Here is a 144,179-nt window from a genome sequence, read left to right on the forward strand (position 1 = left end):
ATCTATCCATAATTGATTATTTGTTTTTTTGCCGAAGTGAGAAAAGAGTCAAGTGAACAGACAATGGCAAAATTTGAAGGTTTGTATCGTAAGCTAACTTCAAGACAAACCATACTTATGTTAAGATCGCTTTTATACACTGCACATATAGCGGTTTTCAAAGCTAAACCAAGTTTTCTTATCAGCAGTAAAAGTGTCATATCGTTGTTAGCAGTCACGTGCGGTTTGTCAACCAGTTGTGTGTTGTCGGTATTACAAAAGCTTATCCGTTCTCCCTGTCGCCAGGGTAAACAATGAAGTCTCGAACTATTCTTTCTGAGTGTTGCAAACCAATAAGCAAATACATATCCATCGATTTATCCAAAGCTTTTGATACAATTGATCATGCTATTCTTTTAAGCAAGTTGTATGCTTATGGTATTAGAGGAGTAGCTCACAACTGGTTTCTCTCTTATTTATCCAGTAGGCAACAAGCGGTACAAATATCAAAATTAGCTGCAGATGGGTTTCAAACAACTTGTTCATCTTTATCAGCTGTAATTAGAGGTGTTCCTCAAGGTTCCATTTTGGGTCCTATTCTCTTCCTGATATATATAAATGACTTATTAGAATTTATGCATCCAGCAAAATGTATTCTATATGCTGATGACATCAGTATGATAATATCAGGAAAATCAATAGAAGAAGTTGAGAGGAAATCTGACATTTTTACGGACAAATTAGTAAAATGGTTAACAGCGAATAGGTTAATTATAAATCATGATAAGTCGATTCTCTTACATTTTCATTTTCCAGGAAAACCGCGTATATCACCTAGAATAAAAATATCTTCTAACTTACTCCAATATTCTTGCATAACAAAGCTTTTAGGTGTAATCATAAGTGATGATCTTTCATGGTCTGCTCATATCTCCACTTTAAACAAGAAACTAAGTAGCGTGTGTTTTGCCTTATACAAACTTCAAGGTACTGTATCGAGAGAAGCACTTCTTAGCTTTTACTACGCCAAGTTTAATTCATTAATTAACTTCGGCATAATACACTGGGGATCTGCTGAAAATAGTTTAAGCACTTTTCGATTGCAAAAGAAAGCGATTAGAATAATTTTTGGGTTACCCACAAAATCGACATGTAAAAAGGTTTTCAGAGAAGCAAAAATTTTAACACTCCCCAGCTTATGCATCTATAAATCTATTCTTTTTACTGTGAAAAACAAGCATCTTTTTATCTTTAACAAAAACGTTCATAGCCATAATACAAGACAAGGTAGTGACATATTTGTGATGCATCAAAAATATGCTAATATAAGCAAAACCGTGTACATGAATTGTGTCAGATTGTATAATAAACTTCCTCTGTACTTGAAAAATATGACCAATGTTTCCATTCTTGGTAAGACTTTATATAATCTACTCACTGAAAAGTGCTATTATACAATTAAAGAATATTTAAATGACTCATTAACTGAAGAGTTGGTAACAGATACTTACCCGTGAGTACATGCCTGGCGTGGTACAAACAGTTACCTAATTAGATGTAAATTGTCATGTTTTTATACTTAGTGTATCCTATTTATGTGGTTTTATATTTTAGAAAGATGCATGATGTATACCTCTGGTACTTGACAATATTGTATGTTTTTTTTTTCTTTCTGACAACTGTAATGCTTACATGAGAATTTCTCATGCTTTGTAAGCTAATGAAACAGGCAAATAAATGAATGAATGAATGAATACATAAAACCAGAATAACCATTTAAAATAGGGATAAAATATGTACAGGTCATTCAACAAGTAATTTTCTCTCCTATTAATATATAATAATAATAATAATAATAATAATAATAATAATAATAATAATAATAATAATAATAATAATAATAATAATAATAATAATAATAATAATATGATAGTTTTTACGTCCGAGCCGTTTCGGGTTACTGTGCATTTTCGGTAATGATCGGAAAATAGAATATGATTGAGAGCTTTATACAGTTCTACCTGAGTTGGAGCGGCAACGCCGGAATCTAGTTACAATGAAAGATTTATGGTAGGGACAAGTAAACCCTTAGATCTTGACCTTCGAGGAAAAAATTGGTTATGTTTTGTCGCGTACTATATATTTACTACCGTCAGTACAACAATGCAAAAAATCTGTATTATATCGAGAAATAGAAACTCAGCTGCATAGTGCGTGCACAACTCTTACTGAAACGAAAGAAAATGATGACGTTTATCTCACGAATTGCAAAGAGTAGTATCTGGGTTATTGTGTTGACAGTGACTCGACATCATTTCAATTCGAGCGAGTAAGATGTCAAATCTTACAAGAGATTTTAGATGAACTACGAAGATTTTCGAACTGAAAGAAGATTTCCTGCTTCAAAGTATTTGATGAAATTTTTAAGTTAAAAAAAAGTAGTCCATTGTACGGCAATTCTGATGTCTATAAGGCTGCTAAATTATTGAGTATAAATCCATCTATAGCTGTAATGGAATGGAGACATTTGAAATCTGGTCTCAAATCTATTGCTGATCTTCCCGTATTTAAACTGGTGTTACGGATAATAAAATCAGTTGTACTGTCGACTGCAGAGTGTGAGCGTGGTTTCAGCGTTGCACATGACTTGAAAAGCTATGAAAGAAATCGATTAACAATAGATACATTAGAAGCCTTAATGACAGTTAAATTTTGTGGACCACCCTTGAATTTGTAGAATGCATTAAGTGTGGTACAGTCTTGAGTTAAGAAGTTGAACCATATGGCGGACAGTAAATATACCACTATACGGAACAGTGAAGATGAGTATGAACATAATTTGTTTCTATAAGGAGTACTAGCAGGTTATCGATAGTCTCGTGTTTGTCAGATTTAACGGATGGCTGTAATTCTTATTTTTTAAAATATAGTTTCTCATTTCGGTATTGTTCTAATTGGTAACCTATCGAGCTCTAACCTAACCAGTATTCTTTTAACTTGTGGTTATATTAATAAAGGACATGAACCAATAGACACGGATTTATATTTGATCAAAAATAAAATTACTTAAATAGCCGATCATTTTTAGGTGTAACACTAGATAATAATCTAGCCTGGTAGGTCACCAGTTAGAACAATACCCTTATTTCTATTTTTGATGGCTTATAAATGCAAGCTTGTAGAACACACTGCAAGTCAATAAAATAAAGCACAAAGTTTGAGTTCAGAGTACACTTTCCTTGCATTGTTCAGGTTTTATTCAATACGGAATAGCATAATTGGAAATGAGTGTGCTTTGCGACAAACTGGTAAGCTTAGGTTAGCTTCTTTCCTTTCTGATAGGTTATGATTTTGTGTACAAGTATTATGCTTAAAAGTACTTCCCCCTCACTTTGAATGAGATGATTTCGCACCCTGGGAAGAACTTAAGAGAAGGTAAACCCACGAGCAGCCTCTTCGTTCACGTGACGTCACCTTCGACACCAAATCACTGACCCTTCGAACAAGATACTATTCTTGCGCCCTCTCGGTTGACAAGTTGCTAGTTGTATTTTTGTTGACTCTACATTTTCTTCGTTTTTAATGACATTTTCTATGTGTAAATATTATTGTATATTTTGTACTGTACATATTGTATAAATAGAACTAATCTGTATTTCTTACATTGACTTTGAAAGCTTTAACAATGCCCTCACGCGTTGTGTAGGGCTGTAAAATGAACACATGAAATAGAAAAGTTAGTGAAGAGAATGTCAAGTTCCATTCATTTCCAAAGCAGGAGAATTGTAGAATTGTAAATAGCAATTGTAAAAGCAATTGTAATAGAAATTGTAAAAGAATAAGGGCGTAATTTTGTCATCTGCGGTTGGGCCCAAGAAGTTCCTAGGTCCATACCTTGCTTATGCCATCCATAGTTTTATGAATTTTACCAAATGAATGAATATACTGTATACAGTAACACAACGTGTTCTTTGCTAATACCACTTTAAATACTGCTTTTGTAATAATATTTTTTGGCATTAATTTCCTTATTGTGCATCGCCCTATATAAAAGAACAAGTCCTGACTGACTGATTGATCAACGGTCATACCGCTTAAGTTCGAAACTTGAAATTTAGACAGGGCATAGGTCAAACAAAAAAATCCAAAAGGGAGAGGGAGAAAGAGGAGTGGAAATTATTATTTTTAAATCTCCATATCCTGGAATCTTTAAAGACATGAAGTTTGGTATATGAACTTCTCATTTAAAATAATACACATCTTTTAGTGTTTTGTGATATTTGGCCCAGGTTAGAAGAAAAAGAAATGGACATGAGAAAGGGGTGGGAATTAGAATTATTATAAAAAGCTATCCATATCTCGGAATATCTTAAGCTTAGAGACATGAAATTCAGTATTTGGACTTCTCATTTAAAATAATTAGATATATATGTAAGCGTTTTTTGATATTTGCCCTAGAAGGGAACAAACCAGGGTAAAGTTACAATTGTTATAATCGGAAAGCCATATCTCGAAATCCCTTAAAGTTATTGGCGTGAAAATTTATGTTTATGTTTTTAATTTAAAATAATTAAATTTAAAACAATTAAAGATATGTTTCTGTGTTTTTTTAATGTTTCCTTAGAAAAAAGAAAAAAAGGGGTTGGAGTTGTAATTGGTAAAATAAAATGCCCATACCCCGAAATCCCTTAAGAGTAGAAATATCTTATTTAATTATATATTTCAGCGTTTTTTTTTAAATATTACCGTTAAAAGGGAAAAGAGAGGGGAAGAAAAGTTACTGGTTGCAATTGTTATAATAAGATAGCTATATCTCAAAATCCCTTAAGATTAGAGAACTTAGGGATATAAGAAGTGCAAGACCGTGGGAAAAGCAAATGCAGGGGTATAGAGGCGAAGATCCCGGTTAACCAAAGGCTAGTTATTCAATAAATAATCTGCATGACCTAGACTTTACATACCGATTTCTGGGTATTGGTTTTTGAAGCCCTAAGTTAATCATGTAACTTTAATTCATATGTGTTTATTTTCTAATATTCAGTAGTGATTTATAAGAGAGTATTTTGGAATGAAAATTTATATTTAGATTCATATGATTTTTCATCATTTATGTCAACTTCAATGTGCATGACTGTAAAAAATGAAGTTGGTTACTTTTATTTTTGGGACGAACCTACAGCAGAGCGAGGAGCGGATGAAGTTATAGGCTGCCTAAGAAGAAAATTGAAATTAACAACATAAGGGAAAATAAAACTAGTTGTGGTAAGTGATAATTGTGGAGGCCAAAACAAGAACTGGAAAATGGTTGCTTTTTGGAGTTATCTGGTCGATAGTGGAAGATTTAAAATCGTTGTTCATTTCTTTACTATTCCAGGACAAACTATGCTACCCTCAGACCAAGACTTTGGACACGTCGAAGATTATATGCACAAACACGTGCAGTTCTTATATACACCAGAAGAGTGGGTTAAGATTATCCGTAATCGCGAAAACCTTTCAAAGTTTACCGCATGTCTCAGACAGATTTTGTGTTCTTTAACCCTCAACTGGTGTAGTGAATTTTTATGTCATAGTAAGTGACGTGAGGTCCCTGAAACCCCTTACTAATTATTAAATATAAAAAGGAGTACAATTACTTTTGAAAGACAAACTTGTTTTAATTATACATTGTAGCTATAGGACATAACATATCATAGATATAATAAAGAAATATAGCAATATGCATGGATATAATATGCTCAAAAGAGTCTGGTATAAGTTTTCTAATGTAAATAAAGATAGCTTTATATGCGGCTACACTGATATGCAAATTATAATAAACGAACTCCTCAAAATTATTGTCAATGGAAGGCAAGATATTTACAAATTTGTGAAATTTTTGAAGTACCGTATATGTTAGTTTCGCCAATTTTGCAAAGGTCTGTTCTGCTTTATTTCTCACTCCATCACTCATTTTCTGACATGAAACGTGTAACATATAAGTAACTTCTTTTCTGTAAATTCAGAATCATACACATTCATACTAGATGGGCCAGGTTTGTCAACCATATTGTACGAGAAAAAGTTAATAAGAAATTTTCAAAATGTATAAAATATGAACATTGCCGAGCTCCTTCTTGGCTAAGTGGTTAGCGTACGCGCCTTTGCCGTGGGAGGCCCGGATTCGATTCCCAGCGGGAACTCATATGGTTTGGATTCCATGTTGATCACTAGGTCCCGTCTCATATAGCCTCGCCGCTGAAAGGGACGTTAAAACAAAATCAACTCAACTCATGAACATTACCCTCAAACAATATAGTAAGACAATTAGTGAAGTGTGGTCCCTGGGACTCCACTAACTGCAGAGAAATGTAACAATGACGCTTAGACATCCGAACTCTATAGCTACTTGTAGCCAATTGCGAGCGACGCTACAGAGCGTCTCACCCTTAGATTGCAGTACAGGAGTAAATGGCAATGCTTTTCCTTATGCCCATGCTATTCACACTTAATGCTATACGAGAACGAAACTACTGCTTAACGGAAACATGATCGCAAAATCGAATCCTGGACCACACATAGGAGAAACATTGCGTCAACTCCATTCAATCTTACATTCCACTTACTTCGCTCATTTTTCTTGAGTTACACCCCCCCCCACACACACACACACATGTGCGTAAAAGAAAAAAAACTACATTCCAAATCATCCGTCTTGGTTGTTACGCAATGCACGATGAACACAATATACTTCCACATGAGGCGAAACAATGTTTATAAATGTCATACGTTCTGGAAAGCAACCTTGAAACCGCCAGATATAGGAACAACATGTTAGCTGGGAGGGGTCCAAAGTATTTGAGAAAGGTCCAATACGTCTACGCAATAACGAACCTGTCTTATACTGTACCCAAAAAGATAAGTAATTCTTAATTACTGTCACCTATGTTTTTAGAAAAAATGATAGAACGATTATTTCTATAAGAAAAGAAAGAGTACATGATGAGTTGTAAAATAAAATATTTAGCGTACATCAATCATTTCTCTGTTAAACAAGTATAGTTCGTTAGGAAAGTCTATAAATGTTAGTCAAGTTTCGAAATTTTTGGGAGATCCGGACCCTGTGGACCCCCTCGTGGCTACGCCTCTGAGCATTGCTAACTAGTCCCAAATTCAATGTGGCGTTCCCCACCATACAGTTTTACCAAGAGTGTAAAATATACTTATTTTATAAAAGAAATATGTGTATACTAAAATACTATCCACAGAGGTGGGGGGGGGGGAGATTCTGCATATTGACTTATTAATATTTGGTTCACAAATGACTGTAGAAGAAACCTTCATTATCTATATAAGCTAAGAATTAACTTACAAATGCGGATCTACTTCCATTTAATTTCTACCCTACTACATATTTTCTTTCTTATTTTGTAATTCTGCTATCACTTTTTTTTTTTAATTGTCATTATATTGATTTGCTTCAGTATAAGTACCGTAATTTAAAAATATGAATGCATAAAAACAAATTCCATTTGTTAATTGCTAGTGAAATAAAATTCAGAAAGCTTATTTAGTGCGAAAAACCTTCTCATTCAATGGAAACCGTGCTGTGTTGCAGAAGCACTGCAACGACCAGATCCTTTAACTTCTGAGATAGGGGAAAGGAGACTTAACATTCGCTCCAATTCCCGCGCTGAAGGAATCTGGTCGTTGTATGCTCGCTGCAACACAATTAAAAATAGAGACTCTGTAACGGATTATTTTTCACGGATTAACGAAACGGACAGTTACAGAAGGAAAAAAATATGTTATTTAAAGTATATATGGGAGTATTAGAAAGTATTTTTTTTGTTCTTTACTACTATTGCTAATAATATTTTTTTCTTGAAATACTTTGGTCGTTGCGCAACGCTGCAACACTAACATTAGCCGCCACTGATTTAGACTCGATTTCTTTAATTAATAAAGTTTTTCACAAAGTTTGTAATATAAAGGTAACAAAGAAACTTCTGTCGCTTTTGTGGTGGTCTGTGTTCAATTCGCCCTCACACCGTGAGTTGAATGCGAATGGAGATAAGGCGAAGGTCAGTTGTTGGTGAGGGTATATCTAACATACTACCTGGTTGTGGCAGTTCAGTTACAATGTAAACTTGCGTAAGGACAGAGTGAACATGGGACCTCCACAGAGCGTCATAAGAACGTGTATGCTGTACGAGTTAAAAATGGCCCAAACGCCGCTGCAGCGAGGCGGAAGATACTCCAGGCCTTTGGTGAGAGTGTCATCCTACGCGGGCAGTGCAGCGGTGGTTTCAGGAAACACTTGAAGACGCACCACGTACCGGAAGACCAACACATGTACAAAATGAAATCTTCAGGCAGCAATTGAGGCGGGCAGTGACTAGACATGTGAGGGACTGGGACTACAATTCAGTGTGAGTAGAGAAACCATTCGGCAGCACCTCCATTAACTTGGGAAGCACTACATCTTGGGTCGATGGATCCTACATGATATGACTCCGGGCCAGAACGCAACGTGAGGAGACATCTGTATTTTTTGCTGTCTCGCCTGAGGAAAGAGCCGTTTCTGGACAAGGTGTTGACATGTGATAAGAATTGGGTCTTGTACGAGGCTCCACAGCCAAAACCAGTATTGCACCAGGAAAGGTCCTCCTGTATGTTTGGTGGACTGCTCGCGGCATCGTGCATCAGGAACTGCTACCAGCTGGTCAGAGTATCAATGCAACTGTGTACCGTCACCAGTTGAGCCGTGTTGAAGAAAACTCAAAACTCTGGAGCCAGCACTTCTGAATTGCAAAGGGATCCTCCTGTTACAGGACAACGCTAAGCCCATGTGGCTAGGAGGACCGGGGACACCATTCTACCAGTGGCGAAGTGTACTATGAGGCTCTGAGGTCGTACCTACCCTGTTTCTACCGTATACACTTTCTTTGCCTTTGGTTTCTTATAAAATAAGGTCAATACTTGTCCATTTCTGTTTTTTCGGTAACAAAATAGTAGGTTCGAAACACTTAAGGAGATCCTTCCGTCTAAGCCTCACCAGCTCGCTAGACAGGCTTACGGGCTATGCTGCTGAGAGAGCGAAGCTATTACCGCTGGGGATTCCACGCATTCTGGGGAAGGTGCGAAGGCTCGCCTCTGGGAGTTCAGTTTTAGCGTTGAAGGCATCTTTCAATGCTAATATGTTATAAAATTATTTCCTTAACACAGAGTAAGAAGTTTATGTGTAGAATTATCACAGAACAGTACAGAATAACAGCACAGAATATATCTATCAGTGATAATTTGTTTAATTTAGGTATATACTCTCAGAAGTTATTCAGAGTAGCTTTTTTTTCTTTTTTTTATATGTGGCCTGACCCATAATAGCTTGTAGAATATAAGTGACAACACAACATTGCTGCACGTCTTGCAAATAAGAACAGAAATAAAACACTGAACTGCTGAACAAGGCTGATACAAGAATATAAGTCTGAGTCTGACACATTAAACATACAGTATGTTTAAATTTATCAAACGCTACCGTACAGGCTAAAATAATAACATTTGTGTGTTATTTTAGTTGAATTTTCCACTTCATAGAATCAGTTGTATATTTACGATTTTGTTTCGGGAGGGGTTTTGCTAACTTTATTCCTGGAAATGTGAAAATTCTTCAATCTATCTATCTATCTATCTATCTATCTATCTATATATCTATATATATATATATATATATATGAAACAATAAAAAGTTGCGATAAAATTTCGGTGAGTGCTTAAGCCCAAAAGCCACTCCCTTAAATATCCCACTGCATAGAATACAATAGGGTTTATGAAATATCTTGCGTTGATTCAAATGAAGTTCCTTCTGAGCATTAACATTTCTAGTGAAGGCATTATCACGTGATGCAGTATAATTTTAAACATTTTATGATATATTAAACGTTATTTGTCGTTTGTGGGTTATCGGACCTACCCTACTTGTGGGATTACACTTTGCCACTGCATTCTATACCTTGGATGGAAAACTATTGCCTCCGCCATACTCCCTGGACATTGCCCCGTCCGATTATAACATGTTCCATTCCTTGGACAATCACCTTAGAGAAAGCCAGTTCAAATCCCTAGTAGAGGTGCAAAATGCACTTAATACCTTCTTCGTTTCACGGCCCCCCAAATTCTACCGCGATGGAATCCTTGGCCTTCCAGGCAAAATGTCGTCGATGCTGATGGGGACTATTTTTGATCTTCCAGGTATGTCTTAGGTGACATATCGGTGTTCGAGGGTTGTGGGTGAAAAAGCAACAGAACTTTCTTCTTTTTTTTTTTTACCTTTATATTTGCATTAGTTAAATTAAAACTCCACTCGTTCGAGTTTTCTTTATATCGTTAGGTACATTTCTCTAATACTCATGTTTTGTATTAATGATTCAACAAATATTTTTTTCCTGATATAAAAAAACTAATAAAAAATGTAACCATAGTAAATATATACATGCTTCAGAAAATAATGTTTGTGTCAATTATGGCTTAAATATTTATATATGGTAACCCACACAGCATACAAAATTAGAAATTCGCTACTTTGATTTGGTACAATTATTTTAATCCTTCATGTATAGTCTTATGTGAAAAATCATCTTTCATACTTTGAAAATGAATTGTGCATCAGAACACCTCTAGTTTCTTAAAATAATAACATTGTGGGTTACCATGTTCTTGCCTGACACCCTTCAAATCATCGGTACACAAAACTATATTTTCTTCTCATATAGCTTCACTGCTGAACGGGATGCTAACCTTAAAAATCACATCAAATCAACAAACTTTATTTCTATGCCTATAAATCAAGGTAACTATTAATATGCAGAAGTAGCATTGGTCCTAGAATTGAATCTTGGGGCATACTTTTAATATCTTCAGCCATTAAAGACGTCATACCGGTATATCTTTCATTTGAAGCCCTGTAGACTTATTGAAAGTAATGTTGAGACGAAGAGGTTTTTTTATATATATATATATATATATGTAAACGGTTATTTATTCAACATTACACAGTCAAGCATTCAAAAACCTGGTAAGATAGAGATGAAATGATAATTTTATGAAACTAAAATACTTTTAATAGCTTTTAACGCGGAATAATGTTTTTTGACTCGAAAGAATTACTTACGTAGAAAATGACTCAGCTGTTCTACAAAATGAACTATTTCTTTTAATAGTAGATAGAAGTTTACATCAATCTACTGAATCTGAGCTTGAGAGCTTTTGAGTACAGCTCTTCTATAATTACACTCAAGAACAAATTTTGCTCTGGTAAAGTCAGATATTTTTAGAAGTTATTTTGCGACTGAAATACATGAAAGCTCTACACCTCCGTTTAAATACCCTGAGCTTTCGTATAGAGTTTGTAATGTAAATAGACGTTCGAAACAGCAAAGAGCTGTACAGAGTGGCGTACATAGCATTTTCCCTAGGGAGGCAGAAGTAGCTCAAGGTCTCATGTTTATATCGTTTCAGGATTTTTGTACACATACGTATCTTATAGACAAATATTTCTTTCTTCATATCATTTTGTTCAAGGGAAGTCAAAATCCAGAAAATCCCCTTTGTGTACTCCACTAGCTGTGAAAAATAATTTTTTACAGAAGACAGAAGAAAGCGTCTAGATCAGCGTTTCCCAACCTTTTTCAACTTGCGGCACACTACGGGTGTAACTTCAATTATCACGGCACATTCAGAGATAATATTATTATTATTATTTGCATATATAAAATACCATGGTATTTTTTTCTGTGATTACTGATCTCCTCACAGAGATGAAAGCTCGATCACTTGTTTCCCCCTATGTTAATTCATTATGCTTATTTATTATTCTAATTTTAAAATAGAAAACAATTGCAATGAAATAGAGGACTCATTTTAAAAAATACGCTTTCTTTTTCAAAAACTGTATCCAACCTTTCAATAAGAACGAAGATCACTAAATGACGAACAAACAAACAAATGTCTTGTACTTTTAACTTTGCTGTTTTAATCAAAACCGGTGCATATTATTGCAATCACACAGCTTGCGATGCATCGAAGTCAAAACACAGCTGTTGAACAAAGTGTTGTTCTGTCATTCACGTGCGAATGAGTGTTTTACGAACGTTCACTTGACGCGTACTGTACAAGTGCTTCCATTTCTCGATGTTAGTATGACTCTCAATTGAAGCCTAACATAGCAGCTAACCGTGGAAATGTGTACGAGCCGAAATACTATCTGCTACACAGTAATAGATGTAGAATAATATATTACAATTACAGTATTTTTTTCCATGGTAGAAATTCATAGCAATGTGAAATACAAACTATACATTTTTCCCTATGTCTTGCAATTTGGTTGCTATAGAATTAATAATTTTGTTTCGATTTCCTCGCGGCACACCAGCGGTCCATTCGCGGTACACCGGTTGGGAAACGCTATAGAGCTATAGAGCTTTCATACAAGCAATAGAGCCAGTAGATAGTACCTACATTAGGCTATTTTTCGATATAGTTTCCAAATCAATTGAGGCACTTATCGTATCGTGGAATGAGTTTGAAGATTCACAATCTAGATTCTGTTATAAATCCAGTTCTTGTGTGTTCAGCCACGTTGTCACGAAATGTTTCATCTCCTCGTTTGAAGAGAATCACGTTACGACCTTCCCAATTCTGCCATCAGATGCCGTAACGTAATCCTCCTGTTGTCCTGAATCAGCTCCTCCACACGAACTGTGTTCAAACCTGCTGGGTCGGCCATTGCACTCCTCGTTGGTGAAGTTTTTTCTACTAGCCGCCAACTTTCGATACCATTCTGCGACATGCTGACAAAACATTGCAGTCTCTCCGTAAATCTCTGCGGAGCTGCCGGTGAATTTCAGCCACGGTTACATGTTTCGCCCACAAAAATCGAATAACTGAGCGGACTTCTTCGCGAGACACGTTTTCCAAACAAGTTACGATTTGTGTTTACATACAACTAGCGCTGTAGGTGGCGGGTGGCTGAAATTCTGTGCAGTTGCGAACTTCATGTATTAAAATTACCGCACACTCCTCATTCCTCTCTAAAGACGGAACTCCAGAAATATCGGCCTTGTAACCTGTTTCTGATCCTTTCTCGTATATCTTCCTCTTCCAGTTACTGAAAGGTATGAAAGAGTAAACTAGTATGCAGATTACCAAGTGTTCCTCCTGTATTACACAGTATAATTTTTATTATTTTTATGCTTTGGTGTATTACTAGCAGTTGCCCAAACAGTAATGTGAGTCACTGTATGTTTTCAAAGGAAAATACAAAGGTTGTATAAAATAAAACGAGCAACAACATGAAATGAAGATTTATTTCTGAAATTCACCTTACATTTGCACTTTATTACGTGACAAAAATATTTAACTCAGATTTCAAACTGTTGGAAGGATTCTCGATTTACCTTTTATACAAATTAAAAATATTTAATTCAAATTTCAACTTGGAAGCTTCTCGATTTATCTTTTATATGCGTTAAAAATATTAAATTCAGATTTCAAACTGCTTGGAAGTTTCTCGATTTATATACATTAAGGCTGACCAGTAGGATAGATTATAACATCATGAACCTGAAAAAGGATAAAACAGATGACTTCAATATTTCAAATTCAGTTTTTAGCTGTAGATTTGCGATTTCCCCAGAAACGTAATAAAATATAAATATATAACAGAATAATATTGCCAATACCTCATATTATATCCTTGAAATGGTACTAATATAATTGTTACGATCAGTGCATAATGTTTTATGAGAAATATTTTTCGCTTCGATTATCTTCAATGGCTGCTTTGATGTCTGCTGAGAAACTCACGCTAGTAACAAAAAGCAGGGAAGAAATAAGGTCACGCGTCTAATGTCTAACGGTATGCGTCCAGCAAATAGGATGAGGTTAATAGACAGTCAGAAAATTCCGCCTTGTTGAACAGGGTCTTATAGAAAGTCCAAGAACACACAATTATGAGTGACTTTTACAAATTCAAACAAACACTCTGCAGGCACAGCAAGACGCAAAAAACATCAACAGTGCATTTACGCCAGAAGTGGAAAATGAATGCACAATTTTCCGTTAGTTTGTCAAATTTAGTATCGGTGACATAGCATTGCAAAATGAGCCCTCTGGGCACCGACCAACTTATTCGGATGAGGTCATTAGGAACACAGTGGAAGCGCACTCTCGAAAATTTATTCGTGCTAAGAAGAATCACCAACTGAATATGTGTGTCAGCAGTAGTTGTGGGAATTTCTACGATCAGATTGTCATGTTGATCTGCTATAACAATCGTAAACTGTCAGGACAGGGGCTGGATCTGGATCAATGTCCAGGACAATCTCCAAAATCCATGGAGGATGTAGGTGATCTATGTTGAGACTGATCCATCATGTCTTTCTCCGTTGAGGCGAAACCGTCACTGCGAATTATTACAGCGCTGAACTCGATGAAATGCCCACAAACACCCAGGAATGTTAAAAAGAAAAAAAAAATCCTCATATTACAGGACAATACTCGTGTAAATGTTGAAAGAACGTTGCTGACTCTCCATGAATTACACTATGAACCCCTTCTTAATCAACCGTATTCTTCTGATGTCTCTCCCACCGATTACCATTACTTCCCACATCTTTATCACTTCTTGGGAGTGAAGACGTCCCTGATTATAGAGCGGTGCAAAGTGTAGTTGACTTTCGAATCGCAGACTTCAATCAGTGGAGAAAGTGTGTGGTTGTAGGTAGCGACTACTTTGATTAATCAGCTAGTGTTTTCCACTCCAAATGCGAGCACTGAAATTTACAAAATTTCAATTTTTGCTCTTCAAAAAGAGTTGCGTTATCTCAATGAGATTAGATGTCTGAATATTTTTGTATCACTATATTAGACCAATAATCTGCTTCAGTTTATTGTTAGTACAAGCTTGCTAGTATAGTATCCCCAAGTGCTATAGCGAGTGATATTTTGCGCCCCTCTGAACCATCCATCTTTTTGGGCATAAATGAAGAGATACGAATGGCGGATCTAGAAATGGGCGCCCACGCTCTCAAGAAAAAAAAAAATTGTTTTACTTCCACAAACGGCAAAAGTATTTTTTAAATCAATATTAGACCAATAGTCTGCTCTCAATCTATTGTTAGTACAAATTAGCTAATATTCCCAATTATTAAGCGGATAATACTGTTCCCCTTCTCTTTCGAACCTCCATGCTTCTGCGTAAGAATGAAAAAATATAAAGCTTCCGTGATCCAGTGGCGGATCTAGAAGGGGTCGCGCGCGCCTTATTAAGGGAAAATATAACTTTTGTGTTATGTTAACAACATACAACTAATGTACTTTTGTGTCAATATATTACACCAATAATCCGATCTTAGTAGATTGCTAGAACAAACTATGTAATTCTAATACTGCAAATTACAGATACGTTAAAATATCAAAAAATACTTTTGTCAAAGGAGATACTTTCAGGTATCTAGGATTAATATTAACAGACCAAAACTATGTTCACGGGGGCAGCGGTGGCTCAGTGGTAGAGCGTTCACCTCTGGTGCTTGGGGTCCCGGGTTCGATCCCAGCCCCCACCAAGTGAACTTTGTGGTGGACAAACACCGTGTGCGTGGGTTTTCTCGGGGTTCTCCCGTTTCCTCCCACTTTCTTCATTCCACCATTTCATTCATTACTCATCATCACCGTCTCCTTTAGCCTAATCGGCATAACCATGGGACGTAAAACTTAAAGATTTCATTTCATTTCAAAATTATGTTCACGAAGAAATTACATATCTACTCAAAGAACGGTATAATTATTCAGTACAAACTCTTTTGTCTTCGCTAACTCTCTCGAAGAATTTAAAGCTTAAAATATATAAAACTATAATTATGCATGTTATATTGTATGGTTGCGAAACATGGTCGCTTACTTTGAGAGAATGTAGACTGACAATATTTGGAAGTAAAATCCTAAGGCGAATATTCGAACCCAAAAGAAACTGGAATGAAGGGAATTTCATAAATCATACCATTTACTGAACATTTGTTAGGGTCATTAATCTAGGAATGTTAGATGGGCAGGTCACGCAGTCAGAATAGAAGAAAGTAGCTTTTGTTTTCTCGTTTCTTGCGGTCGTTTGTGTTGGATATGAGAGCGAGAATTGTTCAAACAAGCCCCTAGTCTTATCCAGATATCTAGTTTTTGATGTGTTATGTCTGTATACTATAAAGCCACGCGCATTATGCAAGAAAACGCGAACATGTGTCTTCGAGTCTAAACAGGTGGTTGTATTCGAAGTTAAGATGTAAGTGACAAGAAATGGATCAACAGTAGTCATGATTAGGGCCATATTGAACATTTGTGCCATCCCCTCAACATTATAAATAACGGTGTAAAAAATTTGACAGTGGAGTGAAGAACCAAAGTTTAAATTGAAGTAGATAAATAAAATATACATATAATAATTAAAATAATATACAATTTTCAGTTTCAGTTAATAATATTATGGTTAATTACTTCAGTGAAAGAACTTCAAGATAGGTGCACCAAATCCTGACAGTATCGCGGAAGTTGAACAGGCTTAAAAGGGTAATGCCACTTTTGGCTCATTAATTACTCACCAATGAGGTTGCTTCAGAGGATTAGCAACAAAATTTACCGCCCTTCACCATAAATACGGCCCTGATCATGAGCCTTAAGAAACTAACGAAGATATAATTCGTAATACACTTCGCAATGATTTCCCTGTCTATTTAATAGGAAAGCAGTGGGCTGTGCAATTCAAGGGAGTAAGAATAGTGAAAATGACCTAGGTCGGACCATCCTAGCCAATGTTCGAAGTGGAAAAGAAGCAGAAGCGGTATGTTTTATTACGATTTTGACTCGACATACCGCTGTATAAATATTTAAATACACAGAGAGTATGTTGCCTAAAAGATTGCATTTCTATTTACATAATGACTCAAAACCATGGGAGAGCTTCTCTGTAGTTATGGAGAAGGGACATGGACAGACTGATCCCCGCCAACAACTTTCTGAAAAAAAAAAATTAAAAATATCCCCTTATGTTGTATTATAAAGAATTATACACGAAAATCCTCAAAAACCTGTTTCTATATTAACGATTTCCTGCGGGAAAACTTCCGGAATCCCCACTCGACTGAGGAATATTCCAAACCCCCGGAAGATCCGCTCCTACAGCAGACAACCCCTAAATCTGCTAATGCTTAAAACACGACATTTATATGCATTAAAGCAAGAAGACCTACACATACATAAGAAAGAAACAATTCAATATGGCATATCAAAATATAAACTAGATGAACTTCTTTGAAGAAATCTCATTTTAAAAACAAAACGTAGGAAAAAGATAACAAAAATGTCGGTGTTGTCAACTTAGAAATAATTTCTACATAAGAAATTAAATCCTTTTACGTGCAAAGCTATTCGTCTATTACTGTGTATAAAACTGGATTTATTAATGGTTATTTAGCATCTACTCTCCAGTGACGGTATGTCTTGATTACTGGAAAATCAGAGGCGGCATACCACCGCATACTGTCTCACTACGACCACTGATCCTAACTCAACCGCTACGCCACATAAAGTGAAGGCCTCTTACCGCATGGTTCCAGAATATAGATGCGAGACTGTAACACATTATAGAAACAATGCAAATCAGCAGAACGGTACACACAGGGGTGAGTCATGAAGATCCGGACCTTCTCCTCCCCGAAATCCTGACTCTTCTGTTAATTTAGTCTAATTTTACGGGTGATTTTACAAATCTTACAAAGTAATCCTCATATTGAATTTGGACCCCACCCAAAGCTTTGAATATGTTTCGGAATAAATTGCGTGCATGTCTGCATAATAGTATTAGCTCCGTTCACTGTTTTCACTGACTTCCTAAAAATGAAAGAACTTCAAGATAGGTGCACCAAATCCTGACAGTATCGCAGATGATGAACAGGCTTAAAAGGGTAATGCCACTTTTGGCTCATTCTGTGACTGATCTAATGAAATAAATAGGGAGATTAGTTCAGGATCAAACCTGAACTCACCAATTCGATTGTTTATAAACAATATAAACATACTGGTTTTCTGCTTTAAAGAAATAAAAAAACGGATGTTTTCTTTTATTGCGCTATAGTAACATATATTCACTTCTTATTTTTGAGATTATCTTTAGAGAGCATCACATTTTGCCTTATCTACCTTTCGCATGCATAAAAAAGCCATACAAATCATTCTTAACTTGAAACTGAGATAATCTTGTAGAGTTATTTGAATTACATAAAATACTAACGCTTCCATCCACGTATACATATACAAATGTTATCTTCACTAAGACTAGTTGTCATTCTTTTACTGTTACATCTGATATACATTCACATGACACAAAGCAAGCTATGGATGTATTTCACAACAAAGCTATACCTTTAAAAGGAAGTGTATATTTCATGTGTACACGATTGTACAACCACTTGCCAGCATCCAAAGAATATCAAGAAGTTGAATGCGACACTGACATTTTTTGTTGATAAAACTTGTTATATACAAAGTACGACATAAGCGATGTACACCTTGTCTCAAAAAGGTTGAGCGCATTCTTTATTGGTGTTTTGAGGCAAAAATTTTCTAAGTCCAGCTTCGGGTATCTTCGGGAAAAAGTAAGCCAGGTTCGAACCTCCAAGCCAGCCTTTGCAATCGGGAAAAAGTTTGCAGATGTGTTTTTCTTCTTTTAAATATAATAAGACTTGTTACCAAGTGTTTAAGAAAGCAACATTGATTGAAATACTTAATGATACAATATTTCGAAACCTTTTTTTTTAAATGCCAGCACATGCTTGTTTGTCATTTAGCTCTCCATACGTAATGGAACATTTAAATACGTTAAAGAATCTTTCCATATGTAAAAGAATGCTCAAAGTTAAGAAATAGAATATAATTATCGCCTGAGTACTAAAATAAAAGTCAAAGTAGAACAGAAACAGCGTTTGTAATGGATATGAATGTCATAATTATCTTGAGATCCGTTATACATCGCTAGAAGCATAGTTCTAGAAGTCCTTGTGCTAGCACATTGGTAAGCTGTCGGATTTCAAATCATAAGGTTGTGAGTTCGAATCCCGTCTAGGTTAATCCTTTTTTTTAAATTATATTTTCCGCAATGCATGAAAAATTATATAAAATAATTACATTAGAATACATAAGTTGTGTATATATAACATAATCATTGCAGAACATAGTAATTATTAGGTTTAAAATATAACATCTGAGATAATTTTCACAGTAGGTCTGTATTATATATGAGGATGTAAATACAAGTTAGGAAAATCATTTAATAGCAATAAATAAGTTATGTAGTGTATTTATTTGCATCTATTTGTCATACAGATGTAACTTCTCAATATTCTCATTACAGCATGTCATTTACATTCGTGAAATGCAATATATTCCTACGGATATAGAAAGTGTATGAACAGAGTATCCAAAGTCGTATCCTGCTTCAAGACACATAACTTTTCCCGATCCCCTTAACGTCACGGGAAGAAACACAAATTCTCTTTAGAACGGAATGTCGTTACTTAGAGTCTCATTCGAATACGTTGAATATGCTTTTGTATATTCATCTCTCTCTCTCTCTCTTTCGCTTTGTTTATGTGTGTGTGTTGCGGAATATCCCAAGTTGAATACAACATTTGCCAAGTATATGAGCATCATTGTCATCGAATACCAGAAATTGAAAGTCGTGTTTCTTCAGGTTGGGTTTGCGTGTTCATGTTAGCTCACTGGTAGAGTACGGACTTGCCAATAAAGAGGTCTTGAGTTCAAAGCCTACAGCTAATTATCATTCTTTTGTTAGTAGGATTGCACAGAAATCGGATACAAGGAGTGGTTTACTTCTAGAAATATTTTCAGAAGCGTTTAGGTAGCCCTGAAAAGGGCTGTTTTCGGGAGTTAAGGCGGGGACATTAATATTGTGTCCAAGACCCTTCTGAATTTATTACACGCTCCATTCTTCTGGGCATGGAATCTATTACATGGGTGACAAATCTATCTCCTTCCCCTACCTCCAGCCATGCTTCGGAAACAAGATGCCACAGGTCATCCTGAGTTCGTGGTGGATTTGCCTCAGGCCAACTTTCCCTTAGAGTACGCTTCACTTCTGCCCACATATTTTCCATGAGATTGAGGTCTGCTCCACGAGCGGCCAGTCGATTAAATCAATCTCAGGGTGCCCTGCGAACCATTCCTGAATCACACGGGAAGTATGTATTGGCGACTGGTATTGCTGGAACTGAATTACACCATCAGGCTGAAATACTCGTACAGATAGCACCATGATATTACTGATAATGTCTAAGTACTGAGCATTGTCCAGATGTCCTTCAATTCTATGAAGCTCTCCTGCACCGCGACTGGAAATCTAACCCCAACATAAAATAGATACATGGCCACTGCGATTGCAAGCAGCCACATATCCATGGTCATATCGGGTGCCTCTCGGACGATACACAAAACGGCGTCCCTCCTTTGATGTTGTGAATATGGATTCATCTGAGAAAACTACGTTTTCCCAATTGAGACCCACATTCGCCTGTGCAAACGCGAGACGGTAAATTTTGTGGTCGTCTGAGAGTTTTTCCTTCACGGCAGCAACACGGCCACGTAACCCAGCATGACGAAGCCTTCGCAGAGCTGTATGCTTACTACCAGGAAAGAGAGAAACTTCCCTTAGCTGTCTAGACGTCCTTAGTGGGTCTAACCGGGCTTCGTTTACTAATCTCGCATCTTGGGCTTCGGTTGACACATGCGGACGACCAGGAGATCGTAAATTATCAGTCTGACCTGTAGGACCATATTTCCGAATCCATCGCCTTCCTGTAGAGGCCGGGACACCTACTCGCCTGCTAGGTGCAGTTGCAGAATAACCTTCCAACTCCCATAAAGTAATTACTGCTGTACGTCTATCCAAGTTACCAATGTTCTGAGCTGTGAGAAGGAAGCAATAGGTAAAAGCTAGTACCTGACTTGTGATTGGTTACTTGCACGACACGCCTATTGTGGGGAACAGCGTTGCCAGATCTAGCATAATGATGCTAGATCTAGCATAATTTGCATGTCTCTAGCATCTAGCATCTTGCTTTTAGCATCCTGCCCAAATCTAGCACAATTTCAGCAAGTTTATCAAAAAGCCGTAAAACCTGGAGATGAGAAAGAAGTTGGTCGTGGGAAGAAAAAGAACGGCAGAAATATATCCTCTTCCATTGATTCATACAGTCGGTAAACCATACAGGCAGTCTTATTTTCCGAAGTAAGTTCGAAACGTATTTGGGCTTTTTTGTGGCTCCACCCAGGGTTTTCTAATCCTTTAACTCCGAGGCATGGGCGGAGCTATGGGGGCCATTCTCCCCCCAACTTTTTGACAACTTCACCATCTTTATTTCTGACTTCATGATCATATTTATTCCTGAAATGACAGCTCCGAGACCGACCAAAAATCTGCTCCCCCCCCCCCCCCAGCAGACGATTCCCAACTCCGCTTATGCTGCGAAGTAATTTTCTTTCAAAATATGTAAACAAAAACTTTGCATTCATTTATACGATATATACGCCATTGAATCTGGGAACGACTGCATTAATTTAGTTGAGTTAAAATTTTGGTACGTGAAGTATTGAGTTCTATCCATGCATTCTTGCTCTCTGTGTATTTTAAGTTACGTTATCATATCTCAACTTCGTTTTTTTAAACTCCTGAATTAGTAATTATGAGGATCTAGCATAATTTGACCGAATCTAGCATAAGTTCGATCAGGTTTTGGAATAATTCCGAGCTGTGAGTCTGGCAACGCTGGTGGGGAACGACTTGGTCAACGACTCGCGAAAGAAATCTGAAAATGGTGCGCCGTAATAATAATATCAAAAACAGTTTTTATAAAGGAATATTAATACATACGAAAAGCTGTTTAAAGAATGAATTGTTATACTGACTTTACACGTATAAAAACATATACCATATACCAAACAGATTGAGCGATATGATGATAGCTGTTTTGAGACAAACTCTTTCGAAGTCCAACTTCGGGTATCTTCGGAAAACAGTAAACTAAAGCTGCTGGTTCGAACCTCCAAAGCCAACCTTAGTAATCGGGAAACGATGTACAGATATGTTTTTCCTTCTGTTAAATATAATAAGACATGTTGAAATGGTATTAAGTGTAGAAAAAAGTAACTTTGAAATACTTAATGATACAATATTTCGAGACTATGAATTCACACTCTCGTTTCGTCATTGTGATTTTCATACGGAAAAGAGCATTTACGTATGAGCTCAGTTATATTTCAGAAGCAGCTTCTGAAAAGCGGTCATGTTAGCTCAGTGGTACACCACCGAGCGTTTAAATCGTGAGTTCGATACCCGTTCAGGTGAAATTCTTTTATGATATTCTACTTTCCTCAATGCATGAAAATTATGTAAAATAGTTACATTACAATTCATCAGTTGTATATATCAGTTGAATATATATATTCATATCATCAGTTGTATATATCAGTTGAATATATATATGTTCATATCATTTCACGACATAAGTAATTCTTATCTTTAAAATATAACATCTGAGGTATTGACAGAACGTCGGTGTGTTATGTGTGAATATTGAATACAAATTTAAAAAATCGTGTAATAGCAATAAATAAGTTATGTAATGTATTTATTTGCAGCTACTTTCATCGCAGATAACTTCTCAATATTCGCATTACAGCATTTAGGTAGAGCATATCGAAAATCGGATCGTGGTCCAAGACAAAAAACTAGCTAGCCTCAAACTGTCACGTAAGAAATTTGCGAATCGCAAAAGTGAAGTGAAGAGATTGAGAGCGGTAATTCCTTAATCGCTCTCTCTCAACTCTCTCTTATCTGCATTTATACACATAAAAGTGTATGTATGTATGTTCCAACATAACTCATGTATGCCTAGAGCAGGGTTTCTCAACCTGGAAGTCGCGGCCCCTAGGGGATCGCGAAGATAGGCGGAAGAGATAAATATAGTTAGAATCTAATACCAGAAATTATTTTTAAATATTATTTTTAATTTTGTTCTGATAGGCATACTTTTATTTTTTATACACACTGTAAAGAACAATAAAAAATAAGTCTACTGAACATTTTTAAAGGGTGTAGAATGCGTGTTACTATTCGGTTCAAAGTCTCTTGTCGTCGCGAATTCTGTCGAGAAATTTGAAGCTTAAAATATACAAAACGATAATCATGCCTGTTGTTCTGTATGGTTGCGAAACATGGTCGCTTACTCTAAGGGAAGAACATAGACTGAAAGTATTTGAGAACAAGATCCTTAGACGAATATTCGGACCCAAGAGGAACGGGAATGGGGAATGGCGGAAACTTCATAACGAGGAACTACATAATTTATACGGTTTACCCAACATTGTTAGGGTCGTCAAGTCTAGAAGGCTTAGGTGGGCAGGTCATGTAGCTAGAATGGAAGAAAGTAGAAATGCTTTCAAAATCTTGACTGGAAGACCAACCGGAAAACGACCATTAGGAAGACCTAGGCGCAGATGGGAGGACAATATTAAGATGGATCTCGCTGAGATAAGAATACAAAGTAGAAACTGGATCCAATTGGCTAAGGATAGAAGTCAGTGTAGAGCTTTTGTGAACGCGGTATTGAACCTCCGGGTTCCATAGGCCATAGAGTTAGTTAGTTAGTAGAGTTGTTTAAAAATGAATTTAAATCAAAGAGGTATGATATAAAACTAATAAGAACTGTATATAGAAATACGAGAAAAATACACATGCAACAAAACCTGCACATTGAAATACAATTAAAATTAAAACCTAATGAGACACCTAAGCATGGTGTAATTTCACTAGTGCAGCAATGTCCGGTTCAATCTTCATGACGAACATTATCAAGCCATTTTCAACTGATAAGCGATTTCTTATCTTTGTTTTAATGTTTACCATTAAAAAAAAAAAACACTTTCGCACAAGTACGATATAGCAAATGGAATTATTACTTTTAAAGCAGCAATCCCCAGACCAGGATATTCTTCTCTCCTCATCAGGCAGACCTTGTCCAAGTCTTCGTTACAAAAAACCAGTTGCAAAGACTTGTCGCATGATCATTCTATTATTTGGTCAAGAAATTGTGGGCTTAGATCGGATACGTTAATGGCCTCTTCAATGAAGGAGTTTAACATCCATCTTGAACCAACACCTTCGTCGTTGGGAATATAGATATTACAGTTACTGTATCCACTGTCAGTGCCGGGCGCCGAAAAAAGGGGTCACACATTTCGGAGGAAGTGTGTTACTCATGTTAGGAAAGTGCATGTGCACATGTGTAAAATAGAAGGAAAAACGTAATAAAATGTGCTCAAAATTAAGGAAAGGTAGGGTTTATTTGGAAAATGTTATTGAGTTTCGTGCCAACCATGGTGGCGCTTCGTAGCTAGTCTGTCGACGTCACTCATATATACGGTGACATCGTACTATACTCTCGCCCCGGGCGCTGATTTTCCATGGCACTGTTCACTATGAACAAAAAAATGGATTCTACTATTATAGAAATAGGTATGTTAAAAATCCCACACAAGCTTATTATAAAACAAATTATAAAAGGCTCGCTGGCAAGAGCGTGTGATAAAAGGGGATCGTGATAGGAATTAGATTGAGAACCACTGGCCTAGAGTAATTTTAACCACATTTCTTATAGTTTCATAAAGAGTGCTGTCGGGTTACCTATGGTGAATGGGAGGGGGATACATATAAAAGATTGCTAGAAAATGATCGATATTAGATTCATAGTTTTCGGGGTCGCTTAGATAAATAGTGAGACTTCAATTTCGCTTAACTCCGATTAAGTTCTCATTAGTAGGGATGGGCACGAACGACTTTTCTTTGAAACTCGACTCGACTCGAAACAGACATCTTTGAGGTCTACTCTTGGACTCGGCGCGAAAAATATCTTCCAACTCGACTCGGATTAGTCAAGTCGAACCAAAACGAGCCAAATCCTGTGTGTAGTCCTACCTAGACAATACATAGACAATAATTATTCTATCATCAATTATACTACTATTACTACAAATAATAATAATAATAATAATAATAATAATAATAATAATAATAATAATAATAATAATTATTATTATTATTATTATTATTATTATTATTATTATTATTATTATTATTATTATTATTATTATTATTATTATTATTATTATTATTATTATTATGACAACACCGTGTACAAACATGAACAATAGATGGTTAGTAAAGGAATACTAAAAGCTAGTTGACTGCCGACGTCGGTAGTCATGAACTCTACAAGGCAAAGACATCGTTCATTACTCTAAGCTCTTAGCGTCGGTGGACTACAGATGGTCAACTATTGACCTCTCGCCAGAAATTGGTGGCCCCGCAGCAACGATCCGTGGTGGCCCAAGTTCCATTTTGAAAACTTTACTACCAGCAGCAGAGACGCGATGAAACGCCAACGAACCACAAAATTACTCTCCCAAAATATGTCAAAATGTCTATATGTGTGATTTGTTTATATTTAGGTGAATCAAAAAAACACAAAACAAATACCCGGGGTGGACGCAAACTATCAATATTACGATTACTAGGCACGTGTTCTTCTGACTTCCCCACGGAAACGATCATAAAAAGCTTGGTTGTTGAAGGATAAATCATTGACGTCTTAATTTAGCCAATCAGACAAACCCCTACATCTCGAGTTCTAGGTGATACCGTGAACCATTTCAGATTTATTACTTCCTGGTGGAGTACTATCCATGAGCAAAATTTGAGCATAATAGCCGACATGCATCTTCGGTGCCTCTTATCTTTAGTACAATTTTAACCAGAGATGGTGTGGGTCAATGAAAATTTGATCCATGACCCACTATCACCCACCACCCAAATGCCCCATTGTCCCACTCTGACCCATCAACCATCGTGATCCACTCTCACCCACCACCAACTATGAACCACTCTGAACCATTGTGACCAACTCCGACCCACCAAAACCCATCGACATCAACTCTGACCGATGGTCCACGTCCTCCTCTCCATTGACTAAAGAGGTTACACTTGTAATAAAACAAGACTGTGAAATTATCATTTATCGGAGTTTGAATTTCTACCGTTAATGGCCCAAGCACCTCTCTGTTACAATACTGGTGGGTCTGACCTTTACGATATATAATGGCAAAGTGTTTCTCATCTTCCAAATTAAAATGAATTTAAATTTATCATATATAATTATTTCTTTGTTGCCTTACAGACACATTTCAGTAGAAAATAGGGTGAAATTTGAAAGTTTCAAATCAAGGAAAAGTAGACCAACGTAAAAAAAAAAAAAAAAAAAAAAGAGAGAGAGAGAGAGAGAGAGAGAGAGAAACTAATTTTCTATATAATTAAGCATGCCGTACTAATTGAAAATGCCCATGTAATTAAGTTTAGACCACAAATTTTATGGCCATTTTTCTCTAACTTTATGGCTTGATTGCCTTATGCTCGGAACGCTCCATATATTAAACACCAGCTTCAACAATTATAAATAGAAAGCAGTGGGTATAAAATTCAAAAAGAACTTTAGTTTGCATTACTCAATTTGTTTCTCAACTAATATCAATCGTTTTCGATTATTTTTACAAATCAACCCACTACCAATTTCCAATATATAGAAAATGCACCCCCGTCCCCCCGCTCATAAAAGATAATTTTAAAAAATGCCAGGACATATTCTCTTTATTTTTAATAAAGAGTTATATGCTGAATTTCAGCTCTCAGTTGAACGGCTTGTGAGATACTAAATTTTTCGCAATTCGGACTTCTACTCCCCCTAAGGATATGTATTATAATGAAAGTGACACGCGTATGATAACTTCCCAGTTGGGATTGGAGCCTGATTATATACCAAACGTCAATTCATTTGACTTTGCAATTTGACCGTGATGATTACGCAGACATAGTTACTTTCAATTTTTTATGATACATATCCTTATTTCATATGTTACAGATGATTCAAAAATATTTTTTCAAGCAGTTAGCTCCTCTAGAATCTCACAGGCTGCATCCCAAAATCCAACTCCTACTATCCTATGACAATCCAAAAGTGACTGAACTTTTTTTATTAGGAACAAATGACAAAAGAAAAAGGGAGATCTTGAAAGTAAAATGTTGAAAAGCTCGGTGCCCCCAATAACTACATATTTCTCCGCCCCTTCATCCCGAACTTAAAAATAAAACTTAATTCGAATATGGTTAATTAGTGAATTTATTACAGTTAAATTCCACTCACTACATGCTACAGCTACAACTATGTAACAAAAAATAACAACTGTGAAACATGTTCTGAATTACTATTAGATTTCTTACGCTATTATTAAACATATTAGAATAGTAAAAGAGGATTGTTCGTGGAATAGTATATTTGCTCTTGATTTATGACTTTTTCATACGGAAAAAATTAAAATATTATTCAAGTTTTAAACTTTGCTCTCTGCAAATATGTTGCCCTCTAGGCAATGGGACCAATGTGAAATGTGGACTAATGTGGACTAATGGGAAATGCTGCACTGTTAGCGGCGCTGAAAACTTACGATTCGATTCTAATATCGAATGATTTCGATATCTTTATGTCGCTACGTAACCACCCTGGGTACTAATGGGAGCTTAATTGGACTTGAATTGAAAGTAGAACTATTCACCTAAGCGACCACGAAACTATGGATTCGATACTAATATCGACCCGTTTCTAGCATTTTTGATATGTATCCCGACAATACTCTTTTTCCAGACTGTAAGAAATATAGTTAAAATTGCTCTAGATATATCAGAATTATGTTGAAATACACACATAAATCCACTTTTATATTCTGTATAAATAGAGAGTGAGCGAGCGAGAGAGGGCGACTCAAGGCATCACCATTTCCACATTGCAAAAGCATATATCAGGAATTGAATTGAAAATCTATGTAAAGACTTTCTGCTGTGGCATGCTTCATAAGGACAATTCCAGTCTGCTCACGTGACCTTTGGGGTTCATGAATTTTTTTTTGCGAGCGTTCCGACTTTGGATTCTCAGTTTATACCTTCTGTTTATGCATCGAATACCTTTTCAAGAACATAAATGACATTCTGTATTATGAATGTTGAGAATTACCCTCTATATGACAAATAGCTGCAAATAAACACACTACATGATTTATTTATTGCTATTGAACGAGTTTCTTAACTTGTATTTACATCCTCATATATAATACCGACCTACTGTGAAAATTATCTCAGATGTTATATTTTAAACATAATAATTACTATGTTCTGCAATGATTATGTTTTATATACACAACTTATGTATTCTAATGTAATTATTTTATATAATTTTTCATGCATTGCGGAAAATATAATTTTAAATAAAGGATTAACCTAGACGGGATTCGAACTCACAACCTTATGATTTGAAATCCGACGGCTTACCAATGAGCTAGCACAAGGACTTCTAGAACTATGCTTCTAGCGATGTATAACGGATCTCAAGATAATTATGACATTCATATCCATTACAAACGCTGTTTCTGTTCTACTTTGACTTTTATTTTAGTACTCAGGCGATAATTATATTCTATTTCTTAACTTTGAGCATTCTTTTACATATGGAAAGATTCTTTAACGTATTTAAATGTTCCATTACGTATGGAGAGCTAAATGACAAACAAGCATGTGCTGGCATTAAAAAAAAAAGGTTTTGAAATATTGTATCATTAAGTATTTCAATCAATGTTGCTATTTTAAACATTTGGTAACAAGTCTTATTATATTTAAAAGAAGAAAAACACATCTGCAAACTTTTTCCCGATTGCAAAGGCTGGCTTGGAGGTTCGAACCTGGCTTACTTTTTCCCGAAGATACCCGAAGCTGGACTTAGAAAATTATTGCCTCAAAACACCAGTAAAGAATGCGCTCAACCTTTTTGAGACAAGGTGTACATAATTTTGGTTCTGTACGTGCTGCTATACGTATTTTATTTATGTTTTGAAGTTTCCTATGTAATTGGTCACCTTAACTATGTAAAAATAAAATAATAAACTACACTAAATTAGACATCAGTCTACATGCTAATTGCTTCGGTATTCTAAAACAGTGAAGGAGTCCTCACATCACTGACTTCTTCGAAAAGCGTCAAATTATTAAGAAATAGTACCTATAACAACTGAAACAACTAAAAGCTTAAATTAAGAAAGAAAAAAAAGCATAGAGATTTTTTGCTGCTTGAAGATAACGCACCAGTCTAATTAGTAACATTTGGAGGAGTCAAATTCAGTTTTGTACTGTTACTTTCTACTCTTATTCGCCTAACTTTGCACTACTGAATATTTATCGGTTTCCAAAACTGAAATCATGTCAACATAGTTGAGATATTCATAGCGATGATGTCACTGATGGTACTCAGGAGTATCTAAAGAGTCATTTTTAGATATATTTTTCTTCAAAGGGATAGCCAAGCTTCAACATTATGGAAGTGTAGAAGATTATCTGGAGAAACAATTTCTTCCCCCTGAAGTTCTTTACGTAAAGTAAAGAACTTTAAAACTACCATCAGTGACAGCTCTTGTGGAAAGTCAGATAGCTAAAATTAACAATTTTATTGCTACAAGCTAAAGGAAGAAAACTTACTTAGTTGTAAGTCTTGTATACAAGAATTAGGATATTAGGTAATTTTCTTTCTTCAGTTTGTAGCAATAAAATTGTAAATTTTAGCTATCTGACTTTCCACAACAGTTGCCACACCATCATATATTCAAAGTATAATTTTCCTTTTTACCACCGATATTATGTATAGTATATTAGCTGCAATTATTTATTGAGTAATTCCTGTCCAGGTTGTTTTCATTTTCCAATATTATTGCGATTTCATAGTTATAATAAAGATCTTGATCCTCGAGAAATTTAAAGTGTTACCCGTACTGCATGCTCGTATTTCAGCTGCTTGCTTACGCCTACTAGTGTATTCAGACATAACCATCTCTACATTTGATGCTGATAATGTGTGCTGCATAGTTCCGGGTGTTGCTCTGCAAAATTTGCATCTGCCGTTCTTTAATATGCATTGTTGCGTTACACAAAGAATACATTCTTCGTTGCTGTTACCTGGTCCTGTATTGCAATGAAGACGTGTGCAAACCTTACCTAAAGAGCCAGGAAAAATGCAGTCTGTTTATAATAACCTACGTACCTCTACCATCTTTAATCTACACTTATAAACATATGAAGTGTAATCAACGCAAGAAAATTCCCTGATGAGAAATAATAACGAAAAGTAATTAAATAAATAAGACTTTTGATATTCCACCTGTGTTTTACTTCATTAGAACTAACGTGTCAAAGGCAGCCGACTGTCTCTATCATCAGAGTTGTACCAACTTTAAGAACATTTTCTAATACTTTCAATTATAATTTTATCAAATATTCTTAAAACTTTCATTATAATTTTTAAAATTTATCATTTTCACAGTTTATGATTATCATCATCGTTATTTATTTTCCTTCACTCTACTACTACTATTATTATAATTATTATAATTATAATAATAATAATTACTATTATTGTAATAAAATGTTCCAAATTTCATTTTAAACCTTCTTCTCTATTTATGATGTTTCTTTTAGTTTTACTTCCATTACTTCTCTTAACATTCTTAATTAAGACCAGATGTATGGAACATAACAGACATATACGGTTATATCAATATGTTTTTAAAAATCAGCGTTAACCACACATATACTAGAAGAAAATCAAAATATTGCTTGAAAATACGTCAGCCATTACCAAAACCACGGATTAATATAAAGTTTGTTAAGAAACATTTTATAATAATAATAATAATAATAATAATAATAATAATAATAATAATAATAATAATAATAATAATAATAATAATAATAATAATAATAATAATAATAATAATACAGGGGTAAGTCATAGGTCTTGCAATATTCTGGTATACAACTGCAACCAAATTTTTTACCAGTTAATAGATTAAACATTGACACCACATCTTGTCCTTAAAGGCAAATAAGTCAGTCATTGCGTTTTCACCTTTTATTGATTTGTTGGGTTGATTTTAAGTTTAGCGTCCCTTTCAGCAGCGAGGTTATGAGACGGTACCTATTGAACCACATGAGCGCGTACGCTAACCGCTTAGCTAGGAAGGATTTCTTCTACTGGTTGGTGAAGCATCGTTATTACAGGAAGTGCGGCGTGGATCGAAACACGTAGTAATCCAAGGGCAATAATAGGACTATTCACCGTTTGTGGTATCAGTTCGATGTTATTAAGTTATTGCATTTTTCTTGCGTTTTTCAAACCGTGTGTGGGTTGCATTAACCTGTTACAGCAGGGCATACTTTCGGTCTACCAATGCAAGATATTTTTGGCACAATGCAGCATACATCCGCTCCAACTGTCAGGAAATTTACATCATACGGATTTTGCAGTAGTTGTCGGCACATATCTATTCTCCTTTGGGCATAAGTTGGAGTGGCACAATACGGCAGCTCCTGATGGTTTTTCCGACTTCCTGAAGATTACGCACTACAGTGGACTGGGACACCAAGTAGCTTTGACAATCGCCATGTACTGCTGGATAGATTTTCTTCAATGGTGTGTCGTACACTGAGACAGCCTGACACCTGGGCTGATCTTCGTCATTTGTACAATCTACACGAAATTTCTGGAAACAAGTTATTGTACTGTAGTTCAATCCATATTCCTTTTTGGATGAAAAATGTTTTGGGTTGCTGCCGCAGAGTTATGCCTGAGTTCGAACTTATACAGCAACCGCTCTGGTGTCAGACGTTGTTGTGCACTCATCGTCACTCCACTCAAGACTGACTGAAGATAATGACGGAGTGACGGCTTCAGTGTTAAGTACTCCGCTTGCCACATACCTCTTGTGAAAGTTGGTCTTGTACTTACGGTCGAATCACGGCCTATATCTGAGCCTATTCTATTGGTTATGGAAATAATGCAAGACTATGGTTCGTAGTAATAGTAGTAGTAGAAGAAGAACGTTAATAATAATAATAATAATAATAATAATAATAATAATAATAATAATAATAATAATAATAATAATAATAATAATAATAATGTGATGAAAATTATAAGTTTAAAATTGTAAAATTAAACTGAAAGTTTTAACAATACTTGATTATTGTACATTCAAAACTAAAATTATAACAAACTTATTATACAAATGTTCTCTAAATTAGTACAACTCTGACGATAAAAGCAGTTACATGTTTGAAACGTCAGTTCTAACAAAATAAAACTGGCGGAATATGAACTGTTATTTATTGAATTATCAACATCTCCATGAAAATTATGTGAAATATATAATGACAAAAAAATGTTTGTTGTGTAAAGGAATCAAAATGTCCTAATTTTCTGTATTTTATTTTCCAAATTTTAATATTGTTGGCGAGAAATAATTAGGTCCCAGATAACTCGAAACAAGTTTGAAGAACGCGTTACAGCAGTTCTCCCTCTTGTAACACCCAACATTTTAAAAGGTAGGTCGATTAAATTACACAATCGCTTCTAAGATTTTTAGTATCAAGATTATTGCACATAAAGCGTAATTTTGGAGGAATTTGGCACAGTGCAGTAATTTCAAAAGTGTTTTACATTGTTACTTTCCGTGTGAATATTGTAATACGCACAGTTTATTAGCACCAGTTTTCATCAGTAATACTTTTCACTGCCTATTTTGTTACTGTTGTTACACTAACATTCAAGAAGCTAAGGAGTTTTATACATAATACAAACATTAGTGGTCGTAACAAAACATTAGCACACCATTAGATATGGAACATAATAAATTACTTCATTCACTGCTACTATTACTCTAATTATACTAATTAGCGGTAATAGTGGTAACAGTTTCATTTTAATTTGGGACTGCGAAAATATTTTACAAAGAAAGGAAACAATATTACTTAGAATGTCAAATACAGAACATTTACTGAAAATGCATTAGGCCTAAAAACAGTTTAAATCTAAATACAAAGGTTAATTTATTTGTATTAGGTAGCATAAATTGGAATTAACAAATTTGTCATTTTTCATAAGATTATTATAATGAATACAATAAAAAAATGACGTGGGCCGACTAAAAAAAAAATCTCCTAAACTCTTTGTTTAAACATCGTGCCTCTTTTACCAGGATGTTATTCTGTGATGAAGTAAAATAATAAATCTTCAGGAATTATTAAACCTCATCTGGAAATAAACATTATGAAGGAAAAAAAAAAGGAACATACGAAGCTGATAGTACAAATTTCTCGTTATTTCTTATATTTTATACAAATGATTATATGGTTACAAAGATCGAACTTACGAAGTCATTACGAAGCAAAGCGAAGAACACTGGGTGTATTCTACGTTCTGAGATAACACTGTAGCATCAAACTTGAGGCACACTTTCTTAAGAAGTGAAGAGGAATCCAATTGAAGAAGTTACTGTTTCAATGTGGATCCGAGGAGAATGTTCTGGATTTTCTATAGATTGCTAGTTACTATAATCTAACTATACAGCATTGCAGCTATGAAGAAAGAGTTTTGAGGCTAACTAATTCCCCTTCACCATATTTTCCATTATTAGAGAGAAAAGAGTGATCTTCCATAACCAGTAGGTGTCTATAGTAAATTGCTAACAACTGTCTTTGCACGAAATACAGAGGATCAATAAAATATAAGGGAACAACTTTAATGATCAACATATTGCCTACTAGACAAATTATATTTCTCCAACTGAAAAAAGATCAAATATATTATTATCCTTCCATTTACCATTCTTGTATATTATCAGCCAACAAAAAAGTTTGTACTTACTCGGTACTTTTCTTTACTTTTTGAAGGGGAAGGGGGGATAATAAGATTGAAATTAAAATTCAAGAGAGGAGACCAACGATCTGATCTACTTATAGGTGATTTCTTAGAAGTAAATTCCTTTGGAGATTTCGTCTTTACATTCCTCTAAACTAGTGATAACTTTCGGGAATATAAAGGTGAAGTTCATATACACTTAAATCTTTTTGCAATAATTCCATTTAAAACGAAACGAAGAACGCTCGTGTAGGTTCAGAAAAGTTACTGTTGATTGTTAATATACAAAATATGGTAAATGCACGGAAAAGAATACATTTAATTATGGAACATTACTCATACGTAATATAATAACGAAGATAGAGGTCTGAAACGTTGTTTTTAAAAAAAGAAAATAAAAATGAGAAAATAAAGGTCACAGTAAAATATAGTGAGAATTTGATACAAGTTATCGATGCATGGATAAAGAGAAAAGGGCTGCAAGTAAATTAACCATTAAAAAGAACTCTCCTGAATAACACGAAAAAGAATTTTTAAAACAAATTAAAGACAAAATGATATTATATATATATATATATATATATATATATATATATATATATATATATATATATATATATATATATATATATATATATATATATATTTAAAGAATACTACGTTAAATTTATTGATTAAAGTTACTAGTTTTTGAAATTATATATTTCAGTTGTTTTACGTCTATTGTTGATAGGTTAAAACTTTTTCTATAAGCTTTTAGAAAACGTTAGTAACTTTCTCCAAGATTTCTTCTTAAATAGTAGAATATGCACCACGACAATACGAGGCGGAATCAATTAAATGGTATCCGAACCACTACTAGGATTTGTATCTGAAGTAAGTATCCCCCTAACAGAATCCAACTCGGGATCAGGTGCGTAAGATGTTAATATACAATTGTAGAAGCATGTAAGAGAGATAAGAAACTTGTATCTAAAAGAAGAAAAGAAAGGATTCCAACTAAAACCAATGCTTTAAAAGGATAAACTTAATCTGATCGACAAAGGAAAAAAATATATATTAAATAGATGAATGACATTTTAAATAACTGAATAACGATGAAGAAACTGATATGAAAAAGAGAAAGATGATGAACAGGAGGAATAGTAAGAAAAGATTAAGTTAACTAAGCAATAGCTATCTAGAAAACAATCCACTATAGTAATTATTTGAATCGAGAGGTTAAAGAATTAGAAGAATAAATCATGATGAATGCGAACAAGAGGTCAAAGAATTGATAATTAGTACTATATCCTTTTTGCATAAGAAAAATGGTAAATTGGAGTGTAAAATTACAGGAGCTGATGTTTGATATATTATATATATTATTGAAAATCATTATTGAATTAAATATTACGAACAATTAAATAAAATCTTTGAGATTGGCTCTTTTCTTTTCATATTTTGAAAAGAGGCTAATTGTTCTTTCCACTTCTCCAGATATTCCATAACTTCCCTCCCTTTACATTTTTCGTATCTTTAGTCATAACGGAATTTGCCTATTGGAAAGAACAAAGTACACTAACACAAGACTACACCAAATATTTGAAATTCAAACAGAAATGACAGAAATCAACAACTTTTGGATTCAAAGAAGAAACCGAAGAACTCTCAACTATACGAAATGTAAACGAATATGTTAAATTCATTTCAACATCTTTCGTCTCCATAATGACTGAATAGCAGAATCTGTCTATTGGTATGAGAGATGAAGGATGTCCAATGAGCAATCTATTTATCATCACTAGTGGAGTACATCATTATTATTTTAGACTCCAAAGATAAACTGCTGACCAAATATTTACAGTACAACAGACATTAGAAAAATGCTACGAATATGGTGCATCGATATACGTGAATTATATATTGACTTGAAAAAAGTATACTGAAAACAAGATAGCACAAAAATTAATAGAACCAGCCAAAACGATCCTCCACGAAACAATGAAGAATTAAAACATATTAAAGGTTATTTTTCTTTAAAATTACTACAGAACAAAAACAAGGAGATGCATTATTGATAACTTCTTAACTTAATTTTTAGGTTACAAGGTCAGGAAAAGGAAAAATAATGTGCAATGTATTAGTGCAGTGACTAGGGTAAGCGGGTAACAATGGAATTATGGTACGAAGAAAGAAAGACCTATCGAAGAGTTATAAAATTTTACAGAAATATGCAACACAATAGGGTTAGAATGGTAAATAAGAAGAAAACTACATATATGACATAAACAACGAAAACTAAGAAGGATAGAAGAGTAGTTAAAAATAAATGATACAAGCTTCGAGTGAGTTCAATTTTTTAAAAGTGTATTTTAAAGTGTAGCAACTGAAAAACTATTAAAAAATCGAATCTAGAATAGCAACTGTGATCACAGATTTAAGACTTAAATACTTCAGAAGGAATATGAACCCAAGCATTTTCAAGCAAAGAGATAGAAAGAAATAAGACTTATTAGAAAGATTAATGATTATTAGTAGAAAAGTATGAGCAATATTGTTAGTGTCGGAATTTCAGGCAAACACAGAAGCTTAAACAATATTAAGAACGGTAAAAGCCATGCAAAGCAATCAAATTTCAGTGGAACACTTTGTGATTTGTAAGGCTTATACTTCAAAGTTACGGGTATCTCAGTTACATCTCTCCAGTAGGGTACATAAGAAGATCATGAACCTGGAATAAAATTAACAACACATAACTACTCTAAGCTCAAACATTTATTCATGCCGTTTAAAACAATAATAATTAGGTTATTGAAACAAGCTTCAAATAAAGAACATGCATGAGTTACTTCACAAACGACAAACATGTAACAAGCAAACAAATCTGTAAACTCATTTCTAACGAACACAGTCCTATATATATATATAATGTTTGACACATCATGCAGATCCAGTAGGGAAGATAAGAATATCATGTACCTGGAAGTAAAATTAAACAAGCTTGAATTTTTTTTTTTATGGTTTCTAAATAACTGATTTCATTAGTGCGATTACAGACAATGGTTATGTCACAGTTAAAACAGGGCGAAAATATACATCACATAGTGAAAAAAATAGGTAAAAATATATATCGCACGGTAAAATTTCTTTAAGATATTACCAATAATTTTTACACAGCATTCAGAATTAATAACTTTAAATCTTCACTTAAATGTTCATCAATATTGTAAAATAATTGCTCATTACATTTTTAATACTGGTTTAGTAGTTGTCCAGTTTGAGAATTTCAAATACAATTTTATAAGTTGTTCCATTTAATAAAAACAAGGTTATTAAGGGTTTTGTAATTTTGCAGGAAAACAAAAATTAAGATATCACAGCCTCTAATTTAATAATTCTTTATGAAATATTCATCGATCGATTTTATTGATTAGGCTTTAACAAGGCTACATGAGACGGGACCATACTATTTGGATCTGTAGTATTTCCGAGCTCAGTATCCTCTTCGGGAATTGAACTTGAGACCATATACAGATAGTACCTGCGTTGAACATTTAGCCAGAAAGGGGCACAATATAAGAGTAATAGCGCTAATTCTGATTAGTATTATTATTTGGGTTGTGCAGGTTTGCATTCACGCATGAGCCCGGACGGTACTAAAAATCGAAGCAAGGTATGTGGAAAAAAGAAGCTATCCATGGGGGAGAAAACACAAGGGAGATCTGCACTAGAAATTAATTGGTACTACAGTGCGGCCGAGTTTTCTCGTTACAACACTACTAAGTGCTGAGGCTATTGCTTATTGGTTGCCGGCGTAATTCGTGTTTAGTTCTATAATTGCGTAATTCGTGTTGGCCCACTGTTGACTCAATGTAAGCGCACGTGGCAGTATTGTTTAGGTCTATACTGAATACGAATAAATAAAGAGAAAGGGCTGCAAAATTTTCTTGGGCCCAATGGAATAAAATACCTAAATACGAGTTTCGAATTATGTGATATGAAATTCAGAATTCAACCTTAATGCATAACATTTTCAAATAGAACAGAAGCACGTTCAAGCACAAAAGCTAGCAAACTGATAATTTTACAGAACTACGCAATAAAAGAACACTTACTATTTTAGCGAAATACAGAAAAAAATTACCTGCACACGAGGAGGAGCTGACAGCACATAGTTTACTGCCTGAGCCAAATCTTCAGGTTCCATATAAGGTATTTTCTTGAAAAGTTCACCGTCTTTGTAAACCTCATCCAGAATTTCAGTCTTTACAAGGCCTGGGCTCACACTCTAGAAACAGCCAAAATAATATGTAGGCTATCACTACCAGCATCTACCAGTGTTATGATATATAATTAAAAATGTACAATAACGTACTTCAAAATATTAGAACTATATCGCTTCCAAAATACTAAAACAAATTAAATAACTATCAATTCGAATACTAAAATAGTACTGAAAATTTATTAAATTTATTTTATGTTATATTGATATTGCATTTCTTTATACTTAAAGACTTCTCTGAACAATTTTGCAAGCAATCAAATTGATCATCTTGATACTTTACGAAATAAATTTTGACACACTAATATTTAGCAATGACGTATCCCTAAATATCTCTCAATTTGAAAATACCTAGCGGTATAGACAAAGTTAAAAGCAAGTTTGCAGTAGCAACTTCCAACCAGTTGAAGACGACAAGAGGACTTGTCGAAACAGGCTGACAATTTACAATTGAGACGCACTTGGAGGTAATTCATTGCTAAGTATCAATTTGAACATGTTTTGGTTGATAATTAATGCAGAATAATAATATCATAGACGTAAATATATACAGTTTGCAATTAGCGTAATAGTCTTGTAAAAGCGTAGTCAAAAGCATGTGAAAACAGAAAGGAACTTAGACACCACGGATATTTATATAAATAAATAAATAAATAAATAAATAAATAAATAAATAAATAAATAAAAGGAAGAAAAAATAATGCTGGGAGACTAGCGAGTCTTAACCAAATTATCAGTTAAGGTTCATAATAGTTATTACACAATATGGTATCTGAACTTGAAACAAATAAATTAAATTTTATAAAGCGTGTGAAGAATATGTCCTTGGCATTCTGAAGACAAGCTAAAGGAAGAGAACTTACTTCAAAATGATCCTCACTTTAAAATTAACTTAAAAAATTTATAGATTACAATTCAAACAACAGACGGCAATTTATAGTATTATGTAATGAAAACTATCTTGAGTTGTGAAAGTTTCCGAAAAATTTAACGGATAAAATTAAGGGCATGGTAAAATTAATGGAAATGAAATGAAATCTGTAAGTCTTACGTCCCACAGTTATGCCGGCTAGGCTAAAGGAGACGGTGATTATGAGAAATTAATGAAATGGAGAAAGTAGGAGGAAACGGGAGTACCACGATGAAACCCAAGCACACGGTGTTTGTCCACCAAAAGGTTCATTTGGGGGGGGGGAGGAGCTGAGATCGAACCTGAGACCCCACGCACCAGAGGTGAACGCTCTACTACTGAGCCACCGCGGCCCCCGGTAAAATTAACGGGTTATTATGGAAAGTTACTATTTTCGAACAAAACTGATAACTAATGAAGTTATAAAATTGAGAAAAATAATAAAATTATGATTTAATTTTTTTTGTATGTCTTAATTCTACGAGAAACACAAGTTTATATATATATATATATATATATATATATATATATATATATATATGGGGGGGGGGGGTAAAATGTAGTAATAATGCTAAGTATGTATCATGTTCCCGTCATACTAAATACCAGACACACACAGTAGTGTGTGACTTCTCGTTACACGACTTAGGAGTTCATGACTCAAACTTCGAAGCAAGTTGAGGCTATTATGGGAAAAAGAACTTACATTCCTACCCCCCTCCCTCACACCAACACCAATACACATAAAAAGAAAGTTCTTGCAGAATATCCATTTCGCAGTTTGAGAAAAAATATGATTTTTTTTTTAATCGCTAAGAGTTGTTAAAGGCCCATCAATTAAGAATTAACACTTCTAACTTTTTTTTGACGAATTACAAATCTGACAAATGATTATCTATTTCGCAAGTTAGTGCATATTCTACGGATATTTGTATATTTCTGCATATATTTGAAGTTTCGAATCTTTTAAATGTTCTTAACGGCCTGAATCAGTAGTTTCACGTGTATTAGACATCCCTTTCTTCACCTTCTAAATAAATAGGACGACTCATTTCTAGCATACCTTCCACGCAAAAGAATCTTCTTCACAGTCTATTTTTAGACAGTTGTTAAAACCAATGGAAACTCAAGGAGCATATCCCTCTACGAGTCTTTCGAACTTGAGAAATATAGAAAACTGTCGTCATTAAGTTCTACCTCGGACAAAACTAGAAACAGGTTTTAAAAAGCTGGATAAGATGATTAGCTCAATCTCATGATTAAAAATCAAATCAATCAACCAGTAAAGGTGTGGAATCAGGAAATCTTTGCCAGATGAGCGTTTCGATCTTTCTGTGCTATTGTATAAATAGTCCAATCACACCAGTTATTGAAAAGTCATTCTCAAGTCTATAAATGTATTTTAATAGACAATATACAAAGTTTGACAGTACAACACCTTGGACATCTAGTAGAGCACTGAAAATTCATTCTACACGCAGCAAAAATTAAATGCAAGTGAATATGAAACGAATAAAATGTTTCTTAAGTGCACATTTTCTGACTTTTAAGTGCATATTTTCAAGTTATTTTAGGGCATATAAATCCAAGCCCTAATGATCACATTGGAACTACTGAGCACGAGAAGATTATCGGGTCACTGTCAATCTTTAGACAATTTCCAAAATATGAATCCAAAGATTTTATTCAGATTTTAAACAAAAAGTATTTGACTGGCTTGAGTCATTTCTCCAAGAAAGAAAGAAAGAAAGAAAGAAAAAAAAAATAGATATGTTAATTTATTGTTCGAGGTGATTTTTTTTTCGTTTTCTGTTTTCTGATTACTACTGATTTCTGATGCTATTGTATATTTCACACACAAATATTTACTAAAAATCTTATATAACATAGTGTAACCCATTTTATAAAAGCATTTCAAGAGGATTTCAAAAAGGATTGTTTTCTAGAGGGAGGGAGTTTCGTTCGGATGAATTTATCAAAAATCGCAACAGTGATTTCATTCATGTTTTGTTGGCAATAAAACAAAATCAAAGTTGATTTTTTAAAAATCTTTTAATGAGCTTTTGGAAAATTGTTATATCCCGTTATTTCATAAACATTTATTTCACTGACAATATAGTACTAGGTACAACCTACTTTTCAAAAGAAAAATTCAGAAGAAGTAGTTTAGTGGTAGGACTACGAGTTTAGTCGAAGTTTTTGAAGAAAGTATACAACTTGGTTCATATTTCATAAATAAATTAAATAAATAAATAAATAAAAATCCTAATCCAGGGTGTCTACTACAATTCCAAAATGAAATTTCGTGACTTTTTCGTGACCTTCTCTTTCCCAAACCACAAAATTTAGTAACATTCTCAAGAGTGATCTGGGTACGAATTGGGCCAAATTTTCATGCATGCGATAGATTCGTGCTTTGCTTGTGATTTAGTAGCGTCTAAAGCAGACCATAAACATTTTTGGTGGTAAATTTCGACTTACATTTGACAGAAAAAAAAAAATCGTTTCCCAAAAGCTACATTTCATGACTTTTGTGACTTTCGTGACCGATAGACACCCTGTAATTCTACAATATGACGTAACATTGCTTTCAAAAGAAAAAATGATAGTGTACTGATGGTTTTCTGATTTTTTTTAAAAAAAAAAATCTGTTCGTACTTCATTAATAAATATTTAGATATAACTATAGTATTACATGATTTATACTCAAATAAAAAGAAAAAAAACTGAGTGAGAAAGTTCAGTCAGGTGGTCTGTACTTTTACCAATTTTACCAATTCTGTAAAATCAAGAGTATTAATGCATACTTAACAAATTAAGACAATACTAGGAGATATTTACCGTCACCCGAATGTTAGACTTCATTTCAACTAATTCCTGCCTCAGTCCTTCTGTAAGAGCAGTGACGGCGTGCTTCGTAGCTGTGTAGAAATGGAAAAGTGGATATGGACCAACGCGGTGACCGGCAATACTGTTTGAAGAAAGAAAACACGAATTAGATTCTCCATGCAATAAATAGATTTATTAAAATGCATATATTACACCGACCGGTTAATGAATTAACCACTCCTCCAGTCTTGTTGCTAATACATAAGTATTCATTCAGTAGTAAATTTTGCTCGTAATGAGCAATAAACACCGTCATTTATCAGTGCTTGAGAAAAGTCAGATCGTGGGGTTCCGATTGCCTGCTGCCTGAATCGCACTAACGGCTGTATTTGTGGTATGTTCAGAAGTAGCTGTCAGCAGTGGGAAGTGGCAAACTTTCGCAAATTTCAAATAATGACGCAGGGTTCATTATCAGAGTGAGCATGGTACTCAGCGACTGGCACGGACTATCAGGCACAGCACGGTCAAACACCTAACTACCCAATACAACCGTATGCAACTCGAAAACATCCTCAATGACCATGTATCATACACCCACACGTATGGAAATGAAATGAATTTTTTGAGTTTTATGTCCCACGGTTATGCCAGCTAGGTCAAAAGAGACGGTGATGATAAATGAATGAAATGGTGGAACGAAGAAAGTGGGAGGAAACGGGAGAGCCCTGAGGAAACTCACGCACACGATGTTTGTCCACCACAAAGTTTACTTGGCGGGAGCAGGGACTCGCACGTATGGGTTGTTCAAGTAAATGCCTCCCGCGTTACCAGAGTTCAGTAATGATAACGATTCACTTGATGCAACGAACATAAGACATGAATTATAAAATACTGAAAGGTCTGCTGAGATGATAAGTCAGATTAAACACTGTTAATGTTTGTATGTATATTTGGCGGAAAGACCACGAGATGCTAAAGAACTCATGAATATTAACAGTACAGGGAAGATGAATGGTGTATTGAATGTTTACATTTCAAGAATTAGGTACCCTGATGGTAATACTTAAACGAATGAGTGGAGTCTCATATGATCTACAGGCAAACTGAGTACATCTACCATGTAGTACTATTATCTTCCAAGATGACAAGACGCATGTTCTGTTCCAGGAACGCCCCGAAGCTTCGGGAATCTAAATTCGATCGAACACATGTAATACCATCCAGTCTCTTTGAGACACTACCACTTGTTCCTCAACATTGAAGGCAGTTACACATAGCTTGGTTAGCCATAACAGCTTACGACTACTGATATCTCATATCCCTTCCACATCGGGTCGCTACTATTTGGAAAGCAAAAGGAAAGCATATAAGCTATTAGTTAGGTGGCCAAATTATCTGATCGGTCGGTGAATGTTACTGTAACAAATACTATACTATACTAGAAATACTACTAGTATACCACTTAACATATTACTTAGTATGAGATATCTGGAAACAACCAAAACTTAAACAACTGTAAATTGGTTAAAGTAATTTGACATCTTATTTGTGTTTTACTTACGAAATTCGGTAACACTTTATATGTTTGTTTACGAAATTTGGCAATTACAGGAAGTCAATAAAACTGTATTGAGTGTATTACAATGCAAAGCGATGCAGATACTATTCATCATATTTCTACATCGTTCCCAAGCCTCTGTAAACAGCGATTTGAACATTCCGTCAACCGTTTAATTCCCATTCCACTGAAACGCACTCATTGACCAAGAAGCCACGGCGAACAGCCATTTGAACTTGTTCATCATTGGCAAATCATTGTTGGCCCCGGTATTTAACTTTACAGAAAACATGAAAATTAAGTAGTACCAAACCTGGATTGTAGGACGGATTCTATCATATCTATGCAAACCGTCTTGCTTGTGAGTACGATGTGCAGGATTGTGTAGTTATGAAGGAGAACGATGTCTATGCTCAACTTGCTTCCCCTCTTGTTCTTGATGGCAGTGCCTAAGATCCCAACGTTTGACAGTATGAGTTAGCATTAATGGCTTACCATCATTTGCTTAACTTTGTGTAAACCACCTTTTGACAATCCAACAAAACAGTGACTTTCCTGATGACGGCACGTCTCTGTATTTCTTCTGCAGAGGCAAGATGTCTCCATTGCAAAGCGAACATCCTTGCTTCCGGTGCATAAGAATTAGAAATGTAAAAAAAGCTGACATTTTTTTGATAGAGGTTTTTAATAAAAAGCCGGCCTTTGAAGGGAAAAACAAATTTTCGCTTCTTTGATTTTTTATGACTTTCTTGCTCAAGTACCACTTTTGATTTCCTGTACCGGCAGCGGACTTTACAATTAAGAAAATGCATTTACAATATCCAGTACTTGCGAATCCAATGTTCAGTCCGGGGCTGGCTATTTTGAATAGTTTTAAAACTGGCATTGTAGTTATTGCCAGCAAATGTAAGTTATGCAACCCACATCTCAAAATGCCGTTTCATTTGCCTAACCATCTTATCAAATACCTGGAAGTTACGATATGTGTTTTAGTGGTTACTTAAATTCAACCTAGCAGGCAAAATAAAAGTATCAGAAACCAAGAAATAGAAACAGAATCATTTTTGTTTTGGTATAAAATCTTGTTTTCCGTTCAGGTAACATTTTATCTTGAGCTTTAGACAGTTCAGTTTACAAAATTAAAGCCATGAACGGCTATTTTGGGTATGATGTTAGTTTAACATCATTATTTAATGAATTTCTTCTTTACTGTTATCAAAACTTTAAGAAAAAAAATAGAAACTGGTAGATAGCGTTTTAAACATTCTAGCATTTTAACGGCTTCAATAAGTGTTACATATAGTTATAATGAAGTCTTATTTTATTCATGAATTTTAAATGATAATTTCTTCTACGAAATCTACTACATTTTCAGAACAGTTATTGCTAGCACTATTAAATTTTTTACTAAACATTTTTGTCGTTGAATGTTAATCTAGTAGCTTTGTAAACAATTCGTCGGAACTAGAAAACTTACTCTGTCTACCGATTTGCACTTTTTCTATCCTATCGAATAGCCAATTTTTCTTTAATTCTTGATTTTTTGAGGATTTTCCTTCAGAATGTAGTAATTAACTTTTGTGTGTGTGTTATAATAAAAGAGAAGTTGAATGTACTGTTCTCTCTCCATTAAAATTAAAATATTTTTAAAAACTCAAAATTTCCCAGGAAGAGAAGCCGAGCCATGATTTATACCATCAATATATTAAAATAATCATTAACACTTGCTACTTAAGTTTAAGAATTAATTTTTTACAAGTAAGACAATTTACAATTACTAGTATAATACGATCTTATTTTCAGTACACCAATCTTTTGTGGAACACTTTTCCTGCTTTGTAACGTATTTTAAGAGGGACATTTTTGTAATTTTACTCATCATAAGTTCGAAGTGTGAAACTTGCCCAGGATTTCCTTTTAACAGATCTCATCACAGTTACAGGATTTCTTGAGATCCAAAAGTTCCACTATGTTACACATTTAGCAGTGCTTCTGACAAAATCCTGACAAAGAAGAGGAGAGCGAAACTTTGAAACAGCATTGTTATAATTTATTTTAAGGATTAAAATAAGGTACTTTTATTATTTCATATTACTTGAATCTGCAGCTTTTATACTTTGTCGTTCTCTATCTTTTCCTCCACTTTTTCTGTTTCCTGAATTCTCAGACATAATCCATTCCAAGAGTAGGAATCATTTTCACATCTCTGAGTGCTTCTTCCTATATTCGATGGACACACATGTAGTTTATCACTGATTTCATCCTTCTACCCCAGCTATATCTTGTTCTTATGAGATTTCTCTTAAACCATTCCGTTTCTGATCCTTAATCCATTTCTTTCCAAAAAATCTACACATATCCCATTCTTTTAAGATCTGCAGACTGAAGTGGCCAACACTTCAAGAAATAAATTCAACAAGGCATGGCATCAAGTGACATTGTTTTTCACAAAAGAACAAGATGTGAATATATAAAAAATTAGGATTTGAAACCCTTATTTTGATATATACGTAGTACAGAGTTGTCTTTAGAACAATTATTAAATAATAATAGGACACCAATAATCCCATGACAAAATTATATCACATGAATTCTTTACAAAGCTTATATCAACATTGTGTTGTACAGATAATGTCTAGCACATATGCGTTACAGGAAAAACTCGCTAACCTCTTTATGCGCAACAGACGTATGAACAAGTTTGTGAGTTATTTTAACAATATTAAGGATCTGTTATTTTAACAATATTAAGATAAGGAAAATGGTCTCTTTACTTACCTGTTGATATGTATGATGTGACCATCATTCACGTTGCGTTCTTTCATTGAGTTCAGAGCTTCTCTGGTACAGATGGAAAGAGCCAATACGTTCAGGTTCAGCATCTGGCGAAAGTTTTCGCTGGGACTTTCTGAAAGAAATACATAATTTCTATTTTAGGTTAGGTAGTTTCATCGTATTTCCACTTTACACGATCAGACAGAAACCTAGCACTAATTTATTTGACAATTCGATTTAAAACCAATAAATTATCATGGTCACCACTGAGCTTTCCATTATTAGTACCATAGTGGCCTTTATAATTATTTTTAGCATAAGTATTCCATTATATTATTATTATTACTTAGTTCTATCCAATACCCGAATATAACTCTTTTTTTTCGTCATTTAACTGAAATGTGCTCTTGCGGAACAATAGCAAAACACAATGAAAGTATTAAGCTATGTCAGTCAAATCAAGCATATCAAACAACAGGAAATTAAATGACATAATTTGGAATGTGTATTGATACCTTGGATTTTACCGGAAAAACAAAACGCATTGAAGCATATGTTAGATGTAACTTATTTGCAGTTAAATAGACAACTAACATACTTCATATGTAACTGAAAATTTTAGCTTGACTGATTTTAAAATTAACGGATGTTAAAGATTCAAAGACTACAATTAAAATAAAATCGTGAAGGAAGCTTTCGCATTTATGCGGAATGGGGATTTGAAAACATACTCGGAGAAACATTAAACCAATTATCAGGTTATTGAATATTATAGTTTGCACTGAATTTGTTTAGCTTTTATCATAAAATGTTCGCAAATTATACAATAAAAGAATATTTGCTCAACTTATTACTGGATAATATTTTACTTTTTTTCTAGATGATATTTTAGTTGTTTAGGCTATCCTCTGGTCAGTTTTACCAAATCTAAAACTAAACAGTAAACTGTCACGTACTTTGTATGTCATTCATAAAATGTTTATTTGCCTGATCACAGCTTACAGTATGAGGTTGTACCCCAATTATTTCTATGTTATCAGTAAAAACTTTCGATATGACTTTTCTGATAATAACTGTAGCAGATCATTTTAAATACCCCTATATCATGAATATTCTTGTACATTGCCAGTTATTTGTTATACAATTTATATATACAGTTCTATTAAATTTGCATAATTCTAATGAATGACATACATATTGCCGTGTTATTGAGTTTTATATGAATGAACTATATTTATTAAATAATTGCTTATGTTCAACTACACATATTATACGATATATATGTATAAACTAGGTGATGTTAACAGTTTACATTTTTTAAACATACTTTTACATGAAGATCGTTTAGCCATTTCAAACATCATTCTAATTTTTTTCTGTGTTAGGAACGTACGTATATTATTCACTTATGTGTTACCTCAGAATATAATTCCACAATTAAGTATCGAGAGAAGTTTGCTATAATATAATGACATTACAACTATCTTATATAAGCTATTTATACAGGGTTAGCCTAAAAGAAATGGACAAGTTGTACTATGTATAAAATGTTATGTATTTTTTGAGTAAAAAGTTTTAACCTGTGGTACATGCGTACATACTTCAAGTTTTGCGGCGGACAGTTTTTCTTTTGTTTCAGTGACGGGTGTGTGACGTAAGCGACCTTGCTCTCGAACTTGACCTTGACGTGGCTTGGAGAAATATGGCGAGTCAAGTTGAGAAGGCGTTCTGTGTTCTGGAATATGCCAAGACAAATTCAGTTACTGTAGTGCAACGTCATTTTAGGACAAAGTATGAAAAAAAAAAAAAAAAAAAAAAAAACACCCACACAGCAGTCCATTTATGACTGGGTGCATAAATTTGAAGAAACAGGTTGTCTGTGTAAGAAGAAATCCACGGGAAGTCTTCCAATGTTAAATGAAACAGCTGAGCGCGTTCGTGCGAGCTACGCTCGCAGCACGAGGAAATCAACGACACATGCAGGAAAGGAACTTGAATCTCTCAAAAGACTGTGTGGAACATTCTACGCAAACTTCTCAAGTTTTATCCTTATCGATTGCAATTGCTGCAAAGTCTCAGTGAAAGTAACAGACAGAAACGTTTAGAGTTTTGTGCGTTCATACAAAATCTTTGTGAAGAAAAAGATGACTTCCTTCAGCTGCTTACATTTGGGGATGAATCAATCTTTCACATTAGTGGTGTCGTAAACAAACATAACGTGTGTATGTGAGGAAGTGAAAACCCTCACGAGATTGTGGAGCAGATTATGGACTCTCCAAAGGTTAACGTGTTTTGTGCTGTATCGCCCAAAAAGGTGTATGGACCGTTCTTTTTCCAAGAAGAAACCGTTACTGGAAGAACGTACCTGGACGTGTTGCAACTTTGGTTGATGCCACAACTCTAAGAAGATAGTGACGATTTTATATTTGTGCAGGATGGAGCCCCAGCATACTGGCATTCCGATGTAAGGGGTTACCTTGACGAAGCTCTTCCTAGGCGGTGGATTGGCCGTTCAACTGATGAGAACATGGCTATGACTCAATGGTCACCACGAAGTCCAGACCTCACACCGTGTGATTACTTTCTATGGGGTTTCATAAAAGATAAAGTGTATGTCCCCCCCCTCCCTCAGAGTCTGACGAAACTGAAAGAACGAATCAGAGATGCTGTTGCATTAGTGGACAGTCAGACTTTGATGCGTGTTTAGAAGAATTGGACTACAGACTAGATGTTTCTCGTGTAACCAAAGGATCACACATAGAACATCTGTAGTTTTACCACAAAAACTTCCAGACGTACCCTACAACTCACGTAAGTTATGTCACCATGTCATTAAAACTCTTCATTTGGGGGACCACTAAAGTTGTCTATTTCTTTTAGGCTAACCCTGTATAATTATACAATTATAGTTATTAATTTAAGATAGTTTATGTAAGATAACTTCCTTACATAAGCTACCTTAAAGCCCACGAAATACAAAGCACAATGAATTGAGTTTTTATGAATGTTCTTAATATGAGTATTCCACGTTAAATCTTTATTAACGTGTACTCTTAAAAAAAATATCGAGTCTGATTGGTTTACTACAATAGAATTTATAGTTTCTGGTACCAAGTCACTTGTTTGTCCCGGGAATCAGAATTTTATGATTCTGTTTTTTTCCTATATTCATAGTTAATTTGTATTTAACCAGCTAATAAGTTGTGTTGTTGTATCTACAGTGAGCTGTCCCACTTTATCTACTGAGTCTTTACTAATAAGGATATCTACATCAGCATATAATGCTGATTAAATATGGCCCAAATTTTTAACCAAGTCAGTCCAACCAAATAAAAGGGGTCCTAACATGGATCCTTGTGGTACTCCTTTCGAGACTTCGACACTCAATGTAGATGATGGGTATATTTACTTTCTACCATTAACCTTTTTACAGTAGTACAATATTTCCCAAAACATCCTTAAATTATAAAATGAAAGCGTAAGGTAAAGATATGGACATAAAAATATGAAAACTATTATACAATAGTAGAATTCAGTCCCTTCATGTGAGCTAGTGCTCATTAGAGTAACCTAATTATTATTCTAACCTTTCAAATCTTCCAATTCCTGTCAATATTACATATGGAAACTTCAGATTAAATAATTTACTGTGATAAAACAAAGAAATATACAGTGTGGGAAATGTGGATACTACCAATTTCTCTATATAGTGTAGGAAATTTGGATTATCTTTTTTATTATTATTATTATTTATTTATTTGTAACTTGCATATTGTTTTGAATTTATATTAACAGCATACCTGGATTGCCACCGAATAAATATACGCTCAATTTTATACAACTGGATGTTCAGTGTACTAATATAGCTCATTGTATTTTCCTTTTTTAAAATAATCTTATTCTTAAAGAAAACAAAAATACACATAAAACAGTTTAAATCATTTAATTATATAAAAGATATTGAATGAGAAGTATGAACTCGCTGTAAATATCACCAACTAGTCCTGCCATCTTAGTTAACGTAATATGAAGTTGAGCAAATGGTCTTATTTTAGCTCATTTATTCCCACGTTTATTGTTCTCTGAATGCCAACTGAAATACTTAAAGAATTTTCTTGTCTTGAATATTTAAGCTACTAACCAGTAAGTAGTCCATGCTTGACGATGCCAGCATTGTTTACAAGGACATCAACTCCTCCGAGATTTTTCTTGATCCAATCGAACATTGAGAGGATCTCATCTTCTTTCATTAAATCGCATTTTATAGCATGAAGTTTTCCTTTCTCCCCCTTCAGCTTTTCGCTCTCCTCCTGTAATAATCACATATTAAAGCACTTATTATAATATATCATAATAAAACTGATCAGGGTATATATATATACTAATCTACCTTTCACATTAGCTATGCGTATTGGGTACAAATTAAAGTTTTCGTTCGCATGTAAAGATGAACAATTTTATTAGAATAATGCATTAATGATCTTAACATGATAATGGAAGTAAGATAGTCCATACTGCATATAATTTAATACAATCTTGCTGCTGATATGAAAAGCTGCATTTCCGTTTCAGGAGTTTGTCATTTGTAGCAGGCCGAACTAAGAGGGTTAAAGCCGGAACTGCCCCGGCAAACCGAGACAGTTTATTATCCTTACACCTACAGAACATAAAATGTATTTACAAGCAACATATAATTTGAGATTGTTTTCTGCATATCAGTAGATTACAGAATTCTAATGAATATGTTTAAGGCGTTTAATGTGTAATTTCACGCTTTTATGAGTTTGCTGTTGAATTAAATGATTAGAAAAGAAGTTCTTAAGTGTTATTCTCATAGTTACCAACTCACTATTTACAACAACACTAAACAGTAAGTTGTACAAACTACTTAGATCATATATTCTATGAGCCCAAGGCACGGTGATATTTATCAATGAACTACGATTTATTGATGAAAATAAAATAAAGGGATATGGAAATATCTCGAGAGAACTTGTTCTCACTGCCCATTATAAAGTTCACACGGCATTTAAGGTTCGAAATATTTTTAAATCTATTATATATACACGCATATATTATTTATCAAAATCGTTAAACCTCTAAATAAATTTTATCCAAGCCATTGTAGATGAGTTTCGAATAGGCCTATATTACATTAAAGTTTCTATCCGTAGATTTACTTGTTTCATGAAAATAGCACCTGTATTTTGCTTATTAGTACATTCACTAATAAGCTTAATAGATACATTGTGCAATAAATGAGAAACTGAAATTGGCATTGGTCATTTCACTGTATTTAACAATTACTGCCACTTCTTTAAAATTATCGAAACTGAAGAAAAGTACGGTACAATGGCGTATTTACAATTTTGTTTTGGGGGGGAGGGTTGCTAACTTTAATCCTGGAAATGTGAACATTCTGCAAGATATTTCATTTACTTTAATATAGTAAATAAAATTTCGGGGGACTTAAGCCCGGAAGCTATCCCTCTTAAATACGCCACCGGTACGTTATATTAATCCTTACGTGACAATTTTTGATTTGAAAAATGACATTTATTCTTTACAACTATAGGAGATTGCATTAAACTATAGGAAATTGCATTAAAATGTCCTTTTTCACTTTCAATAAATGTATACAATTCCTTACAAGTAAATTTCAAATTTTCCTTGATACAGCCCCTGTCATCTCTTTAAAATTATCTAAAACGATGAACAAAATATATTAATCGTTGACAGATGGTGAAACGTGACAGTTTTGCATTTACAGAATGAACGTTACTTTTTAAATCTATACTTCGACCTAATGAAATTGCTTCGATCTCGATACAAATTTGAAAGAAACCGGTCATAAAGGGGCTGGTAAGAAGTTCGTACCGGTCACCGGCTCTAATCAAAATAACAGCAATATTTCCGGCCAGGCCGGTGAAAAACCGGCCAGTTGGCAACCCTAGCTTACACTGTTACACACAACATTGTTCTACAAGCCTGTACAAACAAACTTGTCATTTTTATGTGGAGGAAGATATGGCATTTACAGGGCGCAATGCAAGTCAGACGCACTCGCCAATCCAAAAATGATGGTCGCCATACAGATTATGAGAGGTCTCCCTCTTCCCTCCCGGCCTTTGGTTTGACAGAAGAAGAGATTACATCAGGGCATAAAATTTCAAAACCAGACAGATTCAGGATAATCAATTTCAATTAGACAATTCATATCACTAACAATTATTTTCTCACTCAATCACAATTATTTTCATGTGAAACAAACTGCGCAGTCCTGTGCGTTTACGCAGAAACTATTTTTACTGGCCGCCAGCTCTAAATTTCTAGTCGCAAATGGCGAACTGGAGACAGGAAATTTTGCGCCCTGCATTTCCTAATGCACCGTGTGTAGGTTAGTAAAATCTAATGAAAATCGTGCATGATTGACAACACTCCTTTCCATTTGAATCCCACGAGTTGCGTATATTATCACAGAGCAAATGTCAGTAAATTCACTTAAAAAAAAAAAAAAAAAAAAAAGCACAATACTAAATCTTGTGTGAAATATACGTGACTGGAAATAGTGTCAATAGCAGGTTGCAACATTGCAGAAACAAGTTAAGGGCCTGTATTTTAGTTAGGACTGTTATTCTGTGCTAATGTAGAACTGATGCTCTGCAAGGAATATGTCTGTTGGGTCATTTAGCAGGGAAAAAGTGACGAAAGTAGACTATGTAAAGAGAAAAGAAAATTGTGCATAAACAAAATGAGAACAGTTTTACGACTGTGCGCAATTTTGCTGGACCACTGAAAGAATATCTAGGACCCCACGAGATGTCACAGTTGCAAACCACCCGAGACAAAAATATTTTATTGCAGCATTATGCGCCTTTAATATACAGCATATACTTTTCATACAAATTCAAGATGGCCGACGGGCACTCTGTATTACTTGAAATGAAGTGGGCCGTTGAGAGAAAATCGATGATAAGGTTGTTGGTCATAGTTCAGCTAAGCGCAAGGAGGATCAACTACATACTGCTTTAATAATTTTTTGACAAATTTGTTTGCAGTTCAATGTTACCTAGATAGAACATTCAGTGCATTCTTGTAAATAATTCCAACCTTTTTCAACGAAGCTATCACCGACATCAGGGCTGCATCCACACAGGGGATGAACCGGGTCTACCCCCCCCCCCCCCACTAAACGTCGTAACTCGAAAACCAATTGTACACTTTCTTAATAAAATATATTTGTTTAGCAGAAAAATAGTTGATGTAGACTAAAACCTTGACCATACTAATCTGTTTTTCTGACAAAAACAACAAAGTTTCATTATTTTTCAAGAGAATGAAGGCGACAGTACCTAAAAACTAATTATTTTTTTTCGACCTTCGACACTACATAAACTTAGTGTCTTGTATTATTGGACATTCCCGCAAACTTTGGACTCCTCCCAACAAAAATCCCTGGGTGAGCATCTAACCGACACAAAACATATTCTGTTCCTACTCTTTCTAAAATCAGACAATACTACCCGGCGCCAGCTTCTTGCAAACAGATGTCCTTTCCTTCAACAAATATGTTCCTAATAACACGTCTAGTTTTAACCAAAAATCTACAGATGGTGATCAGAAAAATGGAAACACCTGAACGAAATTGCAACCTACCAGATTAATAAGGTGTCGGGCCACCTTTCGCCTTCAGAACAGCCTTGATGCGACGTGGGATGGAGGCATAGGGGTTGTGAATAGTAGCAAGTGGAATTTTACACCATTCCTCGTGCAGGGCATCGGCCAGTTCTGTGAGAGAGGATGGAGGTGGAAATCGTCGCCGGAGTCGTGTTTCCAAGACGGACCACAGATGTTCAATTATGTTGAGATCTGAGGATTGGGCGGGCCAGGGGAGGTGTTGAACTTCATCCCGATGTTCCTCAAACCACGCTGCAACAACGCCAGCTGTGTGAATGGGTGCGTTATCTTCCTGGAAGATGGCGTCATTGTCCGGGAACAACATCCGGACCATAGGATGCAAGTGGCCTCCTAAAATTGCGACATAATCGTTGGCAGTGATTCGTTCGCTAAGTGTGACCACAGGTCCCAATGAAAACCATGATATGGCGGCCCACAGCATCACCGAGCCGCCGCCATGTTTCACAGTTGGGCGGAGACACTGCAGATCATAAGCTTCTTTGGGCGTTCTCCACACACAAACACGGCCCGTGGTTGAGAATAGGGTGAAGGATGACTCATCCGACCATATCACACGTTTCCAGTCCTCAACGGTCCAAGTTGCATGGTCGCGGCACCATTTGCGGCTTGCGAAAGAATTATGGTCCCTGATGAGCGGTTTGGCCCGTGCATCACGACCCCGTAAGTTCATGTCATGTAATTCGCGGCGGAATGTGCTTGTCGGAACAGGGTGGGAAAGGTGCTGATTGAGTTCCTCCATCACTTGTTCCGCAGTGGCACGACGGTTCAGAGTGACAATGCGCTTTAATACCCGGCGTGACCTGTCACTCATAATTTTCTTCCGCCCACTGTTCCGCTTCCCCGATGTGGTTTTCCCGTGTGTTGTGTAGGCCGTCATCACCTTTGACACTGTCCCACGCAACACACCTAACACAGTAGCCACTGCCGTCACACTCACTCCACATAACCGCGCACCAACAATTTGCCCTCTTTGAAAATCTGAGAGGTCTCCCATTTTACCCTACCTCCGTCTGCTGCAGCCACTGGACACTGCTGTTCCACTGCGCCTGACGTAGTATGGAGACCGACCTAACACACCACCACCAGCGGTCCGGCGCTGCGGGCGCCACGACACAGCTGCCAACCCATACATCTGACGTGTTGCCAACTACAGGTGTTTCCATTTTTCTGATCACCATTTGTAGAATGTTCTACTTAATTGTTATAGCGAATTTTGCCATAATTATCAGAAGTACCTTTCTTAAGATCATTATTCATTACAGAGTTGAACAGAGTGCTATAAAGGTAATCAAGAAAGTTATGTTGCTTTTTCACCCGCCACATTCGAAAATCGATATGTCACCTACCAGGAAGATAAAAAATATTCCCCATCAGCATCGATGACCTGCCAACGTTTCTGGAACGCCATGGATTCTATCGCGGTAGAACTTGGTGAGCCGTGAAGCGAAGAAGGTATCAAGTGGATTTTGCACCTCCACTAGAGATTTGAACTGGAAGCCTTTAACGTGATTGACCAAGGAATGGAACAGGTGATAATCGAACGGAGCAATGCCCGGGGAGTATGGCGGATGCAATAGTTTCCCATCCAAGGCGTAGAATGGTGCCCCGGGTCATTCTAGCCACGTGGAGCTTAGCATTGTCCTGTAATAGGACTCCTTTGCGATTCGGAAGTCTTGGCTCCAGAGTTTTGAGTTTTTCTTAAACACGGCTAAACTGCTGACAGTACATACTTGCATTGATGTTCTGACCAGCTAGTAGCAGTTCCTGATGCGCGATGCCACGAGCAATCCACCAAACACACAGGAAGATCTTGTTCTGGTGCAGTGCTGGTTTCGGTTGTTTTGGAAACGGTTCATGGGATGCTAACCAATGATGACGGCGCCGTGGAGCTTCATACAGTAGCAACTCATGTCAACACCCTGTTCAGAAATGGCTCCTTCTTCAGACGAGATAGCAAAGATACACAAGTGTCTACTCGCGTTGCCTTCTGGCCCGGAGTCAAATTATATCAGACCCATCGACCCAACTTGTAGTGCTTTCCAAGTTGATAGAGGTGCTACCGAATGGTTTCTCCACTCACACTGAATTGTAATCTCTTTCCTCACATGTCTGGCCACTGTTTGCCTCAATTGCTGCCTGAAGATCATTTTGTACACGTGATGGTCTTCGAGTGTTTCGTCACCGTCCTTAAACTTATTAAACCACCGTTGCACTATCTGTGTAGTCACGACACCCTCACCAAAGGCCTGGCATATCTTCCGCCACGCTGCAGCGGCGTTTGACTCCAGTTTGAACTTGTACAGCATACACGCCCTTGTGACGCTTTGTGGATGTCCCGTGTTCACTCTGTCCTTACGCACGTTCAAGGTATAACTAAACTGCCGCAAGCAGGTAGTATGTTGGATGTACCCACATCAACAATTGATCGTCGCCTTATCTCCATTCGCATTCAACTCACGGTATGAGGGCCAATGGAACTCACAACATGGTCAATAGAAAGGGTGTTGTATATCACGTTAACAACGGCACACCGGGCACATTTTTTAATGACCCATAAGAAAAAGAATGAATTCGGGTGGGAGGTTTTCAGCATCCGCTGTATAGCCCGGACCTATTATCTTGAGGCTATCATTGTTTCGGTCTCTGCTGAACTTCCTGAATTGTATTAAGTTAGTTTCAAAAGCGGACTGTGAAAACTTCATGTCACTTTTTTTTTTTTTTTTTTTTTTTTTTTTTTTTTACCAGAAGCTACAGGAGTTCTATAGCGACGGGATTATGATGTTACCATGTTTTGACTTCATTTGATTTTCAGTTTAGCGTCCCTTTTAGCAGCGACACTATATGAGACATGGATGTACACTTTAAGGTGGAATCCAAACTACATGCGCTCCCACCGGGAATCGAGCACGGATCTTCCCCGCCAGGGGCGCGTACGCTAACCGCTTACCGACTGATGGTTGCCGGAACTGAGACAGAAGGTCATCGAAAAAATAGCGTATATGTGGTTTCATAATGTTATTTCCAAATCAGAATTTAATGTGTTTTCAATTTTGATCTCCAAAGGCTCAATGCTTTTTAGACAACCTGATATAAATAAAGTAAAAGTATACAAAAATAAACATTTTTTTCTTTCATGCTGAGAGTTTTATTTGATTTCGATAATTACAATTTTATTTCACGGTTTATTATTGTTTTGATTTTGAACTGCATATATATGGGGGCACTAAAGGGCCTCTGAGAGTCTTAATCTAGCAGTTTTTGCACCTTTGAATCTGTATATCAGTTGAAATGAAATGGTGAGAACTGATAACTCCGCTCAATACACGTGATAAATATGTTTACTTCTTTTCCCTCGTTATCTAATCTTTCCTGTCATTCCCTCTTTGTGCTCTTCCAAGCAAACCATTGGAATTAGCATATCTGGTTTTCCTCCCTAAGATTGTGCATTTGCACGGGGCTGCAAGTTTCGAGGGGCGCCAAAATGTGTCATAACTATATTATTTAAAATAAATATGACACAGATTTCATGATGATGGTAGTTAAATTTACTCAGCTGACCTTTTATATTTGAATACTACATTCATAAATCATATTTAGGTCGCATTAGTTTAGGGTCACATGGACAATGCTAAAGCAAATGGTCAAACAAATCCCAGCATGCTTGATTGTTGTTAAATACAAGAACTCAATTCTCGAATAGTAGCGAACAGCTGTTCCATTTAGTTAGTTATTGCAGTTTTGATATGAAAACTAGTCCTGTCTTTGTTAAACAAGCTCATTATTGAAGGTGGAAACAATTTTTTCTTAATTTTTTAAGAGATGTAGAAAGAAAATCAAGAAATAAAGAAATGAAAAATGAAATCTTTGAGCTTTAAGTCTCACAATTGTTTCGGCTAGGTTGATGATGAGATATGAATGAAATAGTGGAATGAAGAAAGGTGGGAGGAAATGGGAGAACCCCGAGAAACCCACGCACACCACAAGGTTCACTAGGCGCGAGCTGGGATCGAACAGGAACCTCATGCACTAGAGGTGAACGCTCTACCAATAAGCCACTACGGCCCGTGTATAAAGATAAAAGAGCTAGTTGCACTGGAATTGCACACTGATATATTGAAATTGAAGCTCGATGTTGAATTCCATAGAAAGGATTACCATCTTTCCTCTGCTGGTGTGTTTGCTTTATATTTCAATAACATAACATTATTATTATTTAAAGAAAGAAAAAAAAAACAGACACAACGAGATTGAATTTGTAGTGTTTAGGCTTGTCTGAGTGCGAATGCTTTTTCCCCCCTCCCTCTGTTGTTCATGGGGTAGCATACTTAAAATCGAGGCCTTCAAGATTTGTTTTTTCTGAATAAAGGAAGAGGCGGAAAATCGCATAGGGCCTGCCCTGGATAGTGTGTTATTTATATTGAACGTCTACGTTAGAAACAATGGAATCAATTTTATAACGTGTATCCATAAAAAGCTTAGTTAACTCATTGTTTGGGTTTGAAATTTTGAACTCCCACTACTTCCCTTACTTCGCATCTTAATGAAAGGGAATGATGATTAAAATAACTCAGTTCGATTTAGGTATTAACTGTTTAAAATTTTGTGTCAATCGTTTGAGTCATTCGGTCATGATGTGATCACAAACAAGATTACATTCATTTTCAAAAATGAAATGAGATTTTAAGTTTTACGTCCCACGATTATACCTGTTAGACTAAAGGAGACGGTGATGATGAGAAATGAATAAAATTGGAATGAGGTGAGATGAAACGGGAGAACACCGAGAAACCCATGCACACGGTGTTTGTCCACCACAATGCTCTAATAGCAAGAAAGCTTTCGGTCAGCTGGCGCGTGCTTGGATTTTGGCTTTCTACGCTTGCACTTGAAACGCATGCTTTCACACAATCTGCTTTTTCTTGCAAGCCATGCTTTAGACCCTTTGCAGAACATCACTGGCCGTTCATTGGCTGTTGACTTGTAAAACGCTTGCGTCAAGCTTGAATGGAATACCGAATGCAATATTGTCTCCATGTAACTTGGTTACTGGAATCCAGCTTGCGGCATGCTTGCAGGTTTTCCAATCAAGCTGGATGCAAGCTTGGTCGACTTGCAATTCAAGCTTACAGCAAGCGGTTTTCAAGTTGTCTTTGCTACCAGGGTCACTTAGCGCGAGCTGGGATCGAACCAAAGACCCCATGCACCAGAGGTGAACGCTCTACCACTGAGCCACCGCGGTCCCCTTATTTTCAATCATTAGATTTAGCAGGTTACAATATATGTGTTGGTTTACTTCGCAGTTCCTCCCACTTTATCATTCAATAATTAATTAGTCATATATTTATTTGATTTTTAACATTTCTTTCGGCCTGCTACGATTGCTTAGTGGAATTATTAAAACAGGTTTCATTTGCGGAAAGTCTCTCCCATTATTTCCAAGTAAGGTGTTGTTCTTGTAAAATTAATACAAGATAATTTACAAGATTCAGCATTTTTACTCAAATATTCGCACATAATCTTTGTAATAGTGATAATATACATGACCTTGAGGAAATAAGTATATCATAAACCACATACACTTGAAAACTTCCCTGACACATATTTTTTTAATGACACTTAAAAGGCATATTTTCAGATTCGTTGTTAATTTATTATCATCATTTTACATCCGACATAATAAAAAAAGCAATATAAACTTATATCAGCACAAACGTAATTAAAACTATTGTACACTATAAATTGATAAGAAAATATGTCAGGAAATTGTTGAAGGATTTCTAGTTAATTACTTTAAAATTCAGGCAATTTTACTGCTTTATTATGCAAAATTCCATCCAGAAAATAGTTTTACTATTCTCAGAAAAAATTGGTCTAAGCAAGAGCTCTTCTCACTTTCTGAAGAAAAAAAGAAAAAAGCATTCATTCACAGAGCTTCTCAATTATGGCTTTCAGTGTATTTCTCTACAATCAACTTTACATTATCTGTAATAATAAATGTTTAAAGTAGATCTATTTTTATTGCCATAAATTTATGTAAAGACATTTAGTATAGATAAATATAATTTAAATTACGAGCTCCTCGTTTTTCATATAGAGCTAAACTTCAGGACATTTGTTAAGCAAAAGAAAAAAAAAATGAAATTTGCATGCATCCTAATTTATGTTACCTCCAAAGCGAATTTTTGCAAAATGTTCCTCAAAGTTGATTTAAATTCCTAATACCCTGTATGTTTCATTTATATCCAAGCTTATCTGATTATAAATTTAAAACGCAAATCGTACATTTCCTTCAAACCTCTTCCAGACCCCCTCCCGAAATGATAAATTTCGTATGCTAGTGCGGAAACGATTTAATCACGTACGATTTTCAAAAGCACCAAAGAACACAAATTGCAATCTGATGTTAAGGGGGGATGTCTGTGTTTTGGCGACTTACGAGAAATATGCCAACGCACGGTTTGCTATTGCTTCCAAAAGTTTAATTTTTAGTCGGTAGATGCGTATAGAAGTTCAGCATCTCTGTGTTAATTTTTTTCCCTCTATCTTGCCTTTCACGCAAATGACATGGTCTTAAACTTTTAGCACAGCTCTAAAAGTGTTTGTACCTTTTTGTTGGAAAGTACTGACGGGACTCGTTTAATTTTTATACCGCGTACCCTACATTAGCTGGTAATGTTACCGAACTAGGATTATTTTTCTAGGTCACATACAAAACCAATAATTATTTTTTAAAAACATTCGAAGAATTTTAATAATGTCATTTTTTATATTCACCAAAGAAATGAAATGAAATCTATAAGTTTTACGTCCCACGGTTATGCCGGTTAGGCTAAAGGAGACGACGATGAGAAATGAATGAAATGGTGGAATGAAGAAAGTGGGAGAACTACTCCGAGAAAACCCACGCACACGGTGTTAGTCCATCACAAAGTTCCCGTGGTGGAAGCAGGGTTTGAACCCTGGACCCCAAGCACCAAAGGTGAACGCTCTACCACTGAGCCACTGCGGCCCCACCAAAGAAATGAAATCTTTGAGTTTTACATCCCATGGTTGTGCCGGTTAGGCTAAAGGAGACGGTGATTATGAGAAATGAATAAAATGGTGGAATGATGAAAGTGGGAGGAAACGGGAGAACCCCGAGAAAACCGACGAGCACGGTGTTTGTCCACCACAAAGTCCACACGGCGCGGATCGAACCAGGGACCCCAAGCACCGGAGGTGAACGCTCTACCACTGAACCACCGCGCTCCCCAAATATATTCACCAAAGAGTAATTGAGAGAAATAAAGAAATTATGTTATAGCCTAATTCTAGTTCAGTAAATAGAGGTGCATATATGTAAGATTTGTGCGAAATTTGGCTACTTTGGCACTAATAGTTTGTGAGAAAATGGTACATGTATATCCAAAAATGCAATTTTGAGAATTCCGTGCGCGCTAATTTTACCAACGCAGACTAGTACAGAAAACAAAGAACTGTGAACGCAGAACAGTAAAGCAAAAATATATCTACTACATTATTACAGAAGAGTGAGATAATCAAAAACAACCTGGAATGAACATCACATGAATAAATAGATGTTTAAACCTGAAAATACAATGGAAGTATACAATAATTTGCATTTCTCGAAGGGAACCTGATGTCGTACAAACATGAAACTTTCCAGCTATGAAACTTCAAAGACCTTAGATTCTGAAAATGATACTTTTCAAAAATCGAAAACTTTGACTCCAAACACGGACATCCCCTCTTAAAGAAAAGCGAACGAAAGAAGGTAATGTTTCACACGAAACATGTGAAAAACAAAGATCTTCTCCTATCGTTATGCTCCGAAAAAGTTAATGACTGAAAGGCGTGATAGATATATTGCATTTCTGATAAAATACACAAAATTCGACTATGGAAACAGTTATTTATAAATTATATCAGAGATATGGAAGATAAAGAAACGTGAGTAACATGTCACAGTATTTTATAATTTTTTGTAATTTGTATAACACAGGAAATTCAAAAGCAAAAAGAGAAGTTTTAACTTGCGAGAAAGGACTTTATAATATTTCAGGTTGGCATTACTGATCTGCATTCATTGATGCTTTTGTGCACGTGTAAGTATTTATTGACATCGTACTGTAAATTATCCTTGTATTAATGACTTGATAACAGAACGCCCAGCGGCAGAATGCAGCCCCTAACTAGCCTTAACAGTTTGGAAGAAGCATAAACACGTTTGGGTGGCGCAAGTCATTAAAAGTTTTAAATAGCTCCACATCAATTACTGAGATTTTGTACGAATAGTAAAGTAATTTTATTTATATACTTCACTCAAGCTAGCTACTATAATAATAATAATGATTATTTCGAAAAACGTTTATAAACCCGTACAAAAACTAACACTCATGTTACGCATTGATTCCTGAGAAACTTCCTATAATGAAATTCTATTTATTGAAGTAACTTAAATAATTCAGGATTTTAGTAGCGTTAATGGAACTATTAATTTTTTTTAACCAACGTTTTAGGTTTTTTTTATTATTATTATTATTTTCGCCACAATTTCTTTCGCTCCAAATATCAAACTGTATTATTCTTAACCTGGAAAGATAAATGTGGGGGGCTCTTAATACTACCTTACTAACTTAGTAACTTAAGATAGAGATAAGTTAGATCAGACTAGATTAAGTAAGTATAATAGTCTTTACTATTGATAACTAGGCCTATTTAATTAATGATATCAACAAAATCTATTTAAAACATATTTAAAGGGAAATGAAATAAAAGATACGGACAATCGCACTAAAAACTTTCTCTTTTCCATTTAATAAATTAAATCAAGTTATGTTGTAATTCCTACTAAAACGTTTACGATATATTAACAAAATATTATAAAGGGCGTTTTCAGAAAACTTGAAACAAAACTTACCCCAAGGTTAAACTATTCCCTGCTGGTTTCTCACTGGAAATGACTTGTGCCATACTGTTTTTTTTTTTTAATTGACTGAAAAATTCATCAAAAATAAACTACCCTTGTGGATATCTTCAGAAGAAACTACTCACACCACACTACATGGTTGTTTATGAGATTATAAACAAAATCGGCTCACGAGATTTTGAGGAAACCATCTAAAAACAAGATTTAGATTTCTGAATCCCTTTCAGCAGCGAGGTTATATGAGACGTGGGCACACAGCTTAACGTGAGATCGGAATTAAAATAACTCCTGCCGGGTCTCCCACGCCTAAGTAGACCCAGATGCCTTTGGTGTGGGAGACACGGGTTCGATTCCTGGCGGAAGCTCATGTGCCAAAAGTTACCCCAATAACAAATTATACATTGTGGAGATCTTCAAAAGAAACTACTTACCCCACATTATAGTTTTTTCTTAGTGAAATATTTGTTTACGATATTTGAACAAAATGGCTTGAATAGTTTTTGATAAAACCGTCTAAAAAAAAAGTCATCCGATGAGTACACAAACCCTTGTCTTTTCATAAGTAGCTTCAGGAAATATAAAGTTGTTAATCTTTGTTTCTCAAACAGGAAAACTTTTTTTTTTTTTTTTTTTGAAAAAAATCACGAATAAAATCAACCACAAGACTAAAGTATAAAATTTACCACAAGAATATAATATGAAAAAACTGCAAACATTTATAAACAACGAACAGGTGCAAATACAAAGGGAAAACATACAAATAGCTGTAGCTCATTTGGTCGAGCTTTGGTGCATAATAAGGAAGATCGGAAGAATTTTCCTGAGTCCCGTCAGCGAAATGAAAGCGTGGTACCTATACTACAATGGCCCTTACTGATCCATTTTGACATTTTCCAGGACATAGGCAATCCCTAGTAGCACATGTACTACCTCGATCGATATGGGACAAGTATCTTTCAATATCGTTTGACATTTCGTTATTTTTGCCCGACGTCGGCCGACAGGACAGAGGTCAGTTTGCCTTAATGCCCATAACGGAAACATATACACAGTATGTGTATATTTCACTAGCAAAGGATCGTTTTCATTGAAAGTATGATGATTACACCGACGTTTCATTGGTACTTTTACACTCCTTTGGCGACTGTGATGTATGCATGTTTCAAGTAAAGGGTACAACAATTCTGGCGAACACTGATCTGAGACTATCAGGGCATTCGTCTGTGAAAAAGAACTGGAAAACGTCAGTCATAGGTTTGCAAAAGAGATTGAATCCACCTGTCTTCACAGTGCAAACTTAGTGTGACTGCACTCCAGACAGTAGAGAGCCACGGCAACTATGATATTAACAACAATTAACATTTATATATTCTTGCACAGATTTGCAACTTTCAAGTAAGCTCGCCACTAAAAGGGATGACGTACGTACCTAAGTGATAACACAACCTGGGGAGAGTAGCGGCCAACAACACTTAAGCACAGGTAACATCCCGATATTCACCTTGTGGAACAAAGGAAAACCTCAGTCAGGATATCCGACACGGGCTGAATCTGCAGAATCCAAATAAATGCTCTTCAACTATTCTACAGTTGCTCGGTAGCCACAACAGTATTTTCAGGATCACAGGACCTACAATTTATCACAGTTTTATTCATTTTCACCGAAATTCAGAATATCGCTATACTCGGCTGTTTTCAATAAAATATGCCGAATGGTCCGTAATTGGTGGTTGCGTCCATTGAGACTTTTTCTCAGGACCACAATATCTACTACAACACATCACGATTTTAAGCAATTCCACCGAAATCAAGAACATCGTTATCTTCGGTTGTTTTCTAAAAAATGACCTCGTAGTGGCCAAGCGGTCAGTGACTGGTGGTTGTGCCCATTGAGACTTTTTCTGAATCATAATAGGCCATGTATCACAGTTTCAAGCACTTCCAACCGAAACTCAGTTTCCACAGAGATTGTGCGGAGTCTCTTGTATTGTTTTTTTCTCAGTTGGCAACACTCAAACATTAAAGCAGATCATTTACGATCCAACAGCTTGCGCTTCTAGAGCGGAAAGTGATATATATATAAAAAGAATATATCATTATAGGCATTAAAGCATGAAATTGAATCTTACATTGAATACATTTATGAGTAAAATGTCCGAAATATAGTTTTAAAGCCCTCTTGTCAAATACAAATGAAGGGTAAGGGAAAAAAAGAAGAAATGTCACAAAACTGCATTTTCGAGAAAACAGCGTTTTAATATTGAAAACTGCGTATAAAATGAATAGGGTTAGTCAAATCTTTTGCCCTTTTTCTTGGACATTTCTACATCTACGGATGCATGGTATATACAGTCAAATAGTACCAAGAGACACCAACAGATAGGACAAAGAACCTCATAAAGCACACACATGGACATTCCTTGTTTTTTCCCCTTACCCTTCAAATATTCCTTTAACTGTCATCGTATTACCAATCTTTTTTATTCTTTTTTCTTTTTGTATATATTCCCTTTATTTTTCTCACTTGGTTAAATTTGAAAAACTGTGACATAACTACTAGACCTATTATTAGAAAGGGTAGAACGCCGTCTGAAGATGAGTGTTTTTTTTTTTTTTTTTTTTTGGAGGAAGACGAATCTCAGGATAAAACAGGGGGTGAGACAGAAGATATGAAGAGATATTTATATGATTAGAAATACACAACCAGTGTTTATAGTGAATGGAACATTTTATAACTCCGTTTTGGTACTGAAACAAGTTCCTGCTGTGCCATTATGCTCTAATGATGTTAGGAAATTAATTACATTAGCTGTGTCATTAATAATACTAACATCAAACAGCAAACGATACGCTAAACCTAGACACTTATGCTGATAGATGTCGCTACTTGCTCTTTTATTTGGCTGCTTGAAGCTAATAGATGTCTCCACTTACGCTACTGCATGCCTGGATAACTATGCCCTGAATGGTGTTGGAAATATCCTCATTTGGAAGTTGGAGTTGGAATAATATTCAAAGTGAATAAGAAAAACACGCTTAGTCCGTAAATGGTAAATCTTATCCACGCAGATTCCTTAAATGCAATAAAAATGATAGTCGTTAAAATAATGACTGACGGACTGACGTTCTCTCACATACCGATTTATTTATATTACAATCCCAGTTTCAATTACCCGCTTCGCAGAGTTAAAGTAAGAAAAATTAGTAATATGTTCCGTTAGTCAGCCACTTTTTACTATTACTGAATCGCTCCCTGATATCGGTCATTTCGATCATTTTTATATACCTCCCCCTCCCTCAACCCTATGTTGCGGGGATAAATTTGCATTTAAACGGCATCGTCAATGCTTATCTCAGTGACTCCAAAAACTATGGATTCGACACTAATACCGGCCATTTTCCGATTTTTAAATATCTCCCCCTCCTCTAAGCTGCACCATCAAAGTGAAATGATAAAAATGATCCGAGGCCCGAACCTCATCTGTGTTCAAAATTTGATTGAGATCGGTCGGGTGGCTAAAGAGTTATTAAGTCACAAACATAGCCACTTTCATTTTTATTTATTTATATAGATAGAGAGATTATTTTCATTTATATATAAATTATTACCAAGAATTCAATGTTTACAGTTCGTTAAATAATCTGCTATCCCTGTGCTCAGAATTGACCTGCAACATTATTGAAACGAATGAAATCAAATATGTGGTTTTACACCACACGGTTCTACCCTGTAGGCTAAAGGAGAGGGTTTATCAGTAGCGTCATTTCAGACTTGGCTTTGGGGGGCAAGATCCCTTGATATAAGTAAAATTTCGCGTTTTTCACTGATTTACTACTATTCTATTGATTAAATTATATAAATCTCAAACTTAGGGGGGCCAATGCCCCTCCCTGCCCTCTCTAAATGACGCCCCTGGGGTTGATTCATCAAAATGAACGATATTATAAAACAGTTTATTGAATGAGCATGTGGAAGGAAATGGAAGAATTCCAAGAAAGCCCACGAACCAATGTTATCCACCACAGACTCACATAGCCTGGATCGGATCAGGGATCTCTTTCACCAGAGATGAGCGCTTTACTTCTGAGTCACTATGTCCCCTTTACATACTTACAGAGGTTGATTCATTTATATTGAGCTGAATTTGAATGTGCCACTTATTTAGGAAATGCCTTGTTTCCACCATCAATTGTGTTGGACCTGCAGGCCACCTCCACTGACCATTGCCGGACATCGGAATTTCCATTGCAGGAAACTGCGTTGCAGCTGGACCATGGATATTGCATTCCACTCCTCTTTATAGGTTCTCCATAGGCCGGAGATGGTGGGGACTTGACGCTGGGACAGGTGCCCCATAAGGAGTCCGAAAAGCACAATAGTCTATTGGGACTCTTGACACGGATGTCAGACAAGGGAACTACCGAAATTTCAGTTTGCCGCCCCGTACGGCGATACGCTAGACCAGCAATGTTTTCGCTGTGGCTGGATGCCTTGCCTTGGCGCAGTTCAACCTGGTTCACGCCCTGTCTATATACTGCTGGGATTTCATGCTTGTGCATTTCAGTCAGAACATGAGTCTAGTAGTACGCAGCGTAATTTTAACGCTTTAATCCACCTTCCGGAGACGCACTTTGCACCCTGTGCGAGAAATTGGCCACAATCACGAATCCTTTTGGGAAACTAGGCGCACTAGTCGATGAACGTACTTCGGTCCTTGGCGTCAACATTCTATATGTAATGGCACGAACGTCGCTACACTCTGTGAGCTAAATTCATGTTTCATCAGGGTAACGACAAACTCCCATCGATCACCCGCAAGATTACGTTCATACAGCCTTCTGCAGTTCCTTTTTCGCTCAGCCACATGACACGGTTTCAGGGAGTGCACGCTGCTCTTGTGAACGACCGTGAGGCGTAAATCCCTGTGGATGGTGCGGTTGATTGTCGCCTGATGTGCGACATTATTAGCCATGGCATACTGTTTGTAGGAATTTTCAGAATTCACCATACCCAGAAGTACACACACACAATAGCAGCGAGATGCTCTTCACGGGCGGCCGGTTTCTAGGCGGCGGCGGGCTGCTGATATGCCCAGGACTCTATGCCACACATTTCTATATAATACGATTCACAGTTGGCACGATCAACACGAAAATTACGCACTTGACACATTTCTGCGATCCACGTTGCAGTGAACTTAGCATCGGAGAGAGCCACAATGAACTTATCCCAGAATCTGCTCAGTTTCGGTGGTATCAGACTACGGTTGACCACAGTGCTCTGCTATGTGACTAAAAAAATAGTGTTGATTCGTGGCAATCTCATTGCGTTGGGTTGCATATGCGTGGTACAGTTGCACGCTCAATATAAATGAAGTTACCTCTATATGTAACGTTATAACTACGGTATTCGTAGCAGAGTGGGAAAAGCGCGTGCTTTCTGCAGGGTTTCCCAGTAGAGGCACTCGTCTCATGTAGCCTCGGTGTAAAAAGGAATCTTAAAATTAATCAATTAACTGCAGTATTAGCACTACGTGGTACAGTCATTATAATTTACTAGATTACTACAGCCCTGTAATCGTATCATTCCAATGAAGCACTGAACTCGCAATTCGAAAGCAATAAAAAACAAAGATATTTACGGCATTCTTAAGCCTTTATTCATTTTCTTGTTAACTTAAATATGCTTCCCAACTGATTCACGATACTATGTAAACACAATAGCAGTACTGCAAACTGACAAACTCTGAATAATTAATCAGTCCTCTACTTTTCCTACTATGAGACAGCATGTAAAACAGGTATTTACAAGAAGAGGCGGGAGTGTACTCTTGTAACTACTAGTGCTGTTGAATTTTTGTGACATTTGCGGTTTTCGGTTTTTGAGAAAACCGGTTTTCTGAAAACCGAAAACCGCAGATGCGGTTTTCAAAACCGAAACCGCAAAAGCGGTTTTCAAAACCGAAACCGCAAAAGCGGTTTTCAAAACCGAAACCAATGTTTTTAATTACACCTTTTAACAATTGTGAAAGCATCTATCGATCGAGGCAATTGTATTGATTTATGTCTGTGTTTCAACTTTTTTTTATTTGTTCCCGTCTCCTCCCACTTTCTTACGGTTTAGAACTCCGTAAGTACTGATGTGAACTTGTGTGTTACAAATACTGACCTGGGATCATTTGCACTTTTTTTTAGTTACTTCTTTGATGACACTTCCAAGGTACTTTTCGATTGCAGGGAAGCAAACTGGACCCCACCTGATTTTTATATATTTTGTAAAGTAGAGCACGAGGAACACCAATCTTAAGGAATTTTGACATTCCGACTTCCCGAACTCGAGATACTAAAACTTATACAGTAGTTTTACATAGTATGTATAAAATTAACGAAGAAAGTTCTGTTGCTTTTTGACCTATCACCTTAGAACATCGATATGTCACCTAAGACCAGGGGTGTAGCCAGCAGGTTTCTGTAGGAGGGGCCCGTCGTTTTTGAAGGGGGCAGCTACAATCTTAAAAAAATGTGTTACAGCTAGTGTTTTTGAAGCCTGAAAAAAACTGGAAAATTTTGGTTTCCTTCCGGAAAACTAAAAACACTGTTTTAGCTTATTATTATTATTATTATTATTATTATTATTATTATTATTATTATTATTATTATTATTATTATTATTAATAATAATAATAATAATAATAGTAATTTCATAAATTATATTACAGATAGCTTGTATTATGTTTAACCAAGAACTACTGCCCCCGACCAAACATTATACCTTTGTGCATAACTATTTCAATACACAGAACCGATCTATATAGGTAAACAAGAAAGTTCTATCGCTTTCTCACTCACCACCTCCGGACATTCATATGTCACCTAACACGTATCTGGAAGATCAAGAATAGATCGACAACCTTCTGCAAACGTTCTGGAAGGCCATTTATTCCATCGCGGTAGAGGTTGGTGTTCCGTGAAGTGAAGAAGTTATCAAGTGCATTTTGCACCTCTACTTGGGATTTGAGCTGGCATCCTTTTAAAGTGATTGTCCAAGGAAGGGAACAGATGATAATCGGACGGTGCAATGTCCAGGGAGTATGGCGGATGCAATAGTGTTTCCTATCCAAGGCGTAAAATGGCGTCCCGGGTCATCCTAGCCACGAGGGGCTTAGCGTTGTCCTGTAACATAAGGACCCCTTTGGGAGTTTTGAGTTTCTCTTGAACACGGCTCAACTGCTGACAGTACACAGTTGGATTGATGCGATGACCAGCTGGTAGCAGTTCCCGATGCACGATGCCACGAGCAGTTCATCAACACACAGGAAGACTTTCTTCTGGTGTAGTACTGGTTTCGGCTGTCTTGGAACCGTTCATGGGATGCTAACCAATTATGACGGCGCCGTGGAACTTCGTACAGGACCCATTTCTCATCACATGACAACACCTTGTCCAGAAATGGCTCCTTCCTCAGACGAGACAGCAAAGAAACACAGGTGTCTGCTTGCGTTGGCTTTTGACCCGGAATCAAGTTATGTGGGACCCATCGACCCAACTTCTAGTGTTTCCTCAGTTGAAGGTGCTGCTGAATGGTTTCGCCACTCACACTGAATTGTCCCCATGCCGTAAGCGTCGGTGGACCACAAATGGGCAATTAGCGACATCACGCCAAACATTGGCGGCGCCGCAGCGACGATCCCCGGTGGCCCCTCTACCGTTTTGAAAATTATGCCACCAGCGGCAGAGATGCGACAAAACGCCAATGAACCACAAAATTACTTCCCCAAAATGTTAAATCGGCTATATGTGTGATTTAGTTACATTAAGGTGAGTCTAAAAAACACTTTTAAAAAGTACCAAAAAATTACCCCGAAGGGGACTCAAACCACCAACCTTATGATTACTAGGCAAGTGTTCTTCCTACTTCGCTACGATGGCGATGAAGGAAACGTTGCTTGTAAAGGGATAAATCGTTAAGATCTTTTTAATTTGGTCAATCACAGTGCTCCTTTAACCGTGTATATTCGACGGTAACTGTTTGGAATTAGATAAAATGTGTTCGCCATGTAATTTTGTAACAAAATGACGCGTGTCTATTTACTTTATTTCATAGTTCTCGCATACTCACTTTCTAATGATCGACGACAGTTGTCATCTAAATTCATACAATTATCGCACTTATCTCAAGATTTTTCACGTCATGATGTTGAGGCAGAGGTTATTCTTGACCCTCGGAGCTCACTTTAGGAACAATTCGTCAGCAAAAAATAATATATAATAATAACCGCATGCACATGACTGGCGACAGTTCGTGTTGGTCCCTTCACGATTCTCCGCGAAGAATCTGAGAAGTGCGGACCAAGACGAAGTTCTCGCTGGTCGCTGCTACGCGGTGGTACTTCAACACCCCGACGCGAGATATATGTTTCGACTCGACGAAACCCGGCCGCCAGTTAGGGCCAACTATCGCAGACCTACGCAAAAAGCGACAGAACTTTCTTGGTTACTTTTATACATAAGACTGATTTTCTTTGAAATTGCACTTAATTTATTTTAAGATTTTCTGAAAAAATGTTTATTTATTATTCGTGACTAAAAAGACATAATTATTTTATTAACAGCTATATCTCACTTCCTGTTTTACACGAAATAGCATTTTAAAAAGCGAATGAAATCCAAACTGAAAAACTGAATAAAAACGTTGCTTTTCACCAAATTTTCCATCTGATAAAAAGTTTTCTTGAAACACTAATTACAGCATATAAATAATACAATGTACTTACGATTTAGTATAGTACCATTGTTTTATGATAGAATTTATAGTGGGGGGCGCGGTGGCTCAGTGGTAGAGCGTTCACCTCCGGTGCTTGGGGTCCCTGGTTCGATCCCAGCTCGCGCCGTGTGGACTTTGTGGTGGACAAACAACCGTGCTCATGGGTTTTCTCGGGGTTCCGTTTCCTCCCACTTTCTTCATTCCACCATTTCATTCATTTCTCATAATCACCGTCTCCTTTGGCCTAACCGGCATAGGCGTGGGACGTTAAACTCAAAGTTTTCATTTCATTTCATAGAATTTATAGTACCTTGTCAAAACGTTTGTCTTCAAACTGTCAAATACAAATCGCCATAAATTGTGTAATCTACTGTCACAAAAAGTATACCATACTATTTTCGGATCGCTATAAGGAAGAAATACCATACTATTTTGTGATCGGTATGGTAAAATACTATTTTTCCATACTATTTTACCGTAAATTATTAATTATATGTAAACATTGTTATTTTTAAATGACTGAAGCGAAGTAATCTCACGATGATGTTTTAACATCTGGTCATTAGGGGGGCCAGAAAATCATTTGGGGGGCCTGGCCCCGTGGCTACACCCCTGCCTAAGACGTACCTGGAAGATCAAAAATAGTACCCATCAGTATCAACGGAGCTTCTGAAAACGTTCGGGATGGGCATGGATTCCTTCGCGGTAGAACTTGGTTTGCCGTGAAGGAAAGAAGGTATCAAGTGCATTTTGCACCTTTACTACGGAGTTGGACTTTAGTTCTCTAATGTGAGTGTCCAAGAAATGATTCAGGGATAATTGGACGGTGCATTGTCCAGGGAGTATGGCGGTTGCAATAGTGTTTCCCATTTAAGGCGTAGGATGGTGTCCCGGGTCACTCTAATCATGTGGGGCTTAGCGTTGTCCCGTAACGGTAGAGCCCCTTAGCGATTGAGAAGTGCTGGCTCCAGGGTTTTGAGTTTTTCTTGAACACGGCTCAACTGCTGACAGTAGACAGTTGCATTAATGTTCTGCTCTGACCAGCCGGTAGCAGTTCCCGATTTTTCTCCAATCCCAAAAAGCGGGTGGTTTTTCGTGATTAAGATAGCGAGGGACGAATATAGAACCTGACAATCGGGTGGTACCTGCAAAAATCGGATAATATGACAACACTAAGCTAAATAGAAAATAAGGTATATCCCTATTTAAGATCACTACACCTGCAACCCATGAAATCCAATTTGAAATCTCATCCACTTAGACTGAGATCTTTTATATTATCATTACTCTTTCACTTTGTTTCTAAATAGTACTACCACTCTTTCTTTTGTTAGCAAAAAAACACCACCTCCCTTTCTTAAAAAAAAGAAAAGAATAAAAATTAGATCGCAATACACAATTTTATTGTTGATTTGTTGCCACTCCGATAAATGTGAATGTTGTGGTTTTGCATGTGTTGACTGGTTTCTTATCGCAAGTCCCAGACACCTGCAATAGTTCATACGTGAAGGGAACACCGATCATATTTTATTCTATATCTTTTTACTTCCCAATAACGATAGCCGTGCCTCTTTGTGAGAAACTGCAACTTATTTTTTTTTATTCTGCCAATTGTAAAAGAATACTAAACAAGAATTTCCCTACACGTTAAGACATTTTAAGAAAAATATCTTCTTTCACCTCTGCAAATTTTGAGCATTTTTTCCCTACGTCGGGGGAAATTTCCCTCCATCTGGCAACTGTGAGCCGAAGATGGGAAAGATTCTTTGCTGTTTCCTCGTCGTTACTTGATAATAGTGCTCTCGAATTTTTGTGACTTCTGCAGTTTTCGGTTTTTGAGAAAATCGGTTTTCAAAACCGAAACCGCAGATGCGGTTTTCAAAACCGAAACCGCAGATGCGGTTTTCAAAACCGAAACCGCAAATGCGGTTTTCAAAACCGAAACTGCAAATGCGGTTTTCAAAACCGAAACCGCAAATGCGGTTTTCAAAACCGACATTTCGGTTTTATGAAATTTCACTTTTTTCAAAAACCGGTTTTCGGTTTTTTCAAAAACCGATTTCGACAGCACTAGTAACTACGCTCTCTTCAGAGTGAGATAGTGTGGTGTGGGAAGGCCAATACTATAAGGATTGATCTTGCAAGCTTTGTGTATCAGGGGCGTCATTTAGGGGGGCAGGAGGGGGCAATTGGCCCCCCTCCAAGTTTGAGGAATACATATACTTTTAATAGATTGTCTACAAATATACTAGTACAAAACGTGGAAGTCTTATGTCCGTAGCGCCCTTGCCCCCCTCAAGCAAAGTCTAAAATGACGCCCCTGTTGTGTATCCGCCAACTGCACTGGATATGGTCGTGATTCAAGCGTTAACAGTTGGTCCCGTCCTTCGAACCTCAGTGTTGAAGGACGCAGAACACAAAAGTCACATATAAATAGGAAAACTGATCCAATGAATGCTCTTATATCCCAAAATCTGCAAAATGTTTATACTAAATATGAAACTAACATCGCTTATGTTAGATCTTAATGTTGGTTATGTAGCCTATTTTGCCTAGTAAATTTCTTTCAATTTCCTTCCATGTTTAAATGGTAAGCGCCGCTGCCTTCGAGAGGTGCGGGTTTGATTGTCAGTAAGAATTTAAGTATGTAGTTCAAATTACACGTCTCAACATAATTTTCAGGAAGTGGGATGTTAAAAAAAAATACAAAACTAACAGAAAGTACCTTATACCTATGCCTCAGAAAACAATAATCAGCAACATTATTGATAAGTGGTCGTACATTCATTCCGGCTATAGCAGTTGCTTCATGGTTTGTCCGCATTAGGAATGGAACTTCCGGAACCACGCTTTCAAGACACACGCGTAAACTAGTAGTGCTCAATATTTATTACTATTACTATTATGATACAGTGAAACCTCTCTAAAGCGGACACCCGTGGGGAATCAAAAACTGTCCGCTATAAAGAGGTGTCCGTCTTAGAGAGGTTTCAATACTTTCTCACCTAAATTAATAAACAAGGTAATATGCAATTAAAAATATATACATATTTTTTTGCATGAATCATATATTCACGAATATTGCAAAAATATTAGTACCTGCACTATCCATCCGGCATTCGATGCACAACATGGAAATAAGATTTATAAATTTTTGCACTTTTCACTTAGACTATCACTATTTACTACATTTTCAGTATGTCGGTGTAATTTGTGGATTAATTGCAGTCCAGTAGTGTATTTTTTGAGACAATATGCGTACCCGCGGGCAAAAAATGCCGACCTTGTCTTCTGTTTGGTTAGAGATTCCAGCGGGGCAGTAGAATAACGTGTCATCCCAAACGGTGGGAAACTGTCAATCACTTTTATGTCTAAGTCCCTATTCATATTTATCCACTGCAGTGGCGCAACTCGGTGGAGCAACTGCTTGTGAAGCATTGCTTTAAATTGCTGCCTTCGTTTGCTTCCACTGCAGTTGCTTCCACTAAAACGGTTGCCGCCACCGACCGCCCTCGCGCAACTGTCTCGAGCAACTCTCAGTGTCTTCCACTCGAGGAAAAGCATTGCTTTAAATTGTAGCCTTCGTACGGGGACACTGAAGTGGCGGTCACCGCACAAGGTTGCCAGTGTATCTCGATGCCAATGTATATATATGTTGTTTAAAAAAAAAAAAAAGGAAGAAAGAAAAGAAGAAAAGGTGCTGATCAGACGAAACATGCACACTTGATCTTTCCGTGCCTGCCCCAGTCGCGGGTTTACTACCCCTCCCCGATGGGGGAAATTTTTAACACAATAGAAAATAATAATGAAAAACTTATTTTATGCATACCTTTATTTCGTTTTAGTAGAAATTTTAATGAATTTTCATTTTACATATGTTGTGAAGAAAGACTTTAATTACTATAAATTCACGATCTTTTCTTGTTGTTTGAAATAGTTACAGAGAATGATGAGTTTTACGATATGCGTTGGCGCAATAATGAAATAAATTCCTTTTGAATTTTCGCCCGTAATAATTTGAATATTCCAACACTAACAAGCAAGGGGCGCGATATCGAGACTCGAATTGCGCAATAAGAGTTACATATACTGAAAGAGCATCAGGTAGTTAGTAAGTTACCAAATTATTAGCTGCAGTCCGCCAGTAGGGAAAAAGTTATGGGACTGTAAAGTTCAGAGCCTCTCGTACAAAAACCACACAAAACTTATTGTTAGCATTTGGCTTGTTCCTCTTTGTATTGACAAGAAATAATGAACTCTAACGTATTCCCAACACAGAACATGATGTTTGACATAAGAAAATCTGTATGAGAAGAATTTTCAGTGTTGCCATCCATAGAAATTACAGTGTTGCCAGAATAAGAATACCTCGAAAAGCTTGCAAGCAAATAGTACGTGATCGGGACTTGCGTTGCACAATACGGGTTATATATTCTGAAAGAGCATCAATCATGAAATGACCACGTTGTTAGCTGCAGTCCGTCAGTAGGGCAAAATTATGGGGCTGCAAAGTCAACATGAGGGACTATGGCAAACAGAAGGAATAACCTGTTTATGTGTGCAATAGCAAATGGTATTTGTTTGGAAAGGGGAGATAGCTATGTAAATGACAGTGTTAAGCCACACAATTGATAGGAAGAGCAGAAAGTATCGAGTGATCCAAACAAAACCAGTTAGTACAATATGCACATCGGACGATAGCCAGCGACGCGCAGTGATAACACATTTCTGTGGTAAGGGAATCAAAACAGCGCTCCGGGAGATTTGCCATTGGTGTCATCTATAGACCTTACAGTGTTGCTAGAATAGCCTACATTCTTTGTTAAGGCACGGACTACAAGAATGAATTCAACGGCGTTGGATGATATATCACTGACAACACGAACCGAGAATTACGATTCGCGATGCTCGGCATTTGTGTTATCTGTCTGTCGGTTTGCCTCACGATAAATGTCCAACGAACAAACCGATTCGAACCCAAATGACATTTTCACAGGCTTATCGTGAGGTCTACTTTGCGAAGCACCTTCATACTAGTGTTCTCTTGGTAGCTTTTGCACTTCTGTTCAAATAACATTCTGTAATGTTAATACAAGTATATTATAACTACTTTGATTCTTACAAACTAAGTAACGTATTATGTAAAACGTAGTTCCATGCTAACTACGAAAACATGATGTAACAGAACACTGTTGTGTTCACTCTTTCATTCGCTCCAAACCAAGCTTTTCGTGGTATTCTTATTCGGGCAACACTGCAATTTCTATGGATGGCAACACTGACAATTCTTCTCATACAGATTTTCTTATGTCAAACATCATGTTCTGTGATGGGAATACGTTAGAGTTCATTATCTCTTGCCATTACAAAGAGGAACAAGCCAAATGCTAAGTTTTGTGTGATTTTCGCACGCCTGACTCTGAACTTTACAGTCCCATAACTTTTTCCCTACTGGCGGACTGCAGCTAATAATTTGGTAACTTACTAACTACCTGATGCTCTTTCAGTATATGTAACTCTTATTGCGCAATTCGAGTCTCGATATCGCGCCCCTTGCTTGTAAGAATTTCATTAAAGGAAATAAAATAATCGGATTGCAAGGGCGCCCATCAGGAGGGGCAAGGTGGGGCGATCGCCCCCCCCCCCTAGAGGAAATTGTACTCCAGAATATCGAAAATCCAATAGAATTTTTACATTAGTTACAGCAAAATTTGAAACTATTTTTGAAACGTCGCTTATACTGCCCCCCTTGTAAACCACAACATGGGTGCCCTTGTCGGATTGTTGAACGTTATCTAGATTTATATTGTGACAAGGTGTTGAGGAGCTCATGCACAGAGGGTTGCGAGGGAAGTGCAGTACACCATAATTACCCACCTCTTCGCTACTGTCTACTGCAAGTAGAATGTTAAAATTCTATTTAGCTTCAACGACCAATGATTAACGCCAATAGACTTCCTAAATCAATTATTATTTGGAAACTGTTTGACTTCTATTATTATTATTATTATTATTATTATTATTATTATTATTATTATATTTTTGCACTTTTCTTCGTCTTGCTAATTAAATTTTTATTCAAAGTGCTCCCCTCAAAACGTTGCGTCCCGGGCCTAGTAGTAAATCCAACTCTGCCTAGTCGTTTATTATGTTTTGTTCTTTGGGTATTAGTCATTCATCACCAGATTAGCAGCCACCCCTTATGCCAAATGAATCATTTCCGGATACGTTTATAACTATTATTATTATCACGTAACGGGACTTATAATATTGTATTCTTAGTCCGTCCGTCCGTTACTCCTACGATAACTCTTGGACAAATGCCAAATTGTTATATTCTGTTTTTGCAATAGATATGTGGAGCGATTATGGTATCTCGTCCGAGTTCGTTAATGGAGACGATTAATCAACCGGACGTGGTAAAAATCAACCATTTCCGGTTTTAACGTTGCCATTATAGAGCGAAAGCCATAATAGATAGCGAAAAGGGGTTTTTCTCAAATCGATTAAGTGTTCCAAGAATATCTTCCATGTCCATCCTTCATACTGTATTAAAACCGGAAGTGGTAGAAATCCAGTACGACTTCCGGTTTCAATATTAATCTATATAAAGAAAACCGATAAGAGAACAAGTTCGATTTCCTTGGAATCGACTTAGCGTTCTAAGAATAGTTCGCATTTTCTCTTTTAACACTTTATTCATATCGGTAGTGGCAGAAATCAACCATTTCCGCTTTCAGTGTTGATCGCCATAGAATAAAAACGATAATAGATAGCGAAAAGTGCTTTTGTAATCAATTTAGCATTTCAAAAGTACTATCTCCCCTCTTAGCCCTCTATTTAAACCAGAAATGGCATAAATCAACTACTTCCGGTTTAAACGTTGATTACTATAAGGTAAAAACAGTAATAGGTAGGGAGAAGCGGTTTTCTGTAATCAATTGTGTCCCAAGAATAATAATCCATCTCGACTCTAATCTGTTTACTAAAACCAAACCTGGTACACATGTACCATTTTTGGTTTCCAGACTAATTTGAAAAAAATATTGGCATACTCCACTTTATTGTCTTTACAGAATTATGTATTATTATTATTATTATTATTATTAATATTAATATTATTATTATTAAATCATTAAGGAAAGAAGTAAAGCACGGAAATATGTTGTTGACAAAACCAAATATATATTTATGGGATTCTTTGTGGCTAAATGCTTAGAACTTGCACCCTTGCAGGAGTCGGGTTCGATTTCCGGTGGCAGGTACTGTGGTTTGTAGATCTACGTCCCATGTAGCCTAGTAGTGTACGTGTTGAAATGAAGTTGAACTCTAAGTAATAAAAATGAAAAATGAAATGAAATTTTTAAGTTTTACGTCCCACGGATATGCCGGTTAGGCTGAAGGAGACGGTGATGATGAGAAATGAATGAAATGATGGAATGAAGAAAGTGGGAGGAAACGGGAAATCCCGAGAAAACCCACGAGCACGGTGTTTGTCCACCACAAAGTCCACACGGCGCGAGCTGGGATCGAACTAGGGACCACAAGCACCGGAGTAAGTAATAAAAATATATAAACAAAAATATAGGTAAGTGGCAGAGTATTACCTGCGTCTAAGAAAAGAATATAAATTGAGAAATTAATTACAAAGTTTATGTTGACTTTGGAGCTGCAACACCTCAAAAAAAAAAAAAAAAGTATGGAAATAATATGCATATGTATATAGTCCTAATGACAGGATTGCTCTCATGCAAATCCTCCTCTAAGGCAAATCTCTTAGCAGAAAGAGAGCCGTCCTGTGAGTTCTCAGGAACCTCATTCAAGCTAGTTCAGGCCAACTGTCATCCGGGGAATCTAAAATATTCCCCTTCATGTCAGCATCTTCAAAACCCAGGGAACTCACTCAATGAAAAGGATTTAGTTCTAAATATCTAAAAATTTTCGACATTCCTGAAGTAGTTAAAGAACTTCATTTTGTCTGCACAGAGATCACGATACAAAGTATGATACAGGCCAGTTTGCAATCTCGTTGATAGCATAGGATGCACGGACATTCGGTTTTTTCCCTCTACGTTTCTTCTTTTTGAGCAGCAAAATAAGAAGTGCTTGCTTACTATTAACAGCTATTTCTCAAAGTGGAATAACTTGAGACAGTGGAAATGCTTCTACGAACTATATGAACCGGATAGTCGCCGAATGGACACTGAAATCTCGAACCATGAATAGCTATATGTGCGCTTCTGCGTGTTCCATGTATTTCTATGTGTCCTGGCAACACCATTCATAACATGGGCAATAAAAGGGGTGGGGAAACAGAAAATAACAAGAAGTCTTGGTACCTGCTGTCAGTTGCTCGTCTTTTCATAAGCAGTGGCGCAACTCAGTGGATGCGAATCACAATGCTTCCTTGGTGACACATTTATGAATTACTAAAAATGTATTTTTACTATACTTGTCAACTTGTTTCTAGAGAAAGTGTCCGTAATACGGAGGTAAAAAATACCATAAAAGACAAAAGACTGTCCGTGTCCGTACTAGAGAGTGTCCGTTTTACAGAGGTTCCTCAATGTATTTTTTCCTATTACAGTGTCTGGGGATTACAAAATATGTCTGTTACGGGAGGTGTCTATTAGTAGAGGTTTCACTGTATTTATTACTATTTTGGTTTAAACTTTTGTAAACTGTTTTCCCTGACATTTCCCGATAAAGATTTACCTATTTCCCTGACAAACGTTTCTTTAATTTTTTCCACTGTTTCATAACACTATTAGTTTAGTTAAATACCTAAACTAAAGATAGGGCAATAACTCCCTATAAAATGGGTCAGCTTTGGCAACATGAGTAACCAAAGATATTATATACTAGCGTCAATTATCTGCTGCGCTGGGTTAAAATAAGAAAAATTAGTAATATGTTCAGTTAGTCAGTCATTTTTTACTATTACTAAAGCGCTCTCAAATCTATAGAAACGAAGAAAATATAATGAAAAGTCAGAAAATAATATATAGATTACTTATGAATTATTTGGCGCATTTTCTGTTCAGCTCATCTTTTCTCTTTTCATTCTACTTTGTTTAACTTATTCTGCATTCGCCGCAACAGCGAGCAAAGGCTCCGTCCCATCAATATCGGATTCCGAAAGAATGCGAAACGAATGCTTCCACACGTTCTTTTCTACTCCCATTACCTACTCCTACACCAAATTTGGTGCAATTACCCCTGAGTGAAAACATGCCCTTCCCTCGTCAAGGCCAGAAACGCCACACTCTGTCTCAGGGACGGATCCTGGTCTGGGTTGGGTTTTATTTATACATAAAATAAAAAAGTTTGCTCCTCTGGAGGGGGGAGGGAGACCGCACCCCTGGATCCGCCCCTGCTCTGTCTACATTAAGGGATTTAAGATGCCGTAGCTCAACTGACTTCAGAACTAAGAACTTAACCGTAAACTATGGTACAACACAACTTGATACAACTTAATGCATCTGTAACCTATTAGGAAATCCCAAATAACCTTAGGGCTATTCCTTCAAATCTGCCTTCACTATCGAGAATGTCTACTTTCTTTCCCTGTGAGATTAAAAAAAAAAATCAATTATTTCCCCGATTTTCCCTGACAAAAATCAAATTCCTTGAATTCCTTGATTTTCCAGGAAGTCTTTGGCAAGTCTCTTAACGTAGCTGTCAATATAGGTTATCTACACTTTCCAAACATGCAGGGACTTTAAACGTTTAAATAAATTGTAGCCTACGAGTTTTAAAGTCCATTTGTTAGTTTTCATAGTTAAATTGTTATTTTCCCCCTGAAGAATAAACATATATAGACCTCTAACAGTAGTATGTATGGCGTTTTTATCCATACCTTCCTTGTAAATAGAGAAAAAACATTTAATAATATCATTTCAAATAGCTAAAACAGGCCTATGATATGACTGCCCAAAAGTCAATGTAATCTAAATATAAAAGAAGCTAGGATACTTTGCCATAATTCCCACAAGATTGGAGCAATTCTAGCAATTGAGAGTTCGAAAAACACATCTCAAATTTCTCTTACAGGTGTGTAAGACTTATTCTTAACTCATGCAAATATAGAATAACATACAATTATTATGGTATTTGTCAAAAGAAATATTTTTTTTCTGATATAAGCAGTAAAAGTTAAAATTTACGTTTAGCTGGCATAATTTCATCTAATCTCTACACAAGAAATATGTAATGCATTTTTTAAAATATTAGTTTAAGCGCATATTTACTTGTTCCTATTCCTGACGCGCCTGTTCCTTTCGGACACGCCCCTGCGCGGGCCTACCGGATTCTCCCTGCCGTGTCTTGACTACATACACGTCTTACCTTTGGTGGCCACCTAGCATAGGTCGGTTGTTTCTGATATTGTTGTTTGTATGGCATAGGCCTCCCGCACCCCTATGTCAGAACCCTGATTATCCGTATAATGTATTTATACGGATAATTAAGCCCTCCTAAGGGGATTCTCTACCAGGAATCAACTCCACCCATAAGAAATAATGTTTCAATGTACTAGAAGTCGATTTTCTGACTATATATATATAAGGAATTCATCTATGGACCCATATGCAACTATGTTTTCACCCCATTGTTTACGAAAACTTAAAGTAATTCAGCAGATCACATAAGAACGCGGTAACAGTTAAAGCACAAGAATTGGCACTAAACTTTCACGGAATTCGGCTACTAATCCACTCGTTAGCTATTTGACGGTTAAGCTTTTGCCTGTTATTCACAAAGAACTATTTTCAAAACATATTACACAAAGTTACATTGGGCAATTACTTTTCTCTGTAGAACAACTTTATAAAATTATACAAAAAGTATCAGACAATAAGATAGAATGATTCGTAAAAACCTAGTCAAATGCACTTTTACCTTTCTACCCTCGTTCCTAAGATAACTGTAGAAGGATAAGATACACCCATATTGTATGTGAGATCTCTCTTCATGAAGTCATTCACTTTTAATTTTCAATCATAAACAACCTTACATTGAGGTTTAAAATACCGGGTAAACTTTACAATACACGTTCCAGCTGTGCATCGATAAGTAGTGCCGGTTTAAAAGGTTATAGTAGAGTAGGGTAGGGTACGGGTAGGAACCTGGGGCGCCCGAAGAAAATTTTCTATGGGCCCATCTCCATGGTTGGTATGTTACGTATGGTATTCAATATACGTGGTTGGTTAAATTACGCACGCATACATTTTTGTGAGCCAGGGGCCCCGGGCCCCCTGCCCCTCTTCGGGCGCTCATAAGAGGAACGGGTTAGCTAAGGTTAGGAAAGTTTTGATCCATTTTCATAAAATTAATAGAGTGTAATTTCCCGTTTCTGAGTGAGTATATCATCTGGAGCGGGCATTGTAAAGTTAACCCAAAATATTTTGTCGATAGAAAATGTAAACGACAGAAATGATCACCTTTGTTGAGTAATAAACATACTTTATCATTAGAAAGATTAAAAGCTACGGCTGGTTATTCTCTATATGTTTTTCTCGCATTAATTTCCAATAGTTTTACATGTCAATTAGCTGTCATACAATAAAGCATTAGAACTGTTATAGGCCATCTGATTGTCAACAATGGATAATAAAATATAACAAATACATAAATGGTCCGGGAAATCACAAGACGGTACCGTTGTCAGAATACTAAGTATCAAAAGTAAACAACAGTATTGTAACTTACTTGTATCCTTTCAACACGACGAGCGCATCCCACAACAATCATTCCATTTTTGACTAGATCCCGAGCAATGGCTGCTCCTATTCCAGCACTAGCTCCTGTTACTAGGGCAACACGACCTACCCAACGATCCATTTCCTTCACCTCCTACTAAGAAACTAACAGAACACGCGTCTTGTAAGGAGAAAAAAATCTCGTCTTCCCTGTGAGCCAGACTAAACCCAACTAGACGCAACACGCAGGTCTGCAGGAGATCGTTGTCACTTGCGGTGCGAAAATATATCTGATGCTGATCCCCTCCTCTTGATAAAGAGGAAGCGCAGATTTCAAGGTCATTGAAAAGAACACAACCAATTGTCACCTGTCACGCATGTTACGTAACAAGTTTCGCTCTGCAGTGTTGCAGACGCGAACTTCTAATTTTCTACTTAAGCGGGAAACAGGAATTGATACTACCTCTGTTGAAATACAGGAGTCCGGATATTTCTAAGTAGGAAGTGGTTAATGTGGGAAACCGATTCTCATTCTCTTGCATTTTCTTTCTTTCTTTTTTTCAGAAAAGCTAAAACTATTACGTACTTTGTTGTATAAATGTTCCAGCAATTCAGAGAAGCACTAGTGACTTTCGAAAGAAAGAAAGGAGAAAAAGAAAGGAAAAGACCTTACAAGTACAAATTCCTTTCCCAGGTAAAGAAAGAGGTTGGTTGGATGTTCTACTTATATATAAAAAAAAAAAGTCTTCGTGACACAATTAGTGAGAAAGGTTACTCAGAGAGTAGTGCTCTCTGTTCTACAGAGGGAGACGGTGCAAGTCAAAACTAACAAAAGAAACAAGTGTTTGGAATAAATTTTCCTCAGGCAAAAATTTTATAAATCGAAAGAAGCGTGTGTGACGCATTTTTGATGAAATTTTGTACAATTGTAATATCGACACGAGGACATTGTTTGGAATACACTGCAATCAGTGATCGAAGTGGAAAAAAAGCAGAGGCGGTAGGCCTATGTTTTATTACGATTTTGACTCAACATACCGGCTATTTAAATATTGTCTAGATCACTGAAAACCCAGAGACGGTATGTCCAAGGGCGCCGATTTCTCTGTAAAATTGGGAGGGGGGCTTTCAGATGCAGATGGTATATATATTTTAGGACAAATTGCACTCAAATTATGCCAAACATTGTATATTCACAAATACAGTAGGGGGGTCCACATGAGCTTTGGGGGACCCGGGTCCCCTCGCCTTCCCCAAGATCGGCGCCCTTGGGTATGTCCTTATTACCAGAGATGGAGTGGGTCAGTGGGTCAAGTTTTTTGAGTGGGTCAGTGGGTCGTGGGTCAACAGCATGTGACCCACCACCCACCGTGACCCACTGCGACCTACCACCCACTGTGACCCACCGTGACCCACTGTGACCCACCACCCACCATGACCCACTATGACCCACCACCCACCGTGACCCACTGTGACCCACCACCCACCATGATCTACCGACCCTCTCTGCTCACTGCATTGTAGACAGTATCTTCTGAAGACTGGTAAATTTGTCTCCGTTTTACTTTCAAGACCTTCATTTCCCTTCCTTTTCCACTTGTTTCTGTCTACTTACCTGAGGCGAGAATATCTAACTAAGTGAAAAAAGAACTTCAGGCACTTTTGGATATTCATATTTTTAATTGTAATAATAGCAATAGGACTTACACTACAACTTGGCTTTCGAGACCTGTGAGTTTTTAGAGAAGCTAACTACTGGAAAAAGTACATTTTTGAATCACTGTAATATAGGTATAAAAATTGAATGTAACTATGTGTGCCTGATCATCACGGTCAAATTGCAAAGTCAAATGAAATTACTTTCGGTATATATTTCGGCCTTATTAATGCAAATTGGGATGTTATATTGCTTTTATTATAATGCATAATATCCTAAGGAGGTAGTGAGGATCCAAATTTTTGCGAAAAAAATGAGTATCTCGCAAGTCGTTACACTTACGGAACTAAAATTCAGTGTATTAACTCTTTATTGAAAATAAACAGAATGTGTCCTAGCATTTTTTAATTTCTCCTTTATGTGGGGGAGGGGCACTTTCTATATATGGAAAATTGGTAGTGAGTTGGTTTGTAAAAATTAGGGATGGGCACGAGCGAGTTAGAGCGAGTTTTCTTTGAAACTCGACTCGACTTGAAATAGACATCTTTGAACTCGACTCGAGAACTCGGCTCGAAAAATTTCCTCCAACTCGACTCGAAACTCGACTCGAATTTGGTTCGAGTTTCGAGTCGCCTCGAGCCAAAACGAGCCGAATCGTGTGTGTAGTTCAAGTACTCTCTTCAAGTATCATACATACACAATACAATTATTATCAATGACACTACTACTACTACTACTACTACTACTACTACTACTACTACTTATTATTATTATTATTATTATTATTATTATTATTATTATTATTATTATTATTATTATTATTATTATTTTAAGGACCGCCGTAGCTCATTGGTAGAGCGTTCACGTCTGGTGCATGGGGTCCTGGGTTCCATCTCTGCTCCCGCCAAGTGAACCTTGTGGTGGACGAACACCGTGTGCATGGGTTTTCTCGGGACCAACCCATTTCCTCCCACTTGCTTCATTCCACCATTTCATTCATTTCTCATCATCCCCATCTCCTTTAGCCTAGCCGACATAAGAGTGGGACGTAAAACTCAAAAATTTATTATTATTACAGCGTTTTTGCTTCGCAATCGGAAGGTCCCATGCTCGAATTCAGAGTTCAGTATCCTGATTGAGGTTTTCCAGGGTTTTCTTCAGTTACACCAGGTCAATTTTGGGATGGTACGTTAAAATTCAGACCCTGGCCGCCATCCTTCCACTTCATTTCCCAACGTTGTTATTATTGTTGATTGGAGGGCTCCAGTGTAAAATGGCCTCTGAGATTGTATCTGGTAGCTTAGTAATAAATAAATCAGGGTTGAAAAAAAACATTTAAAAAAAAAACAAAAAGAACGTTTTTTATGTTTAAAACATGTTTTTTTGTTTAAAACGTTTTAAACGTTTAAAACAAAGTATTTTGTTTAAAACAATAATCTAAATACGCATATATATTACATTTTACACTCTTAGGTATTGCTTGCCATCTATATCCAACCGCTAGATAAAATCTCGGGAACTTCCCTAATCTCAATCCGCCCAAATGTTCAATTCCGGAGAAAGAAATCGGGATTTTCCCGATCTCCGTTCACGGATTATGTAGTTTAGTTTCTTTGTGTTACGTTCTACTGGTCGTCTCCATTCGTAATCTTTAAACGCCCATTGACGCAACTGCTGTGTCAGGGCTTTAAACCTCAATGGCTCAGTCTTAAACCTCAAATTAAGGCTGGAAGATGGTTTTGGTGCCAATTTATTCCTGAAAGATGCAGCTTTGCTGGTGTGAATTTTATGTATATGGGAGGAGGGTAAATATCGTGTTTTTTTTCTTTTTTTTTTCAACAGTGTTTTGGGGGCCATTCCCCCTCTTGGGGGATAGATTCATAAAAATTGTTACGTGAAGCAATGAAGTAGGCCACTGCATGGTAATATCGTGTATTTGTACTTCTTGCTTATATGGGGGTGAAGGGAGGGGGCAAAGTTAGCCATTTTTTGGAGTTTAAGTTTTTGACGTAAATTACATTTATTTTTACAACAAACATGAATAGCTCAGCCTCTAATTAAGCTAGAAAGATTATTTGGTACCAAAGTATTTTTGAGGGATGAAGCTTTCCATCAGTTGCATTTTATGTATATAGGAGGTACGTATGTACGGCCGAGAAAAGGAGGATGAAGTTCGTTTTTTAATTTTTCATCAAATTATTTTCATCAGGTTTTGGCGGGTATTCCTCCCCCGTTTGTGGTACATCCATAAAAATTGGTATGTGAAGCAATGAGGTAGTCCCCTACATGATAGTAACCTGTATGTGTACTTGTTGTTTATAGAGGAAGAGGGGGTCAAATTTGGTTAATTTACATTTATTTTCGAGACGGTCCCATATAACACAAGATATATTTCAGTGAAGTGGTCTAGAAGCATAATTCTTGTTCGTATACATGATGTGTGCAGCAAAAATGATTTGCATGTGGACGTGGTACTATAGTGGAGGAGGGGAGAGAATGTCTAATTCAATAAATGTTTTCTGCACATATTATTTTAATATTTCCTACATAAAACGAATTCATTGCGCAATGGTAGCAATGGCTACCATTTCTTATATTATTGTCACAAGTATGTGGCCTACACATTCATAATTTTTTCAGCGTAGGGTGGCTGCAAGGGTTCCAGGGCCCCGCAAAGTCAATATTTTCATATTTTTAATGATTTTTTATGTCTGTTCTTTTTCTACGAATACAGCGGGAATTTCATGAATGTTACCTCATTGGATTTTTGGTATATAAGCTTTCCAATGGTGTATAACTCATGACTCTGTGATAATTAGGGAGGTCACCAGAGCATCGAACGTGAAAGTCTACCATTTTGTTAAAATCCCTGGCGGGCGTCTAGAGTTGTGTTGTTATGCCGTAGACATTAATAATTATTAGCTACCCATGTTGCAGATAGAGATGTATCTTGAAAACTGTTTAGTTAAAATATGTCATTTGCTCCTTGGAGGCTAGTCAATGCTCTTTTCTATGAGTTGTATTGTATTTGTCAGAGCATTTCTTCTAGCTTATGATGTGAGAACTCTTCATTATTATGGAAATGATAGTGATCAAAAAATACCCAAGTTTTGAATTTGTGAATTTGAATCTTAGAATAGTGTATAGTGTGTTTAACCTCCGTTATTCTTGGAAATTAAGAAATGTTGAAATACTTCATTTGAATTTCTGTTGGTTTAGTTATACGCACATTGATGTGCAGAATTTCGTTCAGTAATTCCTGTTATAATAAGAATATAACTCGGCTTGTAATTTACTCCATGCACAAATCCTGCGGAGGATGGGTTGATTGTTAGAAAATTAAATTAACTTACTCAATCTGATATTTTTATTGTTTTAAACATGTTCAACCACCAACGAAAAAAAAACACGTTTAAAACATTTTGTTTAAAACGTTTAAAACAAATTGAATAAAACAACAGCCTTCGTTTTAAACATGTTTTAAACACTTGTTTTAAACATTTTGTTTTAAACATATCAACTCTGAAATAAATAAAAATATCTCTCGTTCACTTAATTCTGCAAAAGATGGCTGATGGTGGGCATGAAGAAGTCATACGTTTCCAGGTACATATACAGTTTCTAAGAGGCCACCACTTTTACGATACTTTTTTGATACGAGACAGACACAAACTTTGTCTCCTAGACTATTGTTGTGGTCTGTATATGAGTAACTTTAAGACACAATCTATGCTACATTCGCGAAGTGTTCTCTCGGTATTCGTGTAAAATTGATTCAAATACGAAGCTCTCCGCGGCCCAATGCATATTGCACTAATTTTAACGGCCCATATGTAATTTGCATATTTATGGGTCTTCATATATCCGGAATTCAATCATACACTACTATAACGCTCGGGAACAAATATTTTTACACTAGTTTCTTTAGATGGAACTGGACATGAATGTGGGTTTAAAAAATTGGATCAAGTATTGTATCAAAGAATTGTTTTGAATCAATATTAGTCTAGTAGTACTTTACTGAGTAAATAAGCAGAACGATATGGAGGAGAGATTTGAATCGGATAAGCACAACAGTGGCTTGTGATTAAAGAAGACAAAATTATGTATGTAACACTGTTGTCAGAAATAAGATAAAGTATGAATAATGATAATATTTTGTAGATATTTATTATTATTATTATTATTATTATTATTATTATTATTATTAGTAGTAGTAGTAGTAGTAGTAGTAGTAGTAGTAGTAGTAGTATTAATTTCAGCACGCAGTGTCACACATGTAAATATTTCGTGAAAGCAGAGAAATGAACTTGTTTTTCCGATTGCCTTTGTAAATAGCTATGGGATTCTTCCTGTTATTTGAGGAGTGTCTGCAAATTTTGACTACCATAGCTTTGCTGAAGTAAATGACACACTGCCGCAGAAAAGTAATATTGTTCTTCTCCTATTTTTATTGCCTACTATAAAAAAGGAAAGAGCTTAAAACTATTCAGTAAAGAAAAGTCTGAACCTCTGTAGGGAGGGACCTCTGATTACAGATTCCGTTTGGTGGTAACTTGTTTACTTGCAGAGTTGCAGGGCTGTTGAACAATAAACCACACGTGTTCAGTTGCAGTCCAGTCTAAATCTGTAAGAACGTTTGCCTCCAATGAATAAGATAAAAGAGAATTTCCGGCCATACAAAATATGAAGAAGCGAAGTCAGCACTTTATTTACCATGATACGTGGGGGAGCGCGGTAGTTCAGTAGTAGAGCTTTCACTTCACCTCCGGTGCTTGGGGTCCCTGGTTCGATCCCAGCTCGCGCCGTTTGGACTTTGTGGTGGACAAACACCGTGCTCGTGGGTTTTCTCGGGATTCTCCCGTTTCCTCCCACTTTCTTTATCCCACCATTTCACTTATCTCTCATCATCACCGTCTCCTTTAGCCTAACCGGCAAAACCGTGGGACATAAAACTTAAAGATTTCATTTCGTTTTTACCATGATATGAGAGGATTTAGCGAACATCATGATAATTGTCACTTCTAGTAAAATTAAGTTATTACGTGGACTGGATTGGTATTAAACCACAAGGCAAACTCGTTTGGTATGTGTCATTGTATCGAATTGCATAGGAATGATGAACTTTCTTTTCATACTTACTCGAAAGTCAGAAAATGTGGCATTCAATGATGTTTCCACGAGCTGCCCATATTATACAAATAACAACATTGTTATCCGGAATAGCCTTTTTATAATATTGGTAATATTATTATTATTATTATTATTATTATTATTATTATTAATATCATTAATAATAATAATAATAATAATAATAATAATAATAATAATAATAATAATAATAATAATAATATGTAGAAACTAGACGACGATTATTCTTCTCGCAAGAAATTCTAAATATGAGGAATTTAAAAATACCATAGGAAAATTATAAAGCTAAAGACTATATAGGAATATTAGGAAAGAGTATTATGAAGATAATTTAAAGTATGATTTCTTTTGTCACTAGAATTCTTTATAATGGTTGATCCTAACAGAAAAACAGACTAATAAAGCAATATGTTAATACTGAAAAATTAGTAATTTCTCCATATAGCCTATGATAAGATATTCAGAAAAGTGATCAATTTTGAATTACCCCTTTTATTAATCATTCATAATGGGAGCCATTTCAACAAAGCTATACACAGTCACATATATAAAGACAAGGAGATTTAATGTTGATAATTATGGTTGGAGAGGTAATTCGATATATATATGATAAAATATTGGAAAATATGGTAAATTTTCCGTATTAATTAATTAATGACGAGTATTCATACCGTGAGAGCTGCTTCAACACGGCTATAGCATAAAGGTGTATACCAGGAAATAAATTGATACCCACATCAATTTATTAAAGAGGGGTTACATGAGACACATCATGTATAGGCCTATATCCATCTTAGAATACCCAGGCAACCCTGTTATTTTTCTGTTCTGGAGTTAGCAGTTATCTGAATCACCGCGGTGCTCCGTCCGGGTTTAGAGTTGTCAACGGATCGAGTGGCTCGGCTCACAGCTCATCTACTATCGATCCGAACCGAGAAATGAGTCGAGTCAACACCTCACCTAACCGAGACGGCAAAAACCGATGGCTCACCTGAGCCGAACCGAACCGATTCGGTGGCTCATCCCGAACGAGTCGGCTCAGGCCATCGGCTCAATTGAGCCAAGCCGATGGCTCATCCCAACCGAGTCGGCTCGAGCTGTTTGCTCAGTTGAACCGAGCCGAGCCCGTTGACATCACTACCCGGGTTGGGCTTCTGCTTAGGTTCAGAAATACGACCGTGCAGGTCTCATCCTTGATGGTAAAAACTACAGTATATACATATATTGGTGCTCACGACATTTGAGGCTGTCCTTTTATTTAAAAAAAAAAAACTATTGTGGTCTCGTTATCGAGACGAGATGAGATGCAAGCACTGTCCCCTCTCGTGAGCAACACTAAAAGTATTTCACAGTACGGCTTACATTTCTCATGGCTTTCGCTTTCCAGTTTAATCAGGCCATGATTTCAAATCGAGCTAAAACGAGCTAAACGAGCGAGCCATGTATCAAACTCGACTCGACTCGAAACTCGATCTCAAAAACAGTAACTCGGCTCGAAACTCGACTCGAGAAAACAACGTTTCACACGGCTCGAAACTCGACTCGAATTCGAGTCGAGTTTCGAGTCGAGTCGTGTTTCAGCTAGACTCGTGCCCATCCCTAGTAAAAATGATCGAAAACGATCGATGTTATTTAAGAAAAAAATCAGAAACAAAAAATACAGTGCTTGGTTTCATGTATCTATTGCTTTCTGTTATAATAGTTGCTGAAGCTTATGTTTATTATATGGAGCGCTTACAGCACAGGGCAATCAACCCATAAAGTTGTGAGAAAAATAGGTATAAAATTTGTACTGTAAGCTTAATTACACGGAAATTTTAAGTTTGGATTGTACGCATAATTGTATGGAAAATTTTACTCTTTTTTTCCCTTTACGTTGGTCTACTTACTTTGATTTGGGACTTTCAAATTTCATCCTTTTTTCCACTGAAAAGTATTGATAATTCAACAAGGAAATAATTATATTATGATAATTTAATTGAAATTCATCGTAATTTGGCACATGGCAAACAGCAGTGTGGTAATTGAAGGGGAAGAGGAGGGAAATTCCCATTCACCTCTGAACACTTTCCAGGAACCTCGTTCCCTTTCGCTTTCTAGACGGGGGAGGAAACTTGGTAATGGTATCAAACCTTTATGTGTAATTGCAAAAATTAAATTTATAAACAAATAAGAAATCATCAGTTTATCAGGCTTTAATTGATAATTTATTCACAAGATTCCCTATCAAAGGCGTGGTAGATGAAGTTTCTTTTCTACATGGATCGACATTGCCAACTGACATGGTCGATATGGAAAAGATGTTGTATGGTGATAGAAAGATGATACGTCTTGCTGAGTATTTCAAACCTGACCAAGAAAAATCGTTATCAGATTTAAGTCTAACAAGTAGATTGTCGATGAGAAGTTGCAGAAATTGGATAGAAGTATTATCAATTTCCACGACAGAGTGCGAACAGGGATTTCCCCTTATGAATTTACAGATGACTGATATTAGAAATAGACTAAGTGCTCAAACATTGTCTAACTTATTGCTCATCAATGTTAATGGCCCACCGCTAGACAAGCTCAAAGTAGACGAGTTAGTTATTTGATGGCTGAAGGATGGACATCATTCCGCTGCGGATGATTTACCACGCAAAAGTTACCAACAGGAAATAAATCCGATTTCAGATTTGTTTTAAGGTGGAAAATTACGTTATGGAAAATGTATACTTGTATTACTAATGGCTTATTTGTGTTATTCAACTTTGTACCTAATTTTTAGTAAGTCTCTTCTTTGCTTTAAATAAACTACTTTGAATAAATATTCATAATAATTGCAATTATGCATATTTGTAACTTAAATTTAACGTTGTGTTTTAGTGATTACACAAATAACAATTATGAGCTTGCTTTATGGAAATGCTCTCACATAGGGTACCCGAGCACCTTTATACCCTATGAACAACTGATTTTTCAAGTCTTTTGTGAGAAAAATTCTGTGAACTGAGAAACCATAACCTTTTCCATATTGTACAGGGATATTTTCCTGCGAATAGAAGTTTCTTGTGGAATGCGTTCAGAAATTAACACTTGCAAGAATACTCTCTTAGTACAAGTATATTTTAGGCACACACTAATTTCCTTCCACCTCGAACTGTTTCAATTTCCTCACTGACAAACACTTTACCATTTTATATCGTAAAGGTCAGATCCACCGTTGTTGTAACAGAGTGGTGCTTGAGCGATTGACTAGAAATTCAAACTCCGATTAGTGACAATTTCACAGTCTTGTTTTATTACAAGTGTAAACTCTTTAGTCAGTTCAGAAGAGGCCGTGGATCGTGTTCAGAGTTGATGACGATGGATTTTGGTGAGTCAGAGTAGGTCAAAGTGGATGAGAGTGGTTCATGGTGGGTGGTGGGTCAGAGTAGGTCGCACCCAGACAGCATATTTGCTTGCCGCAAGCTTGCCTGCCGCTTTTATTTAATTTTATTTCGCTTTGGCTTATACACAAAAGCTTATTTCTGCTTAGCGCAAGCTGTAGTGCGGGCAACCCACGCTTCACTTGCGAGACGCTTTTCTTTAGATTGAAGTAAAAAGCCAGCGCGCGTTCGATTTTCAGTTGTTCTCAAAAACCACGTGACGCTGACCTCTTAACTTTCGGCGACAAGGTAGTGTTCGCGTTGTTGGCGTCTTGTTAGCATTCAGCTTGAATAAAGGACAAACTTAATTATTTTTTTTAATTGTGCCGTCTAGTACTCTAGTACTCTAGTCCCGCGTACCTATAATGTCGCTCTTTATTTCCTCATATTTCGGTAACCACGAGGCATAACGAATTGTAGTATTTATGTATAAAGCATAAATGTGAACATAGATGGCAGCAGGTTTGAGCCTACTTATTTCGCAAAAGAATACAGAACTTTTGGAGATATTTTAATATAAACTTCAAGTTTAACTTACAGTATAAACTTTATCTGAACGCTGTGTTTAAAGTATAAACATTTTTCTGGTTTTTTATATAAAAAGGTAGAAATTTCAAGTACTCGCGGCTAATATAGCAACATATTAGATATTTGTAAGAAGCAACGGGGCGTTGCTTATCAAACCAGAGAAAAAAGCACAATCTACCAAAATTCCCGGTACCAGGGGCAAACTAATAAGAGCGACATATAAACCGGAAGACTTCCTTCTGCCTTTAGGTAAAAAGGGCCAAACAACCACACCAGTAAAGCTGAAAATGAAAACACCTACACCTATGCAGTCAAGAAACTCACAGCCATCAACTTCAAATAAGCCAGAAGACATGGATTTCACAGTAGTGGGAACACTAAAACGACGTAGGTCTTTGGAAAATCTCGACAAGGCAGAAAAACTAATCAATAAAACCCCAGAATTTCCACCTCTTCCCACTAGTAATAAGTTCGATGTACTGTCATCGGAACAAATGGACAATCCTAGTTCCAGTAACAACACCCCACCGCCTAAAAAGCCCTCCAGTTTCAAGCCGCCTCCGATTTTCATATACGGGATTACCAACACGTATACCTTTATAAAGACCCTGTCACGTGCATTGAAGGAGCCTCCCTTAGCACAGACCAACAAAGAGCGCATTCGGCTTCAAGCGGCTAACAAAGACGATTATAACTCTATTAAGACTTACTGTGAACAAACGAAGACTCAATATGCCACAGGAGTAGCAAAAACTGAAAGGCCCATTAAGGTAGTTGTTCGAAAACTGCCTATTGATACAGAATTAGACGACCTGAAAGAAGATCTTATCAGATTGGGCTACAAACCGACAAGCATCCATCAAATGTCCCGCAAAAGTAAGACGGATGGCCAGAAAATACTAATGCCATTATTCTTGGTTGCTTTGGAGAGAACTGCAGCTGTTAAAGAGATCTATGCAATTAACAACTTACTACATTACAAGGTCCAAATCGAACCCTATAAGCCTCCCTCAGTGCTACAATGTTATAGGTGCCAACGTTTGGGGCATTCGCAAGATACCTGCCAAGCCCATCCTCGGTGTCTCAAATGTGGGCAACTGCATTTTACACAGTCTTGCAGTAAACCAGATACATCCACACCCGCCACTTGTGCAAACTGTCAGGGAGATCACCCGGCAAATTACCGCGGTTGCCCGGTATTTAAATCTTATTCTGAGGCTCTAAAATTGCCGGCACAGCAGCCGAAGAAACATCCAGATAAAACCAAGAAAAGTTCCCACGATCCATCAGATCAGGAAATTCCCACTATTGTCAATGTCCAACCGGTGGCTACGGATGGTGCTGATGCTAAAGCTTCCACTTCATCCCACACCGACTCAGCTTCTACTCAACAACACGAGAGCCCTAACGAAGACCTGGATATAAAGTCCGTTCTTTCATTCCTCAAGGGCTTGCATTTCCGCAAAATAATAACACACATAAAACGTGGTATTACACGTTTCCGCCATGCTGCAGACTCAGCTTCCAAGGCTGCAGCAGTCATCGAAACAATAGCGGAAATGGTTGACGATGGCTGTTTCTAAATCCAGCGTCCTACAACACACACTTGTCCTCGCTACGTGGAATGCAGATGGTCTAGAGGGGCAGAAACAAATGCTGATTAGATTTCTCAAACAACACAGAGTTGATGTCATGTTTATACAAGAAACACACTTTACAGCTCGGATCACTACTTGGAGACTACCAAATTACATTGTATACCGACAGGATAGAGTGGGCAGACAGAAAGGAGGATTACTACTTATCATCAAAAAGGCATTCCCAGTCAAGTTGATTCCAATACCACCCCTACTTACTTTGGAGGCACTTGCTGTTCAATTATTAACTCCAGGTGTTCCATTAATATTGGTTACCGGGTACAGGTCCCCGGCCACACAACTAGAGCCCACAGACTTCGATGTCATTGATAACCTAGGGCCAAAAGTCATCTTAGCTGGAGATCTCAATGCTAAACATGGAGAATGGAACTCGATTACTCCAAACACTGCTGGAGATGATTTACATGAATATCTACTTACCTCCAACTTCATCATCAGTGCTCCACCTGACCCAACTCATTATCCAAAATTCGGCGGACAACCCGATGTTCTTGACGTCGCTCTTTGCAAAGATGTATCATTTAGTGTTCATCCTTATGTCATTTCGGATTTAGATTCTGACCACGATCCAGTCATTTTTCACGTCTCGCACCGCAGCATCGCTCATTCTGCCCCTATCTTCAAGCAAATAGAAACTGACTGGCATCTTTTCAAACAAGAACTGAACACTATGATCGATCTACGAGATCGGCCCGCCACCATTGAGGACATCGACCAAGCGGTCTCTCACATCACGTTGGCACTTCGCACAGCAGAGGCAGCGAGCTCCATCTCCATAATCTCTCCAACGCAAACCGGGCAATGTGACAGTTTCCACCTACAACTCTATATTCATCTAAAACGTTGGGCTAGACGTCGATGGCAGCACACACTACATCCAGCATATAAAACGCTGTGGAACAAACTGTGTGCAAAGCTCAAGTTGCTGACAACGCGACAAAATCAACAATACTGGGAAGACACTTTTCAAAATGTCACAGTAAATGACCGTAAAATTTGGGCATACTCCAAATCATTCCAACGAGCTACAAATGCTTCCAAAGCTAGAGTCATACAAGGACCTCAAGGTCTGACACAAGATCCTCAGACGCAAGCGAACATTTTCGCTGACTCTCTAGAAGAACAGTTCCAGCCTAACAGAGCACGCCTCGATCCCTACCTCAAACAGCACATCCGAACCACACTATATAGCATAAGGACGCAAAACCCAACACATGACATCACCATGGTAACACCTCCGGAAATAGAAAAACATATCAAATGTCTGCCAGGAAAGACAGCATCTGGGCCCGATGGGATTCGATCTGAGATCCTTAAACATCCAACTAGAAAATTACTGGTCTTTTTAACCTATTTATTTAACGCCATATTCCAATTATGCTACTACCCCAAGACCTGGAAGGAAGCTCGTGTCATCACCATCCCCAAACCTGGAAAGAATCCACTGCTCCCGGAAAACTATAGACCGATAAGTCTTCTGTCGCACTTGAGTAAACTCTTTGAACGTGTGTTACTCTCGAGGCTGAAAGAACATGTACTTAATAGAGACCTTCTACCTTTCCATCAGTTTGGGTTTCGTGCCCTACATAGCACTACTACCCAACTCGTACGAGTGGTGGACCACTTAACAGCGGCTTTTAACAGGAAACAACACACTCTTGGAGTCTACCTAGATGTCTCAAAAGCCTTTGATAAAGTCTGGTTATCAGGACTATTATATAAGATATACACTCAAGGTTTTCCGGATCGTCTTCTACTCTTACTTCATTCATATCTCATTGGCAGAAAATTTCATGTGTCTGTTGACGGTGTCAAATCCACGTCTAGATCTATCAAAGCAGGTGTTCCACAGGGCGCTGTACTTTCACCGCTCTTATATAATCTATACACGGCAGATCTCCCGACCTTACCGCATTGCTTTTTCGCAACATATGCTGATGATACTGCCTTTTTCACGACCAGCAGCTCACTTGCGCAATGTTACATCTACATGCAAAGACAACTAAACAGTTTTCAGGAATGGGCAAGACGTTGGAGGATTAACATCAATGCAGGCAAAAGCTGTGCTGTCATTCACAGTAAGAGACGCATCCGTGTTCCACGAATTTTAATCTATGAGAATGCTCGTATTCCTCACGCTCTGCAAGTCAAATATTTGGGTGTAACCTTAGACCGTGGTTTAACGTTCGCCGCTCACATCAGGGACATCAAACAAAGGGCCTTACGAAAAATTTCAGCGTTATACCCGATCTTTCGCTGCAGTTCCCTTTCCCATGAGGTTCGAGTTCACATCTTCAAGATGATAGTCCTATCTACAATCTCTTATGCATGCCCTGCCTGGCAACATGCTTCATCAAGTCATATACAAACACTCGAAAGTGTACAAACTCGGGCTGGTCGTATAATCACTGGTCACTACAAATACACACGAAACAGTCAGATTCTGGAAGATTTAGAGCTACCCACTGTTAGAGAAGTTCTACGGCATTTGCACAGTAAGTTCTGGCGTACTTTACCCAGACATATTAATCCCGCCATAGCTAACATCGGCACTGAATGCACTCTCCGGAACGTCCATCGTACGCCACGTCTTTAATATCTTTCCAGAACTCGTAATGCACTCATAATCAGCTACTCTGCGACAGTTGCAGACGTAGACTTCCATCCATAACAAAACAATAGTAATTTCCAACTAACTACGAACATATCTTTATATATTTTTACACAGTCATACTCATGGAGTCAGGGGCTTCGGCCCGATACTCTATACAAAACTACAACATTACCGTGACCGTGACCGTGACCGTGCGTTGCTTGAACTGGCCACCTGGAATCTCTAACCAGGTAAAAAAATAGGGTATTCGTAGCTGGCGAAGAAAAATAACCAAGTCACTTAGGCATTCCATCCCCATTGGTTTATTTTAGTCGCGATCTTCGTATATACGGTTGGATTACTTGCCTCTTTGAGGCCGAGGAAACAACCGTCGAATTATATTTAATACCTCCACGGAGGTTAACGCACCAAATTGATCTTTTCTGTTGACTACCTTGCTATTTCTCTTGGCTTAACGATTTATTTTGGTACTCTCCTCTTCGGAGGTAGAGATAATTGAAGGAAGAAAATAGTTGACGACTTTGGCACTTACACCGGCGAACGATTACGTTAGTGCTTCCTCTTTGGAGGAAAGAGCACCTTAATAATCTCTAAACTTAGAGCTTTGCTCTAAAACAAGAATATACACAGGGACCGTCACTAACCCTTTGTGGTAAGCTGGCGCCATCTCCTACGTTAACTATCAAGATGGCCTCTCAGAAGACACCGGTTAAATCTGAGAAAAAGGCACAATCAAACAAAAATCCTAGTATCAGGGGCAAAATAATACGAGCAACTTATAAACCTGAAGACTTTCTTCTGCCATTGGGTAAACCCAAGCAAACAAACGTTCCACCGAAGTCAAAATTGAAAGCTCCTACACATAAGCAGACAAGTGCTTCGCAACCATCAACGTCAAATAACACCGAAGATATGGACTTCACTGTCGTAGGGACACTAAAGCGACGTAGGTCGTCTTTGGACAATCTCAACAAAGCAGAAAAACAAATTAACAGCACTCAAGAATATCCTCCACTTCCCACCAGTAACAAGTTCGATGCTTTGTCTTCCGAACAAACAGATAATGGTAGACCCATCAATAACACTGCAGTGACGAACAAGGCCTCCATTTCCAAGCCGCCTCCAATCTTCATATACGGAATTACCAACACATATACATTTATAAAGACCCTGTCACGAGCATTGAAGGAGCCTCCCTTAGCACAGCCCAACAAAGAGCGCATTCGACTTCAAGCGGCTAACAAAGACGATTATATAACTATCAAGACTTATTGTGAACAAACGAACACTGAATATGCCACAGGAGTAGCAAAAACTGAAAGGCCTATTAAGGTAGTTGTTCGAAAACTACCTATTGACACCGAATTGGATGACCTGAAAGAAGAATTTATAAGATTGGGCTACGAACCGACAAGCATCCATCAAATGTCTCGCAAGAGCAAGACGGATGACAAGAAAATACTGATGCCACTGTTCTTGGTTGCTTTGGAGAGAACTGCAGCTGTTAAAGAGATCTATGCAATTAACACATTGCTACATTACAAGGTCCAAATCGAACCCTATAAGCCTCCGGCCGTGCTGCAATGTTACAGATGCCAACGGTTGGGGCATTCGCAAGATACCTGTCAAGCCCACCCGCGGTGTCTCAAATGTGGGCAACTGCATTTCACACAGACTTGCAGTAAATCAGATACATCCACACCTGCCACTTGTGCGAATTGTCAGGGAGATCACCCGGCAAACTACCGTGGCTGTCCGGTATTCAAGTCCTATTCTGAGGCTCTTAAATTGCCAGCACAGGAACCGAAGAAACACCCAGATAAAACCAAGAAAAATACCCAAAACCCATCAGATGAGGATCTTTCTATTCCCACTATTGTCAATGTCCAACCTGTAGCTACAGATGGTGACGACGCTGAAGCTTCCACTTCATCCCATACCAATTCAGCTTCTACTCAACAACAGGAAAGCCCTAAAGAAGATCTAGACATAAAGTCCGTTCTTTCATTCCTCAAGGGCTTAAATTTCCGCAAAATCATAACCCATATCAAACGTGGTATTACACGTTTCCGACAAGCTGCAGACTCAGCTTCCAAGGCTGCAGCAGTCATCGAAACAATAGCGGAAATGGTTGACGATGGCTGTTTCTAACTCCAGCGTCCTACATCACACACTTGTCCTCGCTACATGGAATGCAGATGGTCTCGAGGGGCAGAAACATATGCTGATTAGATTTCTCACACACCACAGAGTTGATGTCATGTTTATACAAGAAACACACTTCACTGCTCGTATCACTACTTGGCGACTCCCCAATTACATTGTGTATCGACAGGATAGAGTGGGCAGACAGAAGGGAGGATTACTACTCATAATCAAAAAGGCATTCCCCGTCAGGTCAATTACAATACCACCCTTGCTAACTTTGGAGGCACTTGGTGTTGAGCTAATAACTCCAGGCGTTCCATTAATATTGGTTACCGGGTACAGGTCCCCGGCCACACAACTAGAGCCCACAGACTTCGATGTCATTGCCAACCTAGGGCCAAAAGTCATCTTAGCTGGAGATCTCAATGCTAAACATGGTGAATGGAACTCGATTACTCCAAACACTGCTGGAGATGATTTTCATGAATATCTACTTACCTCCAACTTCATCATCAGTGCTCCACCTGACCCAACTCATTATCCAAAATTCGGCGGACAACCCGATGTTCTTGACGTCGCTCTTTGCAAAGATGTATCATTTAGTGTTCATCCTTACGTCATTTCGGATTTAGATTCTGACCACGATCCAGTCATTTTTCACGTCTCGCACTGCAGCATCGCTCATTCTGCCCCTATCTTCAAGCAAATAGAAACTGACTGGCATCTTTTCAAACAAGAACTGAACACTATGATCGATCTACGAGATCGGCCCGCCACCATTGAGGACATCGACCAAGCGGTCTCTCACATCACGTTAGCACTTCGCACAGCAGAGGCAGCGAGCTCCATCTCCATAATCTGTCCAACGCAAACCGGGCAATGTGACAGTTTCCACCTACAACTCTATATTCATCTAAAACGTTGGGCTAGACGTCGATGGCAGCATACACTACATCCAGCATACAAAAGGCTGTGGAACAAACTGCGTACAAAGCTCAAGTTACTGACAACGCGACAAAATCAACAATATTGGGAAAACACTTTTCAAAATGTCACAGTAAATGACCGTAAAATTTGGACATACTGCACATCATTCCAACGTGCTACAAATGCTTCCAAAGCAAGAGTCATACAAGGACCTCAAGGACTGACACAAGATCCTCAGTCGCAAGCGAACATTTTCGCTGACTCTCTGGAAGAACAGTTCCAGCCTAACAGAGCACGCCTCGATCCCTACCTCAAACAGCACATCCGAACCACACTATATAGCATAAGGACACAAAACCCAACACATGACATCACCATAGTAACACCTCGGGAAATAGAAAGACACCTAAAATGTCTGCCAGGAAAGACAGCATCTGGGCCTGATGGGATTTGATCTGAGATCCTAAAACATCCAACTAGAAAACTGCTGGTCTTTTTAACCTATTTATTTAACGCCATATTTCAATTATGTTACTACCCCAAGACCTGGAAGGAAGCTCGTGTCATCACCATCCTCAAACCTGGAAAGAATCCACTGCTCCCGGAAAACTATAGACCGATAAGTCTTCTGTCGCACTTGAGTAAACTCTTTGAACGTGTGTTACTTTCGAGGCTGAAACAACATGTACTTAATAGAGACCTCCTACCTTTCCATCAGTTTGGGTTTCGTGCCCAACCTAGCACCTCTACCCAACTCGTACGAGTGGTGGACCACTTAACAGCGGCTTTTAACAGGAAACATCACACTCTTGGAGTCTACCTAGATGTCTCAAAAGCCTTTGATAAAGTCTGGTTATCAGGACTATTATATAAGATATACACTCAAGGTTTTCCGGATCGTCTTCTACTCTTACTTCATTCATATCTCATTGGCAGAAAATTTCATGTGTCTGTTGACGGTGTCAAATCCACGTCTAGATCTATCAAAGCAGGTGTTCCACAGGGCGCTGTACTTTCACCGCTCTTATATAATCTATACACGGCAGATCTCCCGACCTTACAGCATTGCTTTTTCGCAACATATGCTGATGATACTGCCTTTTTCACGACCAGCAGCTCACTTGCGCAATGTTACATCTACATGCAAAGACAACTAAACAGTTTTCAGGAATGGGCAAGACGTTGGAGGATTAACATCAATGCAGGCAAAAGCTATGCTGTCATTCACAGTAAGAGACGCATCCGTGTTCCTCGAAATTTAATCTATGAGAATGCTCGTATTCCTCACGCTCTGCAAGCCAAATATTTGGGTGTAACCTTAGACCGTGGTTTAACGTTCGCCGCTCACATCAGGGACATCAAACAAAGGGCCTTACGAAAAATTTCAGCGTTATACCCGATCTTTCGCTGCAGTTCCCTTTCCCATGAGGTTCGAGTTCACATCTTCAAGATGATAGTCCTATCTACAATCTCTTATGCATGCCCTGCCTGGCAACATGCTTCATCAAGTCATATACAAACACTCGAAAGTGTACAAACTCGGGCTGGTCGTATAATCACTGGTCACTACAAATACACACGAAACAGTCAGATTCTGGAAGATTTAGAGCTACCCACTGTTAGAGAAGTTCTACGGCATTTACACAGTAAGTTCTGGCGTACTTTACCCAGACATATTAATCCCGCCATAGCTAACATCGGCACTGAATGCACTCTCCGGAACGTCCATCGTACGCCACGTCTTTAATATCTTTCCAGAACTCGTAATGCACTCATAATCAGCTACTCTGCGACAGTTGCAGACGTAGACTTCCATCCATAACAAAACAATAGTAATTTCCAACTAACTACGAACATATCTTTATATATTTTTACACAGTCATACTCATGGAGTCAGGGGCTTCGGCCCGATACTCTATACAAAACTACAACATTACCGTGACCGTGACCGTGACCGTGCGTTGCTTGAACTGGCCACCTGGAATCTCTAACCAGGTAAAAAAATAGGGTATTCGTAGCTGGCGAAGAAAAATAACCAAGTCACTTAGGCATTCCATCCCCATTGGTTTATTTTAGTCGCGATCTTCGTATATACGGTTGGATTACTTGCCTCTTTGAGGCCGAGGAAACAACCGTCGAATTATATTTAATACCTCCACGGAGGTTAACGCACCAAATTGATCTTTTCTGTTGACTACCTTGCTATTTCTCTTGGCTTAACGATTTATTTTGGTACTCTCCTCTTCGGAGGTAGAGATAATTGAAGGAAGAAAATAGTTGACGACTTTGGCACTTACACCGGCGAACGATTACGTTAGTGCTTCCTCTTTGGAGGAAAGAGCACCTTAATAATCTCTAAACTTAGAGCTTTGCTCTAAAACAAGAATATACACAGGGACCGTCACTAACCCTTTGTGGTAAGCTGGCGCCATCTCCTACGTTAACTATCAAGATGGCCTCTCAGAAGACACCGGTTAAATCTGAGAAAAAGGCACAATCAAACAAAAATCCTAGTATCAGGGGCAAAATAATACGAGCAACTTATAAACCTGAAGACTTTCTTCTGCCATTGGGTAAACCCAAGCAAACAAACGTTCCACCGAAGTCAAAATTGAAAGCTCCTACACATAAGCAGACAAGTGCTTCGCAACCATCAACGTCAAATAACACCGAAGATATGGACTTCACTGTCGTAGGGACACTAAAGCGACGTAGGTCGTCTTTGGACAATCTCAACAAAGCAGAAAAACAAATTAACAGCACTCAAGAATATCCTCCACTTCCCACCAGTAACAAGTTCGATGCTTTGTCTTCCGAACAAACAGATAATGGTAGACCCATCAATAACACTGCAGTGACGAACAAGGCCTCCATTTCCAAGCCGCCTCCAATCTTCATATACGGAATTACCAACACATATACATTTATAAAGACCCTGTCACGAGCATTGAAGGAGCCTCCCTTAGCACAGCCCAACAAAGAGCGCATTCGACTTCAAGCGGCTAACAAAGACGATTATATAACTATCAAGACTTATTGTGAACAAACGAACACTGAATATGCCACAGGAGTAGCAAAAACTGAAAGGCCTATTAAGGTAGTTGTTCGAAAACTACCTATTGACACCGAATTGGATGACCTGAAAGAAGAATTTATAAGATTGGGCTACGAACCGACAAGCATCCATCAAATGTCTCGCAAGAGCAAGACGGATGACAAGAAAATACTGATGCCACTGTTCTTGGTTGCTTTGGAGAGAACTGCAGCTGTTAAAGAGATCTATGCAATTAACACATTGCTACATTACAAGGTCCAAATCGAACCCTATAAGCCTCCGGCCGTGCTGCAATGTTACAGATGCCAACGGTTGGGGCATTCGCAAGATACCTGTCAAGCCCACCCGCGGTGTCTCAAATGTGGGCAACTGCATTTCACACAGACTTGCAGTAAATCAGATACATCCACACCTGCCACTTGTGCGAATTGTCAGGGAGATCACCCGGCAAACTACCGTGGCTGTCCGGTATTCAAGTCCTATTCTGAGGCTCTTAAATTGCCAGCACAGGAACCGAAGAAACACCCAGATAAAACCAAGAAAAATACCCAAAACCCATCAGATGAGGATCTTTCTATTCCCACTATTGTCAATGTCCAACCTGTAGCTACAGATGGTGACGACGCTGAAGCTTCCACTTCATCCCATACCAATTCAGCTTCTACTCAACAACAGGAAAGCCCTAAAGAAGATCTAGACATAAAGTCCGTTCTTTCATTCCTCAAGGGCTTAAATTTCCGCAAAATCATAACCCATATCAAACGTGGTATTACACGTTTCCGACAAGCTGCAGACTCAGCTTCCAAGGCTGCAGCAGTCATCGAAACAATAGCGGAAATGGTTGACGATGGCTGTTTCTAACTCCAGCGTCCTACATCACACACTTGTCCTCGCTACATGGAATGCAGATGGTCTCGAGGGGCAGAAACATATGCTGATTAGATTTCTCACACACCACAGAGTTGATGTCATGTTTATACAAGAAACACACTTCACTGCTCGTATCACTACTTGGCGACTCCCCAATTACATTGTGTATCGACAGGATAGAGTGGGCAGACAGAAGGGAGGATTACTACTCATAATCAAAAAGGCATTCCCCGTCAGGTCAATTACAATACCACCCTTGCTAACTTTGGAGGCACTTGGTGTTGAGCTAATAACTCCAGGCGTTCCATTAATATTGGTTACCGGGTACAGGTCCCCGGCCACACAACTAGAGCCCACAGACTTCGATGTCATTGCCAACCTAGGGCCAAAAGTCATCTTAGCTGGAGATCTCAATGCTAAACATGGTGAATGGAACTCGATTACTCCAAACACTGCTGGAGATGATTTACATGAATATCTACTTACCTCCAACTTCATCATCAGTGCTCCACCTGACCCAACTCATTATCCAAAATTCGGCGGACAACCCGATGTTCTTGACGTCGCTCTTTGCAAAGATGTATCATTTAGTGTTCATCCTTACGTCATTTCGGATTTAGATTCTGACCACGATCCAGTCATTTTTCACGTCTCGCACTGCAGCATCGCTCATTCTGCCCCTATCTTCAAGCAAATAGAAACTGACTGGCATCTTTTCAAACAAGAACTGAACACTATGATCGATCTACGAGATCGGCCCGCCACCATTGAGGACATCGACCAAGCGGTCTCTCACATCACGTTAGCACTTCGCACAGCAGAGGCAGCGAGCTCCATCTCCATAATCTGTCCAACGCAAACCGGGCAATGTGACAGTTTCCACCTACAACTCTATATTCATCTAAAACGTTGGGCTAGACGTCGATGGCAGCATACACTACATCCAGCATACAAAAGGCTGTGGAACAAACTGCGTACAAAGCTCAAGTTACTGACAACGCGACAAAATCAACAATATTGGGAAAACACTTTTCAAAATGTCACAGTAAATGACCGTAAAATTTGGACATACTGCACATCATTCCAACGTGCTACAAATGCTTCCAAAGCAAGAGTCATACAAGGACCTCAAGGACTGACACAAGATCCTCAGTCGCAAGCGAACATTTTCGCTGACTCTCTGGAAGAACAGTTCCAGCCTAACAGAGCACGCCTCGATCCCTACCTCAAACAGCACATCCGAACCACACTATATAGCATAAGGACACAAAACCCAACACATGACATCACCATAGTAACACCTCGGGAAATAGAAAGACACCTAAAATGTCTGCCAGGAAAGACAGCATCTGGGCCTGATGGGATTTGATCTGAGATCCTAAAACATCCAACTAGAAAACTGCTGGTCTTTTTAACCTATTTATTTAACGCCATATTTCAATTATGTTACTACCCCAAGACCTGGAAGGAAGCTCGTGTCATCACCATCCTCAAACCTGGAAAGAATCCACTGCTCCCGGAAAACTATAGACCGATAAGTCTTCTGTCGCACTTGAGTAAACTCTTTGAACGTGTGTTACTTTCGAGGCTGAAACAACATGTACTTAATAGAGACCTCCTACCTTTCCATCAGTTTGGGTTTCGTGCCCAACCTAGCACCTCTACCCAACTCGTACGAGTGGTGGACCACTTAACAGCGGCTTTTAACAGGAAACATCACACTCTTGGAGTCTACCTAGATGTCTCAAAAGCCTTTGATAAAGTCTGGTTATCAGGACTATTATATAAGATATACACTCAAGGTTTTCCGGATCGTCTTCTACTCTTACTTCATTCATATCTCATTGGCAGAAAATTTCATGTGTCTGTTGACGGTGTCAAATCCACGTCTAGATCTATCAAAGCAGGTGTTCCACAGGGCGCTGTACTTTCACCGCTCTTATATAATCTATACACGGCAGATCTCCCGACCTTACCGCATTGCTTTTTCGCAACATATGCTGATGATACTGCCTTTTTCACGACCAGCAGCTCACTTGCGCAATGTTACATCTACATGCAAAGACAACTAAACAGTTTTCAGGAATGGGCAAGACGTTGGAGGATTAACATCAATGCAGGCAAAAGCTATGCTGTCATTCACAGTAAGAGACGCATCCGTGTTCCTCGAAATTTAATCTATGAGAATGCTCGTATTCCTCACGCTCTGCAAGCCAAATATTTGGGTGTAACCTTAGACCGTGGTTTAACGTTCGCCGCTCACATCAGGGACATCAAACAAAGGGCCTTACGAAAAATTTCAGCGTTATACCCCATCTTTCGCTGCAGTTCACTTTCCCATGAGGTTCGAGTTCACATCTTCAAGATGATAGTCCTATCTACAATCTCTTATGCATGCCCTGCCTGGCAACATGCTTCACCAAGTCATATACAAACACTCGAAAGTGTACAAACTCGGGCTGGTCGTATAATCACTGGTCACGACAGATACACACGAAACAGTCAGATTCTGGAAGATTTAGAGCTACCCACTGTTAGAGAAGTTCTACGGCTTTTGCACAGTAAGTTCTGGCGTACTTTACCCAGACATATTAATCCCGCTATAGCTAACATCGGCACTGAATGCACTCTCCGGAACGTCCATCGTACGCCACGTCTTTAATATCTTTCCAGAACTCGTAATGCACTCATAATCAGCTACTCTGCGACAGTTGCAGACGTAGACTTCCATCCATAACAAAGCAATAGTAATTTCCAACTAACTACCAACATATCTTTATATATTTTTATACAGTGCTACTCATGGAGTCAGGGTCTTTGGCCCGATACTCTATACATAACTACAACATTACCGTGACCGTGACCGTGACCGTTGCTTGAACTGGCCACCTGGAATCTCTAACCAGGTAAAAAAATAGGGTATTCGTAGCTGGCGAAGAAAAATAATCAAGTCACTTAGTGTGTCCATCCCCAATTGTTATTTTTATTCGCGATCTTCGTACATACGGTTGAAATACTTGCCTCTTTGGGGTTTAGGAAACAACCGTCGAATTGTATTTTCATACCTCCACGGAGGTTGACACTTTGATTTGGTCTTAACTGTTGACAACCTTGCTATTCTCTAGGCTTACGATTTATTTTGATACTCTCCTCTTCGGAGGTAGAGGTACCTGAAGGAAAAAAAAATGGTTGACGACTTTGGCACTTATACCGGTGAACGATTACTTTCGTGCTCCCTCTCTGGAGGAAAGAGCACCTTAATAAACTCTAAACTTAGAGCTTTGCTCTAACACCAGAATATACACAGGGGCCGTCACTACCCCTTTTGTGGTAAGCTGGCGCCATCTCCCACCTTAGCAATAAAGATGGCTTCTCAGAAGCCAGCAGCAAAATCAGATAAAAAAGTACAATCACCCCGGATTCCAGGTCTCAGGGGCAAAATAACAAAACCAACGTACAAACCGGAAGATTTTCTAGTGCCTTTAGGCAAAAAGAAACAAGCAGCCGCCCCAGCGAAATTAAAATCCACTGCACTTAAGCAGTCCAGCGCTTCACAACCATCCGCTTCGAGTAAGCCTGAAGACATGGACTTCACGGTAGTAGGAACGCTGAAGCGACGAAGGTCGTCTTTAGCAAACACCAAGACAGACCACCTCACTAATAGTGTCTCCGAATATCCACCTCTTCCACTCAGTAATAAGTTCGAGGTTTTGGCCCCAGCACAATCAGATAATGCTAGTACTAGCACTAAAACTGCAACAACAAGTCAGCCACACAGTTTCAAGCCTCCTCCGATTTTCATCTACGGAATTCACAACACCTATACATTTATTAAGACCTTGTCCCGAGCATTGAAGGAGCCCCCTCTAGCTCAGCCAACTAAGGAGCGCATTCGGATTCAAGCGGCAAACAAAGATGACTACAATTCTATCAAGGCTTACTGCGATCAAACGAAAACTGAGTATGCCACAGGGGTAGCCAAAAACGAAAGGCCTATTAAGGTGGTTGTGCGAAAGCTGCCTATTGACACTGACTTAGACGATCTGAAGGATGAATTTATCCGACTGGGCTACAAACCAACAAGCGTTCATCAAATGTCTCGCAAAAGCAAGACAGATAACAAGAAAATACTAATGCCACTGTTTTTGATTGCTCTGGAACGAAGTGCAGCTATTAAAGAGATCTATGCTATCAACAACCTACTTCATTACAAGGTCCAAATCGAACCATATAAGCCTCCCTCGGTGCTACAGTGTTACAGATGCCAACACTTGGGGCATTCACAGGACACCTGCCAAGCGCATCCGCGCTGTCTCAAATGTGGGCAATTTCATTTTACCCAGTCCTGCAGTAAATCCGACTCCTCCACACCCGCCACTTGCGCAAATTGTAAGGGAGATCACCCGGCAAATTACCGTGGATGTCCCGTATTCAAATCCTATTCTGAGGCTCTTAAATTGCCGGCACAGCAACCAAGAAAACTTCAAGATAAAGCGGAGAAAACTGTCAACACACCAGCAGCAGAGACAATTCCCGATCCCACTATTATTAATGTCCAACCTATGGCTACGGACAATGAAGACGCTGAAGCCCCTCCTGCTTCCCACATCCAACCAGCATCTGCCGAAAAACAGGAGAGCCCCAAAGAAGACCTGGACCTAAAGTCTATTCTTTCATTCCTCAAGGGGTTACATTTCCACAAAATCATAACGCATATTAAACGTGGTATTACCCGTTTCCGTCAAGCAGCAGATTCAGCTTCCAAGGCTGCAGCAGTAATAGAAACAATAGCAGAAATGGTTGACGATGGCTGTTTCTAACTCCAGCGTCCTACATCATACACTTATCCTTGCTACATGGAATGCAGATGGTCTCGAGGGGCAGAAACAAATGCTAATTAGATTTCTCACACACCATAGAGTTGATGTCATGTTTGTACAAGAAACACACTTTACAGCTCGGATCACTACTTGGCGACTACCCAATTATATTGTATATCGGCAGGATAGAGTCGGCAGACAGAAAGGAGGATTACTACTTATAATCAAAAAGGCTTTCCCAGTCAGGTTGGTTACAATACCACCCCTACTTACTTTGGAGGCACTTGCTGTTGAGCTAATAACTCCAGGCGTTCCATTAATATTGGTTACCGGGTACAGGTCCCCGGCCACACAACTAGAGCCCAAAGACTTCGATGTCATCGCAAACTTAGGGCCAAAGGTCATTTTAGCTGGAGATCTTAATGCTAAACATGGAGAATGGAACTCAATTAAACCTAACGACGCTGGAGACGATTTACACCAATACCTCCTCACGTCCAACTTCAACATCAGTGCTCCGCCAGACCCAACTCATTATCCAAAGTTCGGCGGACAACCCGATATGCTTGACGTCGCTCTTTGTAAAGACGTATCCTTTACTGTCCATCCTTATGTCATCTCAGATTTAGACTCTGACCATGATCCAGTCATTTTTCACGTATCACACCGCATCATTGCCCATTCTGCCCCTATTTTTAAGCAAATAGAAACCGATTGGGATATCTTTAAACAAAAACTAAACACTATGATAGATCTCCGAGATCGGCCAGCTACCATTGAGGACATCGACCAAGCGGTTTCTCACATCACATTAGCACTTCGAACAGCAGAGGCAGCGAGCTCCACTACCAAAATCTCTCCAACACACACGGGACAATGTGACAGTCTACATCTGCAGATCTATCTCCATTTAAAACGTTGGGCTAGACGCCGATGGCAGCATACACTACATCCAGCATACAAAACATTATGGAATAAACTGCGTGCGAAACTCAAGATGCTCACACAGCGACAAAATCAACAGTACTGGGAAGATACCTTTCGAAATATCACACCAAATGATAGAAAAATATGGACATTCTCTAAATCCTTTCAGCGTGCTACAAATGCTTCCAGAGCTAGAGTTATTCAAGGCCAACAAGGACTGACTCAAGACCCACAGTCACAAGCGGATATTTTCGCTGACTCCCTGGAAGAACAGTTCCAGCCTAACAGATCACGTCTTGATCCCTATCTCAAACAGCACATCCGAACCACACTACATAGCCTAACTACACAAAACCCTATACATGACATCATCTTAGTTACACCTCGAGAAATAGAAAGACATATCAAATGTCTGCCGGCGAAGACAGCATCCGGACCCGACAGAATTCGATCTGATATCCTAAAACATCCAACCAGAAAACTACTGGTCTTCCTAACCTATTTATTTAATGCCATCTTTCACTTATGCTATTTCCCGAAGACCTGGAAGGAAGCTCGTATTATCACCATCCCCAAGCCCGGGAAGAATCCACTTCTCCCGGAAAACTATAGGCCAATAAGTCTTCTGTCACACCTAAGTAAACTCTTTGAACGTGTGTTTCTCTGGAGGCTGAAACAGCATGTAGCTACTAGAGACCTTCTACCATTTCATCAGTTCGGGTTTCGTGCACAACATAGCACTACGACACAACTCGAGCGAGTAGTGGATCATTTAACAGTGTCTTTCAACAGAAAACAACACACCCTTGGGGTCTATCTGGATGTCTCAAAAGCCTTTGATAAAGTATGGTTAGCTGGACTTTTATATAAACTATACACGCAAGGTTTTTCAGATCGTCTTCTGCATTTACTGCGTTCCTACCTCATTGGCAGAAAATTCCATGTGTCTGTTGACGGAGTTAAATCCACGTCTAGACCTATTAAAGCAGGTGTTCCACAAGGCGCTGTACTTTCACCGCTTTTATATAATCTGTACACAGCAGATATCCCGACCTTACCCCATTGCTTTGTTGCAACATACGCCGACGATACTGCCTTTTTCACGACCAGTAGCTCACTTGCACAGTGTTACATATACATGCAACGCCAACTCATAGGTTTTCAAGAATGGGCAAGACGTTGGAGAATCAAAATAAATGCAGACAAAAGCTGTGCTGTCATCCATAGTCGGAGACGCATCCGCGTCCATCGAAATCTAACCTATGAGAACACACGCATTCCTCATGCTATGCACGCAAAATATTTGGGTGTAACTTTAGATCGTGGTCTAACGTTTGCCGCACACATCAGAGACATAAAACAGAGAGCATTACGAAAAATCTCAGCGTTGTACCCCATCTTGCGCTGTAGCTCCCTTTCTCATGAGGTCCGAGCTCACATCTTCAAAATGATAATCCTGTCTTCCATCTCTTATGCATGCCCTGCCTGGCAACATGCTTCACATAGTCACGTACAAACTCTCGAAAGTGTGCAAACTCGAGCTGGTCGTATAATCACTGGTCACGACAAATATACACGAAACAGCCAGATCCTGGAAGACTTAGAGCTACCCACTGTCAGAGACGTACTATGGCATCTCCACAATAAGTTCTGGCGTACTTTACCCAGACATATAAATCCAGCTATAGCTAATATCGGCACCGAATGCGCACTGCGGAACGTCCATCGAACACCACGCATTTAAAATCTCTCCAGGACTGGTAAAGAATTCATAATCAGCTACTCTGCGACAGTTGCAGATGTAGTCTCCCATACATACCAAAACAATAGTAACATCCAACAAACCACCAGCACATCTTGATATATTCTTTCTAACATATTACTCATGGAGTCAGGGGCTCTGGCCCGATACTCTATACATAACCACAAAATTACCGTGACCGTGACCGTGACCGTGACCATTGCTTGGAACTGGCCACCTGGAATCTCTAACCAGGTAAAAAAAATAGGGTATCCGTAGCTGGCGGAGAAAAATAAACAAGTCATTTAGGTTTTCCATCCCCCTTGGTTGAATTTTATTCGCGAACATCTTGCATACGGTTGGATTACTTACCTCATCGAGGTAAAGGAAACAACCGTCGAATTGTTTTGTGCCTCTACGGAGGCGGACACAATAAATTGATCTTATCTTTAGACGACCTTGCTATTCTTCAGGGTTAACGAATTATTTTGATACTCTCCTCTTCGGAGGCAGAGGTAGTTGAACAAACCAGTTGACGACTCAGGCATCTCTACCGGCTAACGATTACTTTTTTTGTGCTTCCTCTTCGGAGGAAAAGCCATAGTATTATTAAAGTACAACCTTAGAGCAGCGCTCTAAGAACATATCTTTTCGTAAGTACTCCACTACCCTCCTTAGTGGTAAGCTGGCACCATCTCCCACTTACGCTATCAAGATGGCTTCTCAGAAGCCCCCAGTCAAGACAGAGAAGAAGACACAATCATCCAAAAATCCTAGTATCAGGGGCAAAATAATAAGATCTACGTATAAACCGGAAGATTTTCTTCTGCCTTTAGGCAAGAAGAAGCAATCAACCGCTCCAGCGAAGCAAAAAGTGAAAACGACAACTACACTTCAACAGTCAAGTGAATCGCAGCCATCAACGTCCCATAACACTGACGATATGGATTTCACAGTGGTGGGAACACTCAAGAGACGAAGGTCTTCTTTGGAGAACCTCAATAAAGCAGAAAAAATAATTAATAGCACCCAAGAATATCCACCTCTTCCCACCAGTAATAGGTTCGATATTTTGTCACCTGAACAAGCAGATAATACTAGTACCAGCAACATCAATGCACCGACTAACAAGCTCTCCAGTTTCAGGCCGCCTCCTATTTTCATATACGGAATAACAAACACATATACATTTATAAAGACCTTGTCGCGAGCATTGAAGGAGCCTCCCTTAGCTCAGCCCAATAAGGAGCGCATCCGAATTCAAGCGGCTACCAAAGATGACTATAACGCTATCAAAGCTTATTGTGAGCAAACGAAAACTGAATATGCCACAGGAGTAGCAAAAAACGAAAGGCCCATAAAGGTAGTTGTCCGTAAACTACCTATTGACACCGAATTAGATGACCTGAAGGCAGAACTTACACGATTAGGCTTCAAACCCATAAGTGTCCACCAAATGTCTCGCAAAAGCAAGACTGACGATAAGAAAATACTGATGCCACTGTTCTTGGTAGCTTTGGAGAGAACTGCAGCTGTTAAAGAGATATATGCCATTAATAACTTGCTGTACTACAAGGTCCAGATCGAACCTTATAAGCCTCCTTCAGTGTTGCAATGTTATAGGTGCCAACGATTGGGGCATTCTCAAGATACCTGCCAAGCTCACCCGAGGTGTCTCAAATGTGGACAACTGCATTTCACACAGTCTTGTAGTAAACCAGACACATCAACACCCGCCACTTGTGCAAATTGTCAGGGGGATCACCCGGCAAATTACCGTGGTTGCCCGGTATATAAGTCTTATACTCTGAAGCACTAAAATTACCGGCACAGCAGCCCAAGAAACACCCAGAAGCACCCAAGAAAAATTTACAAGAACCAACGGCAGAGAAAACCTCCATTCCCACTTCTGTTAATAACCAGCCAATGGCTACAGATAATGATCCTGAAGCTCCTATCTCTTCCAACATCGAGTCAACTTCTGCACTCAATCAAGAGAACTCTAAAGAAGATCTGGACTTAAAGTCCGTTCTTTCCTTCCTCAAGGAATTACCTTTCCGTAAAATAATAACTCATATTAAACGTGGGATTACACGATTCCGACAAGCAGTCGATTCAGCTTCTAAGGCTGCAGTTGTAATAGAAACTATAGCGGAAATGGTTGACGATGGCTGCTTCTAAATCCAAGGTTCTCCATCACTCCCTTATTCTTGCTACGTGGAATGCAGATGGTCTCGAAGGGCAGAAACATCTACTTATTAGATTTCTCATCCAACATAAAGTTGATATTATGTTTGTACAAGAAACGCATTTCACTGCTCGAATCACTAGCTGGCGCTTACCTAACTACATTGTGTACAGACAGGATAGAGTGGGTAGACAGAAAGGAGGATTGTTACTTATCATCAAAAAGTCATTCCCAGTGAGGTTGATAACAATACCACCCCTACTTACTTTGGAGGCCCTTGGTGTTGAGCTCATAACTCCAGGCGTTCCACTAATATTAGTCACTGGGTACAGATCCCCAGCCACGCAACTAGAGCCCACAGACTTTGATATCATAGCTAGCTTAGGACCAAAAGTCATCTTGGCTGGAGATCTTAATGCTAAGCATGGCGAATGGCACTCAATTAAACCGAACAACGCAGGGGACGCCTTACACCAGTATATCCTAACGTCTAATTTCATTATCAGTGCTCCACGAGACCCGACTTATCATCCAAAATTCGGTGGTCAACCCGATGTTCTTGATGTTGCTATTTGCAAAGATGTATCCTTTACTGTACATCCCTATGTCATCTCGGATTTAGACTCTGATCATGATCCTGTCATTTTCCACGTTTCACACCGCAGCCTCGCACATACCAGCCCTCTCATCAAAACAACAGGAACTGATTGGGATGTATTTAAACAGGAATTAAACAATATGATCGATCTACGAGATAGACCAGCCACTATAGAGGACATCGAACAAGCATTTTCTCACGTCACCTTCGCACTTCGTACTGCAGAGGCAGCGAGCACCACCATCAAAATCTCTTCCACCCAAACCGGTCAATGCGACAGTTTTCATCTACAACTGTATATCCATCTAAAACGCTGGGCTAGGCGTCGATGGCAGCACACACTACATCCAGCATATAAGACACTATGGAACAAACTGCGTGCAAAGCTCAAGATACTGACTATGCGACAAAACCAACAATACTGGGAAGACACTTTTCGAAATGTAACAGTAAATGATCGCAAAATCTGGACGTACTCCAAAGCATTCCAACGCACTACAAACGCTTCAAAAGCTAGAGTCATACAAGGACCCCAAGGACTGACTCAAGACCCTCAGTCGCAAGCGGATATTTTCGCCGACTCTTTGGAAAAGCAGTTCCAGCCCAACAGAGCTATTCTCGATCCTTATTTCCAACAGCACATTCGAACCACCTTATATGCCATAAGTAAACAAAACCCCACAGATGATATCACTTTAGTAACACCTCGGGAAATAGAAAGACACATCAAACGTCTGCCGGCAAGGACAGCATCTGGGCCTGATGGGATTCGAACTGAGATACTGAAACACCCAACAAGGAAATTACTGGTCTTCTTAACTTATTTATTTAATGCCATCCTTCAACTATGCTACTTCCCAAAGACCTGGAAGGAAGCTCGAATCATTACCATACCCAAACCTGGAAAAAATCCGCTGCTCCCGGAAAACTATAGGCCGATCAGTCTTTTGTCACACTTAAGTAAATTATTTGAGCGTGTGTTACTCTGGAGGCTAAGACAGCATGTAGTCAATAACGATCTCATACCATCCCATCAGTTTGGGTTTCGTGCACAACATAGTACTACTACGCAACTCGTACGCGTAGTAGGTCACTTAACAGTGGCTTTCAACAGAAAACAACACACCCTTGGAGTATATCTGGATGTCTCCAAAGCATTTGATAAAGTCTGGTTAGCAGGGCTATTATATAAACTATACACCCAGGGTCTTCCAGATCGTCTTCTGCATTTACTTCGTTCTTACCTCATTGGCAGAGAATTTCATGTGTGTGTTGACGGTGTCAAATCCTCCTCTAGGACTATCAAAGCAGGTGTTCCACAGGGCGCTGTACTTTCACCTCTTTTATATACTCTGTATACAGCAGATCTTCCGACCCTACCACATTGCTTTCTCGCAACGTATGCCGATGATACTGCCTTTTTTACGACCAGTAGCTCTCTTGCACAATGCTACATCTATATGCAAAGACAACTAACAAGTTTTCAGGAATGGGCAAGACGTTGGAGGATTAAAGTAAATACAGACAAAAGTTGTGCTGTCATCCACAGCCGACGACGCATCCGCGTCCCTCGATACCTTATCTATGAGAACGCACATATTCCTCACGCCACCAACGCCACATACTTGGGAGTGACCTTAGACAATGGGCTAACTTTCGCCGCACATATCAGCAACATCAAGCAAAGAGCTTTACGAAAAATCTCAGCGTTATATCCCATCTTCCGCTGCAGTTCCATTTCTCATGAGGTCCGCGTTCACATACTTAAGATGATAGTTCTGTCCACCCTCACATATGCATGCCCTGCTTGGCAACACGCTTCAAACAGTCTCCTTCGAACACTTGAAAGTGTGCAAACTAGAGCTGGTTGTATAATCACTGGTCACGACAGATATACCCGAAACAGACAAATTCTGGAAGATTTGGAACTTCCTACTGTTAGAGAACTACTGCGACATCTTCACAGTAAGTTCTGGCGTACTTTACCCCGACACATCAATCCAGCAATAGCTAACACCGGCACCGAATTCGCTCTACGAAATGTCTATCGCACGCCACGCATTTAATATCTTTCCAGCGATCGCACTGATATCATCATTTGCTACTCTGCGACAGTTGCCGATGTAGTCTACCACGCCTAACAAAACAATAGTACTACCCAACAAACCACCTGCACATGTTGCATATATCTTTTATACCATCTAACTCATGGAGTCAGGGGCTTCGGCCCGATACTCTACTCAAAACTTGAAAATTACCGTGACCGTGACCGTGACCGTGCGTTGCTTGTCAGTTCGCTGGTTTCCAACTTTCTCATTTGAGGCATTGTTTACAGTGTCAAGTCCTGACTGAGGATATTACGAGCTTGTGGACGCAAGCCCGGCAGTTCTCAGTGGCGGGCGAGAGGGTGAGAGAGACAGAGGGTTTCACTCGAGTGGAGACTGCACTACCGTACACAGTGTGCATATTTTTGGAAGCTTAGCTTCATCATCTTTTCATCTTTCGTTCAGCATACTGATTTTCAATCGTTGGTTTTCCATCCACCATCTTCATTGGCCACTATGGCCAGCGGACAACACCAGTCTCTTCCTGCGGCAGCTCCGACACCATCAGGCCTCCCTGCGGCTGCTCATAAAGTAGAGAAACGAAAGAGCTACAAGGATGCGTTTGAAACACCAGTACTTGCGACACCACGACCAGATGAGAATACCAGTACTACGGACAACGGCGACATAGCATCTACATCTACATCTACATCTCCACCTCACAAGAAGCACCATGACGATAACATCAGTATTGCTAGTTCCGACGACAGCTCCCGACTCATGATAGTAGACGGCATCCAGCAACTCTCTCACAAACCACAACCGGACGTACATAACTTTCTTCTACAAAACTTTGATCCAAAACTCCGCAACACCAAACTGTTACTTCAGCAAATCCTTAAATACCGACCACGCACAGAAATCTTACAAATTGTTCAAACACAAAACGGCTACATCATAAAGTCACCTCTACCGCATTTTGCTACAACAATACGAGACAAGCACAGTTTCGAAATCTTTGGCAAGACAGCAAAACTTATAAAACTCCACGACCAACGTACCAAACTACTGCCGCCACCAAGACGATCTCCTACACTATCTGTGGTCATTCGCGGAGTGGATCCATCATACAGCGATGAAGAAATTGAAGAGGAATTACGTCAAGAAGGATACGTGTTCAAGAAATGTCTTCGCATCCGTAACAACCAAGGAGCTACTTACATGGTACGGGTCTTGACCGAATCACAAGACACTATTGATGATCTCTTGGAACACGGGGCATACATCTACAAGAAACGACACAGAGTCGAACCATCGAAAACTCCAGCCCCTCTACCAATACGTTGCGACACCGCTGCCAGGAGTATACACATCCAACATCAAAATGTACTAATACTTTCAAATGTGGTTACTGTGGTGGTCCCCACCACACCCGAACCTGTCCAAACATGCAACAACCACCTGACTGTCCTACCTGTCACGAACGTCATCCTGCTTATAGTTACAAATGCAAATCGAAACCTGTTCCTCAAGAAGCACAGCCTGAATTAGTTGTTCCTCTCCGCATGCATGATGCACAAAATCAAATTTCTGACACTCATACTACCTCAGATCAACCTATAACAATCAAACAACTCCTAGCTTTCATCACGCTCACGCTTCAAAACATACATCCGTTCGCACGTCCTCTAGTTTTGCAACACGTTCAATTCGCTGCACAATCAGTCTTTCACCTTCAATTTCATGCAACTTACAATGGACCTACGGCCTACTTTCATACTTTTCCATCTCAGCAAAGCCTTTAAATTCCATCCTGTCATGAGCATTATGGGTTTAGTCTTTCTCTTTCTAAATATTCGTTCAATCTTCACTCACAAACTACTTTTCGAACAACTCCTTCTCGAAGAAAAAGCAAATGCTTTCCTACTGAACGAAACTCATCTTACTCCGAAATTGCAATGCAAAATTCCAGGCTACACATTAATCCGCAAAGACAGCATTCTACCAGCACGACGTGCCAATGGTGGCGTTGCTATCGGCTTCTCACCCCATATCCCATATCGCATACATACATGTCCAGCACAGAATCTACCAGAACATCTCATAATCACCCTTTACTACAAATCAGATTACATCACCATAGCAACAATCTATGTACGACCAGGCCACCCAATCCCTCTGGGCTTCTTTCAGTATATTTCAAACTCGTTTCAGCGCTATATCTTAGCTGACATCAATATTCATAGTCGTTCTATCAGAGACAAAACGAATTTTGTGAACTTCATCACCACTGCTACAACAGGCACATATCACCAACTACCAAAACCGACACGCCCAGAATCAAATACGACCCCTGACGTAGCTATTACTTCAGCTACCTTAACACAGCGCACAACACTTGAAGTCTTAGACCCATTAGGAAGTGATCATGTACCGATCAAGCTATTCATTCAATGTCGCACTCCTCGACCTCTTAATGCAACTTCACCTCATATGATCTTAAGATATGATAAAGCAGACTGGGAGAAATATCGTTTATATCTTTCAACACACCTAGAAGGACTTGATCCACCTACTACCGAAGACGAACTATATCATCTATTGGATACTATTACACGCCATATCAATCACGCTTCAGCACAATATATACCACAATCACAATATACGCCATATAAGCCTAAACTTCCGCCGCAATATCTTGCCATGGTGCAGCGATCGCGACACGTTTTTCGGGACTACATTCATACAGGAAGTCGGGAGGCTCTTCGCCACCACAGAGCTCTACAACGTACAGTCCAAAACTATGTTAAAGCCTATAAATTACGTCAGTGGGTAAAAACCTGCAACACTCTTGCAGAGACATCCCACCCGTCACGTTACTGGAAACGCCTCAACGCTCTTTCTGGCAAATCAAATAGAACGTCATATCCACTCATTCTTAACGACAAACCTCTTCACTCTGACCTCGATAAAGCAAATGCCTTTGCCACATATCTTCAGGATATCTTCACACCACTTACTCCTGACCGTCCTGTTCATAATCATCCGGTGGATCAATTTGATTTTTCATCTGCTCATCTTCAGCCAAACAGTAACCACCATCTGAATATTCATAAAACACTAACAGCGGCCATCACTCCTGACGATATTACTTCAGTCATTCGAAGAAAACGTAATACAGCCCCAGGTATAGACGCAATTTCTTATCGCCATATTAAGGAATGTTCATATGCAGTTCTCTACCTTCTCTCACTAATCTATACTTTCATCTTACGTTCTGGATTCATACAATCACAATGGAAGACGTCTAAAATTCTGATGTTTCTCAAACCTAATAAACCAGCCGACAGTATTTCTTCATATCGACCTATTCAATTAACGCCTGTGTTCAGTAAAATTCTCGAAAAAATCTTAGTTCAACGACTGCATATCCATCTTACTCATTATAATCTTTTACCACGGTCGCAAGCTGGATTTCGCCCAAATTTTAGTATCAACGACCAATTACTCCGTCTTCTCAATCACATCACCAACCAATATAATACATCACGACCATCTTGCCTTACCTTATTTGATTTGGAGAAAGCATTTGATAAAGTATGGCACGCAGGACTTATGTACAAACTTTTGAGCTTCCGGCTTCCTCTTGCTTATATTCGATTCATCTATAACTTTCTGCATTGTCGCTTGGCATACGTATCTATTAACGACACATTCTCTCATCCTATATTCCTTTACTCTGGTGTACCCCAAGGATCTTCACTCTCCCCTCTGCTTTATCTTCTTTATGTGGCTGACTTACCACCATTACCTACGAACGTTCATGTTTTTCAATATGCAGATGATACAGCGTTCCTAGCACTTGGTAAAACTGTTCACCAACTTAATATTTCAATGCAGTCCGCTATAGATTCGTTTATTAACTGGTGTGAAAAGTGGCGCCTCAAGATAAACGCTCTGAAGACCCAGACTATAGTTTTCTTGCCGCCCAAAAAACGCACAAAGGTCCACCCAAACCCCAACCTACTTCACCTCACAGTCGAAGATACACGTATTCAACTCAGTAAATCGGTCAAATACCTCGGCCTCACCTTAGACACACATCTCACTTGGAAACCACATTTACAGGACGTGATTACAAAAGCTTCAAACCGGCTCAATTTATTAAAACGTCTCACGGGCACTACCTGGGGTCTCAGTTCTACAACTGTGTTAAATACTTACAAGGTCTTTTTGCGTCCAGTTCTGACGTATGCTAATCTAGCTTGGATCGCTGCACCACCATCCTTCTATAACAAATTAAAGATCTTAGAACGCCATGCACTCCGCATTGCTTATAGGATAAAATTGCCAAGTCCAACATGCGAATTGTACGAAAGAATCCCTTTCCCACATATTCTCTTCCATCTCGAATCTCTCCGTCTCAAATATATCGATAAACACCTGCATGAACGCCACGCGCTTCTCATAGACACCATGAACGCCCACATAGACTTTCCTATTTCAACTCCCATTATACATACGCCGTTATCTCTTCTTTTCACGATTTACCATTACACTCTACCTCCAAACCACAGGTACCTCCACTTAGCAGAAGAATTGAAGACCGACGACCCACAGCCTCTCATCTGTCCATCATACGCACTGTAATACCTCTGTTACTAATCTGGGCTTTCCCTTGTCTTTCATCAATGCTTGGAGCAGCCCCCAAGCGAGCATCAGTCAACTAACATAACCCAGTGTTGTGTTTGTGATTCGCACTTCACCACATCATGTCATCTCATCTTCACCTCATGATTGTGATCTAAAGATCACAATGTTCATCCTACCAATGCTAAAATCAATAAATAAAATAAAATAAAATCCTCTGTATAATAACGATAACACCTTCCTTCATTCCTATACCCCTTTTCTAACTCAGTAAGACAAACATCCCATAGACCAACCACCACAACTCCTATTTCTTTCCATTATAATGTCACCCACTTCCCCATAGAGGGCGTAACCCTCGAGCGGGTAGCTAGCTCTGGCTAGCAAAAAAAAAGCGTTGCTTGTCACAACTAAAACGTAACAATTATACTTGTTTTGATGTTTTGCAGAAGAGGATCGGAGACTTGCGTGTTTTCACGGTTTGCATTTGCTTCAATAATTGGGAAGTTGAGGGGGCAATATATTGTAGCATAGATTTGGTCACACGGTTAAATTATGCTGATTTCATACTGTTTTATCTAAATTCGCTTACTGCAAGCTTCCATATAACTTGTTTGGCGTGAGTTTCGCTTGCAATAAGCTTATTAAAGCTTGCCATTGATGAGAATACGCTTATAATTGGCTTGCGTTTGAGATAATTTGACTTGTGTTTAACTTGTGAAGACAGGCTTGCCCCAAGCCTTGCCCAGATGTAACTAACTAGCTTGCCACAAGCTTGCAGCAAGCTAATTGGTTTGCATAGTATAGCTTGCGGTAAGCTAATTGACCTTGCGACAGCAAGTTTGTGGCAACTTGCAGCAAGTTTAAATTGCTGTCTGGGCAGTGGGTGGTGGGTCGCAGCGGGTCACCGTGGGTGGTGGGTCAGAGTGGGTCACCGTGGGTGGTGGGTCACGGTGGGTGGTGGGTCAGAGTGGGTCACGGTGGGTGGTGGGTCATGGTGGGTCGTGGGTCAGAGTGGGTCACGGTGGGTTGTGGGTCAGTGGGTCGTGAGTCAAGTTTTCATTGACCCACGCCAACTCTGCTCATTACTGAGAAACTAGAGGCGGTATGGCATACCACCGCATATCGTCTCACTTAGACAACTGACTGCAATACCACCACATTAACAGCATTACTAATCCAAAACAAGTTGTATTTTAAAATGACCTTACGTTCAATGGAAAGTTACAATACTACAGCATGCCCGCACTTAGAGTTTTTTTTGTTAGGAGCAGGGGCGGATCCAGAGGGGGGCGATCTCCCCCCAGAAGAGGGAGCTTTCTTATTTTTTATATATAAATAAAACCCATCCCAAATTTTGGAGCCTTTAAAAGTAGCAGTATGGCAACCCACCGCCCCCCCCAGAAGTCGGTCCTGGATCCGCCCCTGGTAGGAGTATACCAATTAGGGCTGTGCGATATCGAAATTTCGATATTTTTCTGATATCGATATTGAATAGATATATCTATATCGACGATATCGATATATCGACGTCGATATTTTTGTGATATCGATTATCGATATAAACTGATATCGATATCGACTATATCGATATATCGACATATCGCACAGCCTTAGGACCAATACTACAAGACAATACAATACGTCCCTAGTAGCAAGAAAGCTTTCGGCCAGTTGGCGCGTGCTTGGCTTTGGCTTTCTACACTTGCACTTTAAACTCGTGCTTGCATCTAATCTGCCTTTCGTTGTAAAGTGTATTCCATCTATACATGTGCAGTTTGTATATAAAGAATGCAGCTTTCTATGTGTGGGAGGTAGTGCCATAAATAAGTCATCGTCCGCGGGAACTTGTGGAAAACACCCCCGATAACTAAATGGCCAACCAGAACCGTCATTTCCAGCATTTGACAATCGCTCGTCAAGTCCACGTGGAGTACTTAGTTTTCACAGTTCCACATTCCAAACGTTGTCCTTTCAGTCAGTGATTAGAAGATTGTTGTTCAACATATATAGTTTTCTTATATATATATATATATATATATATATATATATATATATATATATATATATATATATATATATATATATATATATATATATATATAACAATCGATTATAGCAAAATATGGAGAGAGAGTAGGGACACGAGACACAGTGGGTGCTGCGACATTGCAACCCTGCAAATGCGGTCAAAAGAGGGATAGGCGAGGAAGAGATACTGTTGTAAAATCCAGCAGGGTGACTTGATTTGTAAAACGGTTGCGTCAAAGCTTGAATAGAACACTGAATGCAAGGTTGTCCCAGGGGCGGATCCAGGACCGACTTCTGGGGGGCGTGGGTTGTCATACTGATACTTTTAAGGGCACAAAGCTTTGGAATATGTTTTATTTATATATATAAAATAAGAAAGTTTTCCTCTTCTAGGGGGGAAGGCGATCGCCCCCCCTGGATCCGCCCCTGGGTTGTCCCTATGTAACTTCATTACTGGAATCCAACTTGCGGCATGCTTGCACGTTTTCCAATCAATCTGAATGCAAGCTTGGCCGACTTTCAACTCAAGCTTACAGGAAGCGGTTTGCAAGTTCTCTCTCCTACTAGGGATCTATATAGTATTGACCCTGTCACACACATATGCATAAATTTATTTCGGAAAGAGTTCAAATCTTTTGCGGGGGTCCATATTCAATATGAGTATAAATTATATTAAAATTTGTAAAATTACCCCTAAAATTAGAAAAATCACGAATTCGGATGTTGATCCGAATCTTTAGGCCCACCCTTACGTACGTTCGGTGTTATTCTGCACCCGAAAAGACGATAAAACTATCATGTAATGCCACCTGTATTCTCAGGGGGAAAAAGAACTAAAGAGCTTTTACTAGAAAGGAAAGGATGTACAAATGAAGTATAAATTTCCGAAACATCACATTATAAATAAAGATACAAGTGTTATATATATATATATATATACATATATATATATATATATATATATATATATATATATATATATATATATATATATATATATAACGAATTTCTACAGTTGTTATTGGTAAAGAACCCGTGAAAGGTACAGTGCACCCTTTATATAAGTCGCCCTTGCGAAACTACATAAAAAATAAACGTTTTTATTTATTCTTCTGTATACGGTAGTTCTGTACAATAAATATTTAAAATTACTGATAGTAAAGAACCGTGAAGGTATAATGCTTCCTTTACATAAAGCACCATGCGAAACATCACATTATACGTTCTTCTGTATACCAGTTTTGTATAATAAATTGATATAGTGGCTGTTAGTAAAGAATCTGGGAAGGATTACAGTGCGCCCTTTGTACAAGAAGCCCTGCGAAACATTATATTATATAGATATTTCGGGTTAAAAATGGTTGCAGTAGCAGTAATTAATGTCCAGTCGACTGTATATAAGCTCCTAGCATAGCGGCAAAACAAAAGAAAATGTATCCAAATTGATGGCTCATTTTGAGGGTAATAACAGGATTGCCAACTAAATCGATAGTAATTATAACACTTGACCAAAAATATCATATGTTTAATGATATTACGGATATTTAATTCAAGATTAAATTTTAATAAGAACCATTATTATAATAATAATAAAAAGACGAAAAAGAATCAGTGTAGTTGGAAAAGTTAAAGAATTTAATGTGTTACACTTAAAAGTTAATGTGAAGAACAACACTTGATTAAATTAAAAATTAGCGTCAGAAAAAGTAACGGTTAAAATTAAAATTAATGTCAAGGACAATGGTGATTAAATTAAAAGTGTCAGAAAAAAGGAACGGTTAAAATTTAAAAAAAATATAAAGAACAATACTTGATTAAATTAAAATTTAGTGTCAGAAAAAAGGAATGGTTAAAATTAAAATTAATGTAGAGAACAACCTTGGTTAAATTAAAAATAAGTGTCAGAAAATGGAACGGTTAAAATTAAAATTAATGTCAAGGACAATGTTGATTAAATTAAAAGTGTCAGAAAAAAGGAACGGTTAAAATTTTTTAAAAAAATATGAAGAACAATACTTGATTAAATTAAAATTTAGTGTCAGAAAAAAGGAATGGTTAAAATTAAAATTAATGTAGGGAACAACCTTGGTTAAATTAGAAATTAGTGTCAGAAAAAGGAACGGTTAAAATTAAAATTAATGTCAAGGACAATGTTGATTAAATTAAAAGTGTCAGAAAAAAGGAACGGTTAAAATTTTTAAAAAATATGAAGAACAATACTTGATTAAATTAAAATTTAGTGTCAGAAAAAAGGATTGGTTAAAATTAAAATTAATGTAGGGAACAACTTTGGTTAAATTAGAAATTAGTGTCAGAAAAAGGAACGGTTAAAATTAAAATTAATGTCAAGGACAATGTTGATTAAATTAAAAGTGTCAGAAAAAAGGAACGGTTAAAATTTTAAAAAAATATGAAGAACAATACTTGATTAAATTAAAATTTAGTGTCAGAAAAAAGGAATGGTTAAAATTAAAATTAATGTAGAGAACAACCTTGGTTAAATTAAAAATTAGTGTCAGAAAAAGGAACGGTTAAAATTAAAATTAATGTCAAGAACAAGCTTGATTAAATTAAAAATTCGAGTCAGTAAAAAAAATTATTAAAGTTAAAATTAATTTTAAAATTAAAAACGACAATTCTCGCCATTATACAGTACAATGAGAATAGTCCTGAGTTGCGAAACTTCATATAAAATTCAATAGATAAAATTAAAGACAGAAAATTAATCAATTATTGTGAGAAGTTAATATTTAAAATCAAAATTGACTATTAAATAACATATATTTAATATAATGTGTATAACTAAGAAAAGTGAATAAAATCATGTATTGTTTATATATAAGTTACGTATAGATGTATCTGTCAGTTTTACGAGGAAGACAATCTTTGTAATATATACACGTTAAATGTACTAATAATGGTAACTGTATAGCCTACATATCTTATGTATGTCGAAGTCATAGTTAATACCAAATACATATTTTGTAATAATTATAAATATTGGTAATTTCATTATTACAAAGTGCATACATTAATGGGCCTCATTAAGTTATAACCTTCGCAAAATTAGTGGATCACAACACAATTAAATAATGCAGCAAATAAATTATAATTGCTATATCGATTATGGTGGAGTAAAACGCAAAATTTTTCCCTGCGTTGACGCAAATCCATACGGAATGAGGCACTAGAATCCACAAAGCAAGTTGGGATATTTGGGGGAAACGGAGCCAGTTTTAATCTACTTCTGTAGTGGAATCGTTCGTAAAATTCTCAAAATAACCTAAAAAAAACTTGTAAAGTATGCATTTCACATGGTTTTTAAGAAAAATGACGATTAATATTCTAATCATTACGGATTTATTTTTTTACATTATCAATTAGCTCCTGCATAATTTAACAATATTGATACACAAAATATTATTTCTCAAATAATAATAATAATAATAATAATAATAATAATAATAATAATAATAATAATAATAATAATAATAATAATAATAGCAATACCAATAGCAATTAAAGTGCAAATTTTGAGGGAAGCAGCCAACTGCAGGTACTTTTCAGTATAAAATAGGGGGGAAATTTAAAAGTCTGGAATAAATGTAAAGTAGTAACATGAATGAAAAGAAGATACCATAAAAGATCGAGTTCAAGTATATGAAATCTACTTAGAACTCAATATGTTAAAAGGTCAAGATGGGGGAGATTTCTACTTTCTTATTTTCGAAATATTACATAAAAATTCTTTGAATTGTATGAAATTAAGAAATAAAACAAAATAAAGTCACCCATTTCATATCGGATTGCAACAACATAATGCAAACTTTTTACTCAAAATCTTGAGTAGGCATCATCTAATCCAGTCCTTAGTAACATGGGCAAAATTTCGTTCAATTTCGGGTCGGCTCAGGCTGCTTATGCAACATCTTGTGTATATACTAAATCTATGTCTATTTCACTGAGATCGTTGTAAAATCGTATATACTGTAACCAAAATGGCACAGACATAAAATGTCCGAACTACCTCTTTTAAGTAGAAATGCTCAAACTATTGCATTGTTATAAAGAAACATTGTTAGTGGCGCTTAATACGACTATGTTTAAATTGTTCTATAAGAGCAATTATAGTTTAGAGACAGATTTAAAAAAAAAAAAAAGGACGGAAGGAATGTGTTATTTCATTTCAGAAGGCAATGGATAAGTACCTAACCTAAATATGTAGGTATCTTACCCGTGACATCCGTAAGAAGTTGAAAAACGTTTTCATCATGTAATAATAATCAATAAGGAAACCATGATGAAGTAAATTCCCATGTCAATACAGTGCGTTAAGCAGGGGCGGACTGCAGACTTCGGCCCACCCGGCTTAGCTGGAGAGTTGGCCCATTTTCAAAGTTTATAGTTTTAGTTTTAGTTCCAACAATTAAATGTTATCCGAAGCTCAGTTGAGAGCTTTTTCTTTACCTGATTTTATGTTAGCAGCCAGACTCTGTAGTAGCTTAAATTTCTTCTTATTAACACTACAGTACTCGCATGAAATTGTTGAAACATGAGTGCTCGCGCGGATTACGATTGTAGTCCATTTGATAAATATATATATCTTAGTGGTTATTCAATTGGTATTTTTACATTATTTTTGTGGGTTTTCACAAGCAATAAAGTACACATTTCAGTGCAAACATTTTGGTTTTTAATGCACAAAAAGAATTAGAAGCCACAACTTTAGAATGCGTATGCAATTTGCTATATTTTTGTAAATGTTCGTTTATTTTCTTGCTATTTGATTAAAAATTGAAATAAAAGAGGAAATTTGCATTTAAAGTGTTAAAAACTGTTATAAAAATAAAAAGAAGTTGTTAAATTGTTTGCAAGTTTAACTTTTACACTTGAAAACAAGGTCAAAAGTAAGCAAAATTTTGGGTGTTTCAGTCATCAGAATCAGTGCAAAGAGTGTGCTTGTGGTCAGAGCAGATCCACTTACTGCACCTGAAACATCTTTTTCGGGTACTCTTGTTTCTTCATCTTCCACAAAGAGGTTCGATAAGTTCCATAGTCACAGATTGCAGGAGGTCTCTACGGTTAATCATAGCATCATTGCTATTTTTTTTTTTGAAAATAATGAGAGCGTTTACTCCAGCAACGTTTAACACGTGGAAGAAGAGAGTGAGTGGCCATCTTTGCGAATTCCTGGCTGTATCACACTGACGACACAATTTGACCAATATGTCAACTCCAAATTTAGTGTTGTTCTGAAAGAAAACGTTAAAAAAAATAGTAGTAAACGAAGTTAAGCGCAATGTAGAGTAGTCGCTAAAATTAATTCTCTTTAACGAGGACGATTTACGAAACATCATCTACTAATCGAAATCATGATTATTCTCCAATAAAGTAACTTCCAATAAACCTTTTGTTATTGTTAATTATTCCATATCGGACTCCCGAAGAAAACTCATCGAAGCAATTTATTGACCGTGCCAATAGCGACTACTCTGTCATGACTCCGTTTTCTTTCATTTAGAAATAGGAAAGAAAGAGAAGAAAGTAGAAGGGTAAAAGAAGGAGGTAGGTAAAGAAGAAAGAAAAGAAATAGGGTATTTTAATAAGAAACAGATTACTGGATAATTCCGGAAATATAGTAAGAAGTCGAGAAAGTCGTTGAAAGATGAATCATTCTAAATGTTATTAGCGACTAATCAATTTTGGAATGCTTCGGAATAGACACATGTTCCCTCATACCACCCAGACCTAGCTCCAGGCACCACGACCGTGGGGTTGCCCAGACCTAGACCTGGAAATGAGAAAAGTGGAATTTAATTCTTTGTAATGTTATTCCAACTGGTGATTGATAACCATCCAGCATCTGAACTCTGTCCTCTAGGATCGACCACACATATGAATTAGCCAAGGAAAAGAAAAAAAAATCAAACTTATAAACTCAATATAAATTTATGTATCGTATCAATAAGAATTTCAACTTCCTGGAAGAAAGATGTCGTATTTAGGCTTATCCTGCTATTTTTGCTTCACTCCTCGAGCCGATTTAAACCGTTAGTGACGGTCCTTCATGACCTAGGTTATTTACCTTAACACATATGTTAAAACATGACACATATATTACAGATGTTAATATGACAAATAATATCACTAAAATTACTTAAATTAAATCTATCATGCATTCACACGCTCACTCGCTCAGGACAGTGTATATATGTTTAAAGGAAAATCAACTAGCTACAAGGGTACAAATAGTTTATTACATTCATAGTGAAAAGAAAAGACAAAACAAATAATTATGAAAAAAATATTAAAAGCACAAATTCTTAGTTATATATTAATAGAGTACATAGTGTTATATTTTAGTAAATTTTTATATATTCAATCATATTGACAAATGGAAAGAAAAAAAAGAAAAATAATTACATGTATCATATCTTAGGCATGCTAAAGCCAAATTATGATTTGCGACATACACAAAGAAGACACTTATTTCACTAAAAAAAAATTGGACAAAGAGGAAAGAAAAAAAAACTTTTAGGTGTATTAGAACTTATGAGTCTCTACCTCACGTCGAGACATTAAAATATTAATAATTTTGAGCGTTCAAATCACAAATCACGCACTACTCGTAGTGTCCAGAACATTTCGCTCCATTTAACTTCGTTCGTGTTTATATATATCTCTCTCTATATATATATATATTTATATTCAATAAATGCGCACACATTTAAATTAATCACCCCAATAATAAATTTTTGACAAGGTTGCAAACATTGTCCCAAAACAAATGACTTCCAACATTACATATGAAAAGAAAATCGCTTTTCTACCTGATACCGCGCATCTATAAAATTTTCACTTTTATATAATCAATTCGTGTTTAAATCATGAAGAAAAAAAAACTTTGTGAGGCAGGCACGTAACACAGAGCATTTCTAAAAATATAACTAGATAAACCAAAGTACAATTTCTGGGCCCAGATCAACTACAAAGTAATCGAAAAAACAAAACAGAAAGGAAAGTGACCAACGGATTACAAAAAAAAAAAAAAACTTAAGAGGAACGACGGTGAAAGAACGTAATTGAAGTGTCGTCAAATACTAAGTCTTTGTTCATTTCAGCGATAGGTGAAAATGTGATGGAGGACCCAATCATTATCTACTCCATTCATGAATCGTGTCTTGCAACGTCTCAGCTGGTAATTTCAGATCAGAGTTGTACGTTAAATAAATTGTAAGCAACAAGTTCAAAAATCGGGGGGGGGGGAGATTGAAAAATTAAAAAAAAACTTGAAGAAATGAAGACAGAGAGAGAGAGATAGAGAAGAAGGAAGACGAAGAATAGGGGCGCCAAAGACTTAAGTGGGAAATAACTAACGCTACAAAGATAGAAGTCGAATTTCGCTCTCAACAAATCCATAGCCAAAATATTCTTAGCATGCCAAAAGGGTGGTCTACTCAAATACGTAGACTCAAGAGGCGCCCTGCTGCCAAGGATGCAAGTTCTGTGTCCATCAGATCCCAATCCCACAAGAGTTTGGTTGTAAGATTGAAATCCGATCCCCGTATCCGGCCCAAACCAGCAGGGTCCCGGAAATCCTCCGGAAGTTTAGGGAAGGCGCTAATTTAGGATTTCAAAAAGAAAAAAAAGAAATCATTCGACCTCTTGGAAACTAGAAGATTCCAGAATAGTAATGAAATTAGAGTAATAGCTAAGATATCCCTAATTAGTGATTTGCCAAAATAAAAAAAAAAATAAATAAACTGAATTTTGGATCGGTGATTTCTATGGCCAAACTTCACCGATAGCTCCCCTTCGCAGAATGCGCTAAATTCTGAGGCATCGATTAATTTCCATCACTATCTAGTTTGGAAACTAATAAAAGAAAAACGAAAATATTAAAGGGGGGGAAGGTGTCGATGCCCGGGTACGGTATAAATTTCAATAATTAATTGTTTTGATTCTGTAACCCTATCAGAACTGTCGCCTCCATGAACATTGTAAGCTAGCCTGAGTAGGTAACGTGAAGAAAAAAAAATCTCACGGAGTGGTACATTCTATTTTTAAAACCGACCAGAAAATATAATTCACTACAGCCCTGTTGTATAACTACTACTGTCTTTTCATAATTTATTATTCAATATGTATAGTCAGCGATTATATGATGCTACCCATTCTATCAGATGGTATTACTATAATTGATTATTATTATAGCACATAAACTACAAAGTATTACCGTAGTCCGACTATATATCGCCCTCCGGTCCGCGTGATATCATGGTGCAGGGGTCAGAACCTGAGATGTTTGTAGTTACACGTATCTATTCAATATCTATATATCAACACGCGGCGAAGTACTCACTGGGCTACTATATATATTTAACTATATGGGTGTCCTATCTTCTATATTCATTTACTACAATATTCATATACTTTATATTCATATTCACATTAATATTCATATTATATTCATATCATCATTCTTTTCATTTGCTACGACGCTATATCTTACAGACACCCTGTCTCCTCTATCTACGCCCAGCCTATATACACATTTCATCATAACACTTTAAAACCTATAATCACTACAAACATTTCCCATTCCGATCACCGCACGACAACCTCACTCGAACTCAAGACTCTTTCACCACACACACAATACTACGTAATACCTGGTAGCTTTATTAAGAACGAAAAAAAAAGTCCTACGTATGTTCACTGAAAATAGAATTATCTGCGATAATGTTTAATGTTTATGAAATTCTGCAGCAACAATAAACTTCTGCAGTCACGAAGAAAAATGAACATCTAATATAATTTCAAAGCGAAGAACTAGCATCATATCGCCCGACTTCTGTTAAAAATTTACGTATTGTTTATTTACTTAAATATCTCGATTTCTAGACTAGGCAGAATGTTGAAATTTTCAGAATATATTAATTTTGGGTCACTTGACCTAACTGTACATTCATATGGGCTGTGAATTATACCTTCTAGGTTTTATTTCGGAAAGAAAGGTCAATTTCATGAAAACTAAATCACTAAGCATCTCGACAGAAGAATGGCGGTTAGTACTGACTTTTGACACTAGGGCTAGCGACGATGTAATCAACCCTTGAACAACTGAATGTGACCTTGTACACGGAATTATTGTACTACATTATGTTCACTTTTAAATATTGTGTATGAGTTCACTTAATGACGGAATAATAAAAAATTTATCGCATAGTAAATACTACACTGTCCATATTTAATTATATCACACACTCTTTCATCACTTAACTACCACAATTACTACTACTAGAAAATGTTTACTACATTACGAACACATACATTCCACATTCATACTACACACTACATTAATACATGTTATACTAATAAATATACACAGAAAACATCAGATTTTACCATTTTAAATCGGCTCTATGAAAGGTAACGAAAGGAAAAGAAATGAACAGGGCCAACTGGCCCTTATATTTACTAAATCACATTTTTTACTTAACCTGTTTAATCAATGCCCTGAGGGGACATATCGGAGTATTAGCTAACAATAGGACCCCTGCCCTGAAGGGGCAGGAACCCGGAAACAAACTAAATGTTCAACTCATCCCACTGGAAGCCGTACTCCCAATTCGGGAGTCAGATAGGAGCCCTCTTGAAACTTTACACGTGCATTATGATTACTATACTAACTACTACGAAATTAAATACCGCCATGTTACTAATGAATAAATACAAAAAGAAATCACATCCACTATATACACGAACACAAACGGTAGTGGGGCAGGTCTTACGTAACTAGAAAAGGAATAGTTTTTAGGATAAGAATATTTTAAGGGAGAAAACACCACCTCTCCGAAACTGTTTATAGATTCCTAAGAACTCGCAAACTGATGCACTTTACAAAGCCTGTCCATAACTAACAATATCTGCACAACATGGCGTCACCGAGTTATACTTCCTATTTTTTAGTTCTTCAGTCCGGTTTTTACTATGAAAACTAACAAATTATGGCTCCGTAGCTTCCTGCTTGGTAGTTATTCAACTATTAGATTAGTTTTACCTTTTACTGCAGCTTTTCTAGCTCATTTTTATCTTTCTGAGCTGGAGATCCGAATCTGGCTGTTGTCAGCACAATTTTCAGGCATGGAATGGAATAATTGCGCCCTAATATCATAGCGTGGGTTTATCAGCCAATCAAAACTAAGCATTTTGGCGGTGGGGCTTTGAAACGAATAAAATTTGGTAAAATCTGGATTAAACTAGTTTTTAGAAGGACCTAGGTATCTAAAAGAGAGGTGAAGGGTGGTCCTGAAAATTCTGTCGAATTTTAGATTGGTTATTTGATCTGGAAAGTTCCGTCCAATAGTGGACCTATGTTTTCAGATAGCACTGACACCGTAAGAATTGTAATAATCCATTTACACATCCATATACAAAACTTATAACTAATTTAAAATATAAATAAAGATATTGATTCCCAAAACTATAATTCCTAATGAATTTTTTAGTTTTCCATGATAATTTGAAATAGAATAACAAATAAAATTACGAATTATATGAACAGCCAGAAATTTTTTGTTAACCGTCAGGTACAGTCAGTGCAAAAAATTTCGGGCACCCTCCTATTAAGAACATAATATCATTAGACTGTAATGGCATATTACAGTTCCCCGGCGTCGTTAAAAAAATTTTTGTTTGAATAACAAAATTTTGTCGAATAGAATTAACATGTATTAATACTAATAAACTAAATACTCACTCATACTCTCATACACTCAAATGAGACAGTGTAACATTCACTTTGGGTATTGAGATAGAAGTTCCCGTTTTTTGTCCTCAGTACAGTTGAAAAGTTTAAGATTCTGGAAATTGTGAGTTCACCTTTTAGGTAGCAGGAAAACACGAGGTAGAAAGTTCGCAATGTTCCCATCGAAAGTGGGAAAATGTTCGATATCCCGGAGGGAAACCTTGGAACCCATACTAACATAAGCAGGGGAATAGTTACTGGGAATTAACATATTATCCTGCACAATCGGAGTCGTCACCGGATTTACCACCGACGACGTCGTAGCGGTGTTATAATTACCCATGTAAGTGAAAGGGATTCTGTTGGTCGTATTGAATATGTTGGGCTCCATCCCCGGACCAATCGCACCCGTGAACAACGACTCAGAATGGCACCCATCTCCTCTTCCCGGCAACGCGCTTTGTGATTGTATACCTCCATGTAAGGAGGGAGCACTCACGCTAGTGACCGTAGTCGTCACAACACTCGACTGATTCGGCACACTATTAGAATTGAACCACAACTTTGGTTCCGACCGATGCATGGGGTAGTGCGTCGCAATATCCCGTGCATCAACCGACGTTAAATTTTCTTTTCTTGCGCCACGGGTAGTTGTTATAGCGGGTAATATTTCTGAGGAATCGCTACCGGGGAAAGGATAGGTTACCTCTGATTTTTCGCGACTAGATTTTGTCATTTCTTTTTGAATATTTACTATTTCGTTTTGAATTTTTGAAATTTTCTGGTCAGTTACTTCCAGTTTGGTTTCCAATGATAAATCTGACAAGGTTGACTTTAAACTATCAATTTCGGCCTGCTGTGTTTCTAATTTATTGTTGATTTTATACAATTTGGTATCCATTCGTTCAATTTCAGAATTTACATGATCTAATTTACCCTCAGTCTCCTGCTGATATTGCTTTAGGGACTGTTGAGCCTCGCATCTGACCAAATCAATTTCAGTAGACGTTTGCTCCCTCAATTTGTTTATTGAGGAAGCAAAGTCCGAACATATATTGTCTATTTTGTGAGTTAATACTTCGAATCGAGATTCGGTTTCTCGGTTCGAGGCATCTATTTTTTCATTCATTTCCCGGCTATTCTTATTCATTTCGCGTCTCATTTCCAGGCTATTTTCATTCATTTCGCGTCTCATTTCCAGGCTATTTTCATTCATTTCGCGTCTCATTTCCTGTAGCATTTGTCGCAATGAAAGGAGGAGAGCGTCATTATTAGATGACCCAGTCTTCCTTTGCTTTTCTTTGGGTTTATCACCAATTGGATCCCCATTTCTTTCATCATCATCGAGGTCAGATATCTCCACTGGAGATATTTGGCCTCGGTTCTTCGGGGTACTATACCCTCGCTCACCGTCCGAATCGGGATGTTCAGTTTCTCTCTCAGAGGATAAACTCATGGGTTCACGCGACTGGTGGAGCTTCCCCTCACATTCTTTGCAGTATTTGACTATCTCACCAGCCCGGACCTTTTCTGCATTTTCCGCAGTATCCTCTAAATTACTACAACTGAAATGAATCCATTTCAGCCCACATTCGTGACACCTCACTAGCCTACGAGAGACGCGAGCTCTTTTCTCACTACTTTCTAAAGTACATTGTGTACATGAGACTTCCGCGTTCTCGTGTGATACTACTTCCCTATTGGTTGCCCTAGTTTCCATATAAAAAGACACAATATAAACACATGCAATTATATGCTTATAGACTAACAATACTTATTAATCAGGTACTATTCATAAATTAAGGACTCCCATCTAATTCCCTCCTTGGGTCAACTTCCAGCATTTTCAAATTTTAGAAGTCACTTTAGCAAATTCCTTCATTTCCCCCTTTCTACAGAGAGAGACAAAGATAGCAGAACAGCCAATGACTACGACTATTTAATCTCACTGTAACTGTTTAATTATTCACCTTTTGTGGCCAAGTCAATATGTGCTCGATCCTAAACAGTGTTTAATAAATAATTTCAGATTCGTTACCAAGGAAAACAATTGTTTCCATGGTAACTGTCCGATGTCAACGGTCGCCAAATTTGAAAGAAAAAACGTTAAAAAAAATAGTAAACGAAGTTAAGCGCAATGTAGAGTAGTCGCTAAAATTAATTCTCTTTAACGAGGACGATTTACGAAACATCATCTACTAATCGAAATCATGATTATTCTCCAATAAAGTAACTTCCAATAAACCTTTTGTTATTGTTAATTATTCCATATCGGACTCCCGAAGAAAACTCATCGAAGCAATTTATTGACCGTGCCAATAGCGACTACTCTGTCATGACTCCGTTTTCTTTCATTTAGAAATAGGAAAGAAAGAGAAGAAAGTAGAAGGGTAAAAGAAGGAGGTAGGTAAAGAAGAAAGAAAAGAAATAGGGTATTTTAATAAGAAACAGATTACTGGATAATTCCGGAAATATAGTAAGAAGTCGAGAAAGTCGTTGAAAGATGAATCATTCTAAATGTTATTAGCGACTAATCAATTTTGGAATGCTTCGGAATAGACACATGTTCCCTCATACCACCCAGACCTAGCTCCAGGCACCACGACCGTGGGGTTGCCCAGACCTAGACCTGGAAATGAGAAAAGTGGAATTTAATTCTTTGTAATGTTATTCCAACTGGTGATTGATAACCATCCAGCATCTGAACTCTGTCCTCTAGGATCGACCACACATATGAATTAGCCAAGGAAAAGAAAAAAAAATCAAACTTATAAACTCAATATAAATTTATGTATCGTATCAATAAGAATTTCAACTTCCTGGAAGAAAGATGTCGTATTTAGGCTTATCCTGCTATTTTTGCTTCACTCCTCGAGCCGATTTAAACCGTTAGTGACGGTCCTTCATGACCTAGGTTATTTACCTTAACACATATGTTAAAACATGACACATATATTACAGATGTTAATATGACAAATGATATCACTAAAATTACTTAAATTAAATCTATCATGCATTCACACGCTCACTCGCTCAGGACAGTGTATATATGTTTAAAGGAAAATCAACTAGCTACAAGGGTACAAATAGTTTATTACATTCATAGTGAAAAGAAAAGACAAAACAAATAATTATGAAAAAAAATATTAAAAGCACAAATTCTTAGTTATATATTAATAGAGTACATAGTGTTATATTTTAGTAAATTTTTATATATTCAATCATATTGACAAATGGAAAGAAAAAAAAGAAAAATAATTACATGTATCATATCTTAGGCATGCTAAAGTCAAATTATGATTTGCGACATACACAAAGAAGACACTTATTTCACTAAAAAAAAAAATTGGACAAAGAGGAAAGAAAAAAAACTTTTAGGTGTATTAGAACTTATGAGTCTCTACCTCACGTCGAGACATTAAAATATTAATAATTTTGAGCGTTCAAATCACAAATCACGCACTACTCGTAGTGTCCAGAACATTTCGCTCCATTTAACTTCGTTCGTGTTTATATATATATATCTCTATATATATATATATTTTTATATTCAATAAATGCGCACACATTTAAATTAATCACCCCAATAATAAATTTTTGACAAGGTTGCAAACATTGTCCCAAAACAAATGACTTCCAACATTACATATGAAAAGAAAATCGCTTTTCTACCTGATACCGCGCATCTATAAAATTTTCACTTTTATATAATCAATTCGTGCTTAAATCATGAAGAAAAAAAAACTTTGTGAGGCAGGCACGTAACACAGAGCATTTCTAAAAATATAACTAGATAAACCAAAGTACAATTTCTGGGCCCAGATCAACTACAAAGTAATCGAAAAAACAAAACAGAAAGGAAAGTGACCAACGGATTACAAAAAAAAAAAAACAAAAAAACTTAAGAGGAACGACGGTGAAAGAACGTAATTGAAGTGTCGTCAAATACTAAGTCTTTGTTCATTTCAGCGATAGGTGAAAATGTGATGGAGGACCCAATCATTATCTACTCCATTCATGAATCGTGTCTTGCAACGTCTCAGCTGGTAATTTCAGATCAGAGTTGTACGTTAAATAAATTGTAAGCAACAAGTTCAAAAATCGGGGGGGGGGAGATTGAAAAATTAAAAAAAAACTTGAAGAAATGAAGACAGAGAGAGAGAGAGATAGAGAAGAAGGAAGACGAAGAATAGGGGCGCCAAAGACTTAAGTGGGAAATAACTCACGCTACAAAGATAGAAGTCGAATTTCGCTCTCAACAAATCCATAGCCAAAATATTCTTAGCATGCCAAAAGGGTGGTCTACTCAAATACGTAGACTCAAGAGGCGCCCTGCTGCCAAGGATGCAAGTTCTGTGTCCATCAGATCCCAATCCCACAAGAGTTTGGTTGTAAGATTGAAATCCGATCCCCGTATCCGGCCCAAACCAGCAGGGTCCCGGAAATCCTCCGGAAGTTTAGGGAAGGCGCTAATTTAGGATTTCAAAAAGAAAAAAAAGAAATCATTCGACCTCTTGGAAACTAGAAGATTCCAGAATAGTAATGAAATTAGAGTAATAGCTAAGATATCCCTAATTAGTGATTTGCCAAAATAAAAAAAAAAATAAATAAACTGAATTTTGGATCGGTGATTTCTATGGCCAAACTTCACCGATAGCTCCCCTTCGCAGAATGCGCTAAATTCTGAGGCATCGATTAATTTCCATCACTATCTAGTTTGGAAACTAATAAAAGAAAAACGAAAATATTAAAGGGGGGGAAGGTGTCGATGCCCGGGTACGGTATAAATTTCAATAATTAATTGTTTTGATTCTGTAACCCTATCAGAACTGTCGCCTCCATGAACATTGTAAGCTAGCCTGAGTAGGTAACGTGAAGAAAAAAAAAATCTCACGGAGTGGTACATTCTATTTTTAAAACCGACCAGAAAATATAATTCACTACAGCCCTGTTGTATAACTACTACTGTCTTTTCATAATTTATTATTCAATATGTATAGTCAGCGATTATATGATGCTACTCATTCTATCAGATGGTATTACTATAATTGATTATTATTATAACACATAAACTACAAAGTATTACCGTAGTCCGACTATATATCGCCCTCCGGTCCGCGTGATATCATGGTGCAGGGGTCAGAACCTGAGATGTTTGTAGTTACACGTATCTATTCAATATCTATATATCAACACGCGGCGAAGTACTCACTGGGCTACTATATATATTTAACTATATGGGTGTCCTATCTTCTATATTCATTTACTACAATATTCATATACTTTATATTCATATTCACATTAATATTCATATTATATTCATATCATCATTCTTTTCATTTGCTACGACGCTATATCTTACAGACACCCTGTCTCCTCTATCTACGCCCAGCCTATATACACATTTCATCATAACACTTTAAAACCTATAATCACTACAAACATTTCCCATTCCGATCACCGCACGACAACCTCACTCGAACTCAAGACTCTTTCACCACACACACAATACTACGTAATACCTGGTAGCTTTATTAAGAACGAAAAAAAAAGTCCTACGTATGTTCACTGAAAAGAGAATTATCTGCGATAATGTTTAATGTTTATGAAATTCTGCAGCAACAATAAACTTCTGCAGCCACGAAGAAAAATGAACATCTAATATAATTTCAAAGCGAAGAACTAGCATCATATCGCCCGACTTCTGTTAAAAATTTACGTATTGTTTATTTACTTAAATATCTCGATTTCTAGACTAGGCAGAATGTTGAAATTTTCAGAATATATTAATTTTGGGTCACTTGACCTAACTGTACTTTCATATGGGCTGTGAATTATACCTTCTAGGTTTTATTTCGGAAAGAAAGGTCAATTTCATGAAAACTAAATCACTAAGCATCTCGACAGAAGAATGGCGGTTAGTACTGACTTTTGACACTAGGGCTAGCGACGATGTAATCAACCCTTGAACAACTGAATGTGACCTTGTACACGGAATTATTGTACTACATTATGTTCACTTTTAAATATTGTGTATGAGTTCACTTAATGACGGAATAATAAAAAATTTATCGCATAGTAAATACTACACTGTCCATATTTAATTATATCACACACTCTTTCATCACTTAACTACCACAATTACTACTACTAGAAAATGTTTACTACATTACGAACACATACATTCCACATTCATACTACACACTACATTAATACATGTTATACTAATAAATATACACAGAAAACATCAGATTTTACCATTTTAAATCGGCTCTATGAAAGGTAACGAAAGGAAAAGAAATGAACAGGGCCAACTGGCCCTTATATTTACTAAATCACATTTTTTACTTAACCTGTTTAATCAATGCCCTGAGGGGACATATCGGAGTATTAGCTAACAATAGGACCCCTGCCCTGAAGGGGCAGGAACCCGGAAACAAACTAAATGTTCAACTCATCCCACTGGAAGCCGTACTCCCAATTCGGGAGTCAGATAGGAGCCCTCTTGAAACTTTACACGTGCATTATGATTACTATACTAACTACTACGAAATTAAATACCGCCATGTTACTAATGAATAAATACAAAAAGAAATCACATCCACTATATACACGAACACAAACGGTAGTGGGGCAGGTCTTACGTAACTAGAAAAGGAATAGTTTTTAGGATAAGAATATTTTAAGGGAGAAAACACCACCTCTCCGAAACTGTTTATAGATTCCTAAGAACTCGCAAACTGATGCACTTTACAAAGCCTGTCCATAACTAACAATATCTGCACAACATGGCGTCACCGAGTTATACTTCCTATTTTTTAGTTCTTCAGTCCGGTTTTTACTATGAAAACTAACAAATTATGGCTCCGTAGCTTCCTGCTTGGTAGTTATTCAACTATTAGATTAGTTTTACCTTTTACTGCAGCTTTTCTAGCTCATTTTTATCTTTCTGAGCTAGAGATCCGAATCTGGCTGTTGTCAGCACAATTTTCAGGCATGGAATGGAATAATTGCGCCCTAATATCATAGCGTGGGTTTATCAGCCAATCAAAACTAAGCATTTTGGCGGTGGGGCTTTGAAACGAATAAAATTTGGTAAAATCTGGATTAAACTAGTTTTTAGAAGGACCTAGGTATCTAAAAGAGAGGTGAAGGGTGGTCCTGAAAATTCTGTCGAATTTTAGATTGGTTATTTGATCTGGAAAGTTCCGTCCAATAGTGGACCTATGTTTTCAGATAGCACTGACACCGTAAGAATTGTAATAATCCATTTACACATCCATATACAAAACTTATAACTAATTTAAAATATAAATAAAGATATTGATTCCCAAAACTATAATTCCTAATGAATTTTTTACAGTTTTCCATGATAATTTGAAATAGAATAACAAATAAAATTACGAATTATATGAACAGCCAGAAATTTTTTGTTAACCGTCAGGTACAGTCAGTGCAAAAAATTTCGGGCACCCTCCTATTAAGAACATAATATCATTAGACTGTAATGGCATGTTACAGTTCTATGGAGTAATAACTATGTTATGACGCTGTGTTCGCGTATTTCTTGGGTGCACTGGATCAATATACCATCTGGTAATTCTGCCCTTTCCAATGTAAAATTCTCCGTGAAACCTGTCTTCCTGGATAACACCGTTCCATTCTTCATCTTCTATTTCTTCCAAATCGTCACTACCACTTTCTTCAGAGTTACTACTCGACAACATTGTCCTCTATTCCATCTTAGTGTTCTATACTCAAAACACTTTCGTAGTCACTTTCAGTTCCTGTTAGCCACTGTCGTATCTGTTCTTGCTGTGACATTTTAAACTAACATATATATCACATGAGCGAATAATGTGAAATAATACATTCAAAACGAGAACAGTTAAAACGTTAGCCAGAAAACAAACTATCACGTCAGTACTCGCACGGATTACCAAGTAGTCCATGCGAAAATAACAATCCGTATAACATCAGTGCGTCGATTTTGGGTGCTATCACTCGACTAATGATGTTCTAGAAATGGAGGAGGAAGGTAGACGACCGCGCAAGGTCACAAGTGTTGCCAACCCTAAGATACCAGAAAACCCACTGGACTACAATAGTAATCCGCGCGAGCAGTGTAGTGTTAAATGTATAGCACTAAGGTTATAGATTTTTTTTCTCTTTGATTGACAGGCTCCCTATTCTTAATAATATTTTTCAGTTTCTTCAGCAAAAGTAACCTTAGTTTCGGTGGAATCCCATCGGTTTGTTTTTGCTTTTTCTACGGCAATACACACATTGACTGTATTTTCTTCATAGCTAAGATAAATTTAGGACTCAAAAGGTATTTACACAAAATATTATATTAAAAAATCTACAGATGTATTTGCAAGATGATTGTGCATCAATATCCAAACCTTATCAATACATTTTACGATTTTATACATTTCTATTACAATGGGCCACTACAACCAATGATAAAGTAAGTTTATTATTGTCTCTAAAAGTTATTTCTTACATAATTGTATTAACTTGATCTTGTGAAAATTATATAGCGATAAGATCTCTAAACTTAAAGCAAAATTTTGATTGACTGCAAAATTACAATATCTATTACGATATCATTCTTTAATCGCATATTTCCGCTACTTTTAGATATATCGCTCTTTTGATGTAATATAATGACACAGATTACAATTTTGATACCTATATACTATATATGTTTTTTTCTATTAAACATGGTAACTGTAACTACAATTCGAAAAATTTAGTAATATTATAAAGGTAACCAAGAAAGTTCTGTCGCTTTTCACCCAACACCTTCGAACATCGATATGTCACCTAAAACGTACCTGGAAAATCAAATATAATCCCCATCAGCATAGACGACCTTCTGCCAACGTTCTGGAAGGCCATGGATTCCATCGCAGTAGAACTTAATGGGCCGTGAAGCGAAGAAGGTATCAAGTGCATTTTACACCTCTACCAGGGATTTGAACTGGCGTCCTCTAAGGTGATTGTCCAAGGAATGGAACAGGTGATAATCGGAAGTGCAATGTCCGGGGAGTATGGTGCATGCA

At 37.5% G+C, this 144,179-nt stretch overlaps 1 protein-coding gene across 2 annotated transcripts; it reads right to left on the reverse strand.

The window, feature by feature from the left end:
• Positions 1-13,307: 13,307 nt before the first annotated feature.
• LOC145693181 (farnesol dehydrogenase-like) lies at positions 13,308-83,666 on the reverse strand. 2 transcript variants are annotated; one of them, XM_081768951.1, is made up of 6 exons: positions 83,357-83,662; positions 50,398-50,566; positions 46,260-46,389; positions 41,936-42,065; positions 38,047-38,190; positions 13,308-13,581 (listed from the first exon to the last, which is right to left on the reverse strand). In XM_081768951.1, the coding sequence occupies exons 1-6, from the start codon at positions 83,486-83,488 to the stop codon at positions 13,543-13,545; spliced, it is 744 nt and encodes a 247-aa protein (XP_081625077.1). In that variant the 5' UTR covers positions 83,489-83,662; the 3' UTR covers positions 13,308-13,542. The 2 variants fall into 2 exon arrangements, with proteins under 2 accessions (XP_081625077.1, XP_081625078.1); XM_081768952.1 differs by lacking the exon at positions 13,308-13,581 and adding an exon at positions 34,572-36,633 and having other exon boundaries at positions 83,357-83,666.
• Positions 83,667-144,179: the final 60,513 nt, after the last annotated feature.

The sequence above is a fragment of the Thermobia domestica genome, chromosome 8 (assembly GCF_964235325.1).
Source record: "Thermobia domestica chromosome 8, izTheDome1.hap1.1, whole genome shotgun sequence".
NCBI lineage: Eukaryota > Metazoa > Arthropoda > Insecta > Zygentoma > Lepismatidae > Thermobia > Thermobia domestica.

Excerpts from the sequence above, each read along its gene's own strand:
- LOC145693181 (XM_081768951.1), bottom strand. The coding sequence starts at position 83,488 with ATGGATCGTTGGGTAGGTCGTGTTGCCCTAGTAACAGGAGCTAGTGCT. Across the intron at positions 42,066-46,259 it reads CACATCATACATATCAACAG|TATTGCCGGTCACCGCGTTG; the intron begins GTAAGTAAAGAG and ends TTCTTCAAACAG. Across the intron at positions 13,582-38,046 it reads CAGCTCCTCCTCGTGTGCAG|GTTCATGATGTTATAATCTA; the intron begins GTAATTTTTTTC and ends ATCCTTTTTCAG.